Source organism: Leptopilina heterotoma, unplaced genomic scaffold (assembly GCF_015476425.1).
Source record: "Leptopilina heterotoma isolate Lh14 unplaced genomic scaffold, ASM1547642v1 Lhet_51, whole genome shotgun sequence".
NCBI lineage: Eukaryota > Metazoa > Arthropoda > Insecta > Hymenoptera > Figitidae > Leptopilina > Leptopilina heterotoma.
In genome coordinates, this window is record NW_025111110.1 from 481433 (window position 1) to 595208 (window position 113776).

The 113776-nt window shown below is 22.3% G+C and overlaps 7 protein-coding genes and 1 long non-coding RNA gene across 11 annotated transcripts; 4 read left to right on the forward strand and 4 right to left on the reverse strand.

Moving 5' to 3' along the window:
* The first annotated feature begins 576 nt into the window (after positions 1-576).
* On the forward strand, positions 577-40863 carry LOC122507733 (EF-hand domain-containing protein D2 homolog). Its single transcript, XM_043620597.1, has 5 exons — positions 577-810; positions 2225-2845; positions 35261-35408; positions 37784-37918; positions 39828-40863. The coding sequence occupies exons 2-5, from the start codon at positions 2676-2678 to the stop codon at positions 39963-39965; spliced, it is 591 nt and encodes a 196-aa protein (XP_043476532.1). The 5' UTR covers positions 577-810; positions 2225-2675; the 3' UTR covers positions 39966-40863.
* LOC122507732 (arginase, hepatic) lies at positions 40848-47556 on the reverse strand. Of its 2 annotated transcripts, XM_043620596.1 has the most exons (8): positions 47289-47556; positions 46956-47028; positions 46107-46312; positions 45830-45993; positions 45383-45498; positions 43292-43414; positions 42502-43099; positions 40848-42101 (listed from the first exon to the last, which is right to left on the reverse strand). In XM_043620596.1, exons 1-7 carry the CDS (start codon positions 47418-47420, stop codon positions 42864-42866), a joined length of 1050 nt encoding a protein of 349 aa, XP_043476531.1. In that variant the 5' UTR covers positions 47421-47556; the 3' UTR covers positions 40848-42101; positions 42502-42863. The 2 variants fall into 2 exon arrangements, with proteins under 2 accessions (XP_043476531.1, XP_043476530.1); XM_043620595.1 differs by lacking the exons at positions 43292-43414; positions 45383-45498; positions 45830-45993; ... (1 more) ...; positions 46956-47028; positions 47289-47556 and having other exon boundaries at positions 42502-42702.
* A 472-nt stretch (positions 47557-48028) lies between these two features.
* Positions 48029-59478, reverse strand: LOC122507776 (fumarate hydratase, mitochondrial-like). 2 transcript variants are annotated; one of them, XM_043620680.1, is made up of 7 exons: positions 59224-59478; positions 58088-58222; positions 57730-57930; positions 57214-57496; positions 56788-57050; positions 50393-50782; positions 48029-48359 (listed from the first exon to the last, which is right to left on the reverse strand). In XM_043620680.1, exons 1-7 carry the CDS (start codon positions 59347-59349, stop codon positions 48231-48233), a joined length of 1527 nt encoding a protein of 508 aa, XP_043476615.1. In that variant the 5' UTR covers positions 59350-59478; the 3' UTR covers positions 48029-48230. The 2 variants fall into 2 exon arrangements, with proteins under 2 accessions (XP_043476615.1, XP_043476616.1); XM_043620681.1 differs by lacking the exon at positions 59224-59478 and adding an exon at positions 58389-58503.
* LOC122507777 lies at positions 51333-55056 on the forward strand. Its single transcript, XM_043620682.1, has 2 exons — positions 51333-51505; positions 54010-55056. The coding sequence occupies exon 2, from the start codon at positions 54050-54052 to the stop codon at positions 54437-54439; it is 390 nt and encodes a 129-aa protein (XP_043476617.1). The 5' UTR covers positions 51333-51505; positions 54010-54049; the 3' UTR covers positions 54440-55056.
* Positions 59479-59856: 378 nt separating the features above from the next.
* On the forward strand, positions 59857-67328 carry LOC122507780. The gene is made up of 11 exons (XM_043620685.1): positions 59857-60224; positions 60486-60580; positions 60718-60872; positions 60948-61078; positions 61185-61320; positions 62929-63310; positions 63482-64017; positions 64215-64587; positions 66113-66447; positions 66593-66827; positions 66954-67328. Exons 1-11 carry the CDS (start codon positions 60146-60148, stop codon positions 67314-67316), a joined length of 2820 nt encoding a protein of 939 aa, XP_043476620.1. The 5' UTR covers positions 59857-60145; the 3' UTR covers positions 67317-67328.
* A 149-nt stretch (positions 67329-67477) lies between these two features.
* LOC122507781 (protein FAM177A1-like) lies at positions 67478-69406 on the reverse strand. The gene is made up of 4 exons (XM_043620686.1): positions 69197-69406; positions 68811-68939; positions 67999-68247; positions 67478-67914 (listed from the first exon to the last, which is right to left on the reverse strand). Exons 1-4 carry the CDS (start codon positions 69260-69262, stop codon positions 67909-67911), a joined length of 450 nt encoding a protein of 149 aa, XP_043476621.1. The 5' UTR covers positions 69263-69406; the 3' UTR covers positions 67478-67908.
* A 68-nt stretch (positions 69407-69474) lies between these two features.
* Positions 69475-80349, forward strand: LOC122507782. The gene is made up of 3 exons (XR_006302149.1): positions 69475-70171; positions 70272-70343; positions 80218-80349. It is a non-coding gene; the product is annotated as an uncharacterized LOC122507782 (long non-coding RNA).
* Positions 72637-108275, reverse strand: LOC122507778 (pyruvate carboxylase, mitochondrial). 2 transcript variants are annotated; one of them, XM_043620683.1, is made up of 13 exons: positions 108120-108275; positions 93803-94249; positions 90461-90780; positions 89721-89871; positions 88473-88684; positions 87617-87819; positions 86852-87113; positions 83723-84041; positions 82101-82151; positions 80764-81231; positions 80242-80631; positions 75839-76671; positions 72637-73309 (listed from the first exon to the last, which is right to left on the reverse strand). In XM_043620683.1, exons 2-13 carry the CDS (start codon positions 93936-93938, stop codon positions 73061-73063), a joined length of 3594 nt encoding a protein of 1197 aa, XP_043476618.1. In that variant the 5' UTR covers positions 93939-94249; positions 108120-108275; the 3' UTR covers positions 72637-73060. The 2 variants fall into 2 exon arrangements, with proteins under 2 accessions (XP_043476618.1, XP_043476619.1); XM_043620684.1 differs by lacking the exon at positions 82101-82151.
* Positions 108276-113776: the final 5501 nt, after the last annotated feature.

A 113776-nucleotide genomic window follows, 5' to 3' on the forward strand; every position in this document is an offset into this window, starting at 1 on the left:
AAATATTATTTTACTAATAATTATGCCTTAAAAAAAAATAAATGCTTTTTGCTCCTTTCTTGATTTTATTTTAATTTTTAATTATGAATAAAAGAATAACTAAAAATTTATGTATAATAATATATTTATTTATAATATAATAATTAATTTATTATAAATTTCCATATTATAAGAGAAATTGAATTTTCTTTAATCAATTTTTTTAAAATTCGTGCTATATTGCACGCACTGAGAAGAGTTCAAGAGGTCAAGTTCTTTGTGATTCCCCAGTTTTTGTAAATTAATTATAAATATTTTTTGCATGAAAATATTTTGCTTTTGTATTTTATAAATTATTAATCAGTATTTTTTGTACTTTATATAATTAATTTTGAGCTTTAGAAAAGAGTTTCTTTTTTTAAAAGGAGATAATTAATTTTTTCTCTCAGCAATTTTAAATTTAACATGAAAAAACCTGACAATGTAAAAAATGTAAAAAATAAATTTGGCAGCCCTGCGGTTATAAAGTACAAAATGGCGGATTAACAATAACAATAATAACAGTGAACACAATGAAGAAGAAAAGTGTTTTAAAAATTAACAAAAGTGCTTTTTTCTAAAAAGTAAACTTAATTTAACATTAAACTTTTCGTTTTAAATTAATCCCTTGTTCTGTAATTTATAATAATTATCACAAGTGACGGAAAGTGATCGCTAAGCCGTTGAAATTCTAACCTCAAAATAATGCTTATCCGCTCAAAAGGATTAGGAAAAATCGGAAAAATGTTAATAATTAATTCTAAAGAATATAAAAGGCGATGTCATATAGAGGTAAATGTACTTTCACAGTTTATATTTAAATCGTTTAAATTATGCATATTTTTATTGTAGTGTTTACTTCAATTTGTGAATCTTTTTTTGCACAATAACTGAAATAACGCACGTTAATTAATTTTATTCATTTTATTACTATTAATTTAGATTATTTATTAATTTTCTGGAATTTTTAGCCATTAAGAATAATATTTGCCACCGATTTTGTATCAAAATGGAATTTATTTAACATTTAGGTATATTTTATTTAAATGTTAAATAATTTAAATAATTTGCGCATTTTTAAGAAAATATTAACAAATAAATTGAATAAATGTTTTTAATTTTTAAAATATTAAAAAGCTAAAGTTAAATGATATAATAATATTTGAATTTGAATTATTTTATTTAATTTGTACACTTTTAAAAAAATAATCATAACAAATGAGTTGAATAAATATTTTTAATTTTTGAAATATTAAAATGTAAAAATTTCAAAGTTTGTAAAATGAAGTTTTGAAATAAAAAATAATAAATTCAAAGTTTGACTTTACTTAATTTTTAAATTATTTTATTTAATTTATACATTTTCTAAAAAATAATTAAAACAAATGAGTTGAATAAATATTTTTATTTTCCAAAATATTTGAATTATTTTATTTAATTTGTACATTTTTTAAACAATAGGTAATCAAAACAAATGAGTTGAATAAATATTTTTAATTTTTGAAATATTAAAATGTAAAGATTTTAAAGTTTTTAAAATATAGTTTTGAAATAGAAAATAATAAATTCAAAGTTTTGACTATCAAAGTTTATTTACTTTGATTTTACTTAATTTTTAAATTATTTAATTTAATTTATACATTTTTGAAAAAATAATTGAAATAAATGAGTTGAATAAATATTTTTATTTTCTGAAATATTAAAATGCGAAATTTAAAATACTATTTTAGTTTTGAATATCAAAGTGTTGGCTGTCCAGCTAATAATGATTCATCCTTTATCAATTACTGTCAGACAAAGCCAAAAGGGTTCGGTATTATACTTCTTCGTATGTAAATTATTGTAGGGTACGAAACGTTATCAGAATGAACTTGCACTATGAGTCACCAATGTACACATAAATAATTCAAATTAATTTTGTTTTGATTCATATTTTTATTATCAATTAGAATAATAACATTGTTCACAAAAACAAAATATTTAAATACAGTTTTATTTATTAATTATTATTAATATATTTAAATAAATATTTATTAATATATTTATTAATATATTTACCTATATAAAATTATAGATATTTATTATCAATTAAAAAATTTAATTATAAAAGAAATCAATTTGATTTAGTAAAAATAAAATGAAAACAAATTTTTTAAATTAAATCTCCTTTTGTAAATAGTGTATTAAAAACATTTGTAATTTTCAGGAAATAGTTTGGAATGAAAGCACGAATCCCGCGGTAGGTTATTATTGTTAGCCTTAGTTTGTTCGGGTCGACCGACAGTTGCCGAGATTCAGTCCACGCGCGCTTACCGTACTGTACAGACGTCGGATTCCAGTCGTTTGACTCTTTTTATAGAAAAACATCCCTTCAAACAGAAAACAAGATTGACAGTTCATCTAGACATTGAAGGAAGTTATAAGCAGTGATATAAAACTTGTTTCACTCATTGAAATTAAATTTCATCGATTCATTTTCAATAGAAGGGAGTTGAAAATATTTATTTGAATTCTTCGCACTTGCCATCAGGAATCTAATCGATAGGAACCACACTCGAGCTCTCGAAGGTCCTCATTTGTGGAGGAGGAGGAGTGACGCTTTTTGTATTTGACCTTGACCTTGAAAACTATATAAACAAAAAAAAAAGGAAAAAAGGATGCCAGCTGACGCTGAGCTTAGCAACCTGCTTAATCGGCGCCAAAAGATTAACGAGGATCTAGAAGATGGCAAAGAGGTGAAAAAACATTACAAATTCGTCAACGTCTATACCGAATTCCACGAACTTACAAGACGAGAGATCAAGCAATACGAACAAACCTTCAACAGGTGAGCTTCGTTTCAATTCTATTAAAGATTTTAGTAAATTTACTTTTTTTTTCAAATATGCAAAATTATTATTATTTTTGCATAGTTTACGAAATTTTTAAAAACGAATTTTATTGATAAGTAAAGCAACGAAAATAGTCTCTCAATGTTCTTTTTCAAATTTTATTATATATCTTGTTTTCCTCCTTAATCGATATTTGATATTTATTATCAATTACAAAATATACAATCTCAGTAAATTTTTTTATAAATACAATAAATATATTTACAGTAATGTTCGTATTGGAAATTCTTTAATCCTATTAATTTGAGAAAGGACAATTATTCTTTTTTTTTTGCAAAATTTTCAAATTAAGCAAATTGAATATAATTTTCTGACTTTTATGGAAACTTGTGAAAACAAAGTTTGACAGATGACGTGACTGAGCATGAATTCACATGGCACTCGAAACTTTAACAATATTTCCAAAAGTTATATTTCATGTAATTTGACCTTATTCTTTTATAGTTTTGACAATAGAATTTTAATACTATTACGCATTTCTTTTATTTGCGTAAAATAAATTCACATGGCACTCGAAACTTTAACAATATTTTCAAAAGTTATTTTTCATTTCATTTGGCCCAATTCTTTTATATTTTTGACAATAGAATTTCAACAATACTACGCACTACTTTTATTTTCGTAAAATAAACTTTTATAATTTTAGAGAATAATTTAAATAAAAAAACAAATTTAAAAGTTAATGTACATGTTAAGAATCATTGAATTCTTTCGAAAAATTGTATTATTCTGGAAAATAATTCAGTATTTTTGAAACAATAGTTTTTCTAATAATTTTAATTTAAAGGTTTGAAAGTATAATTGAATTTTATGAAGAATTTCTTTCAAGTTTTTAAAATATAATCGTGATTGATAATAATTGTAATTGAACATTTGATTATTCAATTTTATTCTGATTTTTAGATAATAAATAAATTCTTCTGAGAATTTTAATAATAATTAAAATATATTTCAAGGAATTGTATTAAAATATTGAGAATAATTAAATTCTTTCTAAAATTTTTAAATTTTTTAAATTGATTTTATTAATAATAGTAATTAAGAATTCTACGATTAAATTTTATTAAAATTATTAATAGAAAATTAAATTCTTTTACAAAATTTTATTAATGTTTTCGTAAATACTTAAATTCTTTTAAAGAATTTCTTTAAGTTTTATGAAAATAATGCATTTTTTAATAAATTTGATTGAAAATTTTGAAAATAATTGAATTTTAGGAAGAATTAATTTCAACTCTTTATAATAATCATGTCTGTTAATTAAACATTTGATCTTATAAAACAATTTACCAAACCTTTTAAAAGTAATTGAATTCTTAAGAAAAATGTTATTAGTTTTTCAAAATAGATAAATCCTTACGAGAAATTTTATTAAAATTGTATTGAAAATAATTGAATTTTTGAGAAGAATTCTTTCATTTATAAAAAAAATTCAATTCTTTCAAAGAATTGTACTATTTATAAAAATAGTTAAATCGTTGACAAGAATTGCATGTATTGAAAATATTTGAATTCCTGGGATCAATTTTACTATTTATTAAAATAATTGAATTTTTCCGGAAAATTGTCTAAGACATGGAATAGTTTTTTATTTGCCTTTAATGCAATAAGAGAAGAAAATTTTGACAGACAGGGAAAGTTTGAGATAAATGGCAATAGTTTCCTTGAATGGTTGATTCTTTGTTTACAAAGTATTCTTTATTAAATTGCAACTATTAAAGCATATAAATAAATAAAAAAAAAGTCAGTGTTGGCCCGACTTTCAAAGACGGGCCATATATGGTTCCAGAAACTCGTTCTTTAATGTTTATGGCGACATGCATATAATCTCGATCGAGATATAACTTTCCATGTTTCAAGGTCTTTTTTATTCTATGTCACTTCCATTTATTCGTAATAGATTTCAGAATGAGAGAGAAGATTCTCTCATTTCAATTTAAAAGATTGAATTTCAATTTTCCAGAAAAATTTAATATAGGTATTCATAAATTGGTGCATTCGAGAAATGTTTTCTTTAAAAGGAATAAAAAATATAATAATAGTAGTTTAATAAAACTGTAGTAAATATAAAACGAAAGACGTAAAATAATAAAAAGAAGACAATTTTTTAATTAATAAACACGAAAGACGTAAAATATTTAATTAAAAAAAGACAATATTATAATTAGGTTTGAGAGAAAACCGAAAACTAATTTCTTAAATGAAATTATACCTCAAGGACTATAAAAAGTAAAATGCGGTCTTTATTTAGGCTCTATTGCATTATAGAAATTCAAGCGCAAATAAAAGTATTCTACGATTTTTCTTATCTTTATTATTTATGTCCGGGCTTTTATCATATCTTTCGGAAATCTGAATTACTGACAGGAAATATAGCCGACAATAAAAAAAGTAAATCAAAACTAGGGACTCAAATAAAACACTGATATTATGTTAATATTATTTTTGTCAATAATTGCTTTAAAAATGTTTTCTTAAAACTAAGGGTTTTTTTAAATTATATTTCTTTGCTATTCAGTATTTATTATATTGAAATTCTGACAGTGAACCTAATTTCGAACTATTTCCCTTCAGTTTTGAATATTAAAATGAGCAGAAAATTTTGTCTGTATATAAATATTTTAAAAAATAATATTTTTTTAATTTAAAAGAAAAGTAAATTAAATATTTATTTACTTGGAAATTATTTTTCCTTGTTCAAACTAATTCTATAATTAATTTCAAACTAATTTTGACAGTAAAATTAATTTCAATATAAATTTAAAATTAATTTTAAACTACTTTTGAAATTAATTTGGACAGTAAAATATTAAAATCAAAGTCATAAAATTGCAGATACAATTATTTTTTAAACTAATAGGAATGATTTTATTCGCTGAATTAAAAAGTTAATTCTGAAAATTACAATAGAGACGGTAAATTATTCATAAACAGAATATTGAAATTTAATTAAGGAACTTGATAAATGTCATTAATTATTGAATTCTTATTAAAAATTAATATCTTTTTTAAACTCCTAGTTGTAATATTATTTTCGGAGATGGAACATTTTACAAGGCGTCGCGGAGTTCAAGAACCTTCGGGTCCATAAATACTGAGGTGAATTCTGTCACTAATAATGCACATCAGTCACTCCATAATGGACTAAAATACAAAATTCATTACAGAACACTGTCAAACAAAGTATTTTACAGTTTACATAATTGATTTTATAGCTGGAAAATTTCCGTGAACCAATAATAGTTGAAGAAACTGTCCAAGACAAATACGGATAGTGAAATTTTGAATATTTAAAAGTGGAAAATGTCACTCAAAAAGAAATGTAAAATGTCGATTGTTCATTTGCAAAATTTATTCCTTCTTTATATTCACTTTTTGGATTTAAATATTTTATTTAGCTGAAAGAGAGATGTTTATGAGCTAAGTGAAAAATTGCATCTAAGAAATATTGAATGTAATTTCATATTTTATAACTCTAGAAAAAGGTTCATTGTTGTCTCGACATTTTTGGGCAATAAATGGAGATAAAATTATTACTAGCTTTATATTTATACCTGGACATCGCCCACTTATAGCCCGCATTGTGAGGCTCACACTGCCACGATGAGTTCAAAATATAGTGTATACCAGAAAAATGTGGAAAAAAAAGAAAGAGAAAAAAAATATTAAGGAGAAGGTAGAAGAGAGCAAAAATAAAAAAAAGAAGAAGAGGAGGACCTCTGACAAAGCTCGAGACATTCTCGAGATCGTGACCCTTTAGCTTTGAGCCTTAGGCTTTGAAACACTAAAAAAGGCCAAAATAGTTACGAAAATTGCACCAGTGCCCCATTTGCGAAATTGCCTTCAGAAAATGCCTGAATTGATATCGATTTTCGTTTCTTGTAATTTTCTTTTTTACGTCGAACGATTTTTTAATCGTAATTTCTTGATTCTTGTTTTTATTTTGAACTGCAAGTTTTTTTTATTTTTCTTTCTTCATTGAAATTTATCGGTAACGAAATTTTTAATTTTTTCTTAATTTAAAAATTTTAATTATATTTGAAATAAACAAATTTTATTTTAAAGCAATTTTTTCCTAATTAACTTTATTAAAGTCTGTGGTTTTTCATTCTGTCCGTTCGCAGTATGAAGTTAGTTGTTAGTTATCATTTGCGAATTATTATCATGATTTTTTTGTTTGTTTATATTTTTCGTGATGTTTTGACATTTCCGATGTTATGTTATGCGGTAGTGCGGGTGTTTTTAAAAAACGTTAAATTGTGACAAGAATTATTGTGTTTGAAAAATCGTGGAAAAATATCTGGTATCAGGCGAGAGGTTACCGTTTTCAGTGGAAAAAAAACTGTAGATTGGTAAATTCTAATTATTAATTAAAATTTTCTTCTTAATTAAATCATTTATATTATTTCATTTTATTTTGTTAAATAAAAATCTCAAAATAACTTAAAAACAAATTTTATTCGTATATCTTATTATTATTATTATTATTTTTTTTTATTTATAATTATAATTGATAATATTTATTGTATTTTGATTTATTATTATTATTGAAAATTTTATGCATTTTTAAAATCTAAAAAAACTGAAATATCGAATTGTCAATAAAAGTTGTATTATTTTCAATTTTCAACGATTATTAATTTTAATTAAAAAATTCAATTTTCCTGAATCAATAAAAAATATCGTTCTAAATTTTATTACATTGGTCGTTTTCGTAAATTACTATTCAATAATATTAATTATTCAAAATAATTAATTTTTTAATATTTAATTTTTCAAAAATTTAATTAATCTTCAATTATTAACTTATACAGTGCAGGATCTAGAGTCTAAATTTTTTGGGAAGAGCGATCCCTTTAGTGTGTGCTTTTTTTGATTGCTATTATGAGTGATAATAGCTCCTGGTTCTTTTATGTTTAAAAAATTGTTCGAAATAATTAATTTTTCAAAAATGAAAAAAAAAAATTCAATTGTTTCAAATTTTAATTAATTTTAAAAAAATGATTTTACACAAAAAATTTATTTATTTTTAAAAATAATTGCAATTCAAAATCTATTTGAATTTAGTATTTTAATAAATTACTTTTTTTATTATGTTAAAAATAAATTGTTTTTTTAAATATTTTATTAATTTTTTACAATATTTGAATTTTAAATAATTCAAAAGTCAATTATTAATTATTCAAAAATAAATCAAACAATTTTAATTAATTCAAAAATAAATTATTCTGTTTTTAATAAAAATTTAATTATTTTGAAATCATTGAAAAATGTAATTGTTCAAAATAATAATTAATTATTCAAATATCAAAAATACAATTAATTCAAAATTAAATTATTTCATTTTAAATAAAAAATTGAAATTAATTTATTGGCACTTACGTAAAAAATAAACGTATTTCTGTGTGTGTTTGTGTGTAGAATTAACTTATAAGTGCTTTCTTTTGCAAGAATTAAACTTATCGTTATCTTCTGTTCAAATAAAATATAAAATGTTAACGTTTTTTTTAACACAATATTATAGAAAATAGATTTTCTAAAAAGAAAAAAAAATAATGAACTTAAAAAAAATACTTTAGGCACCGCCTTTCATTTCAACTATTTAAATACTATCAAGTCTTTTAAAGACTATATAAAGTCTTCAAATCATGAAAAATACATAATAAAAAATTGAATTATTCCGAAATAAAATTCAAAAATCAACAAAACAATCAATTTACAATTAGGGCCATTTGGGGTAATTGTAAACAAGGGATAAATGTAAACAATAGATGTTTCAACTAAATTTACAAATTTAAAAATTAGTTTTAAAAACTTGAAAAAAATTGTTCATAAATTTAAATTACTTTAAAAATATCCAATTAAAATTATTAAAGAAACACAATTATTAAACAAAAAATAAAAAATAATTCTTCAGAAAAATTTAATTAGGGTTTCCAAAATTGATTTAATGATTTTTAGCGAAAATTTAATTATTTTCATAAATAATGACATTTTTTGAAGAAATTCAATGATTCTCAAATTTTTTGCAAGAATTTAAATGAAATTCAATATATTAATTTTAATTAAAGAGGCATTTCACGTCAGAAATATCACGATTTGCAAAGGGTATGCCGATTTTCGCAAAAGTTTGTGGGATTATAGTTCTATATAAGAGACTTCTTTCCCCCAAATTTTTTCAAAAAAAATTCAAAATTGTTGAAGATACGCCATTTTGAATTTTAATATTAATTTTATAAAATTTTGAATATCTCGGAATATTGTTTATGGATTTTTATGAAATTTACACATTTTTCAGGTAAAAGTATGTACTTTAAAATGCAAATAAAGTTAATAAAAAAAAAATTAATTTTTAAATAAAAAATTAAAAAAAATTTTTTAAAACAATTTTTTGTTTATTTACTCCTCTCTGAGAAAAATGTTATTAACATATTTGGATTCCTTATGAATTCACCTTTAATTTCATAAAAAAAAATTGATGGAGACTCAACTGGTTCCAGAGATATTGAATTTTTTGTAAAAAAATAGTCATAGTTACAGCAGCAATGCACGACTGCGGTAACGTACTACGCGACTTGTGCAGTATGGTGCTATGGCGCGGCGACGCTTTTTTTTACAAAAAATTCAATATCTCCGGAACCAGTTGAGTCTCCATCAATTTTTTTTTATGAAATTAAAGGTGAATTCATAAGGAATCCAAATATGTTAATAACATTTTTCTCAGAGAGGAGTAAATAAACAAAAAATTGTTTAAAAAAATTTTTTTTAATTTTTTTATTTAAAAATTAATTTTTTTTTATTAACTTTATTTGCATTTTAAAGTACATACTTTTACCTGAAAAATGTGTAAATTTCATAAAAATCCATAAACAATATTCCGAGATATTCAAAATTTTATAAAATTAATATTAAAATTCAAAATGGCGTATCTTCAACAATTTTGAATTTTTTTTGAAAAAATTTAGGGGAAAGAAGTCTCTTATATAGAACTATAATCCCACGAAGTTTTGCGAAAATCGGCATACCCTTTGCAAATCGTGATATTTCTGACGTGAAATGCCTCTAAAATTAAAAATATTGAAACATAAAATTATTAAAGAAGATAGGAAACAAAAAAGTAAATTACAACTAAATCAAAGAAGATAGAAGAAGAAGATATTAATATAGAGAGAAGATATAAAGATAGAAGATGTTAATTGAATAATTTTATATTTCTAAAAAAAATGTATTTTTCATTCTTTCCAGCATTTCCATTTTTTAAATTTATTTAAAACATTATAACGTCATAATAATAATTAAAATACCCTTAAAAATAATAATAATCATTTTAAAGAATTGCTATTTTAATAGAAAAAATATATTTATATATATATTAAAACATAAAATTATTAAAATATTAAACAAAAAAAAAATATAAACTGCGAACAGATATTTTCAATTAATAAATAAAAATTTTAATTTATTTATATAAAAAAAGAAAATGCAAAAATATATTAATTAATAGAAGATGAAATAATTTCTTTAATGGCATTTGAACCATAATGACGTCACAATTTGTTCACAGCATTTGCTAAAAAATTGTGACATCATAATGGTTCAAATTCGCTGAAAAAATAAAGTTTTAATTATTTAAAATAAAACGTTGAAAAAAAAATGCACGCGCGCTCGCGCGCGTCAGTTTTTGCTAGTTCTTAATATATTAAAATTAAATTCTAAATTTTTAATAATTTTAAATGACAAAATATTTAATAAACTTTAAATTTGATTTTTATTACTAAAAAAAATTCCTCTGTTCTTTTTATTAAAAGCTTCAATTTGCATAAAGTTTTTTTGAAAATATTTTTGCATGGAAATTTTTGTTTCGCCACGAGTATTTAAAAAACTTCCCATCGTCAGTTTCTTTTTTTAGAATTTTAGGTCAAATGAAAATTTGTATGTACATGCAAAAATATTTCAACGAGAGAAAGCTTTGTATATTTAGAGGAAAATGAAAGAAAAGAGGAGTAAATAAAACTTATATAATTTTGAGCGATAATGATTTTTTTGTTAAATGAATATTTTATGCAAACAAAGGAAAAGTTCATTTTGTATTTAAAAAGTAAAACAAAATTATTGAGAAAATTAAAATATAATGCAGGATTCGCATTCATCTACTAAAACGTACAATTTATTACTTTCTTCGATTTGCTTCCATTTTCAATTTATTTTAATAAAATTACCAAAAAAAAAAAATTATTTAAACAAATTTTTGTAAACAAATAACAAAATTTTCACAGGAATTCAATTATTTTAAATAAAAATAATTTAATTAAAATTTAATAATTTATTTTTTAAATAAATGAATAAATATTTAAAATACAATTTTTTTTTAATTTTTCGCAAGGAATTCAATTATTTAAATAAATAATAAAATTCTTAAGATGAATTAAAATTATTTTCATAAGTAATAAAATTTTTAAAATAAATTCAATTATTTTAAAAAGAATCTTAATTAAATTTCTTTAAAGAATTCAATTATTTAAACAAATTTTTTTAAAAATTCTCCTCAAACATTCAATTATTTTTATAAATAATAAAATTCTTAAGATGAATTCAATTATTTTGAAAATAATCTTAATGAAATATCTTTGAAGAATTCAATTATTTAAACAAATTTTTGTAAATTTCTTTGCAAACATTCAATTATTTTCACTATTATAAAAAAAAATTCACAGCAATTCAATTATTTAAAGAACAATTTTTTTTAATTTTCCACAGGAATTCAATTATTTTCATAATAATAAAAAATTTTCACGGGAATTCAATTATTTTTATAAATAATAAAATTCTTCTCTCAGAAAATAAATTATTTTCATAAATAATAAAATTCTTAAGATGAATTCAATTATTTTGAAAATAATCTTAATGAAATATCTTTAAAGAATTCAATTATTTAAACAAATTTTTGTAAATTTCTTTGCAAACATTCAATTATTTAAAGAACAATTTTTTTTAATTTTCTACAAAAATTCAATTATTTCCATAATAATAAAAAATTTTTACGAGAATTCAATTATTTTTAAAAATTGTAATTAAATTCGTTGAAGGATTCAATTATTATTCTTATGAATTACAAAACTCATCACAGAATTTCAATTATTTTTAAAGAATTTTCAATATTCCTGAAAAATGCAATTATTCTTAAAAGTTTTATTAAAATTCTTCGAAACAATTCAATTATTCAATTATTTTAAAAATGTTTGATAAATTTTCTATAATACTTCAATTTTAAGAAATATTCAATTATTTAATAAATTATTTACTTTTCTATTTAAATAATATTTAATTTTTTATATAAAAAAATTATTAATTTGTTATTTTTCTAAAAAATTATTAAAAAGTTTTGAAATTTTTTATTTAAAAATGTCACTAATAAAAGGATTGAATTTTAGAAGTATTATAGTTGTAATTTTTAGAAATAGTTAAATTTCAAAAAGATTAGAAACATTGGAGTTATTTAGAATAAAATAAATATTCTATTTAGCAATAAATGTTAAATTTCTAATTATTTCGAAATTTTGTCAAATTTAATTTAAATAAATTTTATATTTTAAAGAACTCTATTTTTCTATACTTTTTAAAAATTATTTTAAAAATAATAGTGTGTTTTAGAAGAATTTTAAAAGAAGTTAGAAAATAATTTAAGTTTACAAAAATTTAGAATTAAAAATAGTTAACAGGATAAAAAAAGTAAATATTTTTTTATGAAAATTAGGAAAAATACAGAATCAAATTTTTATGAATCGTCTGAAAGGAGCTCTTTTAATCGTTAAATTTAATTTTTGATAGCTACTACTTTTTGTTAGTCTTAAATTTACTTTCTGCTTTTTTAAAATTAAGTACTAATTATCGAGTGCGAAGCCTGAAAATTTTAGATATAAATTTCTGAAATGAATGAATGAAATGAAATGAAAAATTCTTTGTTAAATAAAAATTTTTAATAACAGATTCAGTAAAAGAAAATTACGTTCAACGAAAGTTGGAAACAATTAGAGCGCATTTTCTATAAACAGATTTTACGACTTTTCTTCATCTGCGAGGAATTTTTTTTTATTTGACGATAATTATTTTATACTTTCAAAATAATTATATTTTCAATATTGGATTGTTTGCGAAATAATTATATATTTTCCATATTCGGTTGTTTTCAAAATAGTTATTATATTTTTAATACTCGATTATTTTCTCTGTTAATATTGAAAAAATTATTTCAATATTGAAATTGATTTTCCAATTTTCTTCTTAATAGTAATATTGTTATTATATTCATATTTTATTATTATTCATATTCTTATTCTTTTTATTATTAATAATTGGAAGAAATATTCTTTATCAATTTTTTTTTTTTCATTTTCATTTGGAAAAAAGCAAAAAATCTAAATTTCGCTCTTCCTGAACACGATAATTGAACGACGCGGCCTGTAAACGCACTAATGTGAGTCACGAACATAAATCGTCTCTTTGCCACGACCTACGCCACGCAAAACTATATATAAGTAGACATTTATAATTTATAGGAGCGATTGTTCATTACAATTGTTTCAAGTGTGCTGTTGGCTTTCAATCATTTCCTGTACTTTGTCAACGTGACACTAAACATCCATAAAAACAAAGTTTTTAGTTAAAAACCGCAAAGCCACTTCCGCTTTTTGCTTATTCGCGGAGTACTCGTTTCCGCCTCCTCGAAACGCCAGGTGTTCAATTTCTGAGAAAGAACAGTGTATAATATTGATTATTTCTTGATATAAAAAAGAAAAATTGGTAATTTTTTTCTTACCAGTTTTTTTTTTATTTTATTTATTACTAGTTTTTTGTTGCAAAATTTTTTTCTATGTTATAAAATACACGCGCGCAAGTTTTGATATTTTATAACATGTATGAATATGTGATAACTGCGCGCGAGGTAAAAACTGGAAGTAGAAATGTAATTTTATGTAATTAATCAATCTTTGTTTTTTTTGTGTGATTAACTTATTACATCATTTACTCTCTTTTCTCTCTATCGTGATCTCAAATTTTCTCGCTAGTAAAAGTAGCAACTACATTCTGCGAGTGTACATTATTTGTGCGAAGCCATTCAACTTCACACGCAGTCAAGCTCCCTTTCTTCTTTCGATTTATGATTTTTTTTTATATTCATTTCTCTTAAAGTGAATCCAATTTTCTGCATTTTATCTCCATATCAAACAATATTTGAAATAATTTGCAATGATTTAGTGTGGCAAATTTTTCTATTTACTCGTTATTGTAGAATTTATGTCCTGGAATTTCATTTCTAAAAAGAGAATTTCTGACTCAGTGTTGAATTTCAGTAATCACAGACTGTCACCTACCACTTTTTTTTCTTTTTGAATTTTGACACCTTTTTTATTTATATTTTTCAAATATTTCTAATTAGAAGTTTTTGATAAATTTTTCTTTTTAAATGTTTTGAATTTTAAAACAAAACTAATGAAATTCTAATTTAATGCTTTGACAGGGTTGCCACAGATCAGGGAAATCAGAAAATTCAGGAAAAAGTCAGGGAAAGCAGAATTGGTCAGGAAAATCAGGGAAGAGTCAGGGATTTTTATTAAAAGTACTGGAAAAAATTAGAATTCATAAGAAAATTCTGAATTGTGGTGTTTTTTTTGTTTCCCTCATAAATTATGAAGTTAACACGAATTCTAATACAAAACCTTCAATTTTTTTTTATATTTTTGACAAGAATGAATTTTTGAATATTATTTAATTATTTCAAAGATTTAACGCAATTATCTTCATAAATAAACAAATTTTTCACTGAAATTCAATTATTTTTAGGAATTTTAATAAACGTCTTTGCAAAATTCAATTATTTTCATAAATAAAAATATTCATCATAAAAATTCAATTATTTTCAAAAGTTTTAACGAATATCTCATCAAGAATTTAATTTTCTTTATAAATAGCAAAACTTTTCATCAAAAATTCAATTATTTTCAAAAAATTTTTAAAAAAATTCTTTGCAAAATTTCAATTATTTTCAAAAGTTTTTCGCAATCCAGTGATTTTCAATATTTACTATATTTTCGTAAAATTTATCAAAAAATTTTTGATTACAATTCTTCGAAAACATTAAATTATTTTCATAAATAATAAAATTTCTTAATTAGGAATTCAATTATTTGCATCGCAGAATTTAAAATAACTTTTTTTATAACAATTTTAAATAAATTCCTCGAATAATGCAATTATGTATTCTTAAAAATTTTATTAAAACTCGACGAAACAATTCAATTTTAAATTCATTAAAATAAAAAAAATTCGTTGCAATAATTCAATTAATTTAATAAGTAACTTTTAATTTGTCGCTGAAAATCAATTATTTTCAAAATTTTTTAAATAATTCTGCAAAAGAATTCAATTATCTTGACAAACAACAAAGTTTTCTACATAAAATCAATTATTTTAAGGAATTTTCATAAAATTCTTTTCCAAAATTCATTTATTTTGACGAATTTCAAAATTCATCATAAGAATTCAATTCTTTTGAAAAGTAATAAAATCAATTATTAAATTATTTTTATCAGAAATTAAATTCTTTTCAAAATTTTTGAAAAATTCTCGCCAAGTATTAAGTTATTTTTATAAATATAGGTAGCGAAATTCTTCTCAAGAAATCAATTATTTTCAAAAATTTTCATTAATTTAAACAAAATTTAATAAAATTCTTCGCATGAATGCAATTATTTTCATAAATTATTATTTAAAATTCATTTCATGAATTCAATTGTTTTTTAAAATATTTAATAATACTCTTCAAAAGTTTTCAATTATTTTCAAAAATTGTGATAAAATTCGTTAATTCAATAAATTTCTGTAAAATTTGTACTAAATTCCTTAAAAGAAATTAATTATTTTTCAAAGTTGTTAATAAAATTCATAAAAATTCAATTTTAAACAATATCCAATTATTCAATAAATAATTTATTTTTCTACCTATTTAAATAATTGAATTCTCGTAGAATTTTCTAATAAAAATTTATTTCAAAATGAATTTTAGTTAAAATTTAAAATAATAATTGAATATTAAAAGCTTTAGGGGAAAATATTTAGAAATAATTGAATTTTGAAAAGTTCAATTTTTTGAAAAATTGAATTGAATTTTTATATATTTTTTATATAAAATAACCATTTGTCCGAATGTATTCGTGTAAAAAGTTTATTATTTTTTACCTACTAATTGAATTTTGAAAAGGTTTTAAATTAAAATCTTTGAAAATCTGAATTTTTCATACTTTTAAATAAAAATTCTGTGAAACTAATTTCTGAAAAATTTTATTTGAATCTTTTTTTTTTTGAATTATTAGAAGTTTTTATTTTCTAATATCTATTTAAATAAAGAATTTCCGGATAATCAAAATTTCGTAAAATTGTATTGTTAACAAATGGATTTTACTTTTAATTGTTATAAAAACGTGAAGAAACGGTATCGATATCTTCATATTTTATAATAAATATTCTTATGAGTTGTTGAATTTAAAAAAGGTTTGAATTTAAATGTTTCGAAGAATTTTAATTCCTACAGAAAAATAATAATGATTAAATATTTATTTAAAAAAGAAGCGTTATTGATGTTTTCCAATAAATTTTACAATTAAAGAAATTCGTAAGAAAAATTAAATCGAACATTTTTTTTGAGTATCTAAAAATTTTTAGAGTGAATCAAAGAATATTCTCTAGGGTCAGGAAAAAAGTCAAAATTCTGATTTAATTTATAAATTAAATTTAACATTCCAAAATATTTATAAATTAAATTTAACATTCTGAAATATAACATATTACAATTTATTAACATGATCTAAAAGTCATTTGTTTAAAACTTACGCACGAAACCACAAATTTTCCCCTGCAAGAACAACTTATATTTACACTTTCTCTGCGGTTTAACAACTGGTAGTTGAGAAAAAAAATTAGTGCTTTTGCTTTTTTTTTATTTTTGTATTTTTTAAGAAGTACTAAATTTCTCTTTTATAATTTTCAGTTTCAATGTTGCTAATTGTTTGGTTTTATTATCGAAAATTAATTTTTATATTTGTCTTCTTTTTACATTAATGTACTTTAATTACCGAATATTTCCAACAGTATAATGAATATGAGGAAAGAAATTATTACTATGAGCGTTATGGAACTTAAATCGGTACTTATAGAGTCGAAAAAAAATGAAATTTCAAATTATCGTCTGTTTATGCGTCTCTCGTTTATTGCCTCGTTTGTTAAAGTATCCTTTAAGGATATTTTTTTCTTTTGTTAATATAATTAAAATTCAGAAAAGAATCGATTTTTTTCTGTGAAGAAGAAAGTTTTTAGAATAAGCAGTTTTTTTTTCGTTAGGAATAATTTAATTTTCTATTTGCTCGTTTCTTTCTCTCTTCTTGTGTGTAGATTGATTAATTTTGAATATTTTTGACTAAAAAATGTTTCATATTTTTCAGGGAAATGGCAGTGTATTGTCTTTCGAGAAAATTATCCGTTCTCTGATTCCGTTAGGAAATAATTGGTCCGTTTAAATTTACATATTACAGAAATACTCAGAGTTTCGACTTTTTTTTTTTGTTATGTATGTAAATGGAAAAATTTGAGTAAAGAATGCAAGCACATTCTTTGTAACCTTTTATATACACGTTGAATACTTCACATTGAAATTCTGTTGGCATTCTATTTCTAGTAGTGCGAACCATAAAATTTGAATTGGTTTGTTTCTCAATGATTCCTGACCTCAGAATTTTATTTCGAAAAAAAGAAATAAATTTCATGTACAGAATATATAAGGCGAGGTAATTTCAGTTTATGGTCAAAGTGAGAAGAAAATTGTTTTATATATTTTAAATTCGTTTTATTTTTGGTTATTTATCGAATTTTTTTTTCATTCAAGTTTTCCAATTTGAAATTTGGAAAATTAATTTCCATTTGAAAAATACTATTGATAAAAATTTTGGATTCAATTATTTAAAAACTGTTTTTTTAAATTATACCTATAAAATTATTTTGCAAAATTCTTGTCAAGAATTAAATTATTTTTATAAATAATAAAATTCTTTTCAGGAATTATCGACGATTATTAATATAAGTTTGATATAAAATTAATTTAAAATAGATTTAAAATTGATAAATTATTTTTTAATGTTCTCTGTAACTCGAAACTTGTTATGCGAATTTTTAACTTGAGTTTATTTTTTGAAATCTAGATACTATAATTATATTCGACGATATTAATTATTGGATTGTGCAATGTTAAATCTTTGCATGCCATGCACGTTTCTAAGGCAATGCTACACCGTTATATTTTATTACACACTTTATCAGTATTGACAAAAGAATAACTAGGTTACAAGGCATGTATTGCAACCTTTATATTTCAAATTTTTTTCATATAGGTACAGGTGACTGAATTTTTATCTGTTTTATTAATAGAAAAATTCATGCACCATTTTAATTTTTTCTTTTTTACAAAAATTTCTTTCTAAATTTTTCTGTTGAAAAACATAATCATTTAAAATAATTTTTCTCAGTTATTAATGAACAGAAAAGAAGGTTAATAATTTATAATTATTTAGAGAAATTACCTTTCAAATTTTTATGTTAAAAAAATTATTTAATTTAAGTTTGCTCGTTTTTTGATTTGTATAAAGCTAAGAAATAATTTACAATTGAAGGGCTACATAAAATAAGGGGACGAACGCGTGGTTGAAAGGGATAATATCAGTCAGGTAGCAGCGAGCGGCTCAAGGCTTGTCACTGCTACCCGACTGGTAGTATCCCTTCCAAGCCTCGCGTTCGTCCCCTTATTTTATGTAGCCCTTCAATTATTCACAGAGATTTCTTTTTAAATTTTTCTGTAAAAGAAAATAATCGTTTAATTTTTTATTTATTTTTAATTTAGATATATAAATAAATATAAATAACAAAATTAAATTAAATTTGCTCTTGTTTTTTAGAAATTTCTTTCCAAATTTTTCTGTAACATTAATAATTGAAATTTATTTTCAGAAAAATTTGAAAAGAATAATAATCTGTAAATAGTTATAAATTATTTTTTAGCTTTCTTTTTATAAAAAACGAGCAAATTTAAATTAAATAATTATTTTTGAACCAAAAAATTTGGAAAGAAATTTCTGTAAATAATTATAAATAATTTAATTAAAATTGAGTTTGCTCGACTTGTTTTTGAATAAAAAGAAAAGCTGAAAAATAATTCAATTATTTACAGAAATTTCTATCCGAATTTTTCTATAATTTTAATAATTGATATTTTTTTAGAAAAAAAATTTTAAAGAAATTTCTGAGAAAATTATTTCTCAGCTTTTCTTTTTATTAAAAAACAAAACGAGCAAATTTAAATTAAAATTATTATTTTTTAAACAGAAAAATTTAGAAAGAAATTTCTGTAAGCAATTATAAATAATTTCTTTGCCATAAATTATTTCATTTCTAAATTAAATTTGCTCTTATTTTCAATAAAAAGAATTAGCTGAGAAATAATTTTCAATTATTTACAGAAGTTTCTTTTGAAATTTTTTCTGTAAAAGAAAATTATTATCATTTAAATTTGCTCTTGTTTTTTTTTGTTTTAATAAAAAGAAAAAAGCTGAGAAGTAATTTTCTGAAACACTCATAAATATATAGACTTTAAAGTAGATTGTACAAGTGAGCAATTATTATTTTCTAGCAGTAAAATTAATATAAATTAACACAGTGAATGAATCATTGTTGGGAAAAGTCTTTTGATTCATATCAAGTGTATAAACTTGACAAAGGACCCTAACGGATGGACTGTTTATTACCATTTACTTTCCAATTGTAATGAAGCACGTGTCATTCACTATTCAAGTTGAAGATCAGCTCTTTGTGTATCTATTTTCTCACAAATCCAATTTCGTAAATTTAAAAGTTGAATGCGATTATCCATTGAGAGTCTTTATGTAGATGAGGGGGTCACGAAATTCAAATTAATTGAGGTGTTAACAATTTTTTTCTGAATAGAAAGAAACGATTTTATCGAAATGTTTGTGTCATTAAAGTTAAATAATTTTCTTTCTCTAAATTTATTATGTGCGATAGGAAATAAATTTCTTCTTCTAGAAAAATAATTTTTGACGAACACTTTTTTTGTCTAAATTGTCATGAATTGATTTTTGCAAATCATTTTTTCTTGTAAATTCGAAATTTTTTTTTCTTTACTATATAAAATTTCTGCTTTGAAAAAAGAAGAAGATAATTAATTTAAAAATTTAATTTAAGACTTCTCTGTATAGTTTCTTCTTTTCAAAACTGGTCTCTCCGTTTTTTGTGCAGGGAAATTTATTTTCGATAAAGAAATTCAACATTCCGGTTTGTGTTTTATTTATGCGATGCTTTAGTATAAATTTGAAAATTACGAGAATGTAAGGAAAATGTTTACGAGAATGAAACACTGATAGTTGTCTTTAAAATAGAAACAGATTGTATCAACAACACCCACCAAGAATCCCCCATACGAGGAATCTTGCTGTAGGTTCAACTTTATTCAATCTTTTCCAGAATTCAGTTTAACTCACTGCAGTGCTTTTTTACTTCACATTTGCTTCTATTTTAGTATTTCTGCATGAGGCAGGCACACTTGAAGAACAGATTAATCAATAATGTGTTGAGGAGCATACAAAAAAATTATTTTTTTTTTTCTTTAAAGAGAATTTTTGATGGTCTTGACTAAAAATTTAAAATAAATATATTTGTTAAAAATAAAAGTGAAACTTATTTACAATTCACTAAATCTATATTAATATCGATGTATTTCGGTAGTCCGTTCGCTTTTTGAAGTTGTTTTTGTTTGCTTTTTTGTATCCCACTTTTTTTTGATAATTTTTTTTCTTAAATATTTTGAATTCTTGATTAATAAAATTCTAATTTAATGTTCTGAAGATTGAATAATAACAAAAATTAATAAAACGAAATTATTTCAAATGAAAAATCATAATTTAAATTGTATAATAAAGTAAACATTCTAAAGTATACAAATAGTTCTTATGAATTTTTGTAGAAAATGTAAATTTTATTACTGCAAAATAAGGTTTTTTTTTAAATTTACTGTCTAAAAATCACTAGATTTTATTTATTTTCATGTCTTTTTCTATGTTGAATTAAAACAATTAAATTTTAGAAATTTGATATCATTTTTCATCTAATTATTTGAAGAATCTTATGGTAATTTTTGAAAATAATTAAATTTTTTCAAGAAATTCTGCAGAATTTTATTATTTATGAAAATAATTGAATTCCTGAAAAAAATGTTTATATTTGTGGAAAGAATTGAATTCTTTTGAGAAATTTTATTCCAATTCTATGCAAATAATTAAATTCCAGCGAAGAATTTTATTATTACTGAAGATAATTGAATTCTTGCAATTTTTTTCGACAAATTTGATTAAAATTGTATTGAAAATAATTGAATTTCTGCGAAGAATTATTCTTAAAATTTCTGAATAATTGAATTCCTAATAATATTTTTATTTACTATAAAAATAATTGAATTTTTGCAAAGAGTTTTAATAAAATTTTAACCCATTAAAAATTGAATAAATAAATAAAAATAATTACAATCTAGGGAAGAATTTCAAGAAAAGTTTTTAAAAGAATTGAATTTTATCGAAGAATTTTATTATTTATGGAAATAATTGAATTCTTTTCAGAAATTTTATTTAAATTTTATTCAAATTGACTGAATTCCAGCGAAGAATTTTATTATTATTGAAAATAATTGCATTCTTTAAAGAAATTTTATTAAGATTATTTTCAAAATGATTGAATTCACCAAAAGAATTTTAATATTTATGAAAATAATTAAATTCCAGAGGAAAATTTTATTAAAATTATATTCAAAATATTTTTAATTATTAAAAGAATTTTATTGCTTATGGAAAATATTTAATACTTTCGAGAAATTTAAAAAAAACGTTATTTTGAAAATAATTGAATTCTTGCAGTTTTTTTCGACGAATTTAATTAAAATTGTATTGTAAATAATTGAATTCCTGAGAAGGATTTTTTTTAAATGGCTGATAAATATTTTTATTTAACATAAAAATAATTGAATTTTGCGAAGAATTTTTTTTTTAATTTTCGATAAACTGAATTCTTGTTAATATTTTTATTTTATATAAAAATAATTGCATTTTTCGAAGAATTTCATTAAAATTTTTGAAAATAATTGAAATCTAGGGAATAATTTCATGAATAGTTTTTAAAAGAATTAAATTTTATCGAAGAATTTTATTATTTATGAAAATAATTGAATTATTTTGAGAAATTTTATTTCAATTTTCATCAATTTGATTGAATTCTTGCGAAGAATTTTTTTATTTGAAAAAATAATTGAATCTTTCGAGAAATTTTGTTAAGATTATGTTCTAAATAATTAAATTTCTTTGAAGAATATTATTGTTTATAAAAATAATTGAATTCCTGCGACAAATTCAATTGAAATCATATTCAAAATATTTGGTTTAATTTTTAATGTGAAGAATTCTATTATTTATGAAAATAGTTTTATCTCTGATGAGAAGACCAAGTTGAAGTCCACAACGTTGATCAACGAAAAAAATTCTTCACTTAGTAAATTAATTAACAATGACGCATAAATATTGACACAAAAATATTTAGAAAAAAAAGATTGATGTTTATATTTTGATAATAATTATTTTACAATTAAAAATTAAATTAAAAATAATACTTGAATGCATTAAATAAATTTTTTTCGTTGATTGTGGACTTCAACTTTGTGATGAGAAGACTATAGTAAAATTATTGAAAATTCAACTATCATCTAAAAGTGAATTTCTGCGATGAATTTTATTAAAATTGTATTGAAAATAATTGAATTGTATTGAAGGATTTTAATTAAAGTTTTTGAAAATAATATAATAGTAATAATTAACGAATTCGTTAATAAATGAATTTTGAGTCTGAAATTTGAAAATTAAAATTGATATGTATACGAAAATAGAAAAATTTTCTAATTTTTCAATTTTTAAAAATAAAATTTTCGAAATTACAATTTTTTTTATGCACATGCGAATTTTTCTGGGAAAAATTAATCTCATCTTTTTTTATTTTCAGAAGAATGCTAATAGATAAAATGCAAGATTGGAGTTTTCTCTGATAATGTTCCCATGAATTGAAGATGTAAATATATATACATATATAGGAAAAGTGGAGGTTCATACCTCGCGTGTATATGAATTACAATGTTATGTAATATTAGATGCCAGTTGTTTTGAATATACAGCACCGAGAGGAAACTTAAGAGTAATAACGATTTGCAGGAAAAGGGCGATCGGATAAGAAATAACATTCATTGATCTCAACTATTGATGGCATTAATGCAACCTCAAATGAATCGTGTTTTGTCGATTTCTCGATTTTTCTTCATCTCTTTTTTTCCCCGCAATGAACACGTTTTAAACGTCTTTCCGTTATATTTAATTGCTCGTTCACTTGCCAATGTATCTCATCTGCTTTATTTATTCTCCTATACAATTTATACATTTTATATACAGGAGAAAATTAATTTAATTATTGCTTTGGAAACTATTTCAATATTCTATTTTATCAATCAATTTTTTGTTTTTCTTTTCATTTTGTGTTTAGGAATGTTTTAATTAACAGTTCTTGTTTATTTTTTATTCGTTTAGAGGAAAATTAATAATTAATCATTAGATTGTAAAGAAAAATTGTTTTCGATTATCATTGATGAATTTGGAAAATTCCATCTTTTGAGGTGATTGTTAGTATTTTTTCTCTTCTCATTATTAGAGAAGTTATTTTATTATTTATTGTTTATTTCTTATTCGCTTAGTAGGAATCGTTCATTAGGTTGTAGATGAAAATTGTTTTCGATTATCAAAAATTGAAGAATTTGGAAAAATACATCTTCGGAGGTGATTTTCAGTATTTTCTCTTCTCATCGTTATTAGAGTGCAGTAATTTTTTTTTCTCAAATAATTTACGTTGGCCCTCAAATTATTCGAGTAAATATCAGGTCCTGTTAGGTCTGTGGTTATTTCTGTAATTTTTTTTTTTTTTTTGGCTTTTAAAAATCCATAACTCACTTTAGTATGGACCACAAATGTGATTAGTGCGTATTCTTTTTTTAAAATGAAATTACTACGAATTGCTTATCAGTGTAAAAGAAGAGATGGGTTTTTGAAATTGTATTTTAAATTTAGTTTTTAAATTTGCTTTTATTGTTATTTCGTGCGTGAGGAAATTATTCATTTCAAAGCAATGGGTTCTTATTCGACTAAAACTTATGGGTTCTTGGCATCTTTTTATTATTTTTCGTGGAAGCGAAAACTATATATGAGAGGTGCTCGTCAATTTTCACAATAACACCCTTGTTCGCACTTTACTTGGTGTTTTTCACGATTCAGAGAAATGTGAATAGAATGCCAATCTCATATATACGAGCCTTTCATTATTATTGCCTTAAGCAGCTAGCAAAAGTCAATGCAACAGTAAAGTCTCCTCGGCACGTTCGTTGTTCTCTGAGATTTTTTTCTTTTTTTTCTCTTCTTTCACTTTTTCCGCTAAATTTTTCATTAGCATTGCGCATTCAGAAAAATAGCTGAAAATGAAAAATGATTTTTTCAAACAAGTTCTTCGAAGAAATTCAATTATTTATAAAATTTTAACAACATTCTTTGCCACAAATCAATTATTTTCATGAATAATGAAATTATTCGCAAGAATTGAATTTTTTTTTAAATTAATGAAATTCTTTCCTAGATTTCAATTATTTTCAAAAATTTTAATAAAATTCTTCGCAAAAATTCATTTACTTTTCTATTAAATAAAAATATTAGAGGAAATTCAATTATTTAGAAATTTTAAGAAAAATCCTTCGCAGGAATTAAATTATTTTCAATACAATTTTTTTAAAATTTCTCGAAAGAATTAAATTATTTTCACAAGACAATAAAATTCTTTTAATGATTTAAATTATTTTGAATATAATTTTAAAAAAAAATTTTTCTTGAATTTAATATATTTTCATAAATAAATAAACTCTTCAGATAGATTCATTCGTTTTGAAAATAATACTAATAAAATTTCTTTAAAGAATTCAAATATTTTCATAAATAATGAAATTTTTTGCTAAAATTCAATTATTTTTATAAATAATATTAAGTTCTTCAAAGAAATTAAATTATCTTTAAAATTTCAACATAATTTTTTGGCTCAATTCAATTATTTTTCAGAATATTAATGAAATTTTTTGCTAAAATTAAAATATTTTCATAAATAATATTAAGTTGTTCGAAGAAATTCAATTATTTTAAAAATGTTAACATAATTAACATAATTATTTTTCAGAATAATAAAAAATTATTATTTAAAAAATTATTATTATTTTATTAATAAAATTTTTTGCTAAAATTCAATTATTTTCACAAATAATATAAAGTTCTTCGAAGGAATTCAATTATTTTTAAAATTTTAACAAAATTCTTTGCCACAATTCAATTATTTTCATGAATTATGAAATTCTTCGCAGAAATTCAATTATTTTTCAGAATATTAATAAAATTCTTTGCTAGAATTCAATTATTTTGATAAATAATAAAATACTTTTCAGTAATTCAATTATTGTCAAATTTCAATACAATTTTTATAAAATTTCTGGAAAGAATTCCGTTATTTTAAAAAATTATAATAAAGTTCAGAGAAGAATTCAATTATTTCAAAAAAATTGTATAATGAAATTAAATAAATTTTTAATTACAATAATTAACAGACACGTTTATTTTAAATAGTTAAAAGAAATTCTTCGTAAAATACAATTATTTTAAACATTTTCAATTAAAATTACCAAAAAAACATTCTTTTCAAAAAACTTAAAGACATTCTTCAAAAGAATTTAATTTGCTTTCAATAATTTTAATAAAATTTTATAATAAATTTATTAATGAAATTTATTACCAAAATCGATTATGTTTAAAAAATTATGAAAATTCTTCTAAAGAATTAAATTATTTTCAATATTTTATTTAATAAAATTCTAGGAAAAATATAATTGTTTCAAAAAAATTGTAATAAAATTCAATAATCAAATTTTTACTGAAAATTATTATTAATAAACACGATAATTTTCAAAAATTAAATTAATTTCCTTCATAAAATTCAATTAATTTCAAAATTTTCAATTAGAATGAAAAAAACTCCATTATTTTCAATTCATTAATTTTCAGATTGAAAACATATTTATAAAGAAAAGTTATTGAAAGAATTTCGGACTTGCTTTTAATTCATGATATTTATTAAATTTTAAAAGAGTTGATATAGATCTGATTGTAATTATTTAATTTTACTCTTGTTTATTATATTTTTGAATTTTGTATTTTTCATTTTTTGTGCTTTATATGTTTTATTCCTTTTTTGCTTTTAATTAAAAATATTTCGTATTTGCTTTCCATTCATGATATTTATTAAATTCTAAAAGAGTTTATATAGAGTCAGTTGTAATTTAATGTTACCTTTGTTTATTATTTTTTTCAATTTTATATTTTTCCTTTGTTTGATTTTTTTATGTTTTCGTTTTTTAGTTTGCTTTTAATAAAAAAAATTTCGAACTGGCTTTTAATTCACAATACTGATAAAATTCTATACAGGAGTTTGTAGGTATGTACATTGATTTGGTTGCAAATTAATTTTTTTTACCTTATTTTTTAATTTTGTATTTTTCCCTTTTTTTTGGTTTTTATGTTTTCTTTTTCTATAGATATGTATTTTTATTTTTGTTTTTAATTAAAAATATTTCGAGTTGCCTTTTTATTCGCGATATTTATTAAATTCTAAAGGAGTTTGTACAGATTCGTTTGTAAATTAATTTTTATAATAAAATTAAAGTTTGATATGTTATAGTTGATTTTAATGGAATTTTTGCTGGACGTGAAGCTTTTATTGAAATTCGATATATTGGAAAAATGTATATTAACCAGAATAAAAGCCGCACGTTTATTGGATTTTCCCATTCAATTCTCTTTTTTTCAAAATAGATTTAAAAGAACACTTTAATAACTCTTCCGTGTCTAAAAAAAAAAAAATTTCGTCCAATTAAGTTTATTCAGACAATTTCAAAAAAGCCTATTTAATTCAAATTTTTCTCTTCATTGAATTTTTATTGAATTTTGTCAAATTTTGAATTAAAAAAGGCGAGTAAGTTCGCAGTAGCTCTTTAAGTATAATCTTAAAGGTCGAGGTTGAGAAAGTGCTGTCAAGAGGAGTTGAATCGATTGAACATATGACCTAATGAAAAATATGACCTTCACTGAAATCAATAGTGAGGTTCCTATGCATTAATTACATTATGGAATAATTTACGTTTAAAATTTACTAATATATAAATTTACTAAATCGCAGGGATTTGAAGCCGATAAAAGACCTATTAACTTTTTCACAGACCTTGGCTTTTATATCTCTTCGAATTTAAATACTTTATTCAATTTTGCAAGAAAATCGAATAAGAGAATTATGAATTAAATACTTTTCCCTTCTATATAAATATTTTGAATTTAAATTTTCTTTCTTTTCATTATTTTTGAAAGAATTTATTTTTTGTTTTCATTATTATTAAATTTATTTTCTTTTTTCAAACTTTTTAACTTATTTTCTCTTATTAATATTTTATGAATTTTATGAATTTTATGAATTTTATGAATTTATGAATTTTATAAATTTTATGATTTTTATGAATTTGTGCACTTTATGAAATTAGATAAAAAATGATTTGTTTGAATGTGGGAAAAAGTATAGAATAAGTAGATTTTTTTAATAAGGAAAAGATTTTGTTTTTTTTTTAAATAGAGAATTTTCTGTTTAAAGTTAAAACCAGTTTCTCATTAGGTATATATCAGGTACTTGAGTATAATTTTTGTTATCTTTAGAATTTCTAATTAAACTTAGAAAATTTATCTTCTAATGAAATTTAAATTCAGAAGAAAGTCGGGTTTCATTTTAGACACATGGCATTGTTAATGCGGACTCAGCGGACATACAATCCACTTCAATTGCAAATAACAGTCGAGATTTACCCACATACATAGTTATTCGTTAGAACGACTTACTTACTGCATTCTCTACACATATAATTTATTATTATATACTATTATAAATCTATATATTTATATATACGGAGTAAAAATAATAATTGAGAGAATTAGATTCAGTAACAAAAGTATATCTCTATGTCGCAAATTTATTCTTCAAAAATAAATTATTTTTTCTTTATATATTTCTCTTTTTCATTTTCTAATTTTTCTTCTTTTCTTTTTTCATTTTTTCATATTTTTATTTTTTTTTTCGCTTTTTGTCGAATATTGTGCGAAACCGAAATTGTTTTTGTTTATTCAATCAATAATTACTTTACTCGTTAAGATTCTTCTTCGATTATTTATTTAAATATTTATTGAAATCTTTATTAATTCATCAAATGAATTTATTTTCTTATTCATTTTTTGTCAGATGCACTCAAGAGAATTGAAATAAATTATTTTATAAATTTCTTTTTATCAGCTCATTTTAGTTTTAATCACTTCTTAATGAGTAATTTGTGCTTGACTTGTATAAATAAATATAACTTCGTTTCTTAAGAGATAGTAAAATTGATTTGACTTCTAAAAACTTATTTTCCTGATAAGGAGGAATATTTATTAATTCGAGATTTTTTTTTCCAGTTGTGGATAAATCACGCAGTTGAATATCGAAGAAAAAAATATGACTATAACGGATTCACGTATATTGTTGATTAGTATAATCAATTATCAACGTGCAATAGAGCTGTGAAGATTAGGATTAGGAAGAATTATAAGTGCAATTAAATGTTGAAAATTGAATTTTTGGAAGAGTCAAAAATCGTATTTTTTGATTTTTCTTCACAAATATTCAATTTATTATTATTATTCAAATTACAAAATTTTTTATTTTCAAATATCAATTTCAATTCTTAGTGAGAATTCAAATATTTTCATAAATAATAAAATTCTTCGGAAAAGTTTAATTATTCTTATAAATAGTAAAATTTATCGCAGGAATTCAATTATTTTCAATACAATTTTAATAAAATTCTTCGAAACATTTCAATTATTTTTATAAATATAGTAAAATTATTCGTAGGAATTAAATTTTGTTTACAAATAAAAAAATTCTTCTTAGGAATTAAATTATTTTCAATACAATTTTAATAAAATTTCTCTAAAGGATTCAGTTATTTTCAAAAATTATAATAAAGTTCTGAGAAGAATTCAATTATTTCAAAAAAGATTTTATAATGGAATTAAATACATTTTTAATTACAATAATTAACAGACACGATTATTTTAAAAAGTTAAAAAAAATTCTTTGTAAACTCCAATAATTTTAAAAATTTTCAATTAAAATTATCAAAAAAACTTAAAGACATTCTTCAAAAAAAATTTAATTTTCCAACAATAATTTCAAGAAAATTTTATAATAAAGTTATCAATTAAATTTATTACCAAAATCGATTAAATTAAAAAAATTATAAAAATTCTTCTAAAGAATTCAATTATTTTAAATATTTTAATAAAATTCTTGGAAGAATTTAATTGTTTCAAAAACATTGTAATGAAATCCAATAATCAAAGATTTAAACCTTTGATTTATTGCATTTTATTACAATTTTTTTGAAACGATAATTTTTAAAAATTAAATTCTTCATAAAATTCAATTACTTTCAAAATTTTCAATTAGAATTAAAAAAAAGACTATAAATTATTTTCAAAAAACTTAAAGAAATTCTTCAAAAATATTTAATTATTTACAAAATATCTAATAAAATTGAAAAATAATTAAAACAGTTCAAAGAGAATTAAATTTACTATCAACAATTATAATAATAGAATTATTAATTACAATTATTAACAAAATCGATTACATTCAAAAAATTAAAAATTCCTTGAAAGCATTAAATTATTCTCAAATTTGTTTAATTGAATTCCTGAAATTCAATTATTTAAAAAAATTGTAATAAAATTTGAAGAAGAATTTATTTATTTTTTAAAACTCTTAAACTTAATAAAATTCAACAATGAAATATTTAATTACAATTATTAATAAACACGATTATTTTAAAAACTTGAAAAAACTTCTTCAAGAAATTCAGTTATAGATACTTTGAAAATATTCAATTGAAATTTAAAGAAGAAAAATATTATTTAAAAAAAAAATTTAATTATTTTCATAAATAATAAAATTCTTCGCGAGTACATAATTTCAATAAAATTTTTAATGTAATTTGAAGACAATTTTTAAGAAGAATTAAATTATTTTGAAAATAAATTCTTCTTAAGAATTCAATGATTCTACATTAATTTTAAAATTCTAAACATTTGAAAAGAAAAAATATTTAAAAAGTGGAGAAACAAAAAAGCAAATAACAACAAACTCGAACAGATTATTATAGAATACAACGATAATTATTATAGATTATAATAATTTATAGAAATTGAGTCAAGAATCAGTAACTCAGACGAAATTCCCGCGATAGTAAAAATTATATTATTTTATTAATTTTTTTTCTTAATTCATTGTCAAGTCTTATCCAAAAATTATTACAATACTTATTATTTTTGCAATATTAATTATTCGCATTAGAATATTTTCTATTTTTTGTTTATCTTAATTTCGAATTATTTCGTGTTATTAGAGAAAAAATATTTTTCCACGCGATAATTACATCGTGCGAGCAGAAAGTACCGATCAAGATGTTTACGTAATTTCTCTATATCTCAATTTGATGATCCTTCCTCCCACGGGTCACGAAATGAATTGTGGGTACAATTAAATATAATGATACTGGCCATTGTTAAAGGGCTCCCCTTGCACAATGAATAATGACAACTGCTCAAGTGTCTTCTTAAAACATTTGATAACGAATCCTCATTTACAAATTGCTTTCATGTAATCGCTTTCATCGTAACGTTTAATGTTTTATTTCAATTTTCAAATCTTAAATATCTCAAAAATGGAACTTATTAATCAATTCTTTCCACTTACTTAATTAATTTTTTAAACATTGGAAAAATTTGTTGTATTAATATAGGATTTAAATTTTAAGTAAAATTTGTATTTAATTTTTTTATTTTTAATAAGAATAATTAAAAAATTTGATAAAATAGAAAAATTTTAAAATATGTAAATAATTAAATTTATACGTTACAGATTAAAAATAGGACACTGAAAATTATTGATAAATCAAGTTCGTCAAAATGATTGCAGCAAAAATAAATAATAAAAGGGAACGCAACCATGATGGATGAATATAATTCAAATGAAAGAAACATATCTTGATTTGTGTCAAGATTTCTCGCTCATCGATTATTCCCATCGTATATTGATCAATTATAGTGATTGTGACGGGAAAGTTTTTCCTGATTAGAGTTTTCTCTATTGAAGTAACTATAATACACACACATACATAATAAGAAATAGTCATTTGGAATTTCAAAGATTTTTAAGCACGTTAAACACAATAAATAATTTAATATTTCGAAAAGAAGAAAAAAAAATGTATGCTAAATACAATATAGTGTAATCTATATGACAGTAATTGAAAACACGTGTAACGGAATGCTCGACTGAGTTCTAGTTCTTGAATGAAATTTAAACGGTAGCGATTATACACTCTTCATAAGGTTGTAAGCCTTCTGCGTCCTCCTAAAGTTACTCGTTCTTTTGTGTAAGGAAAGAGAGCTTCAAAGAATAGGAAAAACCATAAAGAAACACCCCAATGTCCCTTCTCAGATGCGTTAAATAGCGAAAAAAAGGGATTCTAAGAAAGATGCATATATATTCTTCTCTTCTGAAATTTCATCTTTAAAATTTTATTGCCTTCCGTAAAATTATCTATATTTCTTTCAATTTGCACTGATTTTCTCTTCTCTTCTCTTTTTTTCTTCTGTATTTTCTTCTTTAAAATTTTATTTCCTCCCTGAAAATGATTTATTTCTTTTAGTTTGCACTGATTTTCTCTTCTCTTTCTTCATCTGAATTTTCTTCTTTAAAATTTTATTTCCTCCCTGAAAATTATTTTTTTTTTCAGTTTGCAGTGATTTTCTCTTCTCTTCTCTTTTTTTCTTCTGAATTTTCGTCTTTAAAATTTTATTTACTCACTGAAAATTATTTACTTTTTTCAATTTGCACTGATTTTCTCTTCTCTTCTCTTTTTTTCTTCTGAATTTTCTTCTTTAAAATTTTATTTCCTCCCTGAAAATTATTTATTTTTTTCAATTTGCAGTGATTTTCTCTTCTCTTTTTTTCTTCTGAATTTTCGTCTTTAAATTTTTATTTCCTCCCTGAAAATTATTGATTTTTTTCAATTTGCAGTGATTTTCTCTTCTCTTCTCTTCTCTTTTTTTCTTCTGAATTTTCGTCTTTAAAATTTTATTTACTCACTGAAAATTATTTACTTTTTTCAATTTGCACTGATTTTCTCTTCTCTTCTCTTTTTTTCTTCTGAATTTTCGTCTTTAAAATTTTATTTCCTCACTGAAAATTATTTATTTCTTTCAATTTGCACTGATTTTCTCTCTTCTTCTCTTTTTTTCATCTGAATTTTCTTCTTTAAAATTTTAATTTCTCCCTGAAAATTATTTATTTCTTTCAATTTGCACTGATTCCATTCAGATGAAAAAAAAGAATCTGAATCTGAATTTTCGTCTTTAAAATTTTATTTTCCCCCTGAAAATTATCTATTTCTTTCAATTTGCACTGATTTTCTGTTTTCTCAGGTGAAAAATGGGGAAAAAAAGTGAAAAAGAATCTCAGGTGAAAAGCCTTTTAGTGACAAAAATGGAAGATTCTCTCTCAGCTATTAGATAAATAAGGAAGTAGTTGATTAATTTTTTTTAATTAAAGACTTTCGAGGATTTAACAATGGAATAGTGAAACTAAATCGAAAGAATGTAACATTGCAGGCAAATGACGCGTACATAGTGAACTGTAAAAAAAATCACATGATGTTGAAATGCTAGCGAAACTTCTCACGCTCGATCTCATAACGTCCTTAGAACAAAAATAAAAGTGTCAGCCTCTCGTGGCATTCCCTTTTTCTGTATCGATATTTTTTTCTTCATCGACATTTACGTAGTTTCAATTCTAAATTGGTCCTTTTTTATATTTCTTGTTCAGTTTTTTCAATTTTTCATTTCTATTATTTGTTTGTTTTTTTTTCTCTTATTTTTTTTATATTTTTATTTGAAATCACTAAAATGTGCAAAATTTAAATTTGTATCACATTTAAAAGATTCATTTAATTATTTATTCATTATATTTTTCTCTTATTTTTGGTTTTATCTCCATTTGAAATCACTAAAATGTGCAAATTTAAATTTGTATCACATTTAAAAGATTCATTTAATTATTTATTATATTTTTCGCTCGATATTTTTGGTGCCATATTTTTGTGTTTTTTTCTCCCGTTTTATTTCTTGTTCAATTTTTTATTAAATTTCAATTTCAAATCATTTTTCTTTATTTCTCGTTGTTTTTATCTCTATTTTTTCATCATTAAAATGAACAAATTTTAATTTATATCACATTTAGAAGATAAATTTAATTGTTTATTATATTTTTCCCTGTATTTTTTGTGTTTTTTCTCTCTTTTTATTTCTTGTTAAATTTTTTATTCAATTTCAATTTTAAATCATTTTTTTTCTCGTTGTTGTTTTTTTTATTTCCATTTTTTAATCATTTGAAATGTGCAAATTTAAATTTATATCACATTTTGAAGATTAATTTAATAATTTATTATAGATTTTTTTGTATTTTTTTAACTTCCATTTTTTTGCATCAAAATTATCGATGCGATTATTTTTTCTCAGTTTTTTTCTCTATAGGTAAACAGTTAAAATCTTGAAGTTTTTTTTATCGAATATTGGAATGACTTCGTTAATCGGATTGATGAAGAGGAATTTATTGAAGTTTTACCTGAAATGCCATTTCAGACCGGTGATCGACTGTGACCTGGTCATTTAATAAGATTTTAATTGGCAATCGCTTAAGTTAAATTAATGATAGCTTTGCCTTTTTTCCCACTGTGATAAAATTTTCTTATATAAAGTTGGAATTTTTTGTGAATATATTTTTAAGATTTTAAACAATTTTTTTAAATTAGATAATTTTTTTGAAATTAAGCTATTTTTAAATTAACCTTTTTTGAAATTAATCAATTTTCTATTAAAATTATCCATTCCATTGCAAAAATTACCAAAAAGAAAAAATTAATTCAAAAATTTTTTTTAAATTAAACTATTTTTTAAAATTTAATTGATAAATAATCAATTCTGTATTAAAATTATCCATTCGATTATTTTTTGCGATTCTAAAAATTACAAAAAAAAAAAATTGAAAATAAATTAGTAATGTGTAAAATTTTAAGGAATTTTTTTTTAAATTAAAAAATGTAAATGTTTGTAAATCAGAAATTCGAAACAATTTTCTTCTGAATTTCTAATTTTCAAAATTGGTTTTAAATTCCCAGTAAGTAAAAATATTTTTGAAACACTTTAGAAATGTTTTTAAAAATATCTTCGAAAACATTTTATTACCTAATAAATTTCCTTCTATCGCATAAAAATGATAGAAATTTTAATACAAGAAATTATTCCTTTATTTTAGAAATTACAATCTTTAATTAGACATTAGACATATAAGTATTGCCTATAAAATTGTAAATGTTGAAAACAAATTAGAAATTTTACTTCCTGAATTTGTTTCTTTTGTATAAAATTGACATTATATTGATAAAAAAAAAAGAGAAAAACTTTCGTGCGTAGTTATTGTAATGGCTATTGCTCAATTTTTACCGTTTTACAAGCAATGTGCACCCGCAATTCGCTCTCCCTTTCATTTATCTCGACGTATTTTCAAGACTTACGTACATATAACAAACACCTGACGTGTTATTTCCATTTCATCGCTGATTAAACGTTTCTCATCGCTTGTATATAGAAAAAAATATTTTTTTTCACTAAACTGAACTTTATTTATTTTTCATTTATCTTAATTGAAAATTATATTTTTATTCTCTAATCGCTATAGGAACTTTTATTACCTTAAAAAAACGGAAAAAAATCCTTATCTAAAGGAAATTATTTTTTTTTCGAATTTGTTTCGATATTTTCAAGATAAAATTTGAATTTTTTGATTTTATTCTCATTTGAATTATTTATTTTTTATTGAATTCATTATTTTCATTAATCGATTTAAATACTAATGTGTTCTTTTCTTATTTTCAGATTCGATGATGGACGAGATGGATATTTGGATTTGTCGGAACTAAAGCGCATGATGGAAGTTCTCGGAGCTCCTCAAACGCACCTTGGACTGAAAGCAATGATCAAAGAAGTAGACGAAGATTGTGACGGAAAAATTTCTTTTCGTGAGGTGATTATTGGGAGAAGAAAAAATTGTTTCTACCTTCTTTAAGAGTAATTTTATCTTGAAAAATGTTCTCTTTATTATGGTGATCCAGTTCGTTTACCTAATTCTCTTATAGGAGTAAAAAAAACCTCTTTTCTTCTTTTTTATTATCTTGAATTAATAAAATCCCCTAAAACACCTAAAATCACGCAATTCACGCATATGATTATTTCCAGAATAATTTTGACTACTTCTAAAGAAAATTTTTCTAATTTTTATAAAAAAGATTTCTTCGGAAATAGTAAAAGTTATTCTTGAAATAAAATTTAAGTACATAAAAAAATAAATATTTATTGAAAATTTCTTATTTATTTAATTTCACTAAATCCGAATTAAATTTTACTAATTTTTTTACTGAAATTTAATTCACTTGAATTTAAAGCAAAAGTAGCGTTCTAACAAAAATTTTGATTCAAAATTTAGAAAAATTGTAGACTCTGGAAACAGACTGAAGAAATATAAATAATTAATAAAGAAAATTGAAATTAACATTGAAAATTCTTGTCAAAATTTCAATTATCTTTAGAAATAATTACATTCTTCTCCAAAAATTCAATTATTTTCAAAAATTTTAATAAAATTGTTGTCAAAATTTCAATTATTTTCAAACATTTTCCTCAATTCAATGATTTTTAATATCAACTATTATAATAAAATTTTCCAAAAGAATTCAATTATTTAAAAAAAATTTAATAATATTCTACGCAAACCTTTAAAAATTATTTTCATAAAATAATAAAAATTTTACAGGAATTCAATTAATTACAAATTTTTTAAAAACTTCTTCGCAATCATTCAATTATTTTCATAAATAATAAAACTCATTGCTAAATTTCAATTATTTTCAACACAATTTTAATAGAATTCCTAGAAAAATGTAATTATTCTTAAAAATTTTATTAAAATTCGTCAAATGAATTAAATTTTAAGAAACATGCAATTATTCAATAAATGGTTTTTTTGTATTTAAATAATTGAATTCTACTAGAATTTTCTACTAAAACTTGATTTAAAAATGGATTTTAGTTAAAATTTTAGATTATAATTGAATATTAGAAGCATTAGAGCGTGAATTTTTAGAAATATAATTGAATCTTGAAAAGGTTTGAATTTGGAATTTTTGAAAATCTGAATTCTTTATTTTTTTAACTAACAACTCTGTGGAATTAATTTTTTTGAGAAAGTTTAATTGCGGATTTTTTTTTTAAATTGTAGATTGTAAATTATAAACAAATGAATGAAAATTCGCAAAGAAGTTTTGCAGAAATTATTAAAAATAATGCATTTTATAGAAGAATTTTAGTTAAAAACACGAAAAAAAATTTTATTTCGGAATAGTTACAAATTATTGTAGAAATTTAATTATTTTCAAGAGTAATAATATTCTTCTCAAAAATTAAATATTGTTCAAAAATAATAAAATTCTTTTTTGGAATTGAATTATTTTTATAAATATTAAAATTCACCGCAGAATTTGAATTATTTCTAATCCAATTTCAATCGAATTCCTCAAAAGATGTAGTAATTATTCTTGAAAATTTTATTAAAATTCGTCAAAACAATTTAATTATTTAAAAATTTATTGATAAAATTCTTTATGGGAATTGAATTTTAAAGAAAATTTAATTATTCTATAAATTATCTATGTTTGTATTATTTTAGTTTAAAATGCTTGAATCATCTTTAATTATTATAAAACATGAAGAAATCGATCACTCCGAGTCGAAGACTCGGAGTTATCGATATCTTCATGTTTTATAGGTATGGGAAATTTAATTTATAGTTTTAAGTAAAATGTTCTCTAATTTGTCTCCGACTAGTTATATTTTTGTCAGTAATTGGTCCGTAATTTTTAATTTTTGGTTCGAGAATCATTGATCCCTGCCATGGTCATTGTCATAATTTAACAAAATCCGAGAAATTACCAAATAATTCCAAACGAATATTCTTATTATTGTACAACCTTTGAATCACTGTTTTATCAATAGTGAGAGAATATTATGTGACAAATTTTATAAAACGTGACTTTTGTATAATACGCATGGATATATGATTCATTTGATAAAGTTTCATTTCCCGTCTACCTTGCCTTACTCACAGTTTAACGATTCATTTCCTTGAATCAACTTTGACATATTATTTTTGACCTCGGGAATTTTCTTTTTTGGGGGGCAGAGGATTCATTGGCAATGAGGGAAAACAATTAAAAGTCTTTAATTAGCTACCTTCACTTATAGTGAAGTGAATAAAAATAGAACAATTTTAATATTATAATTATGTTTATTTTTGGATTAAATGGTTTATTTTTTTTTTTAAATGTCTTTGATGTATATTTTTAGTTTCTACTGATTTATCGTAAGGCACGAGCTGGAGAATTGGAGCAAGATTCTGGTCTTGGACAACTTGCTCGTTTGACGGAAGTTGACGTCGACGCGGTTGGAGTAACAGGCGCGAAAAATTTCTTCGAAGCCAAGGTAAGGCGCTCTCACAGCTAGTAGGCAGCATACAAATTTGAATTTACTATCTCTTTCACTCTAATTGATTTTCTCTCTTACTCCAATTACTGCCTGCGCAGGCAGGCAGAGCTGTGAGAGCTCCAGTAAACGTATTAGAATTTATGAACAAACACGCTCGTAAACTGGAGTTAATTATTCAATAATTTTTTTTATGCTTCACACTTTTAAAGAATTCATAAAGAAGTCGCAATATTTTTCCATCTTGGTTATTAGTTAGAATTTTACTGCTGAACTCGTCATTGAATAACGAATTTTTATTTTAAGTGCGTTTCAAAATTGCTTGAGAATCATTTTTATGTTAATTATTGTCGAGCTATTTTTAAATATTTCATTTAATTTTTGAAAATTTTTTTGTATTCAATTTTGGAAATTCGATAGAAAAAAAATCCACAGGGAAAATTTAAGAACCTTGATTTTTCTTTGCTTTTTTTTCACCTAAACTTTTAAATTATAGTGTATTTAGTTTTTTCTTATTTCTGTAAACAAATAAATTTATTTTAAATAATAAAATTCAAGAATAACTTTTTTTTCACAAACAAAATTAATTTTTTTTTATTTTAAAAGACATTTTTTATAACTATTCATACTAATTTTTACATTTCTTTATGTAATTTTTGTAACTTTATAATTTTTAATTTGAAACAATTATTAAATTCTTGCACATAAAATTTTATGACAATTTTTGAAAGTAATTTAATTCTTTCAAGAAATTTTATAAAAATTGTTTTGAAAATAATTGAATTTCTCAGAAGAATTTTATTATTTACAAAAATAATTGAATTCTTGACAAGAATTTTACAATTTATAAAAATAATTGAATTGTTTCGAAGAATTTTATCAGAATTGTTGAAAATAATTGAATTTAAATAATATTTTTAAAAATAATTGTATTCTTTTGAGAAATTTTATTAAAATTGTATTGAAAATAATTGAATTCATATTTATGAAAATAATTTGAATTCTCGCGGAGAATTTTAAAATTCATAAAATTAATTTAATTGTTTCGAAGAATTTTATCTGAATTTTTTAAAATAATAATAATTGAACTTTTTGATAAAATTTTATTAAAAATTTTAAAAATAATGATTTTTTAAAAAGAATTTCATCAAAATTGTCGAAAATAATTGAATTTATTTTAAAATCCTTGAAAATAATTCAATTAAAATAATATTTTTAAAAATAATTGTATTCTTTCAAGAAATTTTATAAAAATTGTTTTGAAAATAATTTAACTCTTGTGAAAAAATTTAATATCTATGAATAGAATTGAATTCTTGCGAAGAATTTTATTAAAAGTTTTGAAAATAATTGAATTTCTATGAAGAATTCTATTTAATATAAAAATAATTGAATTGTATAGAAGAATTTCATTATTTATGAAAATCATTAAATTCTTGACAAAAAAATTATTAAAATTTTTGAAAAGAATTGAATTTTGACACAGAATTGAATTAAAAGTTTTTAAAAGAATTGAATTAAAGAATTTTATTATTTATGGAAATAATTGAATTATTTTGAGAAATTTTATTCAAATTAAAAGAATTCGAAATAATTGAATTCTTGAGAAGAATTTTATTATTTTAGACAATAATTAAATCTTTCCAGAAATTTGATTAAGATTATATTCAAAATTAATTAACTTTTTCTGAACAATATTGTTATTTATCAAAATAATTGAATTGGTGCGAAGAATTTTATTCAAATTATATTCAAATAACTGAATTTATCTGAAAAATTTTACAACTTATGAAAATTTCGAAAACTTTTATTTTAAATTCTGAAAAATTTGGATTTTAAAATATGTCAGTTCAGGTAGTTAAAGCAATAAAATGAATATTTGTAAATTATTAAATTTTCCTTTCCGTAGATCGAACAGTTGCGGAAGTCAAGTAAATTCGAGGATGAAATTCGAATGGAGCAAGAAGAGCGAAAGCGTCAAGAGGAAGAAAAAGCAGTGAGACGAGCACAGTTCCGGGAAAAGGCAGCTTTATTTGGCAAGAATTAAAAAAAAGGCGTTCGCAAATTGACTATTTTTGGTATTACCAATTTCCTGATGAGGAAAATTGGAGGAAAAAAAAATTATAGTCTCGTTCTACTGCAGAATATCTCGCAAACTGTTCATGCGCGCTATAAATAGCTCAAATTATTTTCCAGTTAAAAAAAATTGTTAACTGAAAAAATTCGCGTGGAAAATTTTTATTAACAAAAAAAAGAAATTTCTTGTTAAACTCAAAGAGTATATCTAAAATTGCCTATTATTAAATATCGTATCTGAAAAATGCATTTAAAATTGTAGAATTCAAAAATTTTAAACTTCAAATTTATTTATTGAAAAGTTGTGAAATTGAAAAATTCAAATACAAAAAATTTCTTATTTTTTTGTAATTTTTTTCTTCATAGTCAACAATTTCTTTTTTTTAGAAATTTTGCAATTTCCAATTTCTATACATTCTTTTCCCTGTTTTATTTATTTTTTTTTTTTGTGATTTTATCGAATTTTCTACAATTTATTTTTTAAGTGCGCTTACAATTTTTTGTACAGATCAATGACTGATAAATGTTTAACATAATTTTTAAGTATACTTATTGAATTATTTTGAATGATTGTAAAGCTTGAGCAACAAAATAATTGTTATAGGCTAAGAAAAATGCATTGTTTATATGTGTAATGTGTAAATATAAGTTTTATCATATAATGTAGAAGTTAGAATTTATAGTTAATTATAGTAATTAACTTACTTTAACGCACGATATCAATTTGTATTGTGATATATAGTTTGAGAGCGCATCGTTAATGTCTTTGTAAAAATTGTCATCTTTTAAAATTTCATTTTTTTGTGAATGTTTTTAAATTTAGGTTTATTTGTGAAAATGAAAATAAACTTTCTGAAAGTTAAATATCATTTAATGTGTCGAATTTAAGAATAGTACAATTGGAAATTAAAACAAATATAATTTAAAAGTACATTTGTATCATTAAATATTTAATATGCTAATGTTATTACATAATATATTGAGATTAAAAAAAATTAAAATTAAATCTAGAAGTACGTTTGTAATATTAATTATTTACAAGGAGTACTAAAATATTTTAAGCCTTTTCTGCGAGAAAAATACCGTTGAGAACTTACTCCGTAAGATGGAGAGTGATTATTTTCTTCATCTACATTTTTCACTGGACTCAAATCTGCAAATACGTCTGAAAAAGAATTTTCATTTTCCTTTGGAGTTGATGTACTAAATGAAAATTCACTGTCGTCTTGATCAATGTCTTCCAGAGCGGGCCATTCAATTGTAACGTCCTCGAGACAAAAATTTGATAATTTCTGAACTGTTTCTAAAAATTTATATTCTTCTAAATCACATTCAGAATTTTTCGATTGATTATCGTCATTTAACGATAAATTTCTTATTTTCGTATTTTCCACGCACTTATATTTTTCAATTAATTTCTTCGGCGACAAAAAATAGCGTTCCTTTTTACGTCGAGTAAAAAAATTTAAAGTGTTATCTACACTGAGCAAATTCATTGAATTCGCTATTGAAAATTCATCATTATTATCTTTATTATCATTACTATCGGGTACAACACTATTCTCAGAAACATTAGATATTATAATATCTGGAGTGATTTTATTGTACTCGGTTATAATTGATTTAGAATCATCATAACTGAAATTCATCCAACTTGGACATGATTCATTCTCTATTTTCTCGAAACTATCTGTTATTGTTTTAAAATCATTTGATAGATTGAAACTGTTTGAAAATTCTATTCTACCTGATAACAAAGAATTTTCTGTATTTTCTGTTCTAAAATATGACTTTTCAAAAATATGTAAATCATTTACAATATTTCCAAATTCTAAAAATGATTTTTCTCTTCTTATTTGACTGATATCACAATAGTCATCATTGAGGTGACTTCCAGCAATAATAGTTGAAGGACGTTTCTTTTTCTTGACTGATGACGATGCCTCAGAGTCATTGGTGAGGCTTAAAAGTGACCGGTATTCGAGTAAAATTTCATTTAAATCAATTTCTTCCTCTAGATGATATGTACTTGTTGTTGATGATAGAAAATAACTATTTGTTAGAGAATAATTATTCGTTATGTCCAATTTATCCATATTTTATTAATCTGCAAAAAAAGAAATTTTACCATAATATTAATAGGTATTTTAAATTATTTCCTTCAATGAGAAATCGATAAAATTAAATAATTAGTTTTTAATTCAAATTAAAGACGTTGAAGTTAAAAATGTTTATAATTAACGATTTAGAAGAAAAAATACTTTTCTATTTAAATTTTTTAAATTTTATCAAAAAATTTTCCTTTTTTTTTGTTAATAATTTAAAAACAAAAATTTGAAAGTATATTTTTATTTTAGTAGGAAATATATTCTTTCTTTCAATCGTTATTTACAAACGTCGTGAACTCACCCAACGCGTTTAATTTTGATATCAAGTTTTCTTAGTTTTATTAATAATCTATTAAATTTATTTATTAAAAAATTAATCTAGAAAAAAAATTTACTTACCGATGTTTGTTTTATTTACAAATTTTTAAACTATTTCACTACGTTTCTTTATATTTTCAAATAATTTTAAAGGATTGCACAAGTGTTTAGGCATTGTGACACCTCAGCTTTAGGAAAATTTCTAATTTACTTAAATAAATATGATGGAAAGGTCGTTATATTTTGTTTAGAAGGACGAAATTCTATGGCGCGAAAATGTGATGATGTTTTTAAATTTAATAATCGAGAATTTGTAATTTTTGAAAAAATATTATTATTATTATTAATAATTGTAAATTAAAAATGAATTTTTTCAGTCTAAGAATTAATCATATTGTAATTTAATAATATTAAAAACTTAATAAATATCTTTGTAATTTGAATTATCTAAAAGTCTGAAGGGGCATGTCAGTAATTCCTTTCGGCACTTTTAAACCACGCCTTGAGTAACCAACACCTGCTTGAATTATTTGAATTGCAGCATCAACTGTTAATTTTACTTTATGCTCGTCTCCAATTTCGGGATTTACTTCCACTAAATCCACGGCATTTAATCTACGCGTTCTGTACATTTCTTCCATTAAATGAATTCCTTCTCTTAAGGATAATCCGCCACGAACTGAAAAAATAGGAAAATTGTTTTAAATTATACAAGTATTATTTAAATAAAATCCCTTCTTATTTTTTATAAGACTTTTTTTCTCTTTTAAATTAAAAAAATTTGTTTACTTAACAAAGGGTTTTTTCCTTGTTAAGTTTAAAAATTTACGATAAATAAATAAATCGAATTAAGTGAATTTTTAATCAATACCAGGAGTTCCTGTGCTAGGAGCCTCTAATGGATCAAGTGAATCAATGTCAAAACTGACGTGAAGCGATTTAACGTGATCGGGATCAATTTTATTCAGAGCCATGTGAACAATGTCATGAATTCCTGAAAGAAAGAATTTTTTATTAATATAAAAGCATACAGAAAAATATTCATGCGTTTCTTTTATTTTTTGTTATTACAGAACTTAAAATAAAATTTAATTTAAAAAAATCAGAAAATTGTTAAATTAGAGAATTAAAAAGTTAATTAAAGAAGAAGAACTGCTTTATTTTATTTTATGTTAATTTAATTTATTTTATTATTATTTGAACTCTAGGTATTTTATTTTTGTAATAATTGAGTTCAAAAAGTTGCTTAAAGAATAAGAAAAGAAATTCAATTATTAACTAATTATTATTATTTACTACTTTTTAAAATAGATATTACTAAAATTCTTTGAAAAAATACAATTATTTTCAAAAATTGTAATAAAATTCTTTACAAAGAATTCAATTATTTTTAATTTTTATAAATAATATAATTCTTCGCAGAAATTTAATTATTTTCAGTATATTTTAATTGAAATTCCTCTAAAGATTCCATTATTTTAAAAAAATTTTATGGGAAAAATATGTCGAAAGAATTCAATTATTTACATAAATAATATAATTCTTCGCAGAAATTTAATTATTTTCAGTACATTTTAAATGAAATTCGTCGAAAGAATTCAATTATTTATATAAATAAATAAAATTCTTCGCAAGACTTTATTTTTTAAAAAACTTTTAAATAAATATTTTGCAAAAATTCAATTATTTTTAAAAATTTTAATAAAATTCTTCACAAGAATTCAATTATATGCATAAATGACATAATTTTTCGCATAAATTCAATTATTTTCAAACAATTTTAATAAAATTCTTAGAGAAGAATCTAAGTATTTTAATAAGTAATAACATTCTTTGGAGGAATTCAATTATTTTCAATATAATTTTAATAAAATTTCCCAAAAGAATTCAATTATCTTTAAAAATTTTGATAAAATTTATTTATTAGTTTTTAATTATATTTTTAAAAATTTTCACAAGTAATAAAATTCTTCAGAGAAATTTCAATTATTTTCAATACAATTTTAATAGGATTTCTTGACATAATGCAATTATTTTTAAATATTTTAATAAAATTTCTCAAAAGAATTCAATTCTCTTTAAAAATTTTGATAAAATTTGTTTATTAGTTTTTAATTATACCTATTTTTAAAATTTTTAATTAAATTTTCACAAGTAATAAAATTCTTCAGAGAAATTTCAATTATTTTCAATACAATTTTAATAAAATTCCTTGAAAGAATTTATTTATTTTTAAAAGTTTTTAATAAAATTCTATTCAAAAATTTAATTATTTCAGAATCGATTACAAAATAGTAAAAAAAAATTAGAATAACATTTTTTTTACAAAAAGTTCATATTAAAAAAGCGCTTGAAAAGAAAAAAATGATTGCGAATAATTATAATTTCTAAATTTTTTTGCGAAAGTATTTTTACAAAATTTATCTTCTGAATAAGTAAATAATAAATATGAATCTAAATGAATAATTTAAAGAAAAGTTATTTAAAATTTTAAAAAGTAAATTAAAGAACATGAACTGCAGGTGTTGTTCTTTTATTTTGTGCAGGCACCAGACTCAACAAAAATAAAAACTAATTTCGAAAACTAAGGAAATAATAATTAAAGAATTAAAAAGTTAATTAACGAACAATAACTGGAGTTCTTGTAAATTTAAAAATGTATTTTGCCTCTTTGAAAAATATTCATTAAAATAAAGTAAAAGAAAGCAAATACTTCTTTTCAACTTAATAGGTAAATAATTGCTGTCCGCAACAGTACAAAGGGTTGGTGTCTGTGGGTTTATCCCACAGTACCAGATTAAAATAGGCGCCTTGATTAGAAATGAGTGTCCAGACAGAATCAGCTTTCTCATTACTATACAATAGAGCCTGTTTATGACTTCTGGTATTTCCAAAAAGTCAAGTGAATTTTTCTTTCTTAAAATGTTCCCCCTGCTGTTTTTTGCAAATAAGGGATAATTACCGTATGTTTCAACATCCTCCATTCCAAAGGCAGTGATTCCGAATTTCTCAATCACCAATCTTTCGTATCGATCCACAGATCTAAGTCCTATGTACGCAAAGTTCCTGATCGACAACCTGGATAAAATAATTTTTATTATTATTTATTATTAATTATTAATTAATTGCAATCCATCAATTATAAAGAAAACTATTTCCCTAAAGTTCCGAACGTTCAAATTAAGGACGATACTATTTTTCTAATTTGAATTTTTTCACAAAATATCGTTTTTTATAATTAAAAATTACTTTTTAACTAAATAAATATTCAATCACAATATTTTTCATTTCAGACTGTAGTCATTTTTAAAAATATTAAAGTCCAAAAAGTTTTTCCTTCATTTGAAGGTTCGAAACTAAAAATGGAAAAAATTGCGAGATTGGAAAATTATTAATTAGGTTTAATTACATCGGTTTTTGCCAATCCATTCCTGGTAAATGCGGCCAGTAGTCGGATAATTCCGATGTAAGGAGAGCAACTGGCATTCCGTGAACATTTCCACTTTCGCTTGTCTTATTTGTATTTAAATCGGCATGTGCATCGACCCACAAGACAGCAACATCGTCATGTACCTGAAAAAATTTGAATACTTAATAACAATTGAAAATAAAATTGAAAATAAAATTAAAAATAAAACTTTTTTAACTTTGGAAACTTTGAAAATTAAAAATTATTAACTACCAACTTTTACGTGCCCATCTATTGTGCCAATGCCAACACTGTGATCACCGCCTAAAGTAACCACCCGCCTTTGATCTTTTAAAGCTTGCTGAACAAGTTGTGACACTCGATTCGTACACGCCGCAACTTCCCCCAAATGAGACATGTTGTCAACATTTGGGATTTCCTCCGGTGTATAGGATATATTTCCATAATCGTGAACGTCTAGACCTGCAACGAATTAATTTTGGTAGTTACCAAAAATAAAAAATAATTAAAAAGTAAAAAAAAATATGCATCGAATACGTTTTACAATTATTAAAAGTAAAACACAAGTTTCATTTACTACATTAATAAATTATTAATTTAGTTACTTATTAATACATTTTTTTTATTATTATTAAATTATTATTATTATATATTTTAATTTATTTACTCTCCCTCCATTAGACAGGATTCGAGAATCCAATTATTATTATATATTATTAAATTATTAATTAAAAAGTAAAAAAAAATATGAATCGAATACGTTTTACAATTATTAAAACACAAGTTTAATTTACTAAATTAATAAATTATTAATTTAGTTACTTATTTTTTTTAAATTTATTAAAATATTTAGGTACTTTATTTATTATTTAAATTTAAATTTCCCACAGGTAACTTGTTTATTATGAGAAATATTCAATAATGATCTTCAAAAGAATGTGAAATATAAAAGAAAAAAACAAATGAAGAGTTACAAAAATTGTGTTTATTGAATGATCTGAAATTATCTCTATTATATTTTTTTATTTCTTGTTTCTATTGATTTTTATAGAATAAATAAAATTGTTCAGATATAACTATTTTTTTTAATAAAAGAAATATTTACCAACTGTTCTTAATTCTGCAACAAGTCCCGCGTTTCTTATAGCTTCTGGTCCTTTCGCCACTCCTGCTTTACTCTGAAATTATTCAATAACATTTCAATAGAAAATCATTTCAAGAAAACAAATTTAATCAAATAAACATATTTTAATAAATTTCCATCAATTATTCAAGCACTGTATTAATTGAAATTGTTTACGAAAATAAATTGCTGTAAACATTTCTTTAAATACTGTTTAATATTGATTGATACTGATTTTATATGAATGTTGAAAAAAATGTTATGAAAATATTACTTGTCTATATGAAAAAAAATGAATGCAGAAAAAATGACTACCTGGCCTTTTTCGAAAGGAACGCCGATGATGCCAACTTTTCCAAAATTTCTCTGTCCAACTTTTATTATTTTCGATCGAACCTTGGCAAACATTTTCTTGACACTAACGATGTTTTCTGTTGTTTCTTTCATTATCACAAAAAACGACCATTTCTCCACATTGTGACCCTTGACTTTCCGATAATTTTCTTTAATCTATTTCACTATTTAAAAACCTCTTTTTTCTTTCTACAGAGAATACTTCCAAAAAATTGAAATTGAAAGAGAAATATTTTTTCTTAAGTGGCAAATAAAATTACACAAAACATTATATTCATAAAATAATTAATTGAAATTGGTAAAATTCAAAAGTTCGATTTTAATAAAATTCGTCTAATAATTTCTAATAATAAAAATAATAATTTATCGGGAAGTAAAATTATCGAAATAAATCATTATTACTATTATAAATTTATAATTATTACTGTAACTATTTTTTTTACCTATTATAGACACTGTCTAATTATTTTTGTTTGAAAATAAATTAATTGAATATTAAATTCAATGTTAAGTTAAATATTAGTTTAAATATTAAATTAGATATTAAATTAAATGTTAAACTAAATATTAAATTAAATGTTGAATTACATATTAAATTAAATGTTAAATTAGATATTAAATTAAATTTTAAATTGAATATTAAATTAGGCATTAAATTAGTTTTTAGGTTCCTCCAGTTGAAATTAATTTCAAACGTTTGGTAACAGGAACAAAAAATTCATTTATTAATAAGAAAATATACGAAAATGTTTCAATTAAATTTACGACGAATTAAAAAGTATTTGCGAAAAAATAAGTACGACACTGAATTTTCCAAATGTACAAATTCTGTTAGAATGCAGCAATGAGTACTCCTTTTTAAACAGTTCTAGAGTAATGATTCCTTTTTTAAAAAATGAAATTTTATTTGGGTCCCAGCATTTGCTCTGGTTTGACCCACTGCTTGAATTGTTCTTCAGTCAAGCCATTTTTCAATGCAGACTCCTTTAATGTCAGCTTCTCCTTATGCGCCTGTTTGGCAATTTTCGCCGCCTAAAGTAAATTCACGTAATCGTTAATTAATTAACTTAATTAGAAATTGAATATAAAGAGTAATTTAACAGTAAATCGTAATTTAAGTAGTAAATTTACATTAAATCGTAATTTAAGTAGTAAATTTACATTAAATCGTAATTTAAATAGTAAATTTACATTAAATCGTAATTTAAATAGAAAATTTACAATAAATCTTAATTTGAATAGTAAATTTGTAAATTTACTATTCGAATTGCGATTTATTGCAAATTTATTATCTAAAAATAAAAATTGTAATAAAATAAAAATAGTAATTTAAATAATAAATTTACAATAAATGGCAAATTAAATAGTAAATTTACAATAAATTAATGTTAGACCTTGGGAACTAAGATTTTCAAAAATATCAAATTTAAAACTTTTTCAAATTCAATAACTTATAAGAATATTATTATAAAACATGAAGAAGTCAATCACTTCTTAATTATTTTCATCATTTAAATTCAATTAATATTTTTTAGAATTTTTAACTACAATTCTTCTTCAAATTAATTATTAGTTAATAGTATTATACGAAAAATTCATAAATGCAAAGATTTGAATTTGAAACCTTTTCAAAAATCAATTATTTCTAAAAATTCATGCTTTAATGCTTTTAATATTAAAATTATTATGCACAATTTTAGCCAAAATTCATTTTGAAATAAATTTTTATTAGAAAATTCTATACGAGAATTCAATTATTTAAATACAAAACTAAATAATTTATTGAATAGTTTAATGTTTCTTAAAATTTAATTTTTATGAAAAATTTTATTAACAATTTTTCCAAATAATTAATTTCTTTTATGGAATTTAATAATTAAAATTTTACAAAAATTTATTGAATTAAAGAATTTGATCACATTTGTTGAAAACAATTGAAAATTTTTGAAGAATTTTATTAAAATTTTTAAAAATAATTGAATTCATGAGAAGAATTTAATTAATAATTTATGAAAATAATTGAATTCATAAGAAGAATTTTATTAAATTATGCATAAAATAATTGAAATTTTCACAAGAATTTTATTAAAACTTTTGAAAATAATTGACTTCTTGAGAAGAATTTCGCTACCTATATATTTATAAAAATAACTTAATTCTTGACGAGAATTTTGTTGTTTATCATAAGATAATTGAATTCTTTTGCAGAATTACTTAACATTTTTTTTTAAATAGTTGATTTTATGCGACGAATTAAAAGTTTTTCATACAAAAATTTGAATTTTTGAAACGACTTTTATTATTTTATTAAATAATTGAATATTTCTTAAAGTTGAATTCTTTTGTCAAGTTTTAATAAAATTTTTAAGAATAATTGCATTTTTCGAAGAATTTATTTAAAATTATATTAAAAATATTTAAAATTCTGCGATGAAATTAATTGAATTCCTAAATGAAATTTTATTACTTATGAAAACAATTGAATGTTTTCGAAGAATTCTATAAAAAATTTTTTTCAGTAATTAAATTTTTAAATAAATTTTATGAAAATAGTAAATATTGAAAATTATTGAATTGCGAAAAACTATTGAAACTAACTGAAATTTTCCAACGAATTTTATTTAAATTTTTAAAAATAATTGAATTTTTGGCGAAAGATTATGCTATTTATAACGATAATTTAATTCTTGGCGAGATATTCCTTAAATTTTTTTTAAATAATTGAATTTCTTCGAAGAATTTTATTACTTTTGAAAATAATTGAATTCTTGTAATGAATATTGTTATTCATGAAAATAATTTAATTTTTCAAAGATTTTTATTAAAATTCCTAAAAGTAATTGAATTTCTATGAAGAATTTTGTTATATTTATCAAGATAATTGCGTTAAAACTTTTGAAAGAATTGAACAATATTTAAAAATCCATTATGGTGAGAAATAGAAAAAAAAATTTTTTCCAGTACTTTTAATAAAAATTCCTGACTTTTCCCTGATTTCCCTGATCTGTGGCAACCCTGATAAATTATCGAGTTTTATAATTGAAAAAAAAGAAGGGAATTATTACCTTATCGTAGCCAATGTGTGGATTAAGGGCAGTGACTAGCATGAGACTTTCATTCATAATTTTGTCAATATTATCTCTATTTGCTTCAATGCCTGCGACACAATTTTTCGTGAATGCAGCACTTGCATCTCCCAATAATCGAGCTGATCTCAAAGTATTTGCGACAATTACTGGTTTAAAGACATTGAGTTCAAAATGTCCATTGCTTCCACCAACGGCTGTTGCTACATTATTTCCCATAACTTGAGCGCAAACCATCGTGATTGCTTCACATTGTGTTGGATTTACTTTGCCAGGCATAATCGAACTTCCGGGCTCATTTTCAGGAAGTGATAATTCACCCAAACCACATCGTGGACCACTGCCCAAGAATCTAATGTCGTTGGCAATCTGCAATTACAAAAATTAATTAATTAATCAAAGAAATATGTTTCAGAATTTCAATTATTTAATTTTTCATAAATTTTCAATCAATTAAAATCTTTATTAATTTTCACTTTTCATGAAGATTATAAAATCAGATAAAAATTTTAATTTTCAGTAAATTTTGAATTAAAAAACAAAATTAATTTTTATGAAAATAATCTTTATTTATTTTCATAATTTTCATTGAGATTAGAAATTTTAATTTCTAGAATAAATTTTGGATTGAACAATAAAAAATTATTTTTATAAAAAAATAATTTCGAAGGAAAATTTTTCAATTGTTTTTCCATTTAGATTTTTTTGGGCGTTTCAAAAATGTTGAAAATATCAAATAATCCAATGAATATTCGCATTCTAATGGGTTGGTCCCTTTCGAAGGGAAACTATTGGAGTGGGGGACCAATAAATTTGAAGAATACTCAATTAGCGAATCTTTGTAATTTGAGGAATACGTACAGGTCATTATGTTTACTTTTGAGAGAGGAGGGGAGGTTTTATTTCATACCTGAGCCAACTTTTGGAAAACAAACTTACAGTAATTGTCAGTTCTTCGTGATGAAAAGTCAGTGACACAAGTGTAGTTGAGGCCAAAATAATAAGAATTACAAATTACAAAACTACAAATCCAAAGTGTTGTTAATTAAAACAAGACTCATCCTAGACAAATACAGTTCGCCAATAAAAAAGGTTAGTACAAAATTGACTTTTTATACAATTACAGGAAAAATTTATTGTTCCAAGATTTGAATTTTTGATAATTTTATTATTTTAAAAGAAGTAATAAATTTTTTTTCCATAGACTACGCACTTTTCTCTAATATTTGTTTTCAAATTTAATTTTATCTTTAATTATTCTAAACATTGGCAAAAAAATGTGTACACATTCGTTTTCTTCTATTAAATTGAAAATTGTTTTTAAAACTTTCTTGACAATTTAAAAAATTTTAATATTTCAAAACTATTGTTAGAATTTTTATAAAAATACCTGAATAAAATTTTTTTTATTTATAATTTTTTTAATAGATCTTTCTTTTAATTTTAAACTAGCAAATTTTATGCGCTCGAATCGTAATATATTCAATTTATTATTATTAAGCAATTTTGAAAAATTTATTTATTTAATTCAAAATTAATTATTATTGATTACTAGTTTCAAAAATTCTAATAAAATTCTTCGAAAGAATTTAATTATTTTTATAAACAGTAAAATTCTTTGCAAAAGGTCAATTACTTTTAATACAATTTTAATAAAATTTCACGAGAGTAGGATTCAACTTTAATAAATTAATATTCAAAATTTAAAACATTCACTTATTAAATACCTACAAAATTAATTATTATTGTTTATTAGTTTCTAAAATTCTTCGGAAGAATTAAATTATTTTTCCAAACAGTAAAATTCTTTGCAAAAATTCAATTATTTTCAGTACAATTTTACGAATGATTCAATTATTTTTTTTTCAATTTTAAATAAAATTCTTTGAAAGAATTCAATTATTTTCTAAAACTTTTAAAAATTCTTGGAAACAATTCAATTAATTTTATAAATAGTAATATTTTTCCCTAGGATTTAATTATTTTTATAAATAAAAAAAATCTTTTTAATAATATAATTTAATAATCAAAATTTTAATTATATTTATTATCAGGCACAATTATTTTAAAAAGTTGAAAAAATTCCTTGTTTAATTAAATTATTTTTGAAATTTTCAATTAAAATAATCAAAAGAAATTATAGAAATTTTATTAAAATTGTCTTGAATATATAATTGGATTTTTTCCTAGAAATTTAATTAAAATTGTTATTGAAAATAATTGAATTTCTCAAAAGAATTTTATTAGGTATTTATAGAAAAAATTAGATTAAAATAATATTTAAAAAAATAATTGTATTCTTTCGAGAAATTGTATTGAAAATATTTGAATTCCTTTGAAGAATTTTATTATTTATGAAAATATATAAATTCTTGGAGAGAATTTTACAATTCATCAAAATTGTTGAAAATAATTGAATTTATATTAAAATTTTTGAAAATAATGGAATTCAATTATTTTCAATACAATTTTAATAAAATAATTCAATAATCACATTTTTAATTACAATTATTAGCAGGCACAATTATTTTAAAAAGTTAAAAAAAATTCCCTTTTTAATTAAATTATTTTCAAAATTTTTAATTAAAATAATTTAAAAAAAATACTTTATTTTGAAAAAAATTTTTAAAATTACTCAAAAGAATTTATTATTCTATAAAGAATTTTAATAAAACATAATGTAAAATTATTAATTATAATTATTAACAAAATGGATTATATTAGAAAAATTAATGAAATGTTTTGAAATAATTCAATTATTTGCAATATTTTAACAAAATTCTATGAAGGAATTAAATTATTTAAAAAAATTGTAATAATATTCTGAAAAGAATTTAATTACTTCCTAAAATTTTAATTAAAATTCAATAATCAAATGTTTAATTTAAATAATTAACAAATACAATTATTTAAAAAACTTGAAAGAAAGTTTTCATAAAATTCAATTACTTTTGAAATTTTTAATTAAAATTGTTAAGAAATCATTATTTTTAAAAAAATTCAAAGAAATTTTCCAAAATAATTTAATCAGGATTTTCCAAAATTTAAATGAAATTCTTCGCAAGAATTCAATTATTTTCATAATTAAGAAAATTTTTCGAAGAAAATTTAATTATTTAAAAATTTTTTGATAAATTTCTCTGCAAGAATTTATTAATTTTCAATACATTAATTTTAAAATTAATTGTAATTATTGTAGTTTTTTAAATTATTGATCGAATTTATTGAATTTCGATTTCTGTAAAAATGGAAAATCTTCCAAATTTTGAAGAAAGAAAATCTATTCATACAGAAAATGAAAATTGTATTACGAATTTTTATAATTTTGAATTCCACTTTCTGTAAAACTGAAAAAAATTGGAATTTTGAAGAAAGAAAATATTTTAGAGAAAATCTATCGACTTTAGAAAATTAAAATTGGAATTCTAATTTTTTAAATTGTTTATTAATTGAATTTCCGTAAAAATAGAAAAACGTGCAAATTTTAAAGAGAGAAAAATATTTTAGAAAAAATCTAGTGGCTTTAGAAAATTAAAAATTTCACTTTTTCTCTTGGATCAAATTTAATTAATATTAAAAATTCAATTTTTTTCCAGGTGTTTATATAAATCTACCAAGAACTGACATTTCAACAATATGCCAGGACTCGTTGATCCAAGATTAAATTCTCCCGCCTATAGAAGAAGATTACATCGTCCCGCACCAGGTCGTGAGGGACTTATTGTTTACGAAGCGCATTTTATTTGGGAAGCTTCAGCGGAACATCCGAATCGCGTTGAAAATTATCTATTCGGAAGAATAGAACCAATCGAAAGAAATCGAGTGCCTCAAAATTTGCCTGTTCCACGTTGGCGACCACAAGGACCTAATGCTGGCCAGGGTCCTGAACAACAACAACAACAACAACATCAACCACCTGCTCAAGAAGAACAAATTCCACGACGTCACGAACAACTATTTCAACAATTATCCAATCGTACGTTACCAAATAAAATTATCGAGGAAATCGATGAAATCGATCGATAAGGAAAAAAAAGGAAATAATTATTATTACTTCTTCATTTTCCAAAAATCCATTTTCAATTTTTTCATCAGTTAAATTTCACTTTAACTAATTAATTAATATTCAGAGGATGCTACAGATTCTTGATAACAAATGAAACGAGAAAATTAATTTGTGCCATATTCAAATTTTTGCTCAAGTGAATTTTGCATAAGAATTATTATGAAAATTTACCAATTTTTACACATAAAATTTCTCTATTTTCTTAATTAAACAAAAATTTATAAATTCTTTTTTTAAAGTACATAATTTTAAAAATTCGCATAATTTTTATGTATATGAAAAATCATGTCTTCATAAAAGAAAAGCGAAAAGTACGAAGCCAGTGTGATAAACAAAAAAAATGTAGATATTTTTCTTAATTTTTAGATTATTTAAGTAATTTAAAACGTTTTGTCGATATTTGTGTTAATGTGATAATAATTTTTCTATACCATTTGCTTATTATAGCTTTAGTATCCGTAAGTCTATAAAATAACAAAAATGTTAAAATAAATTTAATAATCAGCTTCATTACACTTTCTATGTGAAAAAGTTTGGATTTATGATAAAAGGCAATAAAAAAGATTTAAAGAGAAAATATTTCGTTTTCGTTAATTTATGATTTTTTTTAAATATTTCAGATTTTGCACTCGTTATTTAATTTTCAAAATGTTGCAAAAAATAGCTTTGAGACTAAAAAAGAAGTAGTAAAAAAGTAAACATAATTTTTAATAGAAAATAAAATTCTTGAAAATAGGTATCAAATTTATTTCAAATGTTGATAAAATTGTTTCAATTTAAAATGTGTTTTAAATTATTTTCGAAAATTCAGTTGTTTTGAAAAAAATTCTAATTCCAATTTTTCAAAAACCTACATTTTTTCAGAATTTTCTGAATTAAATTATTAAAAAATTCAAAATATTAAAATTTTCAATAATTTTATAGAAGAACATTTTTAATTTTAATTTTATTTCTAAAAATTACAACTGTAATTTTTCCAATTTTAATTTATTTTTCCAAAGTAATTCAATTATTTTAAAAAATTTTTTAAATAAATTATTCAGAACTTTAACAATTTTTTAGAAAAATAAGAAATTAACAATTTAAAAAGAAAATATTCAAATATTATTGATACTTTTCAAGAGAATTAAAATTTTCAAAGATTTCAATTTAAAAACCTTTTAAAATTTAGGTATTTCAAAAAATTAGAACTGAAATTCTTCTGAAATTCAATTATTTTTTAGAATTTTTAAATTTAATTATTCAAAACTTTAATAATTTTTTAGGAAAATAATATTTTTATAATTTTTTTAAATAGATACCTACTTAAATAGTATTATAGTTGGTGCAAAATATTGTTAGTTATTTTCACATTATTAGAAATTCAGTTTTTAAGAAATTTGCTGAAAAGATCAAAATATTGTTAACTATTTTGGTATCATTAGATTAATTATTTTATTAAAATTCTTTAAAAGAATTGAATTGTTTTGAAGAATTTATTTCAATATCCTTGAAAATAGTGAAGTTTTTTTAAAATAATTTTTAATGAAAATTTTGAAATAATTATGTTAATTTTTTGTTCTTTTAAATAATGACATTCTTTTTGAAGAATATCATTAAATTTCGTAAAAGTAATGTAATTTTTTAAAGTAATTGTAATTAAAAATTTTGAAAAAAAATTGAAATTTACATACAAAGAATTTTGATTAAAAACTTTTGAGAACAATGAATTATTTAGAAAAATTTTATTACAATTTTTAAAAATAATTGAACCTGTTAGAGAAATTTTATTAAAATTATCTTGAATATATATTTGAATTTTTTCCTAGAAATCTAATTAAAATTGTTATTGAAAATAATTGAATTTCTTAGCAGAATTTTATTATTTACAAAAATAATTGAATTCTTGCCAAGAATTTTACAATATTTATAAAAATAATTTAATTGTTTTGAAGAATTGTTGAAAATAATTAAATTTTTATTAAAACTCTTGAGAATAATTGAATTAAAATAATATTTAAAAAAATAATTGTATTCTTTCGAGAAATTGTATTAAAATTGTATTGAAAATAATTGGATTTCTTTGAAGAATTTTATTATTTATGAAAATAATTGAATTCCTTTGAAGAATTTTATTATTTATGAAAATATTTTAATTCTTGCTAAGAATTTTCTTATTTATGAAAATAATTAAATTCTTGCGGAGGATTTTACAATTCATAAAAATAATTGAATTGTTTCGAAGAATTTTATCTAAATTTTTGAAAATACATAATTGAATTTTTTTGAAGTTTAATAATTAATAAAAATTTGAAAAGTAAGTTCATACCTTCATGATAGAAACAGCAACAGTATTTAGAGCTCCATGAACTTCAACAAGAGCGTCGTGAGCTGCGAGAGCCTCAAATTTATTCGGGGCAGTGACGAAAGGATAACCAGTTAAAGCAGCAATCCTCGCGGCTGTTTTTTCCGCAAATCCTTTCCTAGTATTTAATCCCGTTCCAACAGCTGTTCCTCCCAGAGCCAATTGATAAAGTCTCGGCAATGTGTCCTTAACTCTTGCAATTCCATATTCAATTTGTGTTGCATATCCTGACAAAAGAAAGAACTATAGTAAGTATAAAAATAATCTCTATTTTTCATTACATATTTAAAATACGATTAATTAGAAAAATTACAAAATATTGAAATCTGGAAGAAATTATTAAAAATGTAATAATTAAAATTTCGAAAATGTAATGATTAAAAAATTCACCGGAGAATTCTTGACCGAGTGTCAAAGGAACGGCATCCTGAGTATGAGTTCTTCCAATTTTGATAATATCTTTCCATTCCTCGGACTTCTTTTTTAAGACTGAGTGCAATTGCTGCAGGCCAGGTAACAGAATTTTGTTGATTTCGAGTGCCACCGCAATGTGCATTGCCGTTGGGAAAGTATCATTCGAACTTTGCGACATGTTCACATGATCGTTTGGATGAACAGGATTTTTCGAACCAAGTTCACCGCCAAGAATTTCAATTGCACGATTCGCTATCACCTGTTTAATATTTTCTTTTATCGACACATTTCATTCCATTTCTAATTAGTGAAGTAATTTTTGTATAAAAAATAAAAATTTGTAAATATTGTTAAAACAATTATTGATGAATCATAAATTCAACAATAATTGTTGATAAATAAATAATATAATAAATTTTGATTATATTTTTGCTTCTTTTTTTAACAGTTGATTAGACTGTATTTTTTTTGGTGAAAAATTATAATACAAACCTCATTTGTATTCATGTTCGTCTGGGTTCCTGATCCGGTTTGCCAAATTACCAATGGAAAATGATCATGATATAATTTTCCACTAATCACATCGTCGGCAGCTTTGCTGATCGCATCAGATACTTTCGCATCCAGTCCAAATTCTTTATTCACTTCGGCAGCGGCTTTTTTCAAAATACCCATTGCGACAATAACACCATACTGAAAAATAAATCATTTCCCCTAATTATCTTAATTTTTCATTGTGATTTTTTGTTTCTTTTTTTATTCATTTGTCTTTTATTCTGATTCTCCTTTGGAAATTGGAAGTAATTAATATTCAAATGAATTCCACTATCAATGGAATATTTTATCCTACCGGCATACGTTCAAACGAATCACCAATTGGGAAATTCATAACCGATCTGAGAGTTTGAGCTCCATAATATTTATCGGCTGGCACTTTTAATTCTCCAAATGTGTCCCTCTCCATACGATAACCTTGAGCACCTTCCTGTGGGCAAGAAAAAAATGTAGTACATTAAATTGTCTTGAGATAAAGAAAAATCGCTATTTTTAATCTCTTTCTTTAATATTCAAATAGAAAATTCAAATAGAAAGAAAAGAAAAGAAGAAAGAAAGAATAGAACAGAAAATTTAAATGTAAGTAAAAGACACACCATTTTAAAATATAATGAAAGAGATTCGAAATTTTGTGAAACAAACAAGTTGATAGATGAGTTAATACTGAAAGCGACAAGTTTAGTTGCGTATGATAAGAGTGTGCTGTATGTGTGCGAGGTGCTTAAAATGATTACAGTTAAAGAAAAATAAGAGCAAAAAATTCTATTGACAATTTTTCCTGTTATTAAAAAGAAGCGGGGAAAATATTAATTATGCAAAGATAACTTTTACCTTACAAATTTAATTTCCCCAAAGGCAACAAAAATTTTTCATAAATGTAAATTTGTAAATAATAATAGTAAATTCGATACAATTAAGAATTAAGAGAATTAAGATTTAATTATAAAAAAGTACAAGATCTAATAAATAAAGTTAATTCACTAGATTATAAATATTTATTCTTCATTTATTATTGCAATTTTTTTACAAATTCCAACAGACTACAGTTAGAAAAACAATTGAAACTTTAAAATATAATACATTATTAATACGAGTTTTTAATTATTTTTCCATAAAATAAAAACCGCAATAATTACAAAATTTCCATGCATAACCTAAATAATTTTCAAATAAAACATCAAATTTATATTGAATATCTTAAAGATAATATTTATTTTCTACATATTGTTAAATGTTTATTTTAGGAAATTCAGGTATATATAACGATTATGTAAAGGTAGAAAAAAACTGTATCTCTAATGACTTCAAACAAGTTTGATTCATTTAAAATTCTAAACGACAATAATTCTCCATTGTCCAAAGAAAATGACAGTGCAAAAATGAAATATTTAATTAAATATTTTAAGTGAAAAGAAAGCAAATATTTATTACCTTTGCATAATTTCTAATTCTTGAATCTAGCATTGGGAGTTGTTTTGTTAGAAAATGTGATATTTCTTTCATTTTTTGAATATTACGGCCTCCTACCACTCCACATCGTAATACGTTGATTGACATTTTTCTATAATTGATAATCTTGATAATTTATTGTTGGAAATTTAAATAATTAATCTTATAAAACAATTATTTTGTTTTTGTAAAAAATAAAAAAAGTGTCTACTTGTAAAGTGAATGTTGTCTGCTATTTTCATGCGCATCTTTGACAGCTCCTGTAACCAATCATTTGTTATTATTCCACGAAAAACTTACTCTGATTGGTTATTTCCATCATTTGTTATTATTTCTGTTTTAGGTTAGAATATACAGAAATACTACATTTTCTCTTCATTTTCTATTAATAGAAAATTGAAAATTACTTCAAACTCTTATTTTATTGTTATTTTTGTCTTTATTCAAAATTTAATTTTGTTTGAAAATTAAATTTTTTTGTAGTAAATTTGAAAGTTGCGGAAAAACGACCTTTACTGAATTCTGATTGGTAGACGTACATACGTCAGCCAATCAAAAGGTAGTTTTCAAATCTCTTCTACACTAACCCATCCCTGCTATGCACTTGTGTGCACTTCATGCACTTGTAAATGCATTTGTATATCTGACACTTCTGTTTCGGTTTTTATCGAACTTTGTTTTTTAATAATAAATAAATTGTTTATTAACTATTTTAAAACGTGAAATAGTAGAGAAAGATTCAGGGTAATTAGTTTAAAATTATTGTTCGTGAACAATAATTACCGGTTGTTTTAAATGCAATGACAAAAGGTTGTCAAAACAGGTTTGACAGTGAGACGTGGCTCTAAATTTTATTTATTTACTGTGTTAAAAAATAATGTTAATTAAATAAAGAGGCTTAGAAATGCAAGATATTTGTGAAAATATTCGCACAGCAGTAGAACACGGTCGTACAGATATTATAAGATCTATACTAGACGCATGTAAGTATTGTATAACATAACCTCAAAAACTTAAAATTCTAAAAATAAATAATAAATGTTATTTGAAATTTCTATAAAAATTAACAGTTTATTATGACATTGAAACTTAATGTACAGTATACTTAGAGTATTATACATTATAATGTAATTATTATGGTGTAATAAATTAATTGTTTTGAACTACTTTTGTATAATGTATGTTAATAATTTTTAAATTACTACCAAGAAATTGAGTTCTCTTAATTAATAATTTACTTGTAGGTGATAATGGAAATGCTACCGATGGTATTACTAAAGATAAAATTTTAAATCAACCACTACTTGATGAAGGAACCTTCTTGTGTTATGCTTCCAAGGTAATAAACTAAACTTTTTCCTCTTTTTATAAAGATAAAGAGATATTCCTTTTATTACTAAACATATAATTTAAGATTTTTTAAAATAAATTCCCGTAGTTTCTAATTAATTTATAATTCATATAAATTATTTCAAGGCAAATCAAGTGGATGTCGTTAGAACACTATTAAGTTGTGGTGCCGACCCGGCGATTCAAAATGCGCAGGGTCATAATGCACTGGATGTAGCTTCCAGCGAAATAGTTCGTCATATTTACGTTGAAGAATTATTGAGAGCTACTGCAGCTTCTGAGTAGGTGGAAAAATCTCCCTTTTTTAAAAAAAAAATTTTTAAGTAGAGATATTTTTTAATAATTCTGATTTTTAGGATAGAAAGAGTTGAACAATTATTAGTCTCGGGTATAAATGTAAATTCCTGGGACTCTGAGGGCAGTAAAAATACTCCATTACACTGGGCTGCGTGTTATGGTAATAAAGAGATCGTCGCTTTTCTCATTGGTATGTTTTTTTTTCTTTTAATTTAAAGTTATTTTATTTTTATTTCAATTATTTTAAAATTATATTCTGTAAATAAATCATGACTTTTCTTTTTTTTTAAAAAAAGATAGAGGAGGTGACGTAAATTCCCAAAATGGTTGTGGAGCTACTCCCCTTCATGATGCGGTGAATCGTGGCGATGTCATAATTTGTGAAGAATTATTATGCTCTGGAGCAAATCCTCTCATTCGTGCAGTTAAAGGGTATAAATAATTTTTAAAATTACATTATTACATTAATATTAGAATCTACATTAATAATCGTTGTATTTTGGTAATATGTTCACAGTTTAAACAATTATAAATTTTTGAATAATTCCATAATCAAAATTTAAAAAACTTCCGTTATTAAGTAAAAAATTAATTATTATTGTTTATATTTTCAAAAATTTAAGTATAATTCTTCGCAAGAATTCAATTATTTTCATAAATAATAACATTCTTCAGTAGAATTCAATTATCTTTATAAATAGTAAAATTTTTTGCCAAAATTCAATTTTTTAAAAAAATTAATAAAATTTCAGAAAATAATTCAATTTTTTTCTTAATTTGTTATAAAATTTTTCAAAAGAATTCAATTATTTTCTAAAATTTTGAAAAATCCTTTGAAACTATTCAATTATTTTTAATACAATTTTTAAAATATTTCATAAAAGAATCCAATTTTTTAAAAATTTTTAATAAAATTTCACAAAAGAATTCAATTATTTTTTAAAATTTTAATAAATCTTTCACAATTTAATTATTTTTTTTAAATATAGTGAAATCTTTGCAAAAATTCAATTATTTTCTAAAATTTTAATAAATCCTTCGTAACAATTCAATTTTTAAAATTTTTTATTAAAATTATTTTAGAAAATTGTAATAAAATTCTAAAAAAAATGTTAATTATTTTCTAAAAATTTTAATAAAATTCAATAATTTAATTATTTAATTTCAATTATTAAGAAACGCGATTATTTTAAAATCTTGAAAGAAATTGTTCATATAATTCAATTACTGCAAAAATTTCCAATTAAAATTATTAAAGAAACTCCATTATTTCAACTAAATTGAAAGAAATTCTTCAAAAGAATTTAATTAGGATTTTCAAAAATTTTAATAGAATGAATTTTACCATTTATAAAAATAATTTAAATGGTGGAAGAATTTATTATAATTTTAGGAAAAATTGAATTGTTTTGAAGAATTTTATAGAAATATTTGAAAATAAATAAATTCTTTCGAGAAATTCAATTAACGTTAAATATTTTAATTCTACCGAGGAATTTAATTAAAATTGTTTTAAAAATAATTGAATTCCTGTAAAGAATTTTACTATTTATAAAAATAATTCAATTCTTGCGAAGAATTTTGCTATTTATAAAAATAATTAAATTCTTTCATGAAAATTTAGAAAAAGTTTAGAAAATAATTGAATTCTTTCGTAAAATTTTATTAAAATTTTAGAAAATAATTTAATTCTTTCGTGAAATTTTATTAAAATTTTGTTAAAAATAATTGAATTTTTGCAAAAAAATTTACTGTTTATAAAAATAATTGAATTCTTCCAATGAATGTTATTATTTATATAAAAATAATTGAATTCTTGCGAAGAATTATATTAAAATTTTTGAAAATTTAAACAATAATAATTAATTTTGTACCTAATAAGTAAATTTTTAAAATTTTGATTATGAGAATATTTTAAAATTTATATTTGCGAAAATAAAATATTTTGTAATTTGCATAACAATAATAAATTAAATAACATGTTCCGCGCGCGTATAATTTGCTAGTTGAATAATAAAATAACTGAAAATTTACTTTTAGACAATTCACGGGAAAAACTCCGTATGATCTTGCACGGATTAATCCTGCCTTAAGAGCCTTATTTCAAAAATTTGTGCCTAATTCATTTTCAAAAGAGTGCGAAGCCTTGCACAGTCCGACGAAACAATTTCCCGATGTTAATTTCACACAACAAACAGTCTCTGTACACACCAGTCAACCTTCGTTGGAATCAAATAAATCTTCGGAGCCAGGATACGAAATTTCCAATCGAGAATCGAGCATTGAAAGTCCGCTTAGATCGATAGCGAATAAAAATGGAATTTATAGTCTTCTATGGCCCGAGCCAAAAACAATTTTAGAACTTGGAAATTCATCTTCGCCATTCATTGTCGGCAAGGAGCTCTTTATTTCTATAATCCAGGTAAATTAATGCTCATCTTACGTTCTTTACTGCACAATAAGTCTTTCATATTTAGTATTATTATTATTTTATCTATTGTTTATTTTTCTAAAAATTAAATTTACGAATAAATTAAATTAAAATTTTTAATTAAAATTAAAATTTTTTAATTAAATTTTTGAATATTTCCAGGGTACCGAGTCGATTCATAAAATTCTCGATGTTTGGGAAATAAGTAGAACGCATTTATTGGAACTTGGATTTGATGTGAAAATTGGCGAGGTTCAACCGCCATCGGGAAGATGGTTGGCCGACAATAGAATTGAATGTATTGTGAATAAGAAATTATTTAACGTACAAGAAGGTTATCAACTTCACATATCACAGAATGCAATTAAAATAAGCGCTGGAAGTTTAGCAGGTTTACATTATGCCGTTTGCACATTTGTACAAATTCTTAGACTGAGTCGAAATCCAAATGCACCAGAGGTTTGTGAACTTGAAAGTGTCATGATAAAAGATGAACCACGTTTCAAGCATCGTGGAATATTACTTGACATCTCGCCAAGGGGACGTATTCCCACATTGGAATATCTATTGCACATGATTGATCTGTGGTCGGCCTTTAAAATATCGCATTTACATTTATATTCAAGACTGACGCCAAGCTATGATTGGCAACTTTGTTACTCGAGATCGGAAATGGTCACTCTCGATCGGTACTGCAAGTAAGTATTTAATAAAATAAATAAAATTTAAATTTAAAAAACATTTATAAATGAAATTAATTTCATTTGTAAAATTTAGTTATCAATATTTTGAAATTAAAGGAAATTTCATTTATAAAATTTAAATATTATGATATTAATATTTCGAAAATAAATTTGGTAATTGAAATTAAAGGAAAGAATGAAATGATTTTCAGAGATCGTCATTTGGATTTAGTGCCGGCACTGGATGTTGATTCGAATGTGACGCAGCGTCATCTCTCGCAAATGTGGCCGATTTTTCAGGAGTTACTGGCAACATTTCCAAGTTTAAGTTACGTTCACGTGGGACCAAGATTAGCTAGCTTGTTAGTGCAACCAGACAATTTAGATTTAAATGTCTCGATTAACGAGACTGTTGAGACTGATATGTCGGAAGTATTCAAATCCTACTCGTGTTTACAAGAACTTTGGCACATTTTAAATTTGAACTTTGATACTACTTTGCTACTGTGTTCAAATGGTCTACATTCCAAGGTGGAATTCCGGAGCGTTTCTAGTAATGTGATTTTAGTTGAATACGGTTTTCAGGTGAGACTTTTAAAATTGTTATTATTATTATTATTATTATTATTATTATTATTATTATTATTATTATTATTATTATTATTATTTTAAAATATTTATTTTTTAGAATTTATTTCTATATTTTATTATATATTTTACACATTTCGCACTCATCTACCAAAAACTAATATTTACTACTTTTTTTACGATTTGCTATTGTTTTGATACTTATTTTCTCACTAAAAGCTACTTTTTTATTTTTTCTCGAGAATTTGCAATACTTTAAATTCGCTAATAGTTGAACCCAAAAAATGTTTTCAAAAATTTTAATAAAATTCATAGAATTAATTCTAAAAATTTTAATAAAATTCTTTAAAACAATTCAATTATTTTCAGAAATTTTTCAAGATTCAATTATTTTAAATATCTACTATTTTAATAAAAATTTCCCAAAAGAATTCAATTATTTACACAACATTTTGCTAAAATTCTTCGCAAACATTCAATTATTTTCATAAATGATATAATTTTCACAGAAATTCAATTATTTTCAAATTTTTTGATAAAAATCTTTGCAAGAATTCAATTATTTTCATAAATACTAAAATTCCTCTAAGAATTTCAGTTATTCACAAATTTTTTGATAAAATTCTGTTATTTCTGCAAAGAATTTAACAATTTATAAAAATAATTGAAATGATCGAAGAATTTATTAAAATTTTAGGAAAAATTAAATTGTTTTGATTAATTAATTCAATTAACGTTGTTTCGAAAATAATTGAATTTCTGTAAAGAATTTTATTAAAATTAAGCATATTGAAAATAATTGTATTCATCAGAAAAAATTTATTATTTTTTGAAAATAATTGAATTCTTTTAATTTTTTTGACAAATATTTTTAAAAATTGCATTTATAGTAATTTAATTTTCATATAGAATTTTTTAAAAATATTTTGAGAATAATTGAATTATTTTTAGAGAATTTTAAATTCTTGTTGAAATTGAATTTTATGAAAATTTTTGAAAATAATTAAATTCTTTCGTGTAATTTTATTTCAATTGGATTAAAAATAATTTAATTCCTGCAAAGAATTTTAGTATTCATAACAATAAATTTTGTCATATTTAATTGAAAGAAATTAAAGATGTTAAAGAATATAATTTTTTTACTTTTAAATATTATTTTCAAATAAAATCGTGTTTTTGAAGAATTTTAAATTAAAATTTAGAAAATAATTGAATTTTGCAAAAATTTAGAATTGAAATTAATATCAGGATAATAAAAGAAAATAAATATTTTTGATGAAAATTAGGAACGAGTGAGAAAGAATAAAATACAGAATCAAATCTTTGTGAATCGTCTAAAAATTTTTTTAGTCGTTAAGTTTAATTTTTCGATAGCTACTTTTTTTCAATCGTTATTTCGCTATTTTTTTAAAGGTAATTATCGATTGCGAAGCCAGATTTTATTACAGACATATTTTGTTATATTATTATGTTTTATTGCATTTTTATTATTTATTATTAAATTTGAAAAATTCCATTTCAGTCAGATTATGATTTTTCTGAATGGACTGAGCCATTTCGAGTTGCTGGAGGAAATGTTCTTCCAAGTTCAGGAACTGCGAGTTACAATAGTCTTGCCGGTTGTCCGGCTTCGACTTTTGCAAATACGAAAAATGCAGTGAAAACGGCAATGGAACAAGATTCAATTGGAATAATTGTGGCTCATTGGTCGGGAAGTCATCATTTGACTCCTCATACATTTGCGTGGGTTGGATATCTAATTGGAGCTGGATTATCGTGGAATCCAGCGACTGAAATTGACATGGGATTCACCGAAACCTGTGATAATTTCGAACAAGTTGGACCACTTAAGCGTCAGTAAGTATTAAAAAGAAATAACTTTAAGTAATCAAAAAAATAAATTTTGTTAATTAAATCAATTAAGAAATCACTTTTATGAATTAAATTAATTAAAAAATACCTTTAATTAATTAAATTAATTGAAAAAATATAATTTTTTCAGTTGTAGGTCACTAAGCAAATTATTAGACTCACACGTATTTTACGATTTGGAATTCAGAATAGGAAGTGCAATTTTGGAATTAGGACGTGTCGATACATTTGTTTTAATTTTAAGTAAGAATCAAAGTGCTGATGACCTGCAACAAATACCTGACAATAGGGGGTCAACTTTATACAGATTGTTAACTGATCCCGATAATGTTAATTTAGAATATCTTTCAGCTGATTTGTTTTTGGTAAGTTTCCATTTGTTTTCTCTAATATTTTATTTGCAAAATAGCAAAGTTTCTAATTTTTAGTTATAAATTATAAAACAATAAGTTTTTTAAAATGAAATGTTAATTCTCTAATTTTATTTGCAGAAAATGACGAAACAAATAAAACGAGTTTCCCATTCGCTTTATGAGGGAAATGTGACTGCTAAATTCGCCTCGATGGAAATGCAGGAACTTCAATTGACCGCGGATCTGATGTTGACGGCTTGTAAAATAGGAAGAACGTTGATCGGCGTTGGAGTTAATCCAAACAGCAATATGGGATTAGCAGTGATTAATTTAGGTATCAGCAATTTACCACCAACTTTTCGCACAGACGTTGCAAATAAAATGCTGGCTCACATTGAACAGTATAAGGGTGCCTGGCTACAGAGACACCTTCCACAGGGTCTTCAAAGCTCATTATTGGTATTAACCAGTGCTTTGCATAGATTTGTGCCTGAGACGTAAATTCTTGTTTTTTTTCCTAATAATCTTAAGTTCACAGGGTAGATGTGATCAAAATTTAAATACTAAGTTTAGTATTGTTTTTTTTTTTTTTTAAAGAAAAAAGTTCCTATTTAATAGAGTTTTTAAGTTTAACAGAAAATGATTAAAAAAAAGACTTCAAATTTTTCAAAATGACAACGTATTTATTAGCCTAACGTCGATGAAATTTGTACAAATATAGTCAGAAATTGTCGCTGACAGTTTTTCTAAATAAAATAAAAAAAAATGTTCTTTTTTACATTGAGTTAATAAAAAATTTTTATATTTGTTAGGCAATAAATTCTTTGTATTTTATAATTTGTATTCAATTATATGAGTACAATAAAAATAGAATATTTATGGTATATATTTTTTAAATTGATTTTTAAATATATTGCTCAACTTGAAGCAAGAGACACAGCAGTTGGACGTCTTCACCTTGAACGTGTAGAAAAAAATTTTGTTTAGTCCATTTGGCTTAATTGCTTTTTTTTTGTTAAGGCTTTCCACAAATCACATTAAATCGTGTGTACTTGAAGCGGTGCAACAATACATCAAATTTTTTTCCAGGCTTTCACGACTGGAAATTACATAAAAAACATTGACAGTGAATTTCTCAAATATGTGAGGGAAAATATTATAGTTTTATAGAACTGAATGTTACCTCATTTTTTTCTATGAGATTATTTTTATTGCGTTCTGTCCAACCACCCATTTCGAGGTCTTCTCTTCTTAACATATCTTCTTCGGCGGCTCTCACTCGATAGTATTCGTCAATTTCAAACTGATATTTTGGTGTTGTTATGCCAAAAAATTCAGCTAAATGTTCTCCAACATAATCGCAGCCGTCTAAAACTTTTCCACTTGCCCAGGTTGTTTGGTACCACGCCCAGGGCAACCAATTTAACGTTTTCTTTAAGAAAAACAATTTTTATTAAAATTTCATGAAAGAATTCAATTTTAAAAAAATTTTTAATAATATTTTCCGAAAAAATGCAATTATTTTCTAAACGTTTAATAAATCCTTCGAAACATTTCAATTATATTTATAAATAGTAAAATTCTTTTCAAAAAGTCAATTATTTTCAAAAAAAGTTAACGAAAGAATTCAATTTTTTTTAATTCGTTATAACATTTTTCAAAAGAATTCAATTATTTTTAAAAATTTTAATCAAATTCAATAATTAAATGTTTATATTCAATTATTAACAAACGCGATTATTTTAAAAACTTGAAAGAAATTGTTCATAAAATTCAATTATTTTCAAAATTTTTAATTAAAATTATGAAAGAAACTTCATTATTAAAAAAAAATTCATAAAAATTCTTCAAAAAGAATTTAATTAGAATTTTCAAAAATTCTAACAAAATTCTCCACAAGAATTCCATTATTTTCCTAAATAATAAAATTCTTCGAAGGAATTCAATTATCAAAGTTTGTGATAATTATGCAAACAAAAAAATAAAAATTCTTACTGGATCAACAGTTGAAATTTGTTTCTTCGGACAATTATCAACTTCATCTTCTGAAGAATATTCCTCGAGAACTCCGTCGGAAAATTTTAATACTCTCTTTGGTTGTTTCTTCAAATCAACATGTGTCATCTAACAAAGAGAGAAAGTAAATTGAATAAAATGTTATATGATGACTGAATCGTAGAGACAAAGAAAATTGTATTTATTTTCACTTCGGAAAATTAATATTTATTTACGGAATAAATCCAATTTTTCCCGCACAGTATTAAATGGTATTGTTATTAAATATTTGCTTTATATTATTGTTCAAGGTAGTCCTTGAAATATTCGTTCAATAATTTTCTATCTATTCTTTACTTCTATAAATAAAAATGATAATTTTTAACCTCTTTTTCCTGTTCTTGGAGAATGACACTTTGAAGATCACAAGTTTCACCACTTGGCGTAATCATTTTTTATGTTATTTGGTAAAATCAGTATTAAACAATATTAAATTTTCATTAAATTAATTGGTAAATTATGTTTTCTTATTTTTGTTTTGACAGTTCGTAATAAACACCTGTTCTCATTTGCTGTCATTTGCTTTATGACGCAGAATGCTTGTTTCGAAATATCACCGCGAACATGGTGGCGCTACGTTCGAAAGTACAATCGATCTTTCGATATATCGTTTGCCCCTCCATGCTGCTAGCAGCAAACTTCAAGTCGTGAGGTCTAGTGGCCACACCCTGCTTCGAAGCGCGCCAACGAAGTTACTTGTCTTTTTGGAACAAACTTTTTGCTCGTTTCTTTAACAAATTTATCGTTTTAAAAGTCTATTTAACTTGTCGAAAGTGTGTTTTAAACGTTTTTTTTATTGCTACTCGTAAAATATTAGATTTTTTGAGTTAAAAATTCGACGCCAAACGCGTTAATGTCGGAATGTAACATGCTTATTTTTTCTACTCGGAAAAAGTTCGGGAATACCACGTGAATCTTTTATTATTTTCGTTTTTTAAAGTATAATCAGTATAATTATTTAAATATTTAGTTAACTTTCGATAAATTTTTCTTCGGATTGTTCGTTTTTTGAGTCTCGTGAATTTGTAAATTTGAGGTTAAATTGACTTCTTTGTCGTAAATGCGTGTGGCGTGCGCTAAAGTTACTGGCGGTTATTAATTATATGTATTTGTAATAATTTTTCGAGCAGTGGTGTAAATTTTGCGATACTTTATCAAACGGCAATTTACGTGTTATTATTTATCGAAATATTGGGCAGTAATTTATTCATTGTTAGGTATTCACGTGTGTTGAGTGTTCCAAGTGGAAAAGTGTTGCAGGCATGGAAAAAGATCGCATAGACAGTAGAAAGCAGTTCATTGTAATTCTTTCGCATTTTTTTTACTTGAATATTTATATTTAAACAAATACTTTAAACCATTAAAGTTGCATATTAACTATACATATTTTTTCCTTTACAGGCATTTTGGATAATACGATAAAAGACAAAAGGGAATAATAACCTGGTTTGAGTTGCAAAAAAAGATCTGAAGGTTAGTTTGTCATTGCTTTGATGTCGATTTCAGCAAAAAAAGTTAGTGTATTTTTTATATATTTATTATATTTTAGAAAAGAAAGCAATAATAGTGACACTATTGACGGACAATTTCAGTATTAATTTCTGTAAGTACAGAAATTGTTTGTCAGTTTTATTAAAGGGCTAAACAGTGCTAAACAAAATTTTGATTGGAGTAAATTGTTTATTATTAACTAAGTTCATTATAAATGTCACTATATTGTTAAACAATTGAATTTAAACAATTTCTTTTGTTGATTTTCTTTACTTTTTACGTATTGAATCGCTGTTATTTTAAAATTAATTTTGAAATCTTTTTTTAAAAAAAAAAGATTAAATGTTTTTTGGAAAAAAATATTTTTTTAAACTATTAAAATATTTTGTAAATTATATTTTTCAATTTTAAAAAATTGTCCCTTTGATTCGCGGTTCTTTTTGATAAAATCGTATCGGCGTAAAATAACGCAATCCTCTTACTCTACCCAACCTTGAGAATATTTTCATTTATAGCAGTTTAGTTCTGAAGAAATCACTTATATTTATCATATGAAAATAATTATTTATGTAAAGACAATTTTGTTATCAAATATATTTTATAAATTAATTTATAAAATAATTTTCTAATTTAATTAAATTAATTTATAAAATAACTTTCTATTTTAATTAATTAGAAATTAATTCATTAATACTAATAATAAAATATTAATTTAAAAAAACAATTAAAAACAATAATTTTTATTATAATAGTTGCAAACAATATTTGAAAATAATTCTTAACTATATATAGGAGAAAAATTCGTTTTGCTAAAAATATAAATTTCGATAAATGAAGTTGAAAATTTAAATAAATAAAAATGCTTTAAAAATTTCCATATAATTTATTTTAATATTCAACAGACAATAATTTTCTACAACGGTTTATACATAAAGAAAAACTGTACAAATTTTCCTAAAAGCCTAAACTGAAAATATTAATATAAAAGCATTTTGTATTCTGCTCCATTTGCTGAAAATTTTATTTAAAAAGAATTATTTATGCACATTTTTTTACAAATTATCTTTCTTCTTGTAAATAAAATTCAAAAATTTATTTCTATTAATAATGAAAATTGATAAATTATCAGCAATTCAATTTTTTCAAATTAATGTTCTCTGAGTATTTATAAAATTCTATTTCATTTAAATAGTTTCTTTAGGGCAAACAAAATCAATATTTGACTCGAAAAAATAAATTTTCAACGTAAAATGAAATTTTAATTTTTGAAAAAATTTGTTTTTCTCTCTCAAAAAGGAAGCGTTTATTTTTGTGAAATATTAAAAGAATATTTCCATTTGCAATTAAAAAATTTATTTAAAATATTTAAAAGATTTGCTGTAATTTTTAAAAAAGTGTCCAAGTGCAGAGAAAAAAATATCTCAAAATATTAAAAATAATCTTAAAAAGAACAAAAAAAATTTTGTTGTCTCAATAAAATATTTGATTGTAAGAAACAATAAGTTTTTCTTTTTCGAGACTATTTTAAATAAAAAAATCTATTTTTCAAGCACCAAAGAATCAAGTATTACAAGTATAAATATTAATTTTAACATTTATTAACAATAATAATCATATAATATCCTAGTTTATATATATTCTCAATATGAAAACAATTAACGTTTTATTAAAAAACAAATAAACTTTACAACAATGCTTTTTGCGGATTCATTTGCTAAATTCATTTTTTTTCCTAAAATGGAAGCACTATTTTTTTTTTTATATATAATTTTTGTATATTTCAATCGATGAAAGTATATTTATAGCAAAAAAGTAATTAATTATCTTCACTGTTCCTAAAATTGATAACATTTACTCCGAAATGTTCGATGTTTGGACCTTATATAATTAATGTACATTTGATAAGGCTTTAATATAAATGACAATGATTGCATCTTGTTCTATATTTATAAAATTTAACTAATTTTTTTCCTTAATTTTCGCATTTGAATATTTTTTATTGACACGTTTTTTCGTAGATATTTGAAATTAAATTTTTAAAAATCGTCGGACATTTGGAAAAATTCTTTATTCATTAGTGCAAAGAATTATAGTCATTAATTCGCTAATTTGTCATTATTTCGCTAATTAGTCATTAATTCACTAATTAGTCATTAATTCACTAATTAGTCCTTAATTCACTAATTTTTCATTAACTCACTAATTAGCCATTAATTCACTAATTAGTCATTATCTTTAACTTAATTACTAATTAAATTATTTATTATTCAATTTATTTTTTATTCAATTCCTCGCTTAGTTTATTTAAATAGAACCTTTAAAAAAAAGACTGTGAGAAATATTCGCTTTAAAAATTTACAAAATTTCTACTCTATTTTCTTTCGAATTCTGACGACTTGTAAATTGCGATATTGGACAAAATTATTAATTGACTTCTATAAAATTGTTCGTCTATAAATAATTACATTTGCGTTATTTGTTTCGTTCTTTCGTTTTCTTCTCCGAAATTCATTATACAAGTTTAGTCTTTCATAGATATCTTGTATCTTAAATGATTTGATATTCAATTCAATTCAATTCAATTCAATTATTCACTTTTCATTTAAGAAAAAGTTTCTAAACTTTTGTGTTTGTGTGTTTGTGTGACGACGAGACTGGCTCGTTAAGGAAAAATCTCTTCTTTTTTAATTTGAAAAATTTTATTCCATTGTTAGGAGAAGATCTTCGCCTTCTAATTTCATTCCTTGTGTGATGTCGAGGGTTTTTATTTTTCCTGCTTTTGGTGCTTGGACAACCATTTCCATTTTCATTGCTGATAGTACAACTAGAGCTGCTCCTTTTTCTACTGTATCGCCAACTTTCACCCTGATGTCAATTACTGAGCCTGGCATTGGTGCGCCAACTTGACTTTTATCTGCTTTGTTGGCCTTTGGATGGAAATGAAGTTCCTGAAAAGAGAATATTTTTTTTATAAAAAAATATTGTTTCGAACTGCATGGAAATTGTGAGAATATTCTATGAATAATTTATTATTCGCTGTATTTTATTTTCTATTTATTGTTTTTTTTTATTTATTTCTATTTATTATTTTGTATTCGGGCCTCAAATAGAATGAATATTTGCATTTTTTTCAACTTATTTTAAAAGAATCGACTTTTTCTTCCAAATACTACAACAAAATTGGTATTTTGTTTCGTATAAAATCCAACTTATTTCGATTTCCATAGTGTGAAAAATAATTATAGGCAAATCTTTCAAAAACTATTTTTAAATATTTTTTTCAGACAATTATTAAAGTTATTTAAAAAATATTTAAATAACTGAAATTTTGTAAAATTTTATTGAAAATAATGATTTTTTAAAATTACTTTATCAAAATGTTTGAAAATCAATTTTCAAAGAACTTTATTGGCAAGTTTGGAAAAGAATTGAATTCTCAAAAATTTTAATTAAAAATATTCGAATAATAATTGAAATGAAATGAATTAAATTTTGAACTTAATGAAAATCAGGTTAAAAAAATTCTATTAAAATATTTTTAAAAAGTATTTCTTAAAATTTTTTGATTTATAATTTTTTTTAAATTCAATTAACATTAAAATTACAATAAAATTATATTAAATAATTTTATTAAATAGACTCTGACCTTCATCTTTTTTTCAGCAGCTAGTCTTCGTTGCTAAACGTAATAGATCAGTACATTCTCAGCCTAAAATAAGCATTTGATTTTTCTACTTTCTTAAATATTTTTTTCTTCTTTCAATATCTTTTTTTTTAGTTTATTAATGTTATTGTTACCAATCAATGGTTCACTAGAGCCGCGGGTACATGTATATATTAAATAAATTAAGTAATTAATATTTTCATTTACATATTTCCGAAAATTCAAATAACAACAAATAATTACTTTAAAATTAAAGAAAAATATTTTCTAAATTTCTATTAAAATTATTATAAAATTTTTGGTGAAATCAATCTTTTTTCAAATATTTTAATTCAAATTCTCCGAAAAAATTAAATGTTTTAAAAGTTTTAAACTTTTCTATAAGAACGTTCGAAATTTTAGGAAAATAAAAATTGATTCGTTTTTTTAAATTGTCCAAAAATTTTCTTTAAAATTTCAATTACTTTCAAAAAATTACATTACAATATTTTGAAAAAACTATAATACTTAAAATTTCTTTATCATAATTTTTTTAAATTAATTTTTGTTCAAGAAATGTAAATTAGAATTTTCAAAAAGTCAATTTTTTAAAACTTATCATTAAAATTTTTGAGACATCATGTATTTTCATAATATTGTAATTAAAATTCTCCAAAAACTTGATTATTTTTTAATATTTTCCAAAAATTCTTCTAAAAAATCCAATTATTTTCAATAAATTTTAGTAAATTTGTATAAATAATTTTTTTTATAAATAAATATTTAATTTCTTTTAATATTATTTTGCCACGAAAATTAAGATTTTCAAAATTTTTAAAATTTCAAATATTCTGAAATTCAATTATTTATAAAAATTGCAGACAAAATTATTTTAAAAATCACGCCAGGGAAATTTACAACGTTCATGATCAACGAATGAAAGAATAAAAAAAATTTTTTTTTAATCGAAAACTAATAAAATTTGTTATTTTTAAACATGAAGGATTACAATTACAATTATCAAAAACTTGAATTTTTGTATTTAAATAATTGAATTCTCGAAGAACTTTTAGAAAAAGTTAAATAATTGATAGAAATATTTATTTTGAGAAGAAATTTAGTGAAGTATTCTAGAAAATAATTAAATACTCTGAAAAAAATTTATTTGATTCAAATAACCGATTACTTGTCTATAAATATTTACTTGAATCAAATAATTTTTATTTAAAGCAAATAAATTTGAACCAATAATTTCACTATTTGAAGCAAATACCATTTTATTGACTCAAAAATTATTTGATTCAAGTAAATATTTAAATATCATCATTTAAATATTTACTGGAATCAAATAATTTTTTTTTGAGTCTATTTAATTATATTTGCTTCAAATACTAAAATTTTGGTTCAAATAATTATTGGCTTAAAAATTATTTGATTCAAGTAAATATTTATTTGCTAATTGACTATTAATTAGTCAAGTAATCGATTATTTGAATCAAATTTTTTTCAGTGTATCAGAAGGTTTGAAATTGAAATTTAAAAAATTTTAATTCGTGTCGAAAAAAATTAACAAGTATTTAAATATTTTTGCAAAAAAATTATTAAAGTTCTGAATAAATGAATTTAGAAATCGGTGAAAAGTCAAGGAAACAGAAAATGAAATTTTTGTTACAACACTGAATAAAATAAATAACTTTTTCGATTTTTTTTTTGTATCTTTAGTCGACGATAGCGACTTTTTTTTAATGCCTTGAAGTCGATTCGAAGACTAAATAATTTTTTGCTATTTATTATTTACTGTATTTATTATTTTCTTATAAATATCATTACGTACCTTAACAGCTTCTTTATCCTTGATGAAGACTGATCTCAATTGACCGTTCATTTCAAAGAAAACTTCTCGTTCTCCATTAGCCGTGAGATCTTCGCACATTGCCAGCGTCTTGATACCCAATGTTTTTCCCTTTTCGATCGTCACGTCAAATTCCTCGCCAACTTTAGGCCCGGTCAAGAATATCCTCGTGTCAAGTTTGTCGACAGGTCCAAAAGATTCCTTAAACGTAAGATAATCATTCGTCACTTCAGGATAGAGAGCTGCAGACATGACGTCCCTGTCCGTAGCCTGTGGATGCAATTCTCTAACGTCCTTCTTCACTTTCTCAAAATCGAGCGGTGGAAGATTTGCTCCAGGTCTTCCTTTCACTCGTGGCATATCCTTGAGGACTTTGGATCGTAGAGGTTCAGGAAATCCTTTATACGGTTCTCCAATTGCTCCCTGAAGGAATTCGACAACTGATTTTGGAAATGATAACTCTTCAGCTTTACTGAGAACATCGTCGGCTGTTAATTTGTTCTGAACCATGAACTGTGCGAGATCACCCACGACTTTCGAACTGGGAGTCACTTTGATAACATCGCCAAGGAGGATATTCGCTTCACGATAGGCTTTTTTCACGTCCTCGAAGAATTCCCCAAGACCTAGGGAATAGGCCTGGAATTGAAGATTCGTGTATTGTCCTCCGGGAATTTCGTTGAGATAGACGTCGGCATTGCCTGATTTCATTGTTGTCGTGCACTCGAATGGAGCGTACAGGGTTCGTGTCTGCTCCCAATAGGCTGAGTACTCCGAAATGTCACTTAGTTCCAAATTCGTGTCCAGTGGTGTGTCTGTAAATTTATTTATTTTCGTTAGCAAATATTTTTTGGAAAACAAATTGAATTTTAGGGGTACACGATCAGGGTTGCCACAGGTCAAGGAAATTATGGAATTCAGGGAAAAGTCTTTTTCAGGGTGGCTACATGTCAGTAAAGTCAGGGAAATGACATGAAAAAAATGTTTTTTCAGGGAAATTAAGAAAATTGATACTTTTTTCAACTTATTTTCAAATATTGCGACTTTTTCGATTTTTCTTCCAAATATTGCAACAAAATACCACATTTTTTAGTATAAAATGCAACTTATTTCGATTTTTATAGGTAGTGCGAAAAATAACTATTTAAACAAATCTTTCAAAAATTATTTTCTAAGATAATTAAATTTGTTAAATAGGTATCTACAATAAAAATCTTTTTGAATAATTGAAATTTTGTAAAAATTTAATTGAAAATAATGAATTATTTTCAAGTATTTTGTTACAGTTTTTGAAAATCAACTTTTGAAGAATTTTAATTGCAAATTTTTAAAATAATTGAATTATCAAAAATTTTAATGAAAAATCTTTAAATCTAAATTTTAAAATGAAAATTAATGAAAATACATACAAAAAATAATATTATTTTAGAATTATTTTTGACAATTAGAAAAAAAATTTTTTAATTAAAATTCACAGTAATTCAATTATTTTTATAAATTTAAAAATTCCTTTCAGTGATTAAATTATTTTCATAATTAACAATATTCATGACACGAATATTCAATTCTTTACCAAAAAAAATAAAAATTTCAGAGGAATTCAATATTATTAAAAATAGAATTTTTATAAATTTTTTTGAAAAAAATCAATTGTTTGAAACTTTTTTTATAAAATTCTTCGCAATAATTCAATTATTTTCATAAATAATAAAACTCTTTGAAGAAATTCAATTATTTTTAATATACAATATTTTAATGAAATTCCTCGAAAAAATGTAATTATTCGTAAAATTTTTATTAAAATTCGCCGAAAGAATTCAATTAATTAAAAAATTTGTTGATAAAATTATGTATATTATAAGATTTCAATTTTAAGAAACATTCAATTATTTAGTAAAAGTATTTGGTAATAATTGAATTTTTGAGAACTTGCTAATAGTTGCAATTTTTAGAAATAATTAATTTTTGTAAAGGTTTTAATTAAAATCTTTGAAAATCTTAATTTCCTATACTTTAAATTAAAAATTTTATAAAACTAATTTTTTTCAAAAAGCTTAATCGAAATTTTTTAAAATTATTTCAAGTCTTTATTTTCTAATGTATATTTAATCGAAAAATTTCTTAAAATTGAATTGTAAACAAATGGATTTAAAAATTCTCAAAGAAGAACTTTTTCAAAAATTATTAAAAACTAGCAAATGTTACGCGCGCGCGCGGAACTTGATATTCAATTTATTATTATTATTATGCAAATTAAAAAATTTTTTATTTTCAAATATGAATTTTTGAATAATTTTAGATTCAAACATTAAAAAAAATTCAATTAATAACTATAATTTACTAATTGATTATTCTTGTTTACTAATTTCAAAAATTTTAATAACATTCTTCGAAAGAATTTAATTATTTTCAATAACATTCTTCGTAAGAATTCAAATTACTTTTTAAAAATATCTAGTAAATTTTTTTGCAAAAATTCAATTATTTTTAAATAAAATTTTAATAACAATTCACTAATGAATACAATTATTTTCTAAAATTTTAATAAAATCTTTCGAAACAATTCAATTATTTTTTTAAATGATCAAATTTTTCAAAAGAATTTAATAATTTTCTAAAAAATTTCACGAAAGAATTCAATTTTTTTCTTAATTTTTAATAATATTTTACGAAAAAAATCAATTATTTTCTAAAATTTTTAAAATCCTTCGTTACAATTCAATTATATTTGTAAATAGTAAAATTCTTTGCAAAAATTCAATTATATTCAAAATAATTTCAAAAAAGAATTCAATTATTTTTTTAAACTTGAAAGAAATTGTTCATGAAATTAAAATATTTTTAAAATTTTTAAAGAAAATAAAAAAAAATCAAAGAATTTCTTCAAAAGAAATTTAATTAAAATTTTCAAAAGTTTTAACATAATTTTCGTTAATAAAAAAAATTCTTAGAAGGACTTCTATTATTATCAAATTATTTAATAACATTCTTTGCAACAATTCGACGATTTTCAATACATTAATTTTAAAATTGAAAATATTTAAAAAGAAAAATTATTAAGAAAGTTATGAAACAAAAAGCATACATCTACTAACTTCAAACTGCGAACAGATTACCGGAATACTGCCGGAATACAACGGTTGTAAATATAGATTGATATAAAGAAGAATTTTATTTAAAAATTGTAGAAAATAATAATTAAAATGAAATGATGAAAATAATTTTGAAGAAGTTGCAGTAACAATATCCTTATATTTTATAAAATAATGATTTTATCACTCGGTCATCTTGAATTATTATAAAACATGAAGAAATTGATGACTCCGAGTCGAAGACTCGGAGTTAACGATTTTTTCATGTTTTATAAGAATATTTTTAAAGTTGTTTAATTTCAAAAAGATTTAAATTTGACATTTTAAAAATCTTAATTCCTATGAAAAAATATAATAATGATTAAATATTTATTTAAAAATGAAGTTATTGATGTTTTTGAATAATTGTACAATTGAAAAAATTCGTAAATAAATGTAATAGAACATTTTTTTGAGTATCTAATTATTTTTAGAATGAATCAGAATATTTTTTAGGGTCAGAGAAAAGATCAAAATTTTGCCTGTAAAGTCAGTGAAAAAAAAATTAAATGTTTGTGGCAACCCTGATGATCTACACAAAGGAAACAAAACGGAGTTGTGTAAAATGTGGGGAATAATAGAGAATAAACTTCAAAACTATTATGTAATTATTCTACATCAACTTCTAAAATTTATTCTCTGTTATTTAAAAAATTTTACAAAACTCCTTTTCGTGAATATTAGAGCTGTGCAAAATTCGAACCGAACCGAGTTTTGTTCGGTTTTGGGGCGCCGAAATGTCGAATATTCGACATCCGAACTGGGCTAGTTCGAATGTCGGATTTTCGACATTCGAACTAAGCTAACTCGAATGTCGAATTTTCGACATTCGAACTGGGCGAAAAAATTCGAACAGTTCGGTTCGAATTATTCTGCACAGCTCTAGTGAATATCTTTATCCACTAGTCGTAGGTTCCGTAAAATTCGATACATTTTTTTTCGGTGTAATCTTTGTAGAAATTTTAGTAGTAATTTTAGTAGTATTCCTGGTAGTAATATTAGTAGTAATCCTGGTAGTAATATTAGTAGTAATCTAAGTAGTAATCTGAGCAGTAATCGTAGTAGTAACCTTAGTATAGTAATCTTAGTAATTTTGATAATCTTAAAAGATGTTTGCCGACTCTTTCTTTCTTATAAAAGTTCTTTTTGCTTATAAAAATTCAGTTTTCGTATAAAATTTCGTTTTTTCTCACCAGAGTTCTTGTTTTCTTATAAATAATCTATTTTTAGAGAGGAGAGATAATTCGGAATTACCTTGAAGGGCTGCGACAATGGCTCCCATTGATGGCTGGCTCGTCATTCCGGACATGCTGTCGACAGCAACGTCAACAACGTCAGCTCCACTTTGAGCGCAGGCCAGCATAGAGGCAACACCAGCTCCTGCTGTATCGTGAGTGTGAATGTGAATCGGAATATCCGGATGTTTTTGTCTAATGGCATCAATAAGTAGACCAGCAGCTCTTGGTTTCAAAAGTCCAGCCATGTCCTTAATTGACAGAACGTGCGTTCCAGCCTTCACCAATTCATCAGCCAAATTCGTGTAGTATTTCAGATCATATTTTGTCCTCGATGGATCACTCACATCTCCAGTGTAGGAAATTGCTGCTTCCACTACTCCACCTGCTTTACCAGCAGCCTCCATACCTAAAAGCAAAATTTTCCAATCAGTTTCGATAATTTTCGATATAATCTTCAATCTTCGAATTTCGAAATTACAAAAACTCAAAATTAAGTACATAATTTCAAAATATTAAAATAGCGAAAAAGATTCCTCACCAAGAATGAGATTCGGTAGATAATTCAATGAATCGAAGACTCGGAAAATATCCATTCCAGTTTTAACGGCGAGTTCGCAAAATTTGTAGACAACATTGTCGGGATAATTTGTATAGCCAACGGCATTAGCACCTCGGAGTAGCATTTGGAATGGTATATTTGGAATAGCTTTTCTCATATCTTCTAAACGCTCCCATGGGCATTCGTGCAAAAATCTCAAAGCCACATCAAACGTTGCTCCACCCCAATTCTCCAGTGCGTAAAGATTGCTGAATTTATGAGCGACGAATGGAGAAATCATGAGCAAATCATGAGATCTCACTCTAGTTGCCAGAAGTGATTGATGAGCGTCCCTAAAAGTTGTGTCCATCAATAGCAGACTTTTGTGTTCACGAACAGCTTTAGCAAAAGCCTCTGGTCCCTTTTCCTTCAGAATTTGTCGAAAACCTTTCGGTGGATCTAGAAGTCCTGAAAAATTCACATTGTCTTAATTTTCGAAAATTTTCCTTCTCATTTTTTCAACGAAAGCAGATACCATGTTATAAGCATTTTCATCATTGACTTAGCGATTAATTTTTCTGTCAATTAATAATTAAATAGCCTTTTTTTGTATTAGCGTTTCTTATTTTCTAAATGATCCTGGAAATATAAATATTATGAATTAGAGAATTTTGAAACTAAAAATTTTGTTTTTATTTTGACAATAAATTTCCGATATTTAATTCATTTAATTAATTTTTATAATTTTAAATTTTAATAATTATAATTTTATTCAATTAATATTTATTTTATTTATTTTTAAACTAAATTTACCAGCAATACTGATAACATTTCTTCAATTTTCTATTTATTTAAATATATTAGAATAAAGGAGAAGACAAATGTTAGAATATTGATTTGGTGGAGACGTTATTTTTCATTTGAAAAACTACTGTTTTTTAGAAAATTAAAAAATTGTTAATTATTAATAAAAGGACTAGTAAAGATGTTAAAAGTATTAATAAGACAATTAAAGGATTAATAAATAAATTAATAATTGGAAATTTATTATCAAAAGTTAATTAACAAAAAACAAAATTAGTGTCATTTTTGAGACCAAATTGATTAATGATCTGAGGTGTCGTATGATAAAAAATAAAAAATATCAAAAATCCAAAATTTGTTCCTTTAGCGAACTTTTGCAGAATTTATTGCGAGGAATATTAAATTTAAATTTATTTATTTAGCATATATTATATTTCAAAGAAAATATAAATTACAATTTAGTATTAGCATGAAAAGTATAAAAATAATGTTAAAGGAAGTATAAATTGGATTTTTTTGTCATACATTCATACCTGGTAGGTCCTCATCGCTAGATTCCTCGGCTGCTGCAAGCTTAGCAAAGTCTAAAAAAAATTGGCAAAACAAAATGATAAAAGCATGCGATAAACAAATGAGTGTAATAACAAATAGAAAGTGTATGTGAATAATGATTGTGATATTTTCTAGCAATTTTCTAATCACCTTTTTTTTGTTGTAATTTTAACGCATACTTAAACATTCTAAAATTAATTTTGTTAATTGAAAACAATGATAATGCTTTTGATAAATGTTTATTAATAATTGTAGTATGAATTTAAAACACACAAAAGAATTGTTTCTTTGTAATTTGAAAAAAAATTTCCATTTTTCAAATTGGTTGGCGATATTTGGAAGTATAAAAATTATAAATAAATGGAGAAAATTATTAAAATTAATAAATATTTAGGGGATGATAATAAATATTCGGAAAAAAGATTTTTTAAATAAAAATTTAAATAATACTAAGTTTAAGGAATTTTGAATGTTCAAGTGAACGAAATTTATTTATTTATTTTTCTAATTCAAATATTTTAATAATATTGCGTCACGTATTAGAAAATTTTTCATGTTTTTGATTTTTAATCTAGTTAACAATTTTTAAAAATATTTATTTTAAAAAAATTATTTAAAACTTTTTCGTTCACTTGAACGTTCCAAATTTTTGGAGCATAATTTTGTTAATTTTTTCTTAAAATCGTCTGTAAAGACGTCAGTGAAATTTACAACGTTTATAATCTACGATTGAAAGAAAAAGAATTTTTTTTCAAGAGAAAAATAATAAAATTTGAAATAAAAAAATTTTATTATTTATGGTTACAATTATTTTTCTCTTGAAAACATTTTTTAAAACGATTAATCGAGAAACTTCGAAAGAGAATTTTTTATTCAAAAATATGATCTTAAAGTTTCAAACGTTTAAAACGAACAATTCTTTTCGTACTTTTTTCAAAATTGACTTTTATTCGGGAATATTTTTTCTAAATTTAAAAAATTCTCAACAATGTAAAATATTCAATTTCTTTAATTTTTTATTTTATTCTTGTAATTCTTTTTCTTGCAATTGTAATTCTTGTTTTTTTAAATATTAAAACAGAAAATTTAACTAAAGTTTATAAACTAATGATCCATAAGTTTTGAACGTTGAAATGAACTAAATATTGTTATTCAAAAATTTAAAATACTTTCAAAGAATTTTTTCAATCATTAAAAAAAAAATTTTTTTTTAATTTAAATTTAACATTTAGAAACCTTAAAATTTATTTTTTATACACAAAGCAAAATTATTGTAAAAAAAATTGTAATTTTAAGAAAAAATAAATTATAATTTCATTCATTTGAACGTTCAGAACTTGGAAATTTTTCCAACCAGTAAAAATTAATTTAGCAACCAGCTGGGAAATAAAATTTTGAAAAAATGCCCAATAAAACTTAAAATTATTAGTAGTAAATAAATAAATAAATAAATAGTGTTTTCGTGCCAGAAATAAAAGAATAATTGTGTCACAACTGGTGCTAAAAACACAAAAGTTATATTCTATTTTTTTAGATTAGTAAATAGCTAGTAACAAAAATTGTAGAAGAATAATAATAATTTAGAATAATAGAAAGAACATACCAATTGCAATTTGTGGAACGTATGGTCGAATTTCAGCTGGTTTTAAATTTGTTGCTAGTGGAGTACTGGGACCATTAACGAGAACAGTTCCCAAATAATTTAATAATTTTTGTGCTCGATTTTGACTCGGTTGAAATTGAAATAGCTGAGGATTTTCATCGATAAAATAAGTGTCAACATTTCCATTGAGGAATTTTTGATTTTCGAGGACATTTAATAAAAATGGAATATTCGTCTTTACACCACGAACTCGAAATTCTCTTAGGGCACGATTCATTTTTGCGCATGATGATTGTAGATCGGCGGCGTGAGCAATTACCTGGAAAAATTTATAATTGTTGGTATTAATTGATTAATTGTAATTTAATTAGTAATTGTTTATATCGTCGGAGATACTGCCTTACAGCTTATCTCGCAAATTCCTTAAAGGGTACTTTTTGTGCAATTTTGTGCAATTTTTGTCTCAATTTCAAATTTTAGAAAATTTCAATTTTGAATGAATTTAATTAGAAATTTTAAAGAACTTAGATTTTTGAAAAATTTTAATAATTCAAATTCTTCTGAAATTAGTTAAATTGTTATTAAACAATATATTTAATTAATAATTATTGAAAATAATAGATTTATAAAAGGATTTTATTTAAAAACATGAAAAAATTGATTTTTGGAGAAGTTACAATAACAAATGATTGCAGAAATTCAATTATTTTTATAAGTAATATAATTCTTCTCAGAAATTCAATTATGTTCAAAAAATGTTTTAAATTCTCGTCAAAATTTCAATTATCTTTGGAAATAATTAAATTCTTTTCCGAAATTCAATTATTTTCAAAAATTTTAATAAAACTCATTGCAAAATTTCAATTATTTTTAAAAATTTTCCTGAGTTCAATGATTTTCAATATTTATTTTTTTAATAAAATTTTCCAAAAGAATTCTATTATTTAAAAAAACTTTTAATAAAATTTTACGCAAACATTTAATTATTTTCATAAATAATAAAAATTTCACAGGAATTCAATTATCTACACATTTTCTTTATAAATTTCTTTGGAATAATTCAATTATTTTCATAAATAATCAATTTTTTTTACAGGGATTCAATTATTTTCATAAATAATAAAATTTGTTTTCAGGAATTTAATTATTTTCATAAATAATAAAATCATTATAAGGAGGAAGTCAATTATTTTCATAATTAACAATATTCATCACAAGAATTCAATTATTTTAAAAAGTAATAAAATTCAATTGTTTAAACAATTTTAATAAAATTCATGGAAAAATTTCAATTATTTCCAAAAAATTTTCTTATAATTCAATAATTTGTATACCTATATCTATTATTTTAATAAAATTTCTCAAAAGAATTCAATTATTTAAAAACAATTTTGACAAAATTCTACACGAATATTCAATTATTTTTTAAAATAATGGAAATTTCACAGGAATTCAATTATTAAAAATAGAATTTGCATAATTTTTTTCGTAAAAAGTCAATTGTTTGAAACTTTTTTATAAAATTCCTCGCAATAATTCAATTATTTTTATAAATAATAAAACTCATTGCAGAATTTCAATTATTTTCAATACAATTTTAATCGAATTTCTCAAAAAAATAAAATTATTCTTAAAATTCGTCGAAAGAATTCAATTATTTAAAATTTGTTAATAAAATTCTTTATAAGAATTCTGTTTACGAAGTATTCAATTATTTAATAAATTATTTATTGTCGGATTTAAATAATTGAATTTTCGTACAATTTTCTAATAAATATTCATTTAAAAATGAATTTCAGTTAAAGTTTTAAATATTAATTGTAATTATAATAAAATTCTTCTTCAAAATTTAATTATTTTTAAATATTTTTCTCAATTCTATGATTTTCAATATCTACTAGTTTAATAAGATTTTCCAAAAGAATTTAATTATTTAAAAATTTTGTATTAAAATTCTACGCAAACATTTAATTATTTTCATGAATAATAAAATATTTTTAAGGAATTTTTTTTCAATAAGTCCATTATTTCAATAAATATTAAAACTCATCGCAGAATTTCAATTATTTTTAATACAATTTTAATCGAATTCCTCGAAAAATGTAATTATTCTTGAAGATTTTATTAACATTCTTCGAAAAAATTGAATTATTTTAAAATTTGTTGATAAAATTCTTTATGAGAATTCAATTTTAAGGAACATTCAACTATTCAATAAATTATTTATTTTTGTATTTAAATAATTGAATTCTCGTAGACTTTTCTAATAAAAATTGATTTAACTGATTTTTAGAAATAATTGAATTTTGAAAAGGTTTCATATTAAAATCTTTGAAAATCTGAATTTTTTATACTTTTAACTAAACAATTCTGTAAAATTAATTTTGTTGATAAAGTTTAATTGAATTTATTTGAAATTATTTGAAGTTTTTATTTGAAAAATAAAAAAATTTGTATTGAAAAACAAATGGATTTGAAAATTCTCGAAGAACTTTTTCAAAAATTATTAAAATTATTAATTGATTTAAAGAAGAATTTTAGTTAAAAATTATAGAAAATAATAATTGAATTGAAATAATGAAAATAATTTTGAAGAAGTTACAGTAACAATCTTCTTATAATATAAAATAATATTTTATCACTCAGTCATCTTTAATTATTATAAAACATAAAGAAATGGATGGCTCCGAGTCGAAGACTCGGAGTTATCGATATCTTCATGTTTTATAACAATATTTTTAAAGTTGTTTAATTTTAAAAAGATTTTAATTTTTAAATTTTAAAATCTTATTTAATTCCCATGGAAAAATAATAATGATTAAATATTTACTTAAAAAAGAAGTTATTAATGTTTTCGAATAATTTTACAATTAAAAAAATTCGTAAATAAATGTAATAGAACATTTTTTTTAGTATCTAATAATTTTTGAAGTGAATCAGAATATTATTTAGAGTCGGGGAAGAAGTTAAAATTTTGTCTGAAAATCAGAGAAAAGTCATCAGGGAAAAACAAAATTAAATTTTTGTGGTAATCCTGGATGTGGCCCTTAAAGAATTTTGAGATATTTTTAGGTATTGCAGTAGGTCGGACGATATTAGTCTCGCTTTTTAGCAAAATTTTTCTTTTACCTTAACGAGTAAGGAATCGTAATAGGGTGAAATAATGGCACCAGCGAAAGCAGAAGCACCGTCTAAACGTATTCCCATTCCCTCGCCAGATCGAAATACTTCAATTCTTCCCGTGTCGGGTTGGAAACTTTTTGCTGGATCCTCAGTTGTAACTCGACATTGTATGGCATATCCCTGGGGTTTTATATTTTCCTGTGTCATTCCCATTTCCGGTAGAGTTATTCCTTCAGCAATTCGAATTTGCGATTGGACCAAATCAATTCTGTGGAAAACATATCGATTTTGAATTCATTTTTATATTTTCCCAAAAATACTTGGTAGTAAGTATACTGAACGTTCAAAAAAAAGGAAATATTTTTCATTTATACGTTTGGAAATTTAGGCGATAAATTATTAATGGAGATTGCTTTTCTCATTTCGAGAGATTCAAATAATACCTAAATATTTATCTGAAAATTTTCTGACACTAGTTTGCCCTAGATTACACCCTTCGTTAAATGTTTCAACCATTATTTCTCCCCTTATTGTATTTCCTTATTTTTCCCCCTTATCTTTTCTTAGAGGGTTGCACTTTTCGAAATAGGATCAATCCCTCTTTTCTACATCTACAACATTTTCTTTTTCGATTTTTGAAAATCAATTCGTTTATCAGATTAAAAAATGTGCTTAAATTTGCAAATAAAATTTTTTGGTTCAGCACTTATGGTAAATTTTACACTGGTTTTGAAATTAAAATCTTTGTTTTTTTGTTTTCGGAATAATTACCCTGTAATTTCTTCAGTTACAGTATGCTCGACCTGTAACCTGGCATTGACTTCAATGAAATAGAAATTTCCCGTCTCGTCGGCCAAAAATTCGACAGTACCAGCGTTTGAGTAACCAACATGTTTGGCCAATCTCACCGCGTGGTCTGTCATTTTGTTTCTGACTTTTGGATCCAAACTTGGAGCTGGAGCAATTTCCACAACCTAAAATTTACCATTTTTAATGATTCTTGTTACAAAAATCGTATAGGGAATTATTTTAACATGAAAATGGATTCAAATCAGGAAAATCAAATCAAATTAAAAGGAAATTGAATTAAAATCGATCAAAATGGATTTAGTTAAAGATTAAAATAATCGAAGGATTAGAATGATAATATCTTTGATAAATCAAAGGATTACTTTTTCAAAATGATTACGAATGATTTTGTTTTGATTTAATTTTGTTGTAGAAAAAATTAATTCAGAAATGGATTATCTTTTTTTGGGTAAATTTAAGCTCCAGAGCTTATGATATTTTTAATATCATAGTTTTTCAAAGGATAGCAAATTGAGACAAAAAGCGAATCAAAACTGTTGCGAAGCAACGTTTTGAAACGTTGCTTCGCAACAGTTTTGATTCGCTTTTTGTCTCAATTTGATATCCTTATTGTTAGAAAAACTGAGAATCTCATATTGTAACTTTGAAGAGCTCGAAAAATATGCAAGCAGTGAAATAATAAAAATATATGCAGTAAAATTCTAGGTTATTAGTAAAATATTCTAAATAATAGGAAATAAAATTCAAAGTTTCAAGTAGTAGAATCATAGTAAGAGTATCGAAAAATAATTTTGATAGTAAATAAATAGACAATGACCTTTTGATGACGTCTTTGAACGGAACAATCTCTTTCGTACAAGTGGACAACATTTCCACCATTGTCACCGAGAAGTTGAACTTCAATGTGCCTTGGCCTTTCAATGAACTTTTCAATGAACATTGCACCATTTCCGAATGCGGCTTTTGCTTCTGATGATGCTCTTTCGAACATTTCTTTAACTTCCTCCATTTGTCTAACAACTCTCATACCTAAAAATGAGAGAAATGTTTGTAGTCTTTTAAATTTCGTCTTTCAATTTTTCTTCTTCGTAGAGAAAATATATTTTTCAAAAATTTTTTAAAAATACATTTTATACTATATCTAAAAAATACTTCGATACCTCCAAAGCTCTTTTACGTTTGATCATCTAAAATAACAGCTGTTCAGCTACTCCTCTAAAACAACCGAACTGTATTTGTCCTCAACGTTTCTAAAAACGAAAAAATAAAGCGAGAATATATTTTATTTTGGATTTATTATTTTTGAACTGTTCTTTAAGAAACTAATTTCTTAAAACAATTTGCGCACATCAAAATTAGAGATGAATTTAACTTAAAAAACTTCTCTTTCGATTTTTCGTTTTTAAAAACTTTTCGGACTTTAGTCTCATTTTTTTTTTTATTTAAAAGTCAAACATTTGCAATGAAATCTAAAGGCAATTTATAATCAACCAATATTGATAAAGTACAAATGAATATTATTTTATTACAAATATTTTATATTTCAAGTAGAAAATGCATTAAAGAAAATGTCGAGTTTAAGAAAAAATACAGTTCGGTTGTTTTAGAGAAGCAACTGAACGCAGCGATTATTTTAGACGACCAACGTGAATTTTTCTTTCAGTTAAAAAAAAAGTTAAACGTTAAAAAAAAGGAAAACGTTTTTTTAGCATGGAGATATCGAAGTATTCTAAAAAATACTTTTTTTTTTAATTAATTGTAAGAAAATATATTATATCCGCATTCGAAGAATGTTGTAACGAATAATTGATTTCTAAGAATTTAATTATTCGTTTGAAGTATTTTTGTCTATATTTATATAATTCAGAAATTAATGAGATATTGTGTTTGGAGACCCTGGATGTTGAAAGGTTTTTTTTTCTTTTTTCTTTTGTTGAAGAAAATTGCATTGCTCTTTCATATGAGGAGATAATAAAAGAGACCGATTTTAGGATATTAACCCTTTTGGAGGCAGTAGTTCTAAATAGAAAGACAATTTAATTTCCAGTTGTTGATCAGGTTGTACCTCGTCCTCCACCTCCGTAGGCAGCTTTGAAGATAACCGGAAGTCCATGTTTCATGCAGAATTCCATTGCCTCGTCGGCTGTCGTTACTGGACCATCGGTTCCTGGAACTATTGGTACACCGGCTGCAATTGCTGCTTGTCTTGCTGCCACCTGTAAAATTCTTCTTCTTAATCTTTTTTTTTGTACAAAAAAAATTGTAGTTCACAATTGAATTATCACTTTTCATTTTTCAATTGTAAAAACAAGATTTTTTACTGAGTTTTACTGTAAAATTGTTTCTTTAAATTTTTTGTTTCCGTACGAAAAAATTTACTGTTTGCAGATTAGTTTATAGTTTGCAGTTTAGTTTTTATAGTTCTCAGTTTAGTGAATAGTCTACAGTTACAAAAACAAGATTTTTTTTACTGTTTTTTATTGTAAAAAATTGTTCTTCAAAATCATTTTTTTCTGTACAAGCAACTTGACGGTTTGCAGATTTGTTTATAGTTTCCAGTTTAGTTTATAGTTTACAATTTAGTTTACAGTTTTCATTTTAGTTTACATTTTTCAGTTTAGTTTACAGTTTTCAGTTACAGAACTAAAATTTTTCAGTTTACAAAAAGAGGTAAAATTAAACTAAACTAAAAATTTGTTAGTTCCAAAGAAAGTTCTTCTTGCAGTTACAGAAAAATATTCTGCTGCACATTTTTTTCTAATACTGGATATTTTTTCTACTGGATTAAAAAAAACAATACTTTACTTTGTCTCCCATTTGCTGAACGACTTTCGGACTAGGGCCAATAAATCTGATTCCCGCGTCGACAACAGCTTGTGCAAAGTCAGATCTTTCGGATAGAAAACCATAACCTGGATGAATGGCGTCGACATTATTTTCTTTGGCAACTTTGATGATTTCTGGAATATTTAGATAGGCCTGAACGGGAGGCAGTCCTCGTCCAACCATGTAGCCCTCATCAGCTTTTTGTCGGTGCATTTGCATTTTGTCCTGCTCGGAATAAATGGCAACTGATCGAATTCCAAGTTCCGTGCATGCTCGGAAGACACGAATTGCAATTTCTCCTGAAAATAGAATTAACATTTTTGTCTTTATTTTATTCTATTTTTCTATTTTTTCTTTTATTTACTCTTTTCTTTTTATTATATTTTCCCTTTAGTTTATTCCATTATTTCTTTGCTTAACTCTACTTTTTCTTAATTAATTTTCTTTAAATTTATTTTTAATTTAATTTAACTTAATTTATTTTTAAATATTTATAATTTTTGTAATTTTCATAATTTTGAATCTGAGATAATTTAATTCTTGCATAGAATTTTATTACAATTTTGAAAAATAATTGAATTGCTTCTGAAGAACTTTATTACAATTTATTGTTGAAAATAACTTGAATTCTTTGAAAGAATTCAATTAAAATTGTAAAATTAATTGAATTTTTATAAAGAATTTTATCAAAATTTTTAAAAATAATTCAATTCTTTCCAAGAATTTTATAAAAATTAAAAAAAATTGAATTCTTTCAAAGAATTTCATTGAAAATTTTAAACATATAATTGAATTCTTTCACGAAATTTTATTAAAATTCTATTTAAAGTAATTAAATTCTTTCGAACAGTTTTATTAAAATTTTTAAAAATAATTGTATTCCCTCTAAAAATTCCATTTAAATTCTATTGAAAATATTATTTAATTCTTTCGAAGAATTTTAATAACATTTTTTAAAATAATTGAAATTTCTGCGAAAAATATTATTTATGGAAATAATGAAATTTTTGCGAAAAATTTTATTACAATTATTTAAAGTAATTGAATTCTTGTGAAGAATTTCATTATTTATGAAAATAATTGAATTCCTGAGAAGAATTTAATTGAAAATTATTGAAAATAATTTAAATCCTTTCTATCAATTTAATTGAAATTGTAATGAAATTAATTAAATTCTTGTAAAGAATTTTATAAAAATTTTTGAAAATAATTCAAGTCTTTACAAGAATTTTATCAAAAGTTTAAGAAATAATGTAAATCTCACAAGAAATTTCATTAAACTTTTTTTAAAAATAATTGAATTGTTTCAAAGAATTTTATTAAATTTTAAAAAATAATTGAATTCAATCCAAAAATTTTATTTAAATTGTATTAAAATAATTAAATTCCTGCTAAAAATATTATTTATGAAAATAATTGAATTTTTACGAAGAATTTTATTACAATGTTTGAAAATAATTGAATTATTTCGAAGAATTTTTAAAAATAATTGAATTCCTGCGAAAAATATTATTCATGAAAATAATTAAATATTTGCGAAGAATTTTATTACATTTTTTAAAAATAATTGAATTTATGAGAAGAATTTTATTGTTTATGAAAATTGAATTCCTGAGAAGAATTTTATTCAATTTTTTGAAAATAATTTAAATTCTTTTTAGGAATTTAATTGAAATTGTAATAAAATGAATTTAATTCTTATAAAGGATTTTATCAAAATTTTTGAAAATAATTCAAGTCTTTACAAGAATTTTATTAAAATTTAATAAAATAATTGAATTCTCCTGAAGAGTTTTATATAAATTTTAAAAAATAATGGAATGCTCACGAGAAAATTCATTAAACTTTGTTTAATAATAAAATGAATTGTTTCAAATAATTTTATTAAATTTTAAAAAATAATTGAATTCTATCGAAAATTTTTATTTAAATTGTAGGTATTAAAATAATGAAAATTTCTGCGAAAAATATTATTTATGGAAATAATTGAATTTTTGCGAGAAATTTAATTGAAATTGTAATGAAAATAATTGAATTTTTATAAAGAATATTATCAAAGTTTTTGAAAATAATTGAATTTTTATGAAGAATGTTATCAAAGTTTTTGAAAATAATTCAATTCTTTACGAGAATTTTTTTAAAAGTTTAAAAAATAATGGAATTCTTTCGAAGAACGTTATTTAAATTGTATTAAAATAATTGAATTCCTGATAAAAATAATATTATTTATGAAAATAATTGAATTTTTACGAAGAATTTTATTACAATATTAGAAAATAATTGAATTATTTCGAAGAATTTTATTATTTATTATAATAATTGATTATATCTGAGAAGAATGTTATATAAATAATTGAAATTTTGCCTAGAATTTCATTAAAAATTATGAAAATAATTGAATTGCTGAGAAGCTTAGAAATATTATGAATTCGAATGGCCCTAAATTTTTCAACCCTCAAATGAACGATTATTGTTTTGTTACTTTGTTTGAATTTTAAATTTATATTAGAAAATATTTTTTTATGAAAGAAAAAAATTCCTAATCAAGTAAATATTTAATTTATTTGTTTTTCTTTATTTTATTATAATATTGTATTTTTTTTAAATATCAAGACAGAAAAACTTTTAGTTTATTTGAAAATTGAAAACTTTAATGTAGAATTTAAAATTCGGATGCATATTTAGACTGTAGTTTTAATTTATTACAATTGTTGGTAATTACACTTTCCAAAATTGTTAATTATGAATTTTATGTTAATGAGTTAACGGGTCTAGAGAAGTTTACTCAGAATTTCAGTAGATAAGTGCGGTTTTAGTCAGACATTCATCAGAAAGCGGTGCATAAATAATTACGTGTCGGTCAATGGAAGAGGTCAAGAACTCGATTAAGACCTTTCTATTATTAATGACAAGAATCGCGAGCAATTTTTTATTTGCAACACTATTTAAGTTCATTTACAATTTAATAACAATTTATAATATAAATTTAAAATTATAATTTATACACTACTTTTAATATTTTCCTGAAAGTTTTGAACGTATGAACGAAATTGTTATATTCCTTAAATATTTTCAAAGTAAAATAATAATTTATTGAATTAATAATCTATTTAATAATTAATAATATTTGATAATTCGAAACAATTCAAGAAATTAATTAAACGAAAAATAAAATAAATTATTTATTAATAAAAATTTATTTAGTAAAAATTTTTCTAATGAACCAAAAAAAAATTTTTTTTTCTTATTTAAACCCAAATTTGAATGAACTATCATTATAATTAAACTACAAGAAAATAATAGAATTAGAGTAATAATTACCTCGATTTGCGACAAGAACGCTGCGAATTGGTTTATATTCAACAGTACTAAAATTCTTTTGTTGTGCAATATTTAAAATTTGTAGTGTCTCTCTGTGCCTGGAAAGCACTTTATTGGCTTTTCGAATCGAGTACATTTTGAAGGATTTATGTTCCTTTGGCTCCCTAGATATTTATTTGTATAATAATTAAAAGAGTATTTTTATTCTTTGATTAAAATTATTGTTTCTTTTTTCAAAAGAAAAAAAAAAGATTCTGTTTTTTTTTCCTAGTATAGTCAATCAGTCTGTCTTCTCGAGTGAATATTGTCCAAAGTTTCTTTCACTGAGTACGGTTTAATTATTCATAGATAAAGTATGGAATGTTTTCAACAATTTTTTTTTCTCTCCGGAACTCGCCCACTTGTTCGTTTCTATTTTGATGGGCCCTTGGAGCGAGTACCGGATTCCTGAAATAAAAATGCAAAATTTTAGTTTTCCTGGTGAATGAAAAATATTATTTTTTTTAAAAAGAAATTTTTTTTAGAAAATTATTAAATAAAAGATACCTATTAAAAAAGTTATTTTTTTTATTATTCATTGCATAGGTTTTTAGGAGAGAGAAATTTATAATTTTTTTTTTTTTTTTATATTTCTATTGTTCTTTTTCAGTCATTTTTTAAAGACATTTTCTTAGTTTAATTAATTACACATTGAATAAGTAAAAGTTGAGAAATTATTTGTTTATTTATTTCTTCCTTTGCTTATGAATAAAGAAACAAATAGGCAAATTACTTGTTTGATTATAAATAAATAAATAAACAAATTGGCAAGCTATTTGTTCGCTTATAAATAAATAAACAAGCAAACTATTTGTTTGGTTATAATTAAATAAATTAATTAATAAACAAATTGACAAACTATTTGTTTATTTGCTGTTGTCATATTTATTTCTTTGTTTGCTTATAAACAAATTATTTATTTACTTATAAATAATTAAACAAGCAAACTATTTGTTTTCATATAATTAAATAAATAAACAAATAGGTAAACTATTTGTTAGCTTATAAATAAATAATTATACAAATTGACAAACTATTTGTTTATTTGCTGTTGTCATATATTTATTTCTTTGTTGTCTTGTAAACATATAAATAAAAAAATTTTTTGTTTACTTTTAAAAAATAAACAAGCAAATTATCAGTTTGCTTATAAATAAATAAACAAATTGGAAAACTATTTATTTGCTTACAAGTAAATAAACAAATAAGCAAACTATTTGTTTGCTTAAAAATAAATAAACAAATAAGCAAACTATTTGTTTATTTGCTTTATATTTATTTGTTTGTTTATAAACAAATTGTTTGTTTACTTATAAATAAATAATTTGTTTACTTATAAATAATTAATTTGTTTACCTATAAATAAATAATTAAAGAAATTATTAGTTTATTTACAAATAAATAAATAAACAATTATTTGTTTGGTTATAAATAAATAAAGAAGCAGAGAAAACAAAATTATTCAAAATCAAATATTTGTATTCGATAAGTTAGAAAAGAGTTTTTTTTTCTGTTTGTGGAGAACAAATTCTAAGTGGTCAAGGCTTTTTTGATTGGCTATTATTGTGTGTGCAATTCCACAATAATGCGTGAATATAATTTTCATTGTGTTATGAATGTCTTTATCGCGGAAACCCATGCACTTTATACGGTATAGGCCGCGCATCGTCGGCAGACGATAAAATTGCAAATTGCCAGTCGTCTGAAGAAAAGTTCAGAGTCTAAAGTTGCATAAGAGAAAGAAGAGGGTCAGAGCATTTACGCGTGAATGTATTAAAAAAAGAAAAAAAAAGAAAACAATAATAGACGCCCATTTTGACTTTATATCGATTGGAAAACTATATGGACGTGATAAAATTTTATAATTTATATCCATTAAAAAGGAAAATTACTTTTTTTTTGTCATTCTAAGTCTTAAATTAAGAGGTGAATAAAAAAGTGATTTTTTTTTTAATTTAGAAAACAAGTATTTATATATGCTAATTGCAATCACAATTTACTAATTTTCGTAATTTATATTGATTTTTTAAATCTATTTTTTAAATCTGTTTTTTAAATCGATTTTCTTTTTAATTTGGATAAATTTTTGAAGAACATATTTCGAAGTAAATTTTTAATTAATAATTAAGTCGAATTAGTTTTCGAAAAATTAAATTAAACAATCAATTTTTTAAAATTAATTTTTCTCAATTTTTATTATTGTTTGACTTATTTTTATTTTATTTTTACTTTCCAATATATAAATATTTTTTCTCACTTCGATATTATTTAATGAGTTTTTTTAAAGATTAAAAAATAAAATAATAATAACAAATCGTTTTTTATTAACTTTTTATTAATTTAAATAATGAATAAAATTTAATAAAAAATATACTCAATAATTAATAGATATTAAAAGTTTTATGATTATTAATTTAAGCCTCTAAAGTTAGCATCGACGTTAAGCGGGAAAAATAGTTTTTTTTTTTTTTTCGTAATCGAAAAGGTAAAATTGTTAATTAAAGTTCTAAGGTTAAATAGTTGCCAAGAAATTTTTAGATGAATGGAAAAAGTAAAATTAGTGACGTTTTCATTTATAAATACTCCAAATAATAGTTTTTGACGCTGAGCGTCGACGCTAACTTCAGGAACTAAAAATTTCAATATTTCATTTAAATATTAATTAATTTATTAATCAATTAAATTATTTTGAAAAAGAATTTTTTTTATTTTTAATGTACAATTTATTGTAAGCAATATGACAAAAAACATATTCTTAATTCTGACAAATTTGAATAATCTCAATTCTTACGTAACGTGAAATGATAAAATGCCTTGGAAGTTTTATTCGTTAGATTTTATTTATTTTCGCATTTGTCAACAAAAACTAGATTACTGTTGCTTACACTAAATTTTTTTATTTCGCAAAAAACTTATTTGTTTATTATTTACCAAAATTAAAGAAAAGATAATTCGTTTTTTTCTTTATTTATAATTAAAGTCCCCTTTTTTGAGAAAGTAAAAAAAATAAAACTACAGCCAATAATTATTATAATTATTATAAATATTATATTATAATATATTATAAATATATTATCCTTATAATTTAATTTAGGAAAATTAATTTGTTTCACTAAATTGATATCTATGTTTAATTTCATATTTGAGTGAATAATAAAATTAGGCTTCTTGGCCAAATGCCCGAGAGATTCAAAGTTAAACAAATTTAGAAAATAGACTATTGTGGGGATTTATTGATAATATATTGAACATTTAATTTTTTTTTGTAAGAGATGAAAGCGCATATAATATATGCAACTGCAAATATGGGGGGAAAAAATCTTCTGCGCAGAAAAGAGAGAATATGAGTCAGAAAAATAAATATTTGTTTTTTTACTTGAAAGTATATATTATGTTAGATGTGTGTATATTTTTTCCAGTTTATCTCAATTGTTATAAGAATGGAAGGTTGTGGCATTTTTAAAATAGCAACATTAAAAAGTTTTTCATCACTAGAAAATTAGAAATTCAAACTCCTTTGAAATCATTATAAAAATTATATAATTTTTCAATTCCTACAATTCTTTTAATAGTTTCACTTATTTCAGAAAGAAAAATAGTTTCTACATTATCTTAATAAAAATAATACTATTATAGTCTTTTAATTGGTTTAAACAAATTTTATGAGTTCAACGAAAATTTTCTTTTTATTTTTGCATTACAAAAAATGCGAGAACTTAGAAGTTAATTAATTATTTTAATTATAGTTGAATGATTGAATTGCAATTAATTTTTTTTGTGTGTTTAATTTATAATCTTTGGATTTATTTTTCTTTTCTTTACTTTGTTGTATATTTTTTTCTCGCACTTCGAAATTATTTAATGAGTTTTTTTAAAGATTGAAAAATTAAATAATAATTATAATAATTTCCCAAGGGTAAATAATTCAATATTTTTGAAAGATTTTAATATAAATTATCTTTTTTCATATTCTGAAATGAGAAATTTTTACTCATTTCAATATTTTTTTCTTTATTTCTTTATTTTAATTGTGGAAAATTTAAAATTTAAAATTTAAAATTTAAATAGAAATTTAAAAAATTTTCTTTTGTTAATTTGCTAATTACAATTAATTACTAATAACAACAAAAATAATAAATAGATAGAAATTTTAAGAAAATTTAACTTTGCAAAAATTAAGGAAATAAGTAACAATAATAATAATAAAAATAATATTTTTCAAAAATAAAAAAATAAATAAAAAAATTTCTTTCGAATGTCAGTACCTGAAGAATAAAACTTGAATAATTTTGCACTTCTCGGCGACTGCTTTAAAAATTATTGTCACTCAGTCAATTTAAAGTTTAGTGCTTATAGCTCGTTACGACCCTCGACCCATAGTAGTAGCGAAATATATTTTAAAAGTTTATTAAACAGAACCAGATATTTATGAAAATTGCTATAAAAAAAAAATTTTAATCTGCAATTTTCAATCGATCCGTTTTTAAAATAACCTTTGAAATGGTTTTTATGATTAATTAACAGTTGATAATTGACTCTCTCCTTATATAGAGTTTATTTTTTTTATTTTTTTCCAAATCAGGCTGTAAATAAAGAACTAGTTTCTCAATAATTACTTTCACGTATTACACAATGTCGTATATATATATTTTTTTTTTTTTTTTGCTATCGGAAATTCAAAGATGTATATAGATATATATTTATAACAGTAGAATGTTAAAGATTTATGATGAACGACGTAAAATATTCAAGGATGTAGTATAAAAAAAGAGACTTGAGGTCTACATTCGTATAATTACAGTTAAGTGTCGATTAATATGAACATTTTTATTACGCATTCTATACTTTTTTCCCCTCTTGTTTTTTATTTTTTTTTATTTTTCTGTTTGTGTATCAATTTTTATTCACGTACTACGAAAGGGAATCATTAAACTCTATAAATTAATATTCTCAGTAATATTTAGCACATTTTAATGCTTTTTAGCAATATTTTACAATATCTAGCAATATTTAGTAGTATCTAGTAATATTTAGTAATATTTAGCAACTTTCAGCAATTTTTGAACCCGGAAAATAATTTTTACCTGAAATAACTGCAAATTTAGCTACATTAGCGAAATTTATAATTGTTTCAATTATTACTTTCGCTATTGAGTATTCTATAGAGATACACATCGCTGTTCCAGGTGAAGATTTTTTTCAGTGAATAATTACAAAATACAATTTAGAAAATAATTTCTTAATTTTTTTTTAATTAATAAATATTTTTCCAATTCTCTCTAAATTTGAGTTATAGTAATAATATTTACTAATTTAAATTATTGAATGAATTTTTCCTTTCGAGTTAGTAAAATTTACTAATAAATTATTAGAACGATTATTATAGTAAAATTCACTAATTCAAAAGCAAAAAGTGAGTTATTAATTTAAATTAATTAATTAATTTTTAGTAATTCAAATTTAGAGAGGTAAAATTACCTTTGTTATTAGACATTTTTCATTATTAGAAATATATTTTTATTATTAGATAAAAATAATGTAGATAAATATATATATAAAAATGTTTTTAATGTTAGAAATATTTTTCTTGAAGATAACAACATTTGCGCATCGTTTTCAAGTTGAACTTTAATTTTTATTCACACTTTTCGTATATTAAATCTGTATTAGAATATATTAAAGTTAATGGAGATTATCAATATAATTATCAGAAATTTGATAAATTGATTTTTTTTTCGCCATCAATATAAGGAAATATTTTTAATTGTGTCAGACGATAACCTACTAAGTAATTAATCATTTTAAATATATACTGATCTTTTATAAACAACATATGGACTCTAAAATTAAACGATAAAAATTTGTAAATTTTTATAAACAAAACATCTAATTTAAAACTGATTTTATGAATTCGCAATTTATTAAATGAAAGAACAACGTGGTGAAAATTTAATTAAAAGTTATCAAATATTATCTCTATATTTAAAATAAAATCTTTATTTATTTTTTATTTTAATTACAAAAAAATTAATTTTATTAAATCTAAATAATCTGAATTAAAATTAAATAAAAAAATCCCTTTGAAACGTACTAAAAATTTAATTAAAATTATTGATAATGAAATATCCTTTCGTCATGTATTCAAAATTTAATTAAAGTTATTAAAATTAAAATGTCCTTTCGAAACGAATTAAAATTTTTATTAAAGCTATTAAAAATTAAGTTCCCTTTCGAAATGTATATTAAACATTTAATTAAAACTATTAAAAATTAAATTTCCCATAGAAATGTATTAAAAATTTATGTAAAATTGTTAAAAATAAAATATTCTTTCTCGAAACATAATGAAAATTTGATTAAAATTATCAAAAATTAAATTCCCTTTCTTTTAATTTCAACAATTTCCGATCGTTTAAATGAACGCAATATTCTTTTCGATAAAGTTTCTAAAAATTACTGATTGCATTAAAAACCAAAAATGGAAGTTAAACATTTTAGAGATTTTATGATTTATTTTTTTTATTTATGTATATTTAAATTTTAGCTCCGAAACTTTTATTCACAACTTTTGTAGTTTCAAAATTTTTTTAAAAAAGATAATTAGGTCTATTTATTTTTACCTGTAAATTTTTTTTTCTACTTCTAATTGTAACAAATTGATGAATAAATGTAATAAATTAATTTGAAAGAAATGTATTTATAGGAATGTATTAAAGAATACACTTAGAGTAAACAACAAGAAATTTATAAGGCATAACCGATAATTAGTAGCATTTTTTACGTAAGCTTTTGATTTGTTTATATCTGGGGGCGTGGATGATGACAAAATTATTTGATAATTGAAATCTTTGCGTAGACTACACATTATCATTATTTTACGAATTAAATAAGTCCAAAGTGCAGGACAACGTATTCATTGCGTTTATATATTTGAGAAACAATCGCAGGTCACGTAAGCAGTACATAATACATATATATGTGAACTCGAGAAAAAGTGTTAATTTTGTTTATTTACTCTTTCTACATATATACTAATTTCGGGGAAAGTCCGAAAAATATTTTTTGTATTTGAATTTTGGAAAGAAATTTTGAAATATTTGTTGTCACTTTAAAATTTTTAATATTTTTTATTTAATTAATTAATTTATAATTGTTTAATTAATTAATTAATTTTATTTATTTATTTCAGTATTTTATACCTACTTGTTAAAATAAAAACCGTTTTTTAATTGTAATAAAAAAGAGGAAAAAAAAAGTCTAAATACTTTTTATTTATTTTATTTAATTAATTTTGTTTTCTAAATTAATGAGATTATGTCTGCATCAAGAAAAAAATATATTTGACTCAAAGCTAACTATAGGCTATTTATTTGTTTTAAACAAAATTTTGACTTGGTTCGAATAAAAGTTTTATTTGTGTCGAATAAAATTTTTGTTTGAAACAAATAAATAATTAAATAATTAAATTAATAATTAAATAATTTTGGTGCTGGAATTATAATTTCACATTTTTTATTCATCTCGGGAGTTAAAAAGAAGTTTCGCGGTATTTTTAAATCTTAAATCATAAAAAATTTTCTTGTCGTTAAATTTAGAGACCTAGAAGATCTTCAACTAATTAATAAATTTGGTAAAATAAATTTGTTAATTATTAAATTCTATTGATAAAAAGTTTTTTTTTTTCATTTATTTACTACTAATTAATTAGTTAAAAATAAATTTGGTAATTATTAAATACTATTGATAAAAAGTTTTTTTTTAGTTTTACTAATTTTTTTCACATTATTTGATTATTTAGTACGATATTAGCTACTTTTTCACTTTTATTATTGCAATTCTTTTTAAGGAAAATATTGAAATTGAATTATTGATTTTAAATGATAAAGTTGCGTTTAATTGTGTTCAAAGTCTTAGAACTGTTGTCTCACACTTTTCAAAAGCACTTTTATGGTTTATGTAAAGCTGTATTCTTTAAATTGGTTTTTAATTACTTTGTGCGCGCTTTGAAAGATTTCATTTTAACTATGCAGGGAGTAATTAAATTTTTTTGTCTGTTTTATAATTAAAAACATAATGATACGTTTGCAAATAATTCTTTTAATCGCCCTCGAGTCTATATTAAAAATATTTCAAACTATATTTTACTATTACTATATATTACAGTATTATTACTATTTATTACAATTTGTATATTATTACATATTACAGTGTGAAAAAACATAATTTAAATTTAAAAATAATTTTAATATGTGATTATTTTCTTATTAGACTATAAATTAGAATTTTTTTCTCAAGAATATTTTTGTTCATTATAAAAAAAACTGAAAGTGAAGAAAATAATAGAATGAAATATTAAGTGCAAGAAAAAAAAATACGTTTTGCATCGACACATTAATAGAATTTTTATGAATGCTTTCCATTCAAGGACTTTGTTAGATATTGCAGTTTTGAATTATGCATTCATTGAGGTGAGAGTGATTTTGCAAAACGAGCAAAATTTTGTATAAAACTTGAGAAAAGTAGTTCACGTTAATTCAAAGCGAAGGGGTCGTGAAGCAAATAATCTTTCAAGAGGCTAATGCTCGTAAAGTTTTAGACAAATTAAAGATTTCTTTTAATTAATTTTTTCTTCGATTTTTAATGAGTAATTAGTAATAAATTACATACTCTTAATTTAAAAGTATCAAATTGCAACCATTTGAATACCAAAAATGTGGATCAAATAAAAAATTGTTCCAAATTTTTCGCATTCATTTGATTCACTTTAATAACAATTTGATACTTTCAAGAAAACTGTTAATAATTAATAAGGAATCAGTAATAGTATATTATTAGTATTCAAAATTTTTAACTCTTTCTTCAATTATTGTAATTTGAAATTATGAAGGCAAAAAAAAGATTTTCTAAAATTAGAACTTAGACTCGTTTTGTTTCATTGAAAATAAATTTTTCTTTTTAACAAAAAAAAAAGGTTTTTATTTAGAGAAAATTAATATTAATTAATAAGTTAACAATAAATTAATACATAATTATACTACAATAATACAAACGTACCAAAAATAATTAATTAGGCATACATCCACATCAAATGGATATAAACTTTTGAAATTTTTTTTAAAGAAAAAGTAGAAACTTATTTTAATTTTGTTATAATTAAAAAAAAAGAATAATGTTCATAAAAAAAAGTTTGACGTAGAGAAAGAAAAATTTGAAATACGTAAGTCGTAAGTGACGGGTTTAATTAATATTATTGGGTATGGTAACGTACGTGTTTGAAAGCACGTGCTTTAACTGATTAGCATATTTATCTTCCTGATGACAGCATCAGCAATACACTAACATCTTAACTACTTCGCACGAATGCAAAACGAATGTTCCTTTCGATGCACTATATCAAACGCACTGTGTGAGAGTTTATTTTCATTCATTGATAGTAGATGTGCCGGGTTAATAATGATCAACTGTCATACATGAAGATTTACTGTAAATTTTACGCGTTTCTACGAATTTATAATACTTTTTTTTTATTTTCTCTACTTTAAATTTCTATACAATGAAATTGAAATCAATTGAGAAAAATTGAAGGATAACAAATTTTTAATATTTTTTATTATTCTATTCTAAATTTAATTTTATTTCAATCAAACTGTTATTGACATTAATTAATTTCAAACTGTATTTTTAATTAACTAATTAATTTCAAATTTAATTTTGTATTTGAAATTATTTAATTACCAATTAATAATTGGTAAATTAATTAATTTGACTTCAAATTTGTTAAATTTTGTATTTTTCTCTTGCTCCTTTTTCAAGATTCGCAGTTTTTTTATTTTAATTTGATTTTAATTTAATTTTAATTAATTATTAATAATTAGATACTGCAAATGTTTTAGTTTCTAAGAATTTATAACATTTAAAAAAAATTTTTAATAAAGTGAAATTGATCCATACTGAACGTAATAAATTACCAATTATTAATTAATTAATGAACCCATTAAACAAATTTTATAGTGACTAATAAATAATAAATAATGAACAATAAAATTTATAAGTAAAAGAAACAATTTCGTTTATTTCAATGTTCAGAATTTTTGAAAATAAATTCGCAAAATATTCCAATAGCAATAAATTTTAGTCTAATCAATTTGATGATAATATGAGCAATTTGAAATAATTACAAAAGAATATCATAATAATTCTAATCAGTAACAAAATAATTATGACACAATGTTATACGCATAACATTTCTTATATATAGATAAAAAAAATACATAAATTGCTGATGTGACAATAAGTAATCTCAACATTATAAATAATTAATTTTTAAATAAATATTTACACTTTGTGTGTGTAAAAAAAAATTCCAAAAAAATCGACTTGTTGATGTTTTTTATTTGCGTTTGACAGATAGCGCAGTGAAGAGTTAATTCTTATTTTGTTATTATTATTATTTCTATTTGTTTATTAATAATTAATTGTTAAATTTGCAATTAATTGTTTAGTAAATAAATAATGTTCAATTAATTAATACACTGAAAAAAATTTATATGATTCAAATCACGGATTACTTTTTTACTATCAAATAAATATTTACATTCTAATGAAATAATTTTTATTTAAGTCAATTAAATTTTTAGTTGATTTCAATAATTATTTGCTTCAAATACAGAAATTATTGGCTCACTCTCTAAATTTGAATTAGTAAAAATGTTTACTAATTTTAAGTAGTGACTGACATTTTGCTTTTGATATTAGTAAATTCTAGTAATAAATAATATTAACTTCCACTAATTTATTAGTAAAATTTACTAATTTAACAGCAAAAAGTCAGTCACTAATTAAAATTATTAAACATTTTGACCAAATTAAATTTAAAGAGGAAATTCAATTTATTCGATTTGAAAAGAAAATTATTTTATTCAAGTAAATATTTATTTGACAATAGACAAGTAATCGATTATTTGAATCAAATAAATTTTTTTTTCAGTGTAGTAATTTATTTAAAATTTAAAAACTTTTTTTCTCTATCTCTTTTAAAGTTTAATGATAAATATTTTAAATAAACAAAATTAAGTGTAAAATAAAAAAGTGAAATATTATTTTTGAACACACTTTTCAAATACAAAGAAATTTCTTGATTCCCTCATCAATGATGATTTTGAAATCTCTCACTGTTGTAGGTATATAGATGGGAGAAGAAAAACCGGTTATGTAAATGAAAATGTATTTCTGAAAAGTGGGTTCAGAAAAACGAGAATCTTTCCGGGTTGAACAATTGATTTGAAAATGCAATTAATATCATAAATTATGCAATCATATTTTGTATATTGTAGTTTTTTATACATCGAGTGTAGATTTTTTATTTTCAATATTTTCTGCCACCAAAAGTTTCGAACTTTGAAATGAACGATTTTTATTTATTTTCTACATAAATTCAAATTTTGTTATGATTATAATATTGCGTCAAATATAAAAAGAATAAATTATAATGATTTTAAATGTTTAATTTTTTTGTTACTTTTTATTGTAGTAATTTTTGAAAATATTTATATCGACGCAAAAAAATTTCGATCATTTCAAAGTTCAGAACTTTTGGGTCCTGAATATGTTTAAGGAATTAAGTTTAAAGATATTGAAAATAAAAAGTTAGTTTAATAATTAATTAATGTAGTAATTAATTAATTAATCAATTTAATAATTAAATAAATAATTTAGTAATTTATAGTCTTAATAAAATTAAAATTAGACTAAAAATCTCAAAAAGCAAATAAGATATAAAAATTAACAAAAATTGAAGTAATTCGTCAATTTATGACAGTACGTTAATTTCCGTAATTAGTGAAAATAAACAATAGTTACTTGTCTTTTGAATCCGAATTACATCCGACCCGGTAAATAAATTTCTCAAATGAAAAATCAAAGTTCAATGTCAGATGACAAGGCAATTCTGAAATTTTGGTTTTTTATTTCTTTTTTATTTCCAAATTGTCATTAAAGAGTTTTTAATTTGTTTTTCATTTTAATATGGCACATATAGTTAAATTTTGTCACAACTTTGAAAGAAATATTCAAAATTTTGAGGTAAAATTTTTTTTTCCAAATTTTAAATAAATTGGGGATAAAATTTTTTCTTTTTGTATATAAATTATTCATTGATTGAAAAAAACGGTTGTTGATATAAATTTTTTTTTATCACAAGTAATTTCTTCTCATACCTGGTTTATATAGAATTTATAATTTAATACATTTTTTTTCCAAAGAATTGAATACATCTCAACATCAGATTGCATGACATCTGCGATTTTGTAAAATTAAATTTTTAGCGACATTTGATTTTGAAATTTAAATTTTCTTATCTCCTTCTGTTCAGATAAAACATTGTTTAGGTTTAAATACTTCCTATTCATATCAATCATTTTATCTAGAAAACACTTGAACTGTCTAAGTACATAAATTGTATTGCGATATCGCATTAAAGGAAAACTAACACATTTATGAAAAATAATGCAAAATAATTACCGTCTGTGCATTATAGATTTTTTAAATTGTAATATTTTGATTTTCATTAAATTTTTTTTTCACGTTCTTTGGAATTTTTAAGATTAATGATAATTTTGTCAATGTTGCTTAATTAAAAAATTGATTAATTTTTCTATTTAGAACAAAAAATTATTATTATTGTTCTTATGAATAAAAAGTTTTTGAGGTTAAAATTAAAAGTGTAATATATAAACGTAAAAGAGCTGAAAGTTTCATTTAAATAACAAATAATGAAGTTTGATCCAGTTTCACTTGCATTTATTATAAGTGTATGTTAAACTGGATTAAAGATTTATAAAAGAATTTACAAACAAAAAAAAATATTTAGGACAATAATTGGTAATTGTTAATTAAAAATTGTTGATTTTAATTTTTTTTCTACGTTTTGAGGAATAAGATTTGAAATTATTTTTTTAATCGGAAATATTTTATACGAATAGTAAATAATATTAAAAAAATTATTTGATACAAATAAATTAGTTGATAATTGACAAGTAATCGTTTATTTGAATCAAATAAAATTTTTTTCGGTGTTTTTTAACTACCTATATTTAAATTGTTATTAAAAAACTTTGTATTTAAAAAACGTTTTTGAAATAAAAAAAATTCTTTTTGAGTCAAACAAAATTAGTTTAATAATTTTATGATAAAAAAGGCGATATTTCTAAAAATAATTATTGCAGAAAATTATTACAAAATAGGTTTCAACAAATAAAAAATATTAATAAAATTATGTTATAGGCATATGGAAATAAATCTAATTTATTCAATTAAATAAATAGAAAAATGTGTTTCAATTTAAATATAAATTTTCTTCCGTTTGGAGAAACTTTTTTAAAATCGAAAATAATATTCTTTCAAGACAATATTTTATTTTATTTATTTTTGTTAAATATCAAAATTAACTGAATTAAATAAATAGAAAAATTTCTTCAATTTTAATATAAAGTTTCTTTGGTTTAGAGAAAAATTTTCCAAATCGAAAAATATTCTTATTAAAGATAATATTTATTTGAAACAAAATTTTTCTTTATCAATGAAAATTTCTCTAAACCGAAATTAAATGAAAAATAAAAAAAAAGTAAATAAATAAGTAATGAAAAAAATTATAAAATATATACCTACTAATTATAGAAATTAAATAAAAAAAATAAATCAAATACAAAAGAAACGTTGAGTTCAATTGAAAGAAATTGTCTGCCTGACTCAAAAAAAAAAAAAAAACTATATTGATACAGTGTAAGATTTTTTTATTAATGTCAACAATAAAAACGTATAGTAAACGACTTAAAAAAAATTTGCTTCCACTCATTTATTTAACGATCGCGAAAATTCCTTCTTATTTTGTTAAATAAAAAAAAAAGAGGTCGGATTTTATTATGTCAATAAAAATACACATTCGTGACTGAAAATAGTATTAAAAAAATGACTGATCAGAAGACAATGATTGTTACCTTGAGGGTGGAAAAGTAATAAAAAAAATTTATTCACTATTAATTATTATAAATAGAAAAAAAATACAATAGTTATAATTAAGTAAAAAAAAAATTTTTTTTTCCTCAATTTATATTATAATTTTTCCGATAGCACTTGACTTCAATGTGCGTTTAATAATATAAGTTGATAAAAAGAATGACAGAAGAAAAGTTACAAATGAATGAGGTATTAAGAGAAAAATTCGCCGGCTTGATAAAATTTCGTTCATGAAAAAAATAAAAATAATTTTTTGTGTACTTACAAAAAGCCGATTAAGCAGAGACTTATAGTGGATAGGCCAGACCGTTCGGCTAAAGTCTAAACCGTACTAAAATGCTGTTTGGTAAATGTCCTGGCACATGCATTCGACCTCTATACGGAAATAGTCAGGCAGTGTTCGTGGTGTGTGGGTAAGAGGCGAAGTAGTGGGGAATCATCAGTATGCTGCCATCTCGTTTTTATATTGTTATACTACGTGATAGATTAACAGCGTTGATATTTTTTTAATTTAGAGCGCGGGAGAATTTTTTTTCTTTTTTTTTCATTGTTGTACACATAGTGTGGTTTTTGTCCAGTAGAAGAGGTCGATTTCGGTCAGCCAAGGGTGGAAAATCAGTGTTATCGACCAAATATGAGCAGAATATTGGACTTATTGCCAACATTTAAAACGAAAATTATTCAAAAACATCAATAACTTCATTTTTAAATAAATATTTAATCATTATTTTTTTATAGAAATTAGGATATTCAAAAATTTGAAATTCAATAATATTAAAACTTGCTACTTTGTTACTGTAACTTCTTCATAAATTGTTTTCATCATTACAATTATTCATTTCTAGAACTTTCAACTAAAATTCTTCAATTTTTTTTTTTTTTAAATTTTCGAAAAATTTCTTTGTGAATTTTCAAATTCTTTTGTTTACAATTTAATTTTTACGAAATTTCGATTATTCTGACATTCTTCAATTAAATATATTAGAAATTAAAAACTTCAAATAATTAAAAAAAAATTCCATTAAACTAATTGAGAAAAATTAATTCTATAGAATTCTTAATTAAAAGTATGAAAAGTTCAAATTTTCAAAGATTTTAATTTGAAATTCATTGTCAAATCAATATTTATTTAGAAAATTCTACGAGAATTTAATTATTTAACTATAAAAATAAATATTTTATTAATCAGTAGAATGGTTTTTAAAATTGAATTTTCATAAAGAATTTCATCAACAAATTTTTAAATAATTGAACTCTCTTGACAAATTTTAATAATTTTTTTGAGAAAAATTATATTTTTCAAAAAATTTGATGAAAATTGTATTAAAAATAATTGAATTTCTGCCAAGAATTTTATTAAAAGTTTTGAAAATAATTGAAATTCGGAGAAAAATTTTATGAATTATATAAAAATAATTGAAATTTTGTAAATTTTCAGAAATAATTGAAATTCTGCCAAGAATTTTATTAAAAGTTTTGAAAATAATTGAATTTCGGAGAAAAATTTTATTATTTATAATAATAATTGAAATTTTGACGAGAATTTTGTACATTTTTAAACCTAATTGGGATTTCTGCGAAGAATTTTATTAAAATTATTTTGAAAAAAATTAAATTGTTACGCACAGAATTTCATTCAAATTTTTGGAAATAATTTTATTCTTTAAAAAAATTTAATTAAAAATGTATTGAAAGTAATACTTAAATTTTAACAAATAAATTGTAAAAAAAACCTTCTTAAAATAATTGAATTTCTTTTATAAATTTTAATAAAATTTTTTAGAATAATAACTTTTTTTGAGGAATTCCATTAAAATTGTATTAAAAATAATTGAAATTCAGCATTGAGTTAAATATTATTTATGAAAATAATTAAATCTCTTTAAAAAATTTTATTATTTATGAAAATAATTTGTAAATAATTTGTAATATTTATAAATATAATTTAATTTTTTCGAAGAATTTATTAAAATTTGAGAAAATAATTGAATTTTTGATAAGAATTGTATAACGAATTAAGAACAAAATTTAATTATTTCGTGTTTGTTTAAAAATAATTGAATTTTTTCGAAATATATGTTTAAAAAAAATTGAATTCTTTCATGGAATTTTATTAAAATTGTACCTATTGAAAATAATTGAATTTTTGGAAAGAATTTTACTATTTATAAATATAATTGAATTTTTTGAAGAATTTATTAATATATTTTAGAAAAAAATTGAATTTTTTCGTGCAATTTTTTTGAATATAATTGAATTTTGGGAAAGAATTTTACTATTGAAAAAATAAAAAAAAGGTCGTTAAATTTTGCAAAAAATTTTACTATTTATAAATATAATTACAAATTGAATAAAATTTATAAGAATAATTGCATTTTTCGAGAAATTTGATGAAAATTGTATTAAAAATAATTAAAATTCGGCTATGAATGTTATTATTTATGAAAATAATTGAATTTCAGAGAAAAATTTTATTATCAACAAAGATAATTGAAATTTTCACAAGAATTTTTGTAAATTTTTAAGCATAATTGGATTTCTGCGAAGAATTTTATTAAAATTTCTGAAAATAATTGAGTTTCAAAAAAGAAATTTACTATTTTTAAAGATAATTAAATTCTTGTCAAGAATGTTATTATACAATATGAAAATAATTGAATTGTTTCGAAGAATTTTATTATGTTTTTTAAAAATAATTGATATCCTGTAAAGAATTTTGTTATATTTCTAAAGATAATTGAATTCTTGCGAAGAATATTATTAAAGTTTTAAAAATAATAATTGAATGTCTGAAAAGAATTTTATTATTTATTAAGATAATTGAATTCTTGGCAAGACTTTCGTATAAAAATAATTAAATTACTGGGAAGAATTTTCTTATTTACGAAAATAATTGAATTTTTGAGGAAAATTTTACTACATTTTTTTTTAAATAATTGAATTCCTGTTAAGAATTTCATTATTTACGAAAGTAATTGAATTTTAAAAAGAATTTTTGTTAAAATTTTTTAAAATATTTGAATTTTTGAAAAGAATTTAATTAAAATTTTTGTAAATAATTGAATTTATGCGAAGAATATATTAAAATTTATTTTAAATAATTTAATTTATGGAAAGAATTTTAATATTGACAAAAATAATTCAATTTTTTACAAGAATTTTATTGTTTACAAAAATAATTGAATTTATGAGAAGAATTTTATTATTTACAAAAATAATTGAATTTTTGAGAACGAAATTTTATTATTTACGAAAGTATAATTGAATTTTTGAGAAAAATTTTACAAAAAGTTTTGAGAACAATTAAATATTTGAGAAGAATTTTATTAAAATTACTAAAAATAATTGAATTTCGGAGAAGAATTTTTGCAAATTTTTAAACATAATTGGATTTCTGCGAAGAATTTTTTAAAAACGATTAAAAAAATAATTTTATTCTTTAAAGAAATTTAATTAAAAATGTATTGAAAATAATACTTAAATTCTAATAAATAAATTCTAGCAATGGTTATTAAAATAATTAAATTTCTTTGATAAATTTTTTAATAATAATAACTTTTTTCGAGGAATTCCATTAAAATTGTATTAAAAATAATTAAAATTCACCATTGAGTTTTATTATTTATGAAAATAATTGAATCCCTGTAAAAAATGAATGAAAAATTCAAATTTTCGAAGATTTTAATTTGAAACTTTTACAAAATTCAATTATTATCTAAAACTTTTATTGAAATTAATTTTTTTAATTAATTTTTAGTAGAAAATTCTACGAGAATTCAATTATTTAAATTAAAGCAGATAATTTATTGAATAATTGAATATTTCTTAAAATTTAAATCTTATATACATAATTTTACCAACAAATTTTTAAAAAATTGTATTCTTTCGAGGAATTTTAATAACATTTTTAAGAATAATTATTACATTTTTCGAGGAATTCGATTAAAATTGTATTAAAAAGTAATTGAAATTCTATCAAAATTGCTTTTAAATAATTGAATTCTTTTGGGGAATTTTATTAAAATAATATATATAAAAATTATTAAATTAAGAAAAATTTTTTAAAATAATTGTTGCAATGAATTTTATTAAAATTTTGAAAATAATTGAATTTTATTACTTTTGAAAATAATTGAATTCTTGTGATGAACATTGTTATTTATGAAAATAATTGAATTTTATTAAAATTCCTGAATAAAATTGAAGTTTGTTGAAGAATTTTGATTTTTATTAAGATAATTGAAATTTTGACGAGGATTTTTGTAAATTTTGAAATATAATTGGATTTCTGCTATGAATTTTATTAAAATTTTTGAAAATAATTCAAATTGAATTTCTGAGAAGAATTTTACTACTTTTGAAAATAATTGAATTTCTGCAATCATTAATAATTGCTTCAAAATACAATTTGTTTTAGTGTTTTTAACTAAAATTTTTCTACAAATCCATTATTTTTAATAATCATACATATTAAAAAATTTAACTAATTTCAGAAGAATTTTAGTTTAAAAATTTTTTTTTTAAATCTAAGTTTTTTTATATGTATTTCTAATTAAATTCATTTAAAATTGAAATTTTACAAAATTTTAAATCAAAATCTTTTAAAGTTCATCTACTTATGAAAATTGTAAACGCAATTCTTTTAAAATTGAATTAATTTTGAAATATTTAGGTAAAAATAGATTTCAAGAATATAAACTTTAGAAAACAACAATTTTTTTGATTCAGTCAAAAATATTTCTAATGTAAACGATTTCAGTCAAAAGTGGACTGAAAGTAAGATTTATTTTTTACAGTGAGGAATATTAGGAATAAATAATAACTCATCAAAAACCTGTAACGACTATATATTTTAAAACATATTGTCAATTGGGGGATAGACATTATAACAGATAAACTATATCTCGAAATATAAGATCTCGAAGATATCCTTCCAAACTTTTCGCAAGCTCAAGAATTCCCTGTCTTATTATTATTATTATTATTATTTTTTTTGTCTAAACATTAGATAATATCGATCGTTCTTTTATTTTCTATATACCTAATCAAATTTAAGTATATATAATTTTTCCTATTAATAAATGATGGTAATAGAACAATGAATTTTCAAATGTTAATAACAAGGAAGTCGAGCGTTTGAAAGTTTGGCAATATACAGGTGCGTTTAGCATCGCGCAGAAAAATTTGTTCACAAAGAATTAACAGATGATTTTCATTTTTTTTATTTACATACAAATCAGAATATTTTGTTTCAATTTTGAAAAAAAGAGAAGAAAAGATACTAATTATATTTTTTTTTCTAAATGATTGTACAACAACAACAAAAAATACACACTAAAATAAATCAATTTTTTTCTACAAACATATCTCTTCTCTTTTTTTCCTTGAAACAAATTATCCATTACTTGTTTAAATACGATTATAATAACGTATTGTAGATTTTCATTTTTTTGGATAAAAAATCATACTCCTTACAAAAATAATTCTTAGATCATTTCTAGATATTTCTCGAGTAATTATTTTTATAAAGAGTAATTTTGCAACATAATTAAGCTTTTAAGATAGAATTTCTTCATATATATATAATATATTTATATAAATATTATTTCCATATCCACCAGGGAATGAATGAGAATTATTTTTAAATATCTATATAAAAATCGTTTTAACAATGACAGAAATCTCTTGTATGTTTATATTTATTTTTTATTAGAAAACAATTTATAGAATAGATTTTTATTTTTTTAAATAATTGACTCGTTGTTATAAGTTTTACTTATCATCGTCTCTGTCATTTTATAAATAAATTTTTGTTTGCATTAAATTAGAGACATTTCCAAATAATAATCAATTTAATTGACTATTTTTTGTGAATTTCGTATTTCATATAATAATATTTTTAAAAACAATAAATAATAATAA

Bases quoted from the DNA above. Each gene is read 5' to 3' on its own strand.
- LOC122507733 (XM_043620597.1), top strand. From the start codon at position 2,676: ATGCCAGCTGACGCTGAGCTTAGCAACCTGCTTAATCGGCGCCAAAAG. The intron at 35,409-37,783 runs GTGATTATTGGG...GTATATTTTTAG, and splicing joins GAAAAATTTCTTTTCGTGAG to TTTCTACTGATTTATCGTAA. The intron at 37,919-39,827 runs GTAAGGCGCTCT...TCCTTTCCGTAG, and splicing joins AAAATTTCTTCGAAGCCAAG to ATCGAACAGTTGCGGAAGTC.
- LOC122507732 (XM_043620595.1), bottom strand. From the start codon at position 42,090: ATGGATAAATTGGACATAACGAATAATTATTCTCTAACAAATAGTTAT.
- LOC122507777 (XM_043620682.1), top strand. From the start codon at position 54,050: ATGCCAGGACTCGTTGATCCAAGATTAAATTCTCCCGCCTATAGAAGA.
- LOC122507776 (XM_043620680.1), bottom strand. From the start codon at position 59,349: ATGTCAATCAACGTATTACGATGTGGAGTGGTAGGAGGCCGTAATATT. The intron at 58,223-59,223 runs GTAATAAATATT...TCTTGCCCACAG, and splicing joins GAATTAGAAATTATGCAAAG to GAAGGTGCTCAAGGTTATCG. The intron at 57,931-58,087 runs GTAGGATAAAAT...TTTATTTTTCAG, and splicing joins ATTCGTTTGAACGTATGCCG to TATGGTGTTATTGTCGCAAT.
- LOC122507780 (XM_043620685.1), top strand. From the start codon at position 60,146: ATGCAAGATATTTGTGAAAATATTCGCACAGCAGTAGAACACGGTCGT. The intron at 61,321-62,928 runs GTATAAATAATT...ATTTACTTTTAG, and splicing joins CTCATTCGTGCAGTTAAAGG to ACAATTCACGGGAAAAACTC. The intron at 66,828-66,953 runs GTAAGTTTCCAT...TTTTATTTGCAG, and splicing joins TTTCAGCTGATTTGTTTTTG to AAAATGACGAAACAAATAAA.
- LOC122507781 (XM_043620686.1), bottom strand. From the start codon at position 69,262: ATGATTACGCCAAGTGGTGAAACTTGTGATCTTCAAAGTGTCATTCTC. The intron at 68,940-69,196 runs GTTAAAAATTAT...TCTCTTTGTTAG, and splicing joins TCCAAGAACAGGAAAAAGAG to ATGACACATGTTGATTTGAA. The intron at 68,248-68,810 runs GTAAGAATTTTT...TTTTTCTTAAAG, and splicing joins AAATTTCAACTGTTGATCCA to AAAACGTTAAATTGGTTGCC.
- LOC122507778 (XM_043620683.1), bottom strand. From the start codon at position 93,938: ATGTACTCGATTCGAAAAGCCAATAAAGTGCTTTCCAGGCACAGAGAG. The intron at 89,872-90,460 runs GTAAAGTATTGT...AGAATTTTACAG, and splicing joins TTCAGCAAATGGGAGACAAA to GTGGCAGCAAGACAAGCAGC. The intron at 87,114-87,616 runs GTAATTATTCCG...TGTTTTCCACAG, and splicing joins GTAACTGAAGAAATTACAGG to AATTGATTTGGTCCAATCGC.